Source organism: Colias croceus, chromosome 2 (genome assembly GCF_905220415.1).
Source record: "Colias croceus chromosome 2, ilColCroc2.1".
In the NCBI taxonomy this organism is placed as follows: Eukaryota; Metazoa; Arthropoda; class Insecta; order Lepidoptera; family Pieridae; genus Colias; species Colias croceus.
The window spans coordinates 2,454,836-2,595,713 of NC_059538.1; the positions used below are offsets into that span (position 1 = coordinate 2,454,836).

A 140,878-nucleotide genomic window follows, 5' to 3' on the forward strand; every position below is an offset into this window, starting at 1 on the left:
TTGGTAAGTATGAATCTTGCCAAAAAAATTTCACTTCTAACCTTCTTCTGACACAATAATATGTGTTCGGCACACATACAGAGCATGTAATATAGACATACACTGTTTTTCATTTTTTGGCACATGCTAGAGCCTTGGCTAGAGCTACTCTTTTACCACTCTTTTACTTATCGTATTATTTTTCAAGTCTTGGGTGTCATGTAAAAATAACAAAATAAATAAAAATAAATTTCATAATAAGTGTCGTTATGTACAACTTTTCATCATCGGAATTTTGGGTCGAAAATGACCTTGATCGATAGGTCTCCGTTAGGTCCTTTAAGGTCCCACAATTTTTTCGTTAGGTCCCCTTTAGTTTTTTTTTTAATATTTTTTTTTAATTTTGGGTATTAAAAAAATACACTTTAGCATCCCATCAATGGAATTTTGGGTCGAAAATGACCTTGATCGATAGGTCCTTTAAGGTCCCACAATTTTTTCGTTAGGTCCCCTTTAGTTTTTTTATAAATATTTTTTTTTTAATTTTGGGTTTAAAAAAATTACACTTTACCACCTCATCCATAGCTAAATTGGCGAATTTTATCAAAATCGTATTTTTTATCGTTAGGTCCGTCCGTATAGGTCCATCATTGAAATTGTTAAATTATTTGTTTTATTAAAATTATAAAATAATTAAAACCTGCGATAATCGTCGATGTATCGTTTAGCGATATGATCAATACAATAATAGAGTTATGTTTACTCGATCATTGATGTTGCCTCACGAGACTGGAAAAAAATATACTCAAATTTAATCTTTAAGAACTAAGCGATAAAGTTGAATTTAGAACGCGATATGGAACCGCACTCACCACGAGACTATTTTCGAAAGAAATAAAAATTTAATCTTTATGAACTTAGTGATAGGGTTGAATTTAAAAACTCGTCGCTTAAAAGGTCGTAAATTTTTACGACTTTCTTAGTGACGGACTACTTCTAGCTATAATTTGAAATGAGATGAGAAAAAATCTTTATTATATTAAAATTTTACACAACTGCACAAAAAGGAGTATGTTTATTTTGTAAGTATATATTTATTAAAATTTTCGCTCCGTTACTTTTAACTGGCAGAACATTTTATTGGTACGGAACCCTCCGTGCGTGAGTCCGAATTGCATTTAGCCGTTTTTTTTTTGTAATGTTTATTCTTGTAACATTTCTTTTATGTAATTTGTTTATATGTATGTATTAATATTGCGTATGTTTCAGATTATATATTTATGTCATTTCGTTCAGACTGTCATAAACTTTTAGTACCTACTTACTACTTTTGATAATGTTCTTAGAGACATATTAATTTTATTGAAATGTGCTGTGATGAATGAATACATATTCAAATACATACAAATAAAATGGCTTTTTATTGTTTTTTCATATTATGCATAAAATAATGATAAAAACGTTACAAATGACCTGTGTAGTAGTTTTTATGAATATAATATTAATGTTATTTCTAATTTAACAAAATTATTATTTTTGTAATATCAATATGGTTAAATCCCTTTAGAGCGATTGTGTTATTACGTATATGTACAGAGATTTTTCTGTGTAATCGATGTATGTGTGCAAAAAAATTCTAGTCTGCCAATTTTGTAATAGTTTGAGTTTATAAAGACACAAATTATTTTTGTGTATGTGTGATTGTGTTTCAAAGTGTGAGTTACCCTCCCCGCACCAAAATCGACAGAAATTTTAGTTAGAACATTTGCCAGCGTACTCCATCCATTACTTAATGATCTAAGGTTGAAAAGTAGGTTTTAATAAATAAGCACTCTCAGAACAATTGATTTATTTAATAAATGAAACGATACCAATTTAAATTTCGCGCTGTGTATGATGTGCGCATGCCTTAATGCTCTAAGGTGCATGCGCAAAATAAATAATTTAACAAATTCAATGGTGGACCTAAACGGACCTAACGATAAAAAATACGATTTTGATAAAATTCGCCAATTTAGCTATGGATGAGGTGCTAAAGTGTAATTTTATTAAACCCAAAATTAAAAAAAAAATATTTGTAAAAAAAACTAAAGGGGACCTAACGAAAAAATTGTGGGACCTTAAAGGACCTAACGGAGACCTATCGATCAAGATCATTTTCAACCCAAAATTCCATTGATGGGGTGCTAAAGTGTATTTTTTTAATAGTCAAAATTTAAAAAAATTATTTAAAAAAAACTAAAGGTGACCTAACGAAAAAATTGTGGGACCTTAAAGGACCTAACGGAGACCTATCGATCAAGGTCATTTTCGACCCAAAATTCCAATGATGGGGTGCTAAGTTTGCGTTGGTAACTTTTCGTCTTAATTTTTTCGTCCGCAACGGACGTTATGGATCTTCGTTCCAACAAAAAACTTGACATGATTAATTTTGAGCAATTTTGGTAAGTGTTTAAAATTTCGTTCTAAAAGTTGCAATTTGTTCTAAACTTTCTATTTGCTTTTTATCAATAAAATAATTATCAATGTCAATTTTTGGCTATGGCGGATGGCCATTGGTCACAAATCACAATAACCCAAAGACTATAGAGTAAGTAAAATATTTTGCTACATATTGGCTATTGCTGTGATCGCCTGTGATCGCGATTCGCTGCTTGGAAATGTTTTATTGTTTTGACAGAAAGAATTAGGTTTATTGCAGTGGGCCGACACTTAGAACATCGTTTTGGTTAGCCTTACATTATCAAGCAATTTTAAACTTAATATCATGTATATAGAGTTCATATTATATTGTACTTTTCCAAGAGCTACCCGTGAATATTGTAAGCCACCATTTAGAAAAAATAAAAAAATATTTCTAATGTTGGCCTCTCCGATTTAATAATATATAAATTATAAAATTAATTTAGTTTTAATTATTTATTATTATTTCTGCTTTTTTTTAGCCTTATTTTTGAATATTTTAGTTTTAACTTGATACATAAATAAATTATTTCTTTCTTCCTTCGATTTCTTGTCAATGGTCATAGACAACTTGATGTTGATTTGTTGTATGAAATTTTAAATTCAAAATGGCGTTTATTGTTTGTTTTCGGATAGAGCAAGAGGATAGTTTATAAAATTTGTTCGTCGTTTATCGTAGATTTTGTTATTTACTCGGCTAATAACTGTACATTGAATTATCCCAAATACATTTAACTGAGCCTGCTCTTCCAATTTGTTGTTATTTCTGCCAAAAGTGAAAAAGTGTTATGTGTAAATGATTGTGATTGCGAATCAATATTTGCAATATGTAACCCAATGACTGTTCATATAGGAGGATGTAATATAATAATTACATATCAATTTATGAGAAAATTTCTCTAAACATGTTCTGCCTGAAGAATCAATTGGAGAAGAGATTTTATTATGTGCAAACAGCAAAGAAAACAACGGCTCTTGTATAATTCCAATATGGCGAACCGAACGGCAACCATGCATAATTGCATAATATTATAATATTGGAATCGAAATTTAGAACGAGATTATCCAACAGAAATCCCGCTAAATATTTCAAGGAAAAGAATAAAATGTGAATCTAGCTGTTGTATTCACATAGTTACTATTGAAGCCGTGTATATTTTATAGAATATACGTCATAAGTAGGTACATGCATAATTAAGATATTCAGTAAAATTCAAATGAAATTATTCATTTTTGCTGTTAATAGTGAGTATTATATAAAAATGTTATACATAATAAACTTATTGATCTACATTGTTGATGTTTTATTTTTCCTTCCTATAAATTTGAATAAGAAATTTTAAATAGGGTTAGTAGTGCTGTACCGAGCATCGATAATTTTATCGATATCGATATGAAGTTTATCGATACTTGTACTCTTAAAGGGACATCACTAGCAACGTGAATTTTTTAAATGTTGGTAGCAATGTGGGTCATTTTTGACGTGAACTTCTCTATGTTGGTATATAAGATTCACGGGAAGATAAGGAATGCATATGTGTGCGTGAGCTCGAAATCGAAGTACTGAGTGCCGTCTCTTCCTATATTACTTGCTCTGTGGTTTATTGCTCTGAGGAAAGAATACTCTAAAGAGTATATTAATATAGAGGGGAATACTCAATACGTACCTACCTACTCTGTACCTACTCATTTTATGAATTTCTTGCTAAAACAATTAATCTTAAATACTTACATAGTCTAATTATTGTTTTATAATAATTTTCAACACTAGAAATTGTGAAATAAGAGTGGAGGATGGATAATCGCCGTAAATATTCACGCAATGAAGAACGGAGCGAAGATGTTCCTGTATACTCCAGATTATTTGTTGTTTGTGATCGTAATTTAAAAGAAGAAACATTACGCGATGAATTTTCAAAATTTGGCATCATTGATGATCTGCGAATTCCACTAGATCATAATACTGGCGAGCCCAAAGGAATAGCATTTATAAAATACTCTAAAACTTCAGAAGCTGCAGTTGCTCTTGAAAACATGCATGGAAAAACTTTGAGATCTCGTCAGCTTAAAGTGATGGTAGCTGCAAACCGATCGGATATTCAAACGGATGAACTCGATGATGAAAAATATAGACGTTTATTCTTACATATTGCTAAGGAAATGAATGAAGACCATGTAAAAGAACATTTTCAACAGTATGGGTTTGTTGAAGATGTCTTGGTTCAAAGAGACAGAAATACAGGAGCTCCTAGGGGGTTTGCATATGTAAAATTTCGAAAATTTTCTGAAGCTGCAATTGCATTTGAGCAATGTGATAGACGTTACCGAGCTATCTTTGCAAGTCCTAAAGGACAAAGACGCCCTGAGACGACTTTTGAATCAAATATAAATTCACTAGTGGCTGGTAATTCTATCATGTCTATGATGAATGTGAGACCGAAAGGTTTTACTCGTCTACATTTCATGTGCAGTCCTTATTTGCTGGAAATGCATGTTGCGCGGCTATTTAATATAATACCTGGTATGATAAATTGTAAGCTTATATTTGATATAGTTCGGAATTTCAGTAAAGGTTTTGTTGAATATTCCAATCCAATTTGTGCACAATATGCACTCGAACAACTAAATGAGTTTGAATATCCTCCAGGACAGAGGATATTTGTCAAACCTGCCACCCTGAACTTTGGTCAGCATGAGGAGAATTCATTCAATTTACCTAACACTGTTAACAAGCTGAAGGATGCCATAAATTCCACACAGAATTCCCAAACTCCCGATTTAGCAAAACTTGCCGAAGCAATTGCAGAGGCTTCCAAAATCATAAAAATGGCAACAGCTGGTGTTGCTGATGATAATATTCCAGATGCTGGTGATTTGAATTACTGTAGTGTTGCATTGCCATCACCCCAACCATTGGCAGATATTGATAGCCCTGTAGCCAAGAGGTGCTTTTTGATTTGTAAGCCACAACCTCCTCCATTAACAGTTTTACGTGATATATTTTGTCGTTTCGGTAATCTTATCAATGTATATACTTTACCGAATAAGACAGTAGGTTATGCGCGTTACTCAACTGTTGAGTCGGCAGATATGGCAATCAAAACCTTACATGGGGCAGAAATTTGCGGTGTAAGAATAAAAGTCATAGAGGCGGAGGAAGAGGTGCCCAACAAAAGACCGAGGTTCGACTAAACAGAACAGACAACATGACTCGGACAAGACGCGAAGACATACGCTGGACGTACCGACAATTGGATTTGTTAACATACTTACAGACAAATAAATTATTTAAGAATAACTGACATTTCTTGAGTATTTGCGTACAATATTGTTCCAAAACTTGTGAGTTGGTACTATTATATTTCTACTTCTTACAACATTTTAAAGACTTGATGTGATTCAATAAATTTCTCATAAAGTTTACATTGTATTGTACGCAAACTATACCCCACAACATTCCCATATAAGTTGACTTGGACAAGGAAAATAAAGACAAACTCAAATCGAAATAATTTATTGCACACACAGCCATATCATAAAACTAATTGACATTTGATCTGACATACAAAAAAATGTGTTATTTCGACATTTATAATATCTAAGGCAGACTGTTTAGATCTATTATTGGTCCTTGTAAACTCTTAAAAAAACACTATTGCCATTCTGTTTCTACAGTATAATCTTCACTTATGGAGCCATCTAATTATATAAAAAAACTTGACAATTACTAAATCTTATGGGCCCTCTTCACAATGGGCAGCGTTGGGCGAATATACGCAAACACGATAGTGTAGAGGGCCTAAATATCTATGATCACAGCCGTTATTGTAGTTATTTATTCATAATCACCATAATAGTGGCAATCATTGACAATCATTTGTTAGGCCCACACTGCCCATGGTGAAGAGGTCCATTATACAAATAAATATTTAATTCTAGGATGATTCTATTATAGCTTGATGTAACAAGGGCAATAATTGCTCCTTGTATAGCGGATGCTTTTCTCCGTGAGTGATTTTCAATATTTTTTCAGCACCCTTGAATTGAATCACAGCCTTTGTTAAATCCATTTTGTACAGTAATATCTTTCCATACTTCAGTTGCAATAAGCCAAGCAGTGGGTGTAGGGGACCATAATAATACCTGGAACAAGAAATATGAAATAAGTTAGAAAATATGGACTTAAAAGTAAATGAAACCTATTTTAATTGGCAAAGGTGTAATAGTTTTTTAATAAATTCAAATAGGTTAAAGTTAAATCATTTTAACAAACAAACTTAAACCAAAGCCTTGTGATATTGAAATGTTGGTAAGTACATGTTTTCATTTATCATCAGCTAATACAATTTTGTATATTTAAATTTCCCTTTATACAGTACATAATATAATATATAGATTGGCATGCTCTTTTTAGACTTATAAATTTATCTACATACTGACTGATAAAGTTTACTATTTTTAACTTAATATTTTTGCTAGTAACATAGTATAAAGTAATAAAGAGAAGAAGATAACACAGTTCTGTTTAAACTATGCTAGTAATGTGCCATTAGTAAACTAGAACTTAACAACAATAATGACCCTGGCCTCAATAAATCATACTAGTTCAATTTATTTAGCACAGTATTTTTTACGTTAAAATAGGCCAAATATTTTGGTTATCTATTGTTTACTATTTCTGCTACAAATTGAACTAGTTTTTAGACAAGATAATAGTTTATTTACTGCACAAATTAGTATCTACGCAGTAATAATTTTTTTGAATAGTTAAATATAAAACATACACAACTCTCAATACCATATTAATCTAAAACTTATACACATTAACGCATACATACATGTACATGTTTAACAGAAGAATTTTATATACTATATTATTATTATAAACTAGCTTTCCGCCCTCGGCTTCGCGCGCGTTTTCAAGAAATACCCGCATAGTTCCTGTTCCCGTGGGATTAACGACAGAAAAACCTATCCTATTTCTTAATCCAAGTTACCCTCTATATTTGTGCTAAATTTCATTATAATCGATTTCGTAGTATTTGCGTGAAAGAGTAACAAACATACACACACATCCATCCTCACAAACTTTCGCATTTATAATATTAGTAGGATTAGTAGGATAGTATATTATATAGTATGATCTGTTAGACATAGGTTACACGCTCAGTCTGGCGTCAGTTCAGTCCATCAGTCTGCTCAGAATGACGGGAGAATTATCGTCTAACCGGTTGACTGACGGACTGATGGTTCAGAATACCCGTGTTTTTTATCAATCATTCTGGCATCAGTCTAAGCCGGATCAAACTGATGGACTGAACTGACGCCAGACTGAGCGTGTAACCTATGAATTATACGTACCTAAAGCAAGGCAACAGTTTCTCTGCGTACACACAAGCCTGTTCCCACAGCTGCACTTGGACCAGCGCATCGAACGCCTGGTCCAATGTTTGTGCGTGCATCACGTTCAGTGGGTGCAAGACACCCTCCTGCCGCTCTATGCAGTACTTGCATACGTCGACGTCTGGGTTGGGTTGAGGAAATTATTTTGGAAGTCGGGTAGAAAAAAAATTGAGTAGTTTTTCAATTGGTCAAAAATCTATTTTAAATTGATTAGAAAAATATTAAATACCTAAGCGGTGGTGACCACTTAATATCAGGCGGCCCACCTACCTACCGCATTTGCTGCTCTGACATTAAAACAATAGCAATACTCAAATATGAAATAGCATTTTTTGAACTTCCATCATTACAGATCAGCCCTTTTATTGTATGAAAAGTGAATTATGATTCTCAATTCTAATATCTAAATGCAAATTGATGATGGAAGCAGATATTTTTTTTCGAAAACAAAACTCGATTTGACCGTCGAAATTGGGGTTTGAAAAGCTTTGAAATATTACAGAAAGCAGTAAAAGCTGTGATATATAAAAAAGCTAGATACGTTACCCGCTCTCTATTTTGGCAAGATAAAACTCAGCTAAGTGCCCGAGTTTCACTTAGTCACGCACCATTCAGCGTCGTGGCTGGACGTTCTTTTTATATTTTAATCGGCAGTTGTTATTACGAAGTACATGAGTGAGACATGTATTATGTCTCGTGCCGCACGAGACATAATACATGTCTCACTCATGTACGAGTCGTGCGTGAGAGTGAAAGAGAGAACAACTGTATTGGTGATAATGCGTTAGTAAGTAGGTATGTACTATGTATATATAGTACGCTGTTTTTTAGTGCAATGATGTTGGCGTATGCCGCGTCTACTAGTACAATAGGTCATAGAGTAAAAGCAAATATTTAAAAAGGATACATGCTACAGTAGTTTCTTTCATATTCAACAAATGCAACTCCGAAAACTCCATCGTCTTTTTGAAAACTTCGACATGTTTATCCGTATAATGAGTACCGCATTCAGAACAATATATTCCATCTCTTTCCAACACATGATTTTCCATATCACTCTCTCCATTGGTTTGTATATTGCTATCTTTGTCTACCAAACCGTTGTCTATATGTTCATCTCTTTCTGTTACACCATTTTGTAGATTACTCTCTTCCGTTTCCGTTCCGTTGGTAGTTACGGCGCCATTTTCAATTTTATTTTTCTTAGTTTTCATGACGAGTTGGCAATTTTCTTTCCATTGTATATTTATTGGATTATCACAGTTCGAATTAAGGCATTTCGCTGCATGAAGGTATTTCAATTGGCTGTCATCTAAAATTGATTGTTTTTTTGTAGTTAGTATTTTATACATACTAAAATTAAAATCAATGCTTTTATAGCACGGAAGCAATTAAAAAATTTCGAAACAATATATTATATAGATTCAAGATTGGCTCACAAAGGAACATAATTTGCAAAGAATTTATGGTAAATTCAGTGATGCTATATAAAAATAAATAAATAGATAACTCAGTTATAATAATACCTCATTCTGCTATTAACATTAGTGAAAAAAAAATTATAAAAGTATGACTTAGTTATATGCATCATAAGCCAGTCATGTGTTCATAGATAATTAAAAGATTTAGAATGGGTATATTCTATAGAATGCAATTTATTTAGTTCTACACAAGGATTGGCGGATATAAAAATCAGTGTTTAAGTAAAGGTTGCAATTATTTACTTAGTAATGGTTTTATTATATAGCATTACTGAAGTGTAAGAGAAAAAGCGATAAGATATATAGTGTATGGATATTTAGATAGAGCTGAAAATAAGTGATTTTTCTAATAAATTTATTAATTTGATGTTATTGTTCGACATATCGACTGTGATAATCTGCCAACTGTTATAAAAAAACAACAACTAAGTTTTAACCAATACTACATTATTTATAATTTAATTTATTTGTTTTTTATTTCCCAGGTCAACCCGGTAAAAACAGGGCGAGAGACTGGTCAATAATAACAGTGAGGAAATTTTAAAACTAAATTCCAAATTTTACAAATTATCCAGTAAGGACAACATTAAACTACCACCCAAAATTGAAAATACCCTCAAATTTTCTAAATAATAGACGATTTAAAGCGGGTAGATAAAAAATATCATTTCATAAAAATACCCTCAATTTGTGACACATAATTTTCAAAACTACCCCCATTTTTTTAAACTACCCTCATTTTTTGAAACTACCCTCATTTTTTTATCAAAATATCCACACACATTAGTATGCACATCGAAAGCATTTACCCATGCACCTGTCACACTCGCACGCGAAGTAATAGTTCTCCAACAACTCCGTTTGGCGGTCGAACGGCGTTTTCATTAGATCTATATATGATATACGTATCTGGAATTTGTTAGATCGATAGATATTAACAAGATTGGTAAATAAAGAGTATCAAATAAAAAAGTGTCTTCCTAAGAATAGATAATTAAAATAAGAGAAAAGAATATGCAAATAAGAGAACAGAATAAAGTGTCACATTGAAGATAGAGACAAAAAAATGATTAAAATTTAAGACCTTAGTACTTTTTAATTGTTTTTAGATACAACATAAAATTAAGGATTAGCCTTATTTTCTGTGTTATTAAAACTCGAAATAGTTACACTTTTTAGTTAAAATGTAACTTTTATATATTATACATTATATATAAAACTAGCAGCAGCTAGGCTTGTTTGAAGCCCAGATAAAAATATCATTGTGTATTTTTTATTTTTTCCAAATTTCCTCAAAACTAAACTTGTTATAACGTATAATTTCAATTGCCTCATAAATACCTGTTTCCAATCCAAGCAAGGCATATCCTTTATAGCGGTTATATGAATAGTCTTGCCATCAAATGTGGCTACTGCATTGGGATTACAACTATGGTCTATGATCGACGCAGCTATGTATATACCTGTACCGATTGAGTTCATATCCACATTTAGTATCGTGAAACTGTTGATTACCATCTGAAAATTGTTTGAGAATAAGTTTACAAAATTATATTTTAGGTGAATTTTAATTTGTATTTGCTACTTTTATAGATATTTTCTACTTTTGTACATTCACAGGCCAATACATTTGAATATGGTTTTGTAATTCAGAATAATTTATATCCCGCCCGCCGCAGTCACAGAAAAACCCGCATAGTTCCCGTTCCCGTGGGATTTCCGGGATTGCGTCATTTTCCCGGGATAAAAAGTAGCCTCGGGTTCTCGGGTATCAAACATCTTCATACCAAATTTCATGAAAATTGGTTCAGTAGTTTAGGCGTGATTGAGTAACAGACAGAGAGACAGAGTTACTTTCGCATTTATAATATAAGTAAGTATGGATATAATTTCTCCTCAGTAGGCATTCTTTCGAAAAAGGGAAAATACACATTTTATTGCAGTCATCAATTAACTACAGGAATAATTACAAAATTTATGTTTCACCAGAAAAATATATTTTTCTATGTTGCAATAATTTAGATATCTATTTTTTACGGCGCCTATTGTAAAGAAAAATCTAGGGTGGATTGGGGACGAGAGCTTAGTAAATAATAAATAGTTATATAAAACATACTCGCCCGTACAATCCCATGAGATCTACGGTATTTGGCAATGAAATGTCCTTTAGAAATTCGTAAAGAACTACACATAATGTCGTGAAATGGTCCATCCTCTTCTTATCTTTCTTTAGGTCTGAAAAATCTGAAATAGAAAAACGTAAAATTTAGAAATTGTATTCATTATACTTTTAAGGTAGGTAACAATAATTAGTATTTAACATTTTTCAGAAAAAGCGTTTTATATTTTAGACAGGAAATACTTTCTCATAACTAACTATATGTTGTTAATCCATACATATTTTATATTTTTTTTACATGTGTAGTTGCATTTTTTTCTATAAAATCTTACAGAATACTATTTCAGAATCTACTATATTCAATGGTATAGAGAAAAAACATAAACTCACGCGACATAAGATCTTTCCACATCCTAAATGAGGTAGGTGTGTAAAATGCCTTATAAGAGTTACCGTCGCCTCTCTTCAGTCGATTTATAATCTTTGCCAACATCCTGGCTCCATCTGGTACTATTTTCGGCGCTACTCTCTTGAAATTTGCACACTCCCACTGAAAAATACAAGAATTTACTTTTATTTGTATGAACTATCATTATAGTCTATTTTTTTTAATTTAACCAATATTAACCGTTTTTTTTTATAATATTATTTTTACTGTAACAACTAAGATTTTTTGTGGTATATAAAGACATTAATTTTTATTATCTGAATGTTTATATAGAATCAAACAAATATGAAATAAAAGATTTCTCATTTAATGGCACACAACTTTTTAAATGAAAATGACAATATAGAGAGGCGGAGGCAACTAGGCCTTTTAAGTTTAATTATATAAATCATCATCAATCAGCACATAAACGGTAAATATTTGTAACAAAAATACTGCAAACCATATTTGAATAAAAAAACAACATAAAAATATATTATACATTTATACATTCTTATATAGGTATTTTAGTTTCAAAATTATGCAATGAATGTCCTTGAATTCCATTGGTCTTATCTAAAAAATCTATTTATTCTTCATTATAGAATATACAATATATTTTACTGAAGCCCATTTTGAAATGGCACCATGCCAATATCCATCAAGACACACCTCAGAAATATATCAAAATAAATGTTTGTTACTGTATCCTGAATAATATACCTAGTTATAAAACAAATGAAAGTATTATAGATAACATTATAAAGTATTGTAGGATTATAATTTGTGATTAAAATTGAATAAAGTTACTTCTTGTTAATCTTGTTTTACATATGTGTTTGAATAGACCTTACAAATTATTGTTATTTTTGTAGCCTTAAAAAAAACTCTTAATGTAACAAAGAATATTGGAGAATTGACTACTTACTTAGGTACTTTGAATATAGTATATATATTCACTTACAAAAACTTAGAAATTACAGGTCCCCAATATGTGGGCTTTCTGAGTAGTCCTGATGTTTTTGTCTCATGATTAAATATTATTTTAAGAACTAGGTAGAAATACTCACTTTGTGATCACTCCATGCATCCCTCTGACAACTCTTTCCACAGTAATAAACAAACTGGCATCCAGAACACTTTAGAACTCGACAGCTAAAAATTTTAATATATTTATGTAAGTAAACTTATCACAAATTTTACGAAAATTCTGAATGAAAAAATTTTAATTGACATTAATTAACAGCATGAGTATAGAAAATATTCCAGCTACTTACTTTTGTAGACAATTATCACATCGATTTCCATTTTCTTTTGATGATAAAATATACGCAAAGGGTTCTTCAGATAAAATTAAATCTCCAGCCTTTACCGGAGTATTCGAGTTTCTAAACCTATTCCTCATAGTTAGTTAGGTATTTTTGCGTAATTTGAGGTAGATGTTATTATTAATTATTCGCTATAAAATTCAGCATTTAACTATCCGGAACTTAAGTATAAATAACCAAGATCTGGAATGTTACACTGAAAGATACGGAGTGCGAAATGCTAATGTTAAAAATATTATCTTTTCCACCTGCCGTTCTAATATTAGCTATACACTATCCGTTACATTATTTTTACATAAGACGTGACCGCATCTGTATCAACAAACACAAAAATAAATTAACTCAGTCAGGCAGTAGGTAGGTAATGCACGAAAATATAAATTGAAAATTCAAAAATACTTGCATGCGAAATTAGCTTTGCAATATTTTTAAAAACAAGAGTCCAGAATTTGTATTTTGCAGTAGTAATCGCCTATTGGACATTTTTATTTATCTAAATCTCACCATTGGTCTATTATAAAATACTTTGCAGTCTGATTGGTGTATCGATACAAATACATTGTCAAATGAAATTGAAATGTGTACTTGATGACTTTGACATCATGATAATGTTGCAAGATTAAGTTATTAGTGTTCTAATACTATGTCTAAATATTTTCTTTAATTGACTTTTCAGGTAATTTTGTACTGAATTGTTTGAAATAAATTATAAAAAGGATCGCGTGGGATTTATATTTTAAAAGTAAAATCAATTAAATGGCAGCAGCTAGGTGATCAAAATGTCATGAGCACGTGTAGTCCGGTCCGTGCATCAATGTCAAAAATAAATTAAGTGCGGAAAGACCAAACACTGATAGAATTTAGTAATTTTTTTCTCATAATATATAAAAAAGTACTCTGTGGTAATTTTCTTCGTTTATTGAGAATAATTAGTAATAGTCATGTCGTTAGTTTTAACCCGAGCAGCCCTTGCGTTAAAGAATGCTGAAGCCAACTTTAAAGTCGTGAAATTTGAGGCGCATAAACCTAAGAAAAAGCAGAATTTAGAAAGTGATAATATGGACAATATTATCAATAAACCGACCGGACCATCGAAAGAATTGGACTTGAAGAAAATCCGACATGAGGTAGTTAAATTTGGAATGTCTGGTTTTGACCCTACGAAGAAAGAAGAAGCCAAAATTGCGTTAGCGGTTAGTTTAGGTAAGATCTTATAATTCAGATAAAATTATGTTTTAATTGAAAGAAAGAAAGAAAGAAAGAAACATTTATTTGACTCCACAAATACAACATAAATTAACGATGTAAAAACGAAAACAAGTACTTAAACAAATAAAATCAAAATATGTTACAACCTTATTACTACAGTAAAATAAAAAATAAGTAGTAAAAATTAATAATAGAAACAGTATGTGGAGCCAAACCAGGTAGCCACTCAGTATATGTTGCAACACAGTTACAACACTCAACACTGATTTTCAGTGGCCCCTCTCTGTAGTGATTGGAGCGGCAGTACGTTCGCAAATATATTACAGCTAATTATAATATGTAAAGAAAGACAATAAGTTAAACATACACATAAATAAATTAATTGGTTAATTAATAGTGTAGGATTGCATTTGCAATACTTTAATCACAATTTTAATTAATTGTAGCAATATAAACTACTTAAGAAGTTATATTAATGAAATATTTGATTATAAAATTAAATTGCACCCATGTTCATATTTTAGTTTTAATGTCTATCTCAGTCTCTAAAATATTAACATATAGGTATCTATAATAATATTATAAAACTGAGGAGTTTGTTTGTTTGAATGCACTAAACTCAGGAACTACTGGTCCGATTTGAAAAATTCTTTTGGGTGTTAATTAACCCATTTATTCAGGAAGGCTATATCATTATGCTAAAACCAACAGGAGCGGAGCCACGCGTGTGAAACTGCAAAGCGCAGCTAGTTGTTAAATATAGTTTCATCTAGAAATAACATTATAATGTGAAACTCATCTCATATCTCTTATTCATATTTTCAGGGGCCAAACCTCCAAAAAAAGCATATTTAAATTACAAGGAACTCATGAGTAAGAGGAAACAAGAGAAGCAAAAGGAGAAAGAAGAGAAAGAATTAATGAAATCTAAAAGTGTAATGCAAACAACTGGGCAAAAGAAAAAGAAAGGATCTAAAAATGATGTTGGACATTTCTTGAGTAACTACGGAAAGGTAAGACTTTATCTAATATATAAAATTCTTGTGTCACAACTCACAATGTTAGTTACCATACTCCTCCAAAACGGCTGGACCGATTCTCATGAAATTTTCTGTACATATCGAGTAGGTCTGAGAATCGGACAACATTTTTCATACCCCTATGTGACATGAGTAAGGCAGAACAATGTTTGCCGGGACAGCTAGTATTATATGTATTTATAATGAACTAGAATCCCCATGTTTTCAAAAAAACACCCACATAGTTCCCATTCCTATGGTATTTATATAAATATTATGTAGCCTATGTCTTATTCCGAATCTCTAGCTACACCAACATACCAAATTTAATTGTAATCGGTTCAGTAGTATTTGCGTGAAAGAATAACAAACATCCATCCATCAATGCTATTCACAAACTTTCACATTTAAAATATTATTCTATATGCTTTTAGTCTCTAATGGACACAGTAATTCACTTTTATTGATCTGCTCAGCAAACATACATAATATACTAAATCTGCCAATGTTTATACATTTTGATCAGTTATAAAATTTGTTAGCAATAATTAAAACATCAGATCTATAAATTCTGATTCTTTGCTGCAAAAGAATCGTGGCATTTCTTCACTGCCACAACACAATAGAAGTTATTTTTTCACACAATGTGCGTTTTTGGTCATTGAACTTATCCTACAGATATATGCTAACGTCCATACCATAGTATGTTGAATGCACCAGTTCTCGTCCTATAGACAGATGCATAAATAATGTAATTTTTACTTACAAATAATTTTATTTTTTAAGAAAGTACACCTTGTATATTCTTATTTTTTTAGGTACAAAAGAAGGACTTGAAGAAAGCTGTTAATGACAAGAAATCTAAGAAGAAAAAGAAATGAAATAAATAGTTTAAGTTGTAAATAAAAATATTATATTATGATACCTAGATATTTAATTTTACATTCCTTTTTTTTCATTCTCATAAAACTATTACATTCCTGTATTTTGACATGAAATCCAAATCTGTAATAAAAAAAATGACTATTTTATTATGTAAGCTGCACTCCGCGGTTTTACCCGCGTGGCTCCGCGTCTGTTGGTCTTACCGTGATGATATATTAAAGCCTATATACATATATCTTCCTCGATAAATGGGCTATCTAACACCGAAAGAATTTTTCAAATCGGACCAGTAGTTCTTTAGATTAGCGCGTTCAATATATAGCTCTATATAATACCATCACGCTAAAACTAACAGGAGCGGAGCCACGCGGGTGAAACCGCGGAGCGCAGCTAGTAATAGGTAAATAAATAAATCATTTATTGCATAAAAACATGGTACATATACAAATTCATGTTTTTACTATAACTACATATTTAGTTAGCATACAAAAATTATTATTATATTCTATGTAACTAAGTAAGTAGTATATATAACTTTTTTATTTATAGTGCTACGACAAAAAGTTACAGGAACAAAGTTGTAGAGAATTTAATTTGCAACAAATAATGTAAAGAAATTTTTTTATCAAATAAATAGTTATTAGCAGATAGTTATAATATCGTAAAACCATTTCAACCGCTATTTTCAAGGTGGCGGCCGTGGGACAAAGGTGGCGACCCCACAAACTTGGTTTTAGCTTCACAGTGACCCCCCTACACATCTAAAAAATAGTAAGAGTAAAATTGCGTCCTCTAAAAAACGCAAGGTTAGGCCTAAAAAATGTAACATTTCAATGGACTAAGCAAGAGGACTTGCGTAGTTTAAACTTTAAAAGACACTGAGCTTGAAGGAAGAAAAAAAAACATTTATTTCACTCACATAAAAAAATATTAATAAAATGGTGAACTACTTAATTTAAATGCATTTTTCAGTCTGGGTCTGAAATTACCTATTACAATAAACATTAAAATATAGGTGTAACTACCAGGTACATATAGTAAAAAATAAAAAATAAAACAACAATTTTGTGATACATTTTTTTATTCGTATTTAGATATAGGTTCCTAGTAGGAACCTACATCTAGGTAGGTAATTGTAGGAACTTCCTACAATTACCTATTAATTATGTACTTATGTTTTCACACCTTTTTCCTAATTATCGAATTAATAAATTATATAAACCTTCAAAATGTATACAAATCATTAAATAATTATCATTAATTAATCTCTTATTATGCAAAAAAGGGTTAATTAATCACACATTTTAACCCTTTCAATTAATGACGTGAAATATAATTATGTCTTCATATAAATATACGAAATTTTTCAATTAACTATCATTTCACATTCGAACTTTGATCAAGTAAGAACACAAACAGTAATCAAAAAATGGATCTTCATTTGCATCTAAGTGTAGCTTTCCGCGCTCTTGATTATAAGTGGGGACTTCCAATAGACCTTGATAATCCTACAGAGCCATCTTCATGCATACCGGTGGAAATCGACCTTCCAAAAACGACATTTTCGTCTGAAGAATATTTAAACACCGTGAAGAGGTCCAGGCGTGTAAAAGCTAAAAGGAAGGACTCCTTCAGCGATATTTCAGTGTCGAAAATGGCTTCAACCAGCGATTTGGGATATTCTGAAACAATAAGTATGAATTCTTTTACTATGACTGATTCAATAGTAAAGTTCAACACGTTAGAGCCGTTAGAGGATGTCGTCACAAGGGAAAATGTGAATAAACCATGCAAGCGAAGGTTTAACAGTTTGAAGAAGATTTTAAAGAAGATTAAAATATGAAATATTTATATTTCGTTCGTATTCGTGATAAATTTATATTTGGGCGACATGTACCTACGTGCTATAATTTTACCGACCCTGGCTTGGGAAATCAGGAATAGGGAACCTATACAGCACTATGAAAAACAACAGTGAAATGAAAAAAATGAATAAAGAAAACCTATTTCAATAAAAAATGTTGATTTATTTGATATGAGGAGATCTTGTTAAAAGAGAGATTTTATTACATTGTTGATTATTAATTAAGTACTTAGTTATGTATTTTTTTTCAATAAAATAATATTCATACAAAGCTTTGTTTTCATTTAAAACATACAGTCACCTTTTTACTATTAACTATATTGAGATTTTTTATTTTATTTCCGATAGTGGGTTAATAACCCTTACAAATTAAAAAAATATTGTCGTAACTAAAATTTAAAAGTTACATCGTTAGCAAAGTACTTACTGAAGCATAAGCTCGAGCATTATTATGTTATCGATTGGGGACCTACCAGATCAGATATATAAATCAGAAAATAGAAGTCATGAGAATTATTTACTTACTAGCGGACTGCCCCGGCTTCGCCCGTGGTACGTCTCTACGTTTTCTCTCCATAAGAACCATCCTCGTACTTCAATATTATAAAAAAAGAATTAACGAAATCGGTTCAGCTATTCTTGAGTTATGCCCTTACCAACACATTTTGCGATTCATTTTTATATTATAAGATATGCTAAAAGTTACTTCAAACGTTATGTAGTGGTTAAATTAATGTGAGATTAAAAACAGTTTCCTTCTAAAAACTACGAGCAGAATCGCTCATCTATGTTTTGGATTTTTTGCCAAATAAAAATATGATAATACTTACTCCTAAGATTCACCTCATTGTACGTTTTATACTTACCAGTACCACTTAATTCAATAAAATTTCGATTGTAAACTAGCTTTAACCTGAGATTTATTACGAACGTTTGTATTCGACATTTAATTAAATAATTTTCTTCAATTTTTAATTGTAAATTACCTATTGATGATGTAGGCCGTGGCTTCAGTCACGTAGTACCCGATTGTATAAAGTAGCCTGCGACATGTGTATTGTGTAAATCCAAACTATAATTTTATTCTGTACTAGATTTCCGCCCGCGGCTTCGCCCGCGTTTGCAAAGGAAAACCCGCATAGTTCCCGATCCCGTGGGATTTCAGGGATAAAAACTATCCTATGTGTTAATCCAAGTTACCCTCTATATGTGTGCTAAATTTCATTGTAATCGGTTCAGTAGTTTTTACGTGAAAGAGTAACAAACATCCATACATCCATACAAACTTTCGCATTTATAATATTAGTAGGATCTACCAAATTTCGTGTAGATCGGATTAGTCTTTTGCCTGAATAAGTAATCTTTGTCCATAATATTAGCCATATACTAATATATTACTTGGTATAGGATAGGATTGAAATAAGTCTTATTTGAATCTGAATCGTAAACAATTTAAAACTGAAAAGGATAATAATTATGAAGAAATATAGCTACTTTAATAGTCATTTTTAATATCAATAAGGATCTGTATTTTAGTAGCATCACAGACTAATAATAATATACTACGTATACAAGTAGCATACCTACATAATATATTTTTTGCATCTGTGCTCTGCCGGCTTCTCCAGTCTTCACACCTGTTCTCCTGTTAAATTCCTGGAAGAAATGGTTTTACATAGATAGGTACAGATAGTCGGTTCATGATTGTGCTCATTTATACTACGGTTGAGTTGCAATCATTGTAATTCAGTGGGATAAAGCTTAATTAATAAAAAATGATACTATTCTTCATAGTAATTTCAGAAACCAGTAAAATACGGATATTCATTGGCTCTTTAACATATAGTATGATAATAATATGTAGGTATTTAATGCAAGTTATTAATTAATTTTTTTTTATAAAAGATCTAACTAATAATAATTACAACCATCGAAAGAATTTTAATGAATAAATATTTATATAATCACGTAAGTACGCGTAGGTAAGAATTTAATTTATCAAAATACTGAAAGGTGGCACATTGCATGTGAGGTTCGAGCACTGTGAATTAATTATAGTTACTATAGTCTTCTAAGTAAGTACTGTGTAATTAATTATTAATTAAGTTCATAAAAATGTGTATATTATGATGCATTAATTAGTTGCCTCAATAATGACATACCTACCGGCTACCACATGTGAGTAATGGATAATTAGGAAAATTCAATAGAAAAAGTGGTTAATTAATTAATTAATTCAACCCTTTCGATAATGATTTCGCAAATTAATTAATTTTGTATATAAATGCATAACTTTAATGCTAGGACATTATTCAGCCCTTGCCTTTCGGTGAAACAACTTGTGAAAAAAATGGATTTACATTTACATTTGAGTGCTGCTTTCCGTGCCCTGGACTATAAGTGGGGTACACCAGTTGATTTGGACACTAATACAGACTTAAGAACATGTCTACCAGCGTCAATTGACCTACCTACAACTACGTTCTCCTCTGAAGAGTATTTGAGAAAAATAAGAAGAGCGAAAGAAAATTATAGATCAAAAGATTCCTGTAATGTTATGAAATCAAAACGTTCTGTTCATTGGAATTTGGAAAGCGATAGATATTCTAGGGAATACAATACAGTGAATGTTATGGAAAAAGTTGTGAACGATGTTGATCGTTCGGAAACCCTATGTTTGAATTTGTCAAAAAGTTCGTGGTGCAAACGTCAATGTAGAAAGGTGAAGAAGGTTTTGAAGAAGATAAAGCACAATTATTTGTCCAGGTTTTGAAATTAAAATTGTATATAAGACTGAAATTTATAGATACGGAAGTTTCTAACTAAGTAGTTATAAGTTATTTAGTTGATAAGGCATTGTATAGTATTGACATGTTATTGTAGTTAAGAATAGAAATGTAAGAAAGTATTTTGTTGTTATGTTTTTGAGAATAAATAATTTAAAATTACATATATGTAACGTATTTTATTTGATGATGTGCCATTAGTGACTGCATTTACCCAAGTTCAATCATAGATTATTATACGTACCAAGAAGCATAATACGTACTAAGATACCAAAGACCAGACCAAAGAGACCAAAGAGTTCGATCCCTGGAAATTAACTTGCGATGTAATTTATATTATTACTAGCGGTCCGCTCCGGCTTCGCCCGTGGTACATATTTACGTTTTCTCTACATAAAAACCATCCTCGTACTTCAAGGAATATAATAAAAAAATAATTATCGAAATCGGTTCAGCCGTTCTCGAGTTATGCGCTTACCAACACATTTTGCGATTCATTTTTATTTTTATACTAGCGGTCCGCCCCGGCTTCGCCCGTGGTCATGGGCGTAGCTAGCCATGGGCTCAAGGTAGGGCTCAAGGTGGAAGGCATTTGCGAAGGCATTTGCAAACAAAAATGAAATTGGATAAAATAGTGGGGTAACTAACTGTACTACACTCATTTTTCTTACAGTTTATGTAACATAGAAGCCTCAGCTATTTTCTGTTGTGTGTAATTCGTTATTCGAATTATTCTTATTCAAAACACCTTATTGTTCACCTACCACATCACGAAATAGATCCAAAATGTGTCCCTATCTTCAGCCGTTTGGTCGCTGGGCGTATGACAATTTGTTAATCAGTCATTGTAGAGGTAAATAATAGTAATGTGTTGGTCTCATTTTCTGTGTCGACTGTCGACTTTCGAGAATCGAGTGTGAATTTTCTTACGGATATTAAGCTTAGTAGTTAATACCTGGATAATTCAATTTTTAGATTTGGTTAGGTACCTTCCAGGTCAAAGCCTGGGTGGGGCAAGCGCCCCACCCTGCCCCACCGTGGCTACGCCCATGCCCGTGGTACATATTAACGTTTTCTCTACATAAGAACCATCCTCGTACTTCAAGGAATATAATAAAAAAAGAATTATCGAAATCGGTTCAGCCGTTCTCGAGTTATGGAATTACAACGAAAAGTGGCATTGATTTTTATATATTAGATTATTATTTATTGTGCATGTTTTGAAAATAAGTACTTGTCAATTGTACATAAGTACAACATAAATGATAAAGTAAGTTCTGTTAACTTGTTTCAACATCGATACATCTAGTTTAGCACTAGATGGCTTGTTTTTAATAAGCAACATTTATTTATTCTTCTTCATTCATTACATTATAAATAAAAGACAAGTTCATTAGGTAAGGTATATTTTAATATAACTAATAAATATTTACATCAAAATATAAACATAAATACAGTAATATTATGCAGGCAAGTTCATTTTTACAATAAATAATTATTAACAAATAATATAATTAAACTATAGTTTATAATTTTACACATAGGGTTCAAAATATTTAATAGCAGTCGTCATAGGTTTTTCGTTGATTTTGTTCGTTGCGATGGGATTCCTTACGCGCATTTTTATATCTTTAGGTTTAAGTACACTTTTATGATTAGCGCTCGGTGGCCGCATACCTAAATAGTTCTTACTAGGCGAAAATAAAGACTTAGAACTAAGACCAGATGACTCTAGGAAGAAGTCAAAAGCTCCCTTAGTTTTATTTACAGATTCTGAGCTCATAATCATCCTCGGCTCACACTTGACCGTGTTATACGAGCCACTGTTGCTCCCGGAGGAATTACTCGACTCGATGTCAGAATTCCTTACAGATTCAGTCTCTAAGTTCTCTATATTAGAAAGGAGATCAGGTTTATTAGAAAGCTTAGCATTTTTTGTGAGTCCCTTGTTCACCGCGTTGTCGTGGCATTCGTGAAATACATTTTTTTCATTGTCATTATTCTCAACATTATTATTTAATTGTTTTTCAGGTACAGATATAACATGTTCAGTGACAACGTCGGACACGGAACCATCGCTGCTCCCAGAGCTAATGCGATATTCTTCGGCCACTATTATGTCGAGTTCATCATCAATTTTAAATTCCTCAAAATTTTGGGAAAGATCAAACTTGTCTATGTCTTCGAAGTATTCAGCTTTATGCTGCTCTGCGTTGCTTGTCTGAATTTTTTCCGTGACATGGTTAAATTGATTATCCAAGTCGGTCAGATTTATGCGTTTCCCGCTTGTCTTGACTCCTTTATTTATTTCAGAGAGGATTGAAGACACAGTGTTGCCCATTTGTATCGAACCTCTTGGGTCAATTTTTGGTTGAAGAGAGTGAATAGTGAAATTAGCCAGATAACTGTTTGAAGGTGGAAAAGAGCGGTGATCTTCATTAGCCTTTTCATCCTCATCAGGAATAATTATCTCAGTGACTTGCGGAAGCTTTGGGATGTCCTTGTCACTGATTTTATTCTGTATCCTCGGCAATGATACCACTTTCGCTACACTGTTCCTTTGATTTGTCGAGTGAACTGGGTATTGCTCATTATGAATTTCAACCGTAGGCTGCGTGAGAAGCATTTCTCTTTTACCGTTATTGACTACTGGAACATTTATCTCTGAAATGGAACAGTAGTCTGGTTCAACGATCTTCGATGTCACAACGTTATCCACGTTTCTCTTAACATCTGCAACCCGTTGATTAGCCGCAACGGCTTCAGAGTCTAAAGATTCTGCCAACGTTTTGACAGTTTCAGTTTTCCATTTAGCTGATAAGTTCTTCGGCTTAGGCGGCAGTGCAGGAGGAGTTCGTGGCACTTTTCTCTTGTTAAATATCTTCATAGATCCGTGGCTCTCTAATTTCGGTTCGAAGTTATTATTGTTCAAGTTACGACTTTCAATGTTAGCTGCGATATTTTTAACGATAGACCCTCGTATTTTAGGCACGTTCGATTTATCGCTATGTGGTTCTGTAGGCGGCAACGGCACAGGCTTTTGCTCCGTTGATTTTGTGATTATTGGTTCATATTCATTGCTGTAGATACTCTGTATCTCATATTGGAAGCCTTGTGCCGTGTTGGGCACTTCGTAACTGTGTTCAGATGCTGTCTCTAAACTGAATTTAACTATTTTGTTCGCTCTCTTGTCTGACCTTGGCAAAGTATTGTTACCACCGGTGGGCCTTATTTTATCGTCATATGAAATGCTATTTAATGTTGAAAACTGAACGCGCTTAGTGGCAGCTTTAGGGCTTGGAGTTGTAGCTTCACTTGATTTAGAGTTATCATTACTACTGTCATCTAAAGAGTTTTGTAGCAATATTTGATTGACACACTCAAGAACAGGATTGTTTTTATATATTTCGTGTGGAGGAGTATCATCCGCGTCACTTGTACTAGCGTACCAATTTTCATTGATTTCATTCAAGTTTTCTTGTTTAGTTGATTCAATATTATTATTATTTTTACTGTCGAATCGCGTATCAACCACATCTTTTTTAAGCATATTATTGCACAGTACTTCGTTCTTTGCTGATATTATTTCAGCATTTATTATCCCACTGTTTAGTCCAGCTATTAAAACGTTATCACTATTAGGTTTCGAATCTCTATGATCCATACAGTCCATATCTTGTTCTTGATCACTGACATTACAATACCATGGTTTCTCCTCACCTTCCTCTGTAAGAACTTTATTTAGGAAAAGTTGTCTATTTGCCTTTATCTCATCTGATGCTTGCCTTTTAATACCGTGCAACCTTTCTATTTTAGTTGAAAAAGGTTTCTCAGTACTAACGGCATTTTCTTGTTCCTTCTTCGCAGCTTCTCCGATGAGCTGATCGATCTTAAGAGAAGCTTTTCTTATATCATTCGCTATTTGATTGGCAGTGACATCGTCATCATGATTGACTTGATAACTCATACCAAAACAATCTTCAGCGCTGCTGCTATTGTTTGTCTGATGGTTGTAAGATTTTTGCGTATTGTCCTGATGTTTGCCGTTATTCTTTCTACCTGAATATTTTCTAGATCTCCTAAAGACATCTCGTCTAACGAAAGCTTGTTTATTTTTAATAAACGTCCCTTTACTTCCTACACTAGCTGTATTACCCTCTTCACTCGAACTAGTATTACAGTACACTACATCATTTTTCGGTAATTGAAAACTCTTACTAAGCCTAGTATTCTTTTGAAAAACGGGCGGTGATTTCCTTTCCCGATAACTACTGCTTCTCACGAATGCGTTTGGGAATCTCGAATCTGTGCTCTCGAGACTTTGAAACTCTGGATCAGTTTCTATGTTTGTTTGCTCGCTCGTGAACCCGAGGAGCTGTTGGCAATTACTGCAGTACGACTTGCGTGCTTTCAGTTTGATTATTTCTTCATGCTGTGCCTTTATTATTTTTTCTTTGTGATGCAGTGACACGCGTACTTGTTTCTGCTCTCGGGTGAGACGGGACTCTAATAGCACAAGAGAACGAAGAACTAAAGCGAGTTGGTCTTGTCTGAGCCTTCTCTCTTGGACGGCTTGCTTCTCGTGCGCGGCTAAGGCTTGTCCAGCCTCCACTAACTGGTGGCGTTGCTTCAGGACGGATTCGGACTGCTGTTGCAACGCACTTTTAACAGCGTCCAGCTCCCTTCGCAACTCCATTGCTTCTGAACTGCTATCCATCTGAAAAGAAAAAGAAAAAAACGTTACTCTCAAATTTGTTGCTTATAATTAAATGTCAACCCGATTAAGATCGCAATTTAGCGGTAAAGACATTTCAATAGACGACTTACGAGGTATAATGAAATGTCAAGTACGAGATATACACGTTTTTACCGAAATTAATCATTGAACATGTGTTGCGCGAATAAATTCCTATGTCTGATTGAATTTGTACTTAGAATATGAAAGGTTTAACGATGTTATTGTATACTTGGTCAAAGTCTACGACGATAAGGAGGTCAATCGTAATGCGGGGCATCGTGAAATGTTATCGAAAGCGGAATCGAATGAGAATATCACGACTAATTTTGTCGGATGGCTTTACCCATGAAAGTTGTAAATTTACAGACCCACTCCTACATAAATAAAGCAAAAAATTGATAATGCGATAAAATAATATAAAACAGCAGTAAATTTTGAAAACGGGTTTGTATAAATACAAGCAATTTTTCATTATCTAAAATCATAATAGTAGACTGTAAAACGAGTACTATTAATTACTTTTTCCAACATTAGTATTAAATCATTTAGCGTGATATATCATGCTATGAAAATAAAAGGCATTTTCCGTAAATAGTGTTAAAGTCACGCATAGAAACTAGTAATTTTATATATTGTTTGAGTAACAGCATTCTGCTGACTTCGCATAACATTTGTTTTCATTTTAACTGGACTTTGTATTGTTTACATTCCGCTACCGTGTGTGTTTGTGTGTGTGTGTTATGTAATTTTACAAGTTCAATGTGATATTTGCTATTTGAAATAAACAAGTTTTGTTATAAATTTTGGTACAATAATTAGGTAGACTGTATTACAACAATATTTTGTTACGCGTAGGTATATATAGGTAAGTTTCTTTGGGACATTGTTCAATAGTCAATACACTGGATTTTTATGTTAGAAAAGATATAAAAAATTACGTAGTAGGTAGGTAGTAGGTACCTTTTTGTTAATGATATTGCATTTATTTAAGTATGAACATTTTTTTACAAACTTAGGAATAAGAGTTTCTTGATGACTTCCACGTTTTAATAAAAATGTTAAGTATACTATACATTAAAATATTTCATACGATTCTAAACAAGAACAACGATCCTAATAATTAATATAAAAATAAAATTATAATGACTATAATTATTTACCCGTGATTTAAATATGTATTGAGAGTTGAGACACGCCCACGCAAAATATTAAATAGTAAGAAACTGAGAAACGAAAACGAAAGTTTGCCTTATTAGGCCTCCGTTACACATCACATTCTTATACTTTCTTCGAAGTTATTAAGGTAAATGCAAGCATGAATGTATATTTTGCTCATGCTGTTAATTTGATGACTTAAAAAGCTTTAACTCAAGTAAGATATATGCATAGTAAGGGCTAAAAATTGTTGTAAAATTTAGCAGTTTATGTGCGATGTCCCACTGTGTGTTATGGGTCATATTGCAGTTTTTTAACTGATCAAGTTGGTATAGAAATGTCAAATACTTGATTGGCCTTCTGTGTTCTAACTTCTAGGCACAGCTTCTAGGCAAAGTTTAAACTACTGTATCAACATTTAACATAGTGTTCAAAGGAAGCTAAGACTTATTCTAAAATATAAATGATCATGGAAAAGAATTAATAAATCAGATTTTAAATGCTTTGAATTACCTACTTTATTAATAAACATTTTTTTTTACATTTATAATATTATATACCTACTTACCTACGCAGCAATCCGGAAAAATTGTAACAACCAGTAAGATGATTTTAACTTTTTACATCGCAAATTATAATTTAAACGAAATAAAAACTAGTTCAGTAGGTACCTAATCATTATAAGTTATCGTACATCCATACTAATTATTTCCTTATAGATGTATGATTCTCAATATAATATTTTCTATCAGTGAATAGTTAGGTTCCTCATAAATTTTCTACGAAAATAAAATTGTTATTCTACTACTCTTCTACTATTATAAGCGCCTCAAATCCATCAATCAAATCAAATACGAATATAATATAACTATATTTTAGCACTTGGTTACCATATTATATACTTGTTATAGCTAAACCCTATGTGCAATAATTATGTAAAAATGAAGGTCCGGTCCGCTCGTCGCAGCCTCATTAGCAGAAACTATCCAGTTCTTACACTATCGGATGTCTAGAGATGCATTTCTCAGTAATTCTAGATTTACTAACGGAATTTCGTATTCCAAGTTATCGGTTACTTAATCGTTGAGAAATCTTGGTAATTAACTGATTTCTGTGGTAGGTTAATTATGAGAAAATTGAGAACGCTATTTAACAAAAAATATAAAAAGTAGATACATACTAAGTAAGTATATCTGTTTTGATTGGTTTTTATGAGGTTATCCACGCTAATCTTTATAGAAATGGTATTTATTTATGTATTTATTTCAATCCTCTCTAAATAAAAACAGGTAGACAAAATCACATAATATACACAATACAGATACAAATAAAAAAGTATACATAATATAAGAGTTTATATCGAATATGGCTAGCGTACATGGTGTAGTAGTACAAAAGTTTATAAAAATAAAATGTAAAAAAAAGATGATCCGCCCAACGTGGGGCTCGAACCCACGACCCTGAGATTAAGAGTCTCATGCTCTACCGACTGAGCTAGCCGGGCTTGTCTCTACATCACAAAATAACGTATTACTAGATAATAATATAGCGTACATTTATACTGTTGTGGTACCTTCAAGGTACCCTATAAAAAACTGGGTTAGATAAAATAATATAACGTATTTCGAACCTTACGTGGTGGAAATAGAGTATAATATGTGATTGTTTTTATAACTTCATATTTATAGAATACCTATGTGATAATATTATATTGTATCGCAGTTAATTTTGGTTTGGCTTTATTTGAGGAGAAAATAATTGCAAGTAAAACAGTTTTGTCGGAAAATAAAATTTTATTCTACAAAAAAGATTGTTTTGTTTTGTATTTTCTTCCATCCCAAATCAATATTGGCAGAATACAGCTGCGATTAGATCATATTAAGATATGCCATAATCTATATATTATCGAATATTAAAGTCACAATATGGTTGCAACTCAGCTAACCCGCATATCTCAAAACCAGTCACCGCGAAAGCCATATATTTGTTTTCTTTAGATTCCACTGTTAGGGATGTGAATAGCCTGGGTCAGTTATGTAGGTTAGGTGACCACTGAATACTAGAATTCTAGATGTAAAAGTAAAACTTGTGTAGGAATGTCTAGTACATTTTCTTGGGAAAGTTTGTGTGATTGTAACTCGATCACGCGTAAACTATTAAATCGGTTTAAAGATTTCTCATGTAAATGCAAGTTGTAGCCATAAAAACAAACCTAAGGAAAATTACGGTAAATATGAGTAAAACTTATCAATTTAAGATATATTATACATACCTACATATATTTTTTTTTATTTTCGTTTGAATACCGTGCAGGTCTGCAAACACTAAACTGCATTAAAGTTCTAACGACTAGATAGATCAGATAATAAGGTTATTCCAGATACTCGTAATATTCATGATGACTCTCTCAAGTTTAGGTGCGGTTGCAGTTTTTACAAAAAATATAATAAACGATACCATAAACTCCCGATAGCTTTCAAGTGCATCGAACACCAAAAAACAGACGTCTTATTAAAAACCGCTGCATGTGTGAAGGTTCATCCGGTGGACCTTGACCGCGCGTACCTACGTATGATTCAGCACTGTATGGCACTGTCCCAAAGCAAGGCCGACTGACCGAAAATATAAGGTCACTTCACACTGCAGTCGTTTATGCCGCACGGTTGATGATCGATTGATACGCATACAGTGTTAGACGTTTTTAACGGGAAATAAATAACGGAGTAAATATTTTGTGTAAGATTAAAGAAGTACCTATAAATAATGTTAAATTTGGGAAATAGCAATGTATTAAAAATAAAATTGAATGGTAAATAAGAAATATTAATAATAATATGTATTTTAAAGTACGCTTCGCGAAAAACAAAGTGGGTTAATGAAGACGATTTTTTATGCGAATACAAGCAATATTTGATCCGATATCTTTTATAACTATAGATAATTGAAAACTTAGAGAAATTTTATTTCAGATCCTTGTTGTTATAAGTAGTTTTATGGAATTGATAACATTAGAAAACCAAGTATGAAATGCGACAAGTGACTGAAGCTAGATTTTCTTTCTAGTAACATTAATCAATGTTGTTAAATGAAATTAAACGTAGAAGTAGCAACAGCCGTGTCGTGTCGTGCATAACTCAAATATTTCTAACCGGCATAACTTTCTTTGTACGTGTTTTATTAAATACCTGTTTGTAGTTTAATAAATGTTTGTTATTGTACTTGATTATATTTTAGTTTCATTGTAAACAGACCTTTATTATAAACAAATTCTTCCGACTGCGAAATAGAGCTAAAAAATGAACTTTTTAACTGACTGACGTATTTCTCAAAAAATCTATTTATAAGAATTAATTTTAAATATTTAAAATATCTATTAATATAAGTGTAATTTATTTATGTTTTCGAGAATTTAAAATTTATAATTATTCATACATTTATCGCGTTTATATTCCAGTTAGTTTATAGCGTGTAGTGGTGTGGCGTGACTTTACCGTATTTTACGACGACTCAAAGAAAATTTTCTATTATTATTATTATTCAAACTATTCTCAAGGTTTGCTTAGATCTTTGCGTGTGATAAAAGTATTGTAATTAGAGATTTCTTGTTTGAATATTTAGAACTTATTTATTATATCGATATTACTGATAATGAGTACCTAACTAAGTGAAACACTTTTGAAAGTTTTTTAAAATATTTTCAAGCTGAAGAAAATATAGTAACCGGTTTGACAAAAATAAAAAAAAACAGCAAAAAACATTGGTGAATCATCTAAACTAGACAGAAATAGATGAATGAATAGATAAATACATGAATAATAATTACTGAAAAAATTCAATAATTTATTGTCATTATGTTAATGTTTTAAACTTGGTTACTAAAGACTGATTTTTAATAGCCATAATACTTCCATAATATTATAACAGTTTACTAATTTAATTTTAAATATGGGAAATATTTACCATTGAATTTTTTACATTACCATTGTTAAATTTGACCCTCCGATGAAGATAGGAAATACATATGTACACTATTATAATGTTAATAATGTTTTATATTATGTAATCTGAATATTGTTTTCTGCCGCTCATTTTCATGAATTTACTTGTATTACTATAAACGTATTGTATTTATAAGTCTAAATATTTATTTTAAATCTATAATTAATAACAACATATTAAACAAAATCTTATATTAATCATATATTATTAATGTATTGCAAAATAAAAATGGCTCCATCGTTAATACTTTTCCGGAGCGTCAAGGCGATCCACTTTGCTGCCCAAAAGCCAAAAGGTTAAGTGATTTATTGTATTGAAGAGGAAAAAGTTTCGAGGTTATATCTGTTAGCTTTTATAGTAAATAAGTTTTGTTTATTCAGGTGGACTACATTTTATTTTTATTTATGACGAAAATACAGAGTATGGTGTCATTTACTTTTGGCATGGCGCACGATTGGAATAGGTAATATTATGTAGATTTTTCTTGAAATAATATGAAAATACATAAGGAATAAGGATAATAAATAAAAATTAAATACATAACGACATCCGCAGGGTTGCTGGTTAAAACTGGCGACAATGAGCGAACGACCGGGCTCAGTGGCGTCATGGCGTGCCATGACTGAGGCCTATGTCCAGCAGTGGACGAATGTAGGCTGATAATGATGATGATGATGAAGGATAATGATTGTAAAGGTTAATACTTTGCACAGTCTTTGAATAAAACTGAAACAGTATTTAGTACTATACTAGTTAGCTACTATTGAGATTTAAGACGTATTCTGTGACTATACCAAAAAACCAAAATAGAGCGTTTCCAATCTTTTAGGAAATTTTAACTAATAGAACCCTATTTATATAGGTACCAATTTTCGCAATTCCACTCATAAACTTATAATCTCTATCTTATCCTTTAATGGGGATAAGTAACTAGATTTATACCACCACCCAAATATTGAAATTAGAATTGCCATAGCAAGCTCTTCAATATACATAGAAGCCGTAGACTATTTAAAATATACTTTTTATTATTATGTATTTCAATATAAAGAGAAGCCAACACGGTTCACAAGCCGACCTGTCCATAACCATTGTTGTGAGGGCAAATGTTAGTAGGTCGATGGAAAGTTGGGGCGAACTGAGCGTCAAAGTTTGTGTTTGTATGATATTGTGGGAATGTGTGAGAAAGTTATGGGGTGTTTTATTTGACGTGGGTTAGTGAGACCATTTTAAATTTTTCAAATCTATACTTACTTTTATTATAAAGCTGAAGAGTTTGTTTGCTTGTTTGAACGGGCTAATCTCAGGAACTACTGGTCCGATTTGAAAAATTCTTTCGGAATTAGATAGCCAATTTATCAAGGAAAGTATAATTACGCTAAGATCAATAGGAGCGGAGCCACGCTTATTATAATAATTTTGACTTAATTATTATAATAATTAAGTCAAAATTATCGGTTTACAGATTATTTCTTATCTTCCGATAAATTTTTTTTTTTTTTTTTCTGGTTATTAAATTTATGTAAGCACCTAATTTTATAAACCTAGTAAATCTGTAGATACAAAATTGCATTCAATGCCACACAGTAATTTCTTAGTGGTGAAGACTTTGTTTGGCTTCCTACTCTATGACTTTAATAAAGATCGCCCATATTATATTTCCTTCAATGTCTACCTAGTAACTAATTACGGATATGGAACTATTAATAACAATTTTAATATTAACAAAGTGTACATAACCAGTTTTGATATTAATAAAGTGTAACCTAAGCATATACTTACAACATCTTTGCTCTTGAGTTCCTTGTTAATCTGTCAAGCGGAAGGTCGTACGTTTGATACTAGACCAAAAAAACATTACCGGTCTGAGGCTTTCTATGACAAAACAAATTAATCTCATTCAATAACGATCAATAACACTTTCTCGATAATTCGATGTATCGATGACTCACGAATCTATCTAGTGAGGAAAGTAAACTGACCTTATTGCTTTCAATTAAGAAAGTAAATAATGAATAATTAAATCATTTTATATTTTTGTAGTAGGTAATCACTTATACAATGTGTACGGAGAACTGGATGATTAAATATAGGTACTATACTGAGTATTATACAGTAGTTTTGAATGTGTAATTAATTAAGATAATGCCACTATGTATTCAATTTTGTTTTGTGGTGAATAAATGATTTTGATTATGAGTAGCTTTGATTAATGGAAAACCATTCTTATTTTGTCGTGTTTCTCAATTACCTGCATTTTGTGGTCATTATTTAAAGAAATATTTAATATACACATGTCTCGAATTTGGTTCATTCTTGCTTTTTTATAAAATCTCAAATTAAATGCTAAATCAGACGTTAAATATATCATTATCCCATATCCCAGAACAATACATCATATCATAATTCATAAACCTCTATTCATTAGAATTCTTCTATTTGAAGTAGGTACTTATATCACAAGTACAGCATTAAAATCTAAACGGATTAAAGTTATAAAGTACATAAGCAACACTTACATCACAATACGCAGTATATCATTTCAGAAAGCTGGCATTATAGCAGAAATTGTCGCAGCGGGGCGCCATCTTGGATTTAAGATTGATGTTTTTAGTCTATTGTGGTGATCGCATTTAAGGGTTATGTAAGCGTCATTTGGAATATTTATTTATCTGTTTTACTTTAATATAGATAATTTACATAATAATGTCGAAACGCAAAATTATATATCGAATTGTGTTACTGAAGTCGATTGACCTGGACCAAATTATGATATGTTACTGAAGTCAAATTGCTTTATCTCGACCAAATTATGTTTTGTGTTACATCTTTTTATGGCTGTGTGTAATGCTGGTGACTTCAATTAGGTAAATAAGTGTTGAACGGACGTTAACTTTTAATTCATTAGTGAATCTTTTTGAAGCTATTGACAACTAAGATTTCTGTTATTCTTTATCTATGTGAGAAAGCTAAAAATTATGATGTTATTAGATATTTATATCAAAAGGAGAATGCCCATGAAAGTATGGACCACAGTATAGTGTTGCGTCAATGCCAGAGTGGTTTTGGAGGGTTCTTCGATATTCAAAAGATTTTTACCAATACATTTTTTTGTGATAAAAACAGGGGTTTTCAAGATATTGAGAAAAATGTGAATTAACCTCAAAACTTAAATGAACCCGATTTAGTTAGGTTTATGTGTGATTTAGGTAGTATTTTATCATCTGAAGGCTATTTTTCGTTTAACATAATATTTAATCTATGCGTAGCGCTTATGCTTTCAGGCAAAGTCTATGTGTAGGTAGGCACCAGAAATCTTCCGGGACGGATTTCAAGAAAACCTAAATATATATTTAAAAAATGCCAATAGAGTTTTTATTCAGTTTACATATTGTTGTTGTTGTTTGAATCATTTTTTCACTACATATTCGAAGAAAGAAACAAATAAGAAATAACTGGTTACCTTCCAAGCTATCTTACAAGCTATGTCATAATCATATTTTTTTATATATATTTATATTATTTTACTTCACTATATATGTTAAAACAACCTACAGTGTATAAACAATACCTTACAGAGTGATTTTATGTTAATTGATTTTTTTGTAATTCAATGAAAACAATATTAGCTATTTACCATAGTAAATGTCATAATAGTTACCGCTTGGTTACCGTGGTAACCAGTAATGGATACTAAATCTATGGTAACGGATCTAAACAATTACATGTCTTATTAGATTTTACAAAACATTCCCTGGTCAAAATATATTTTCCGATAGTAAGAAGGCCTCTAAATTGCCGAGATTTTTTTTAATAGTATTTTTATCTTGATGCATGAGAAAAAACCTGTACCAAAAATGTAAACGGTAATGGACACTAAATCTATAATAACGGATCTAAACAATTACATGTCTTATTAGATTTTACAAAACATTCCCTGTTCAAAATATATTTTCCGATGGTAAGAAGGCCTCTAAATTGCCGAGATTTTTTTTAATATATTGTTGTCTTGATGCATGAGAAAAACCAGTACCAAAAATGGGCATTCTCCTTTGTTAAATATTAAATTACCTAATGTTATACTAAGAATGAATCTGTTTATTTCTTATTAAATACAACGAATAATACTAAATCTAGCACAATTAGTGAATATAGTTCAATTAAACCTTGTTTTTTATCATAACGCAAAAACCATACGTTACTTCAAAGTTCGTTTCCCACGTACTTACCTACTTTGAACTTAGGGTTTTTGCGAAAATATTTCTTGATTGAATACAACCGTCACCCATAGATCTAAATGATTATATTTACCACTACCCGTTACGATATAGGCATTTTAATTGAATTCCAACATCGCAAAAACAAAAGGTCAGATGCGCACGCGCATCCATTGAAGCGTGCTACGAAGGGTTGCTTTTTGTGTAGAAAAACCGTTGGCAAAAGAAGTTATTGTTTAGGTGATTTGTAAAGCTTTATTCTAGTTATAATTAAAACGAGTTTAACACTGTGAGTACACACAATTGCTGTAATTAGTGCAGTGTGAAACTGTCATTGCTAATAATTTGTTTGATGCCGAGTCATTTATGTATGTCCTTAATTTATCATATTATATTATACTTGTAGAGTATTTTACTGTTATATGATAGCTAATATGAAAAGAACAATAATATACAAAAATGTTCACTAAATATGATAAATATCTTTACAATCTTATATCTAATCTGCATTAAAGATAAATTTATTTTTAACTGAATATTAACATATTTACACTCACAAACATAAATCGCATTCTGCATCATTTACACATGAACTCCCGAAAGCTATGGATTTCATAAACTACCACAATACATCAGATCTTAAACCTCACACTTGGTAATGTGGAAACATCATCTCACATCCTGTCTGAATACCATACAAAGATTGGCTAAGCCGTGTTCCAGTTAGTAATCTCCATACATCGTGGTACAGCTTAATTAGTGACTTATGACGTCACAATGCAGTAAAGTGTAGTATAGTGCAAACAATGAGTTGAGCAAGTTGTGTGCGATATTGGGAAATGAACATATTACCTACTTTGCATGATATTTCTTTATTTTTACCCTGTTTTTCCTTTGGAATGTTCTCTTTAATATTGAGCATAAGTTGCCTCCTAGATATTATGGTAGAGTGATGAACATTAATTTGAATATAGCGTTATTCGTCATATGAAAAGGGATTTTTCGTTTTCAAAAGTATTCTAGATTCATCAGTTTTGATTGTGCAGACATTATAACCAAGGTTATGTGCTATAGTTTCTTATATTACGTTATATTGAGCGAATATATTATGTTTTGTTAATTAGATCTTAGTTAATAACAAAAAAGCTTCCAGCACAAATCATATAATGGCATTCATTTCAAAACGGATTTATTACATTTCAAAATAAAGCCTCAAATAATTACCGAATCTACTGTTTTGAAAAATAGTATTGACCTCAAAACATTTAGACGGACCAATAAATTACGGTTTAAACAAGATAACTGTTTCATTCATAAAATAATTAGTATTCAAAGTTAATATAACCTGTTAATTTTTATGAAATTGTTACACTTCAGAAGCCGTTTATTATGATTTTTCGCTACTATAGATACCAATTAACTTTTATATAAACATCCCTAAAAACTAAATCTAAATTATTATTATAAAGCTGAAGAGTTTGTATGCTTGAATGCGCTAATGTCAGTAAACACGAGTCCGATTTGAAAAATTATTCAACTTTTAGATACCTAGACCATTTATCGAAAAAGCTATAAGGCTATATATTATTAAGCTAACACCAATAGGAGCGGAGAAATGCGGGTAAAACCGAGGAGTACAGCTAGTATAGCATAGCATCTTTATACATCATATACAATAGCATCTAATCATACATCATAAATCTGTATACTATGATCATACAGTTGGTTGCTGCTTGTCTTAAACAAAGTTTATTTAGGTTCGCCCACACGGTGATTTTGGGATAGTAAAAGTGTGAAAGTAACTACAATGTCAACATCTTATATCAAACATAAGATGATATGATGTATATGGGCAAATGAATATTCACAGGTCACACACACAAACAAACATAATCACAGGCACGTTGCAGAATGTCACAAAATAGAGTTACAGATGTTGTCCTACGACACCTCTAAACGTAATGAGATCATTTCATTTTACACGTATTATATTATGAGCTTGAATTGTAATGGGTTACACGAGAAAAATCTGTGTAAAGTACAAATTAAATGGATCTCAAGTATCAATAGTTAAAATCCGTATTTAAACAATTCATTCCACACATTTTTTAAGGAATATTAACACAGTTAACCTACGTTTTAAATTGGATGGTTTTTAATTACATGCATATATGAACGCGCACATGTAAGGAAAAAAATCAATTTGTTATTTTAGCACCGTCCTTGTTTGACTTTTTGTCTAAGTTCAATGACCAATTATTAGATGTACCTAAATGTAAAGTGTAATATTAACAACCTTGATTATAACTTTTGTTACAATTTCTATAGGACTAAAGTTTAAGGTAATTGTATTATTAAAATTCCTTTGAAGAATATTATTTATAAACATTAAAAATTGTATAGAAATAAAAAACAAATTAAGAAAAATAGCTATAGGATTTTTGTTTGAATGCGCTATTCTCAGGAGCTACTGCAACTGGTCCGATTTGAAAAATTATTTTAGTGTTAGATAGCCCATTTATCGAGGAAGGTTATATGCTATATATCATCACCCTGAGACCAACAGGAGAAGAGCAATGCGGGTGAAACCGCAGGGCACAGCTAGATAGTATTATATAAGTTTTACCGCGGCGCGCCTATAACAAAGTATAATTCTAACATAATTTCATAGTTTTTCATTGCACAATTATTTCCTTAAAACAAAGTAATTTCCCTTTTAATTGTATAAGTGCGTACTTACGAGAGCATCTTTATGCAACTACAGTGAAGCAATTTGCATGCAGCACGCAATATAAACTAAATCATTAGTACCTTTTCCAGTGTTTAGTGGAACAAAAAATAATTACAAAACCGAGAAAGTGCGTAGCGTTTTGGCTGAAGATCGAATAGAAAGAAGTTTTAAAATAACTACACAATTTGGTAGGGTTGCTCTACCTTATCTCAGTAGAGCTACGTTATCTCAGTAGTTTTAGGGCTGATTTTTCAATCCTTGGTTAAAACTTATGATCGTCGAATAATGTATAAAACTACCATTTTAAAAACGTATTCTAATTGCCCGTATTTGACAGATTACGTGACATTTTAATATTATCGCGTAATACTTTATTGGACGGATAAGTTTTATCCAAGCATTGAAAAATCGGCCCTTAGTTAATTTAAAGGACTATACAATTTGGCAGGATAAATTTTGGTTGTCAGCCTACATGTAAATTGGTGTAATTATTAGAAGGGTAACAAGGAGAACATTGAAAATGCTTGAAAGCATTGGTCAAATCTGGTTCTTAAGCTAATAGTGATACAGACACAGATACATTTACATATACCTTATATCGATGACAGTTTCTGAAATGTTAATTGTTATTTATTTAAAAGAGTATTTAGGAAATACTTCTCCGTACTTAGTATCTCACCAGTCGCCATATAGATTACTTAGGCAGTCGAGAGAAAGTACGTACAGTATTTTGTCCTTCATTCACAGGTCTTCTACAACTATTAATAACAAACCTTTTCCAGACGTTTAAGACAAAACCCCTAATTGTGTTGCAGACAGATGAAGTGTCAGTGTCAAAGTAATAAATCTTAAGTTTCTCTACCCCCTTTCTACTACGGAAGACAAAAGCTATTAACCTAAAATGTCTAATCTATACTAATATTATAAAGCTGAAGAGTTTGTGTGTTTGAACGCGCTGATCTCAGGAAATACCGATTTGAGAAATTCTTTCGTTGTTAGATAGCCCATTTATCGAGGAAGGCTATATAGGCTATATAATTATCATCACGCTAAGACCAACAGGAGCGGAGCAATGCGGGTGAAACCGCGCGGCACAGCTAGTTAGTTTATACAAATCAAAATACCTAGGAAATATTAAAAATATTATGTAGAGTAACACATTCTCAGGCTATATGAATACGCGTGTAAAAATATATTGTTCGTGATATTTTAAATATTTAAATTTAACATTCTACGGCTAAAAAAACAAAAGAAAGAATAGGCTTCAGCCTTTAATTGTATCTCTGAACTTTAAATCAAACCAATTGTTTTGTTTTCATACTGTGTACGTCATTAACAAACCAGACAAACATTAAACAATAAAAAAAATAATCTGGTATGGTTAAAGGACAAATTCGTATATAAATAAACATAACTTAACAATTCAACGGAAAAAAGAGCACACGTGTCAGAAGTGAAACTTCTTTAGCAAGATTCAAAGATACCAAAATTGTCTCCTTACTGCATGACGTGATGGTATTGCTATGACGCGATCTTGAAATTTTACTCTTGAGTGAAAATTATTGAATTCTTTAGAAGCGTAGGGTCTGAAAAACTGGCTCCACTACTACCATTTAGCCACAGAATACATAATAGTAGCTAAACGCTACAGAACGGACACTCTCCGCCTCCCGCCAAAATTAAACACTTACCTCACCCCGCACGATCAGACATGTTATGGTAGGTACCCATTTCCCCGCAAGGACGATACCAACGACGTCTTTAGACGAAACGCAACGAAGATTGACAACATTAATCAAATTGACTTAAAGCAATTTTATTGTTTTGGATTTGTGATTATCGTTTTTCGTAGAAAATGGTTAGATATTGTGCTGTTTACGGATGTATTTCATCAGAAAAACGCGAATTTTTTTTTACGCTAGTCACAAATGTGCCAACCATAAAGAGTTTACACACACATTTGCAGTCTCTACAGTGTGACTGTCAAAACTATAATTTTGTATGGAGTGTCCGGGGTGTGATTTAGCTTCAAACTATAAATAAAAACCATTGAACAACTGTCACGTTTTTTGGTAAGTAGGTTTAACTTAATGAATATTCATTTGACATTAGAACAAAAATGCAGCATTGTTCCTTCCATGTATGCATAAAGTACCGCTAAGTTGTGGTTAAGTTGTATGTAGGTTAACGAAATTCGGCTTAACTGACTTTAGCTTAATAACGATAAGTATTGGAAAGTAAAATTAATAGTGTGAAGATTTTTGAAGTTGTTTTTGTTTTTATTTTATTTTTTTGTTGACATTTGCATCGAGGACGAATCTTATTACAATCACTTCATTACAAATTACAATATTTATAATTTTCGATTAAATAAGTTGTTGTGATAAAAAGTAATAAAAATTAATATTAATTTAATATCGTGTTGTTAACTAGCTTTAGGCCGCGACTTCGTTCGAGTGATCGTGTACATACAATAGGTAACCTATGTCATTTTGGCCAGTCGTTTAGTCAGTTTCCCTTTGTATATTTATTTATTATATAGATTTGAACTAATGTACCAATTTCCGATGCTAAATATATTGTTATTTTTATTATTACAAAGAAAAAAGAATCTTACTATCATTTAAAGCAACAACATTAATATATAGATAAACCACACATTAATGAGTTAAACCAAACAAAAAAATAAAAAAATAAAATTATTATTTCAAAATGGAAATAAACGACATCTTGAAAAATAATAACGCATAAATTATATCAACGTTAGTGCATTATTAAAAGAATTAACAGAAATAATGAGAAACATTACTGCAATGTACTAGTTTTTTGCAAAAAGGAATGTATAATTTGAAATCATTTCTAATGCATGCATTATTGGCTCATAGTCATCCATTGAATTATTTAGTAATTTGGATCGATATAACTCTGATTTTTTTCGTAATTTAAAAATATATTATATTTTTCTAGATTATGAAACACCAAAATAAATTAAGCCAGTTTATATTACGTCCATTCTTTTGGTATAATTTATAATAGAAATGTTTAAGAATAAGTAGACCATGAAGAAAATTCTTGGAATAATATCTATGTCGGCACAAAAATATTTTTTTGGAAAGCTATTGTATAGGAACAGTTGTAGTAGCAGATATTTTACGTTAGTTTTTACATACATACAATCATGTAAGTAACAACTAACTTACAATTCATACAACTAATTATTTCGAAGGTATGTAACCATACCATAACACGTGATACGTATCGAACAATAAAAAAAGTAATTAAAATACCTATTAACTTTGCCAATTTAAAACTCCGAAATAACATACTAATATTATAAAGCTGAAGAGTTTGTTTGTTTGAACGCGCTAATCTCAGGACCTACTATCCTATTTGAAAAATTCTTTCGGTGTTAGATAGCCCATTTATCGAGGAAGGCTATAAGGCTATACAATATCATCAGGCTAAGATCAACAGGAGCGAATGCGGGTGAAACCGCGCGGCACAGCTAGTATTATATAATAAGTAATAACTGTATTCGCACAAACGATTACCAACATTGCCAATTTAAAACTCCGAAACAAACATAACTCAAATGATGCTTCGATAATAACTCAATACAATACAATGGTAGCTGGAGCATAAAACACATTCAAATCTTGCAATATGTTTTATTAGGCCACACGCTAAACCGCATATGCAAAGCATGAAATGGTGAAACCAAGTTCACATCTCAGTTCACATTTCCTTGTTACTAAATCAGAAAACAGTCTGACACGGTTGTTTTAGATTGAGTGGCTGATGATCACGCATACCATTTGACGTGGATTAGATTAAGCAGTTTACTTTGGCTTTAAGATATGGAAGAAACGAAAGAAGCATTAGATTAAATATTGATTTCATCAATATTGTTAAAAAGAACGAAATAAAACGCTTGAATGAGATAAATTCATGGAATCACTACATAGTATAAAACAAAGTCGCTTTCTCTGTCCCTATGTTCCTTTGTATGCTTAAACCTTGAAACAACGCAACGGATTTTGATGCGTTTTTTTTAACAGATAGAGTGATTCAAGAGGAAGGTTTTAGTATATAATTTATTAGGTTTTAGACAAAGCGGGCGAAGGCGCGGGCTGTAACCTAGTTATTGTATAATAGTAGATAAGTGTACATTGAAATCTGTCCTTTCAAAGTGCGTCAAAATCGGGTCTAAAGATGTTGGTTACATATACATACAGGTGAGGCTAATAAAAGCATATATTATATATTAAAAGGGACCAAATATTATAGGAAAAACTTTTAATAATTGATGGTAAAGTAGTAATGGTTGTTTAGGAAAGAAGACATGTTAATAGCGAAGTTATTACACAATTTAGCGATACATACCCATGAGTACGTTAATGCCTATGGAGGTTAGAGACCTGTAGAAGTAGGGTATACCTTTAAATACGATACGCACAGTGAACACGGACTACTAAAGAATTTACTAGACTTTGAATTACATTTTTATGTAAATGTTGATACTAGAGTAAATCTTTGTGAAATTCATCGTTCTGCCAAACGAAGAAATGACATGAAAATAATTTATTACATACCTACCTATTATACGATAAAGAGGTTTCACTGTTTGCGATACGGAACACTAAATAGATAAGCTGAACTATCAACAATTTTCTTTGTTAGTTGTTAAGTAAATTATTTAGATGCGGGCAAGTAAATAGAACCATTAACATTATCACTATCAGGCTCACAACTACACGCTCCACGATTCCCCTACTCTAAAAGATATTTCAAAATTCCACATAAAACTTTATATGAATAAACTAGTCCACACTATCTTGTAGCAATACTTGTAACAAAGTCCATTATAAGCTCATGTACACCGGTCCTTACCCCCGCATACTTTATCAAACGCTTTGTAAAGATATATCGGCTTATAATGCTTGGAGGTATTACACGCTAAATCGTCTCATGTCATATTTCCTTTCCATATTGTAATAGGATCGTCTAAGTAGTGCTTCCTTAAGAAACCTTATGCTATGCACACTACCTGAACACGTGCGATACTGTGTTACGTTCAACGTTGGAGTCACGTTAAAAGCACACTTGTTATAAAACAGCTGAGAGATAAAGCGTTAATAATAAAACGTGTAATTTAGAACCACGTGGTATATGTTCACGTGATGTAATTACTTCGTAAGGACGGATAAAAACTGAAACACTATCTCTGTTAACTGATAGATAGTTAAGAATATTTTGCTTGTTACTGAAAATTATTATTCTCTTTCTAAGCATACCGCTTCCAAACAAATCGATCTAATTTCTATTGCTTCATTGAGACCTAAATAAACCGATTAAATATATTAACGATGATGTTAGACAAATACATATAACATTGTTACAAATAGACACAAGTAAAAAACACAGAAGATTCTAAGAAACTCGATTTCATTGGCTCGACGGTGCCCCGAGGGCTTCGGTATGAACTCCAACGCATTGTCCCAATCAAAAGTACAAACAACAGAAACGTGTCTCCACATTTTCCTACCGGATAAGCCCGCATGTAGAACTAATTGCTAAGGGTCTGAACGTTGGAAAGGTGGAAGGGCGAGGACGTGTCTGTTTTGTTGATCAGTTAGCACGCGACAACCTCCAGCCATTATTTATAAATGGCTGATAAAATGAGGGTTATGAGGCTATATGCCCATCGGTGGAGTAATGAACAGCTAAAGGGAAACCCTAATGGACAGTAATAGTATGGTTGGGTCTCTGAATTGTATTACGATTTAGAAGTAAATCAGTGCTGAGATCATAAACAAGAAAATATTTTATAGCTGAGAATATAGCGAGCAACTTGAAAGTACTAGATCGTAGATCGTAGCATAATTTATTCTATAAACAAGCTGCCTTTGTTATAAGAATAACAAAAACAAACAATGCGAAACATGTTTGTGTATCTCGTGAAGAACCACTGCGGAGTAAACAAAAACGATTTAGCTTAAAGGACAATCACGATTCAACGATGAAAGTATAGATAATTCTAACAAGATGTGAGGCGACCGTTTGTGACCTTTCGTATGAAATAAACAAACATGTATACGGTTCAACTTTCATTGTAGTATTTTGATGTTATTGTACTTACTACCGAGAAAAGTGAAGATCCGGAATAGCCGGTCTGGTGCTCTTTGTTTTCACCAAGACCACGAAGATGTTCGTCAATTAAATAGAGAAAGAGGATGTTTAAAAGATATTACCAAACTAGCTATGTTATCCTTAACAAGTATTAGTGTTTTTCCAGGACAATGTAATAATGGAAAATAACGTTTCAGATGTTTTCGCTTGGATTTCCAAGCGACAGACTAGAGCTGATGTAACCGTGGTAAAAGAGTCGTGCATTCGTGCACGTTTAGATCAAGGACGATCACGCGATGGCACAACGTATTATTACGAATTGGAAATCTTATTAAGGTAATGAGATAATGGATCGGGCATTCCTTGCAACCGAGTGGAATGGTGTAAGTGACCTTGGCGAAGACTGTACAATTAACCAGATTGGGGTCATCTTTGTTTGCATTCATTTGGCTTTGTGTTCTTTTAAATGCCATGTTGTTACAGAATATATCTACTTATTTTGGCTGTTGGCATGATCATGGCATGGAAGATGATGAAAATAAAGATAAAAAGACATGTGACGTGAGAATAACTACAAAATTCGTGAACAATCTAGATGTAGCGCATAGTGATGATAAAATTGATAAAACAATTGATAATGACATCGATTTGATAACAGATCCGAACAAAAAAGGCCGAAACCGCAATCACATTGAACATCATTTCATTAAAAAGAGCGTAAATATTCACTCTGATAAGCAAGCAGAACGAAACTGAGGTCATGACGAAAGCAGATTTAATTAGAAAATTAGTTTCTTGTTTATTTTTTATTATAATTGATTTTTGGAATGTCCAAAACCCAATTTATATTGTAAGGAATGGAAAATAGTCGAAATGCTACTCTTAAATCGAATTATAAAGAAGGAAAAGACGTACTGCATGAAAATTTGACTTAAAAGATTCCGATGGTTAGAATCTTGCTAAACTCCAAAAGTAACGTAAAAACGAGTATTAAACTTGATTTCAAAATTAAAATGTTTAAAAATTAAGTTATTCTGGTGCCTTGTAAATAATGGCCATTTGTAGTAGCCGCGTTTAGCATTAATATAGGTAGTCGAAATAGTAACATACATTTTTTTTTTAACGTGAGGAAATTCATCATGAATACCGGCTGCTTCGGGGGCAGCAGCGCGGTTATGTCAGACTTCTACTGACTAAAACCTCACGGTGGCCTACTTACGCGCAAGTAAAGGGGGGATCCCGGGATCTCCGGTGGGAACGCTCACGGTACCCCTCGCGCGCCTGCCATTGGCAATCAACATACATTAATTTAACTCGTATAATTTATAACATTATAAATTATATTTATACAACGAGATTAGATCTCATACACGTGATAAAATCGAAAAACATAAGTACTCTGTACACAAATTCTTATCATCAAGATTTTACAAGGCGTAATCAAATATTATCGTATAAAAAATTATAGTAATCATTATTTATAACCGATAAAAGTTAACAGTCATTAGTAGAACTTTCAACGATTGTTTTTTTTCAAGTTCATTATCCGCAAAGTCTTAGGGTTGGTTGGTGAAATGAGCAGAAGCGATTTTACTTTTTGGTTCCGTAGAAAATAAATAAATTAAAATTTAACTATGAGTACTTTATTTTCTTTGTAATCGTCAAAATAACAATGCTTGAAACTTCTTGAAAGGAAGTGATCTGAGAAATTACGACGTGATACGACAAATATAAATAAAAATAAATTAAATTGAGGATTTACGTTTTGAATGCACCTTGTTTTTTGTTAGCTTAGTTATTACGCATTATTGTAAAACCACATTTATGGTCATTACGTGGTAATTACAACTATGACTAACATACAAATTAGAAAACTAATTATTTATCAATACTTCATTTTAGTGATGAAATAATTTAATGCGGCGTGTTATTTCTTTGAAGCTTAGGTTTGATGTTAAACTTTAAAATGTAGGGCATAGAATTGATGGGATTATTGACCGCTCTCATATGGGCTATAATGACACCCATATAAGACTCGCCTATGCTAAGCGAAAGTTATCTATCATATAACTGTCACGCGACTCAATATCCGATGCTAGCGCGCTTAATAAGTAGGCGTTTAAGATTTATAAAAGAATGCTTATACGGCTTGTAATGATGTCCAACATTTTTCTGTTCATTGTCAAACATACAATAATAAATGGACCATTATACTTGATAAACGTTCAACAGAAATCATTAAAGATAACGTAACTACCCGAAGACAATGTCATTACACGGTTAAGTTTAATAATGAAGATCGTATCAATAAACGAAATGATATACGCTGCGTACATAATGCAAGTGTTGAAGAAATCAATATAATCATATATACGCTCGTGAAAGTGCAAAAACGTTAGCGATCGTCACGTGCGATAGGCAAGACAATGGCGGCCTTGATATACGCAAGAAAAGTCGCGCAATAAACCATCATGTAATTGTATGAAGTACTAACGAGGATTTGTAATTAATTGATGATTTATTTTCCACTGCTGTCATGTTCAATGAAGATTGTAACTGTTGAATTTAAATTTGCAATTGTTATGGTAATACACGTGCAAATGTATTTTATTTTGATCACACGTGTGAATTTCTACGAAATGTTTGTAAATAAATTGTGTTTGGTTTAGAAATTTGTATGTCTGACTATTTGTTTACATGGAGAGCTGTAATAGTGCAAATAAGTTTGCAATACGAGACTAACAAATTTACGATTGCAGTAGTAATGGTGCTAGGATTGCAATTTTGATTCATAAATATTTACCAACTTTATTTGTAAACTTGCATAAAAATAGGTATGAAAAGATTATTATGAACAAACAACTACGTAATAGATACATGTAATAAACAAACGGGTAATTAAGCCAAGCCGCAAAAAAAAACGGCATGCGATTTAAAATAAACTAGAAATAAATGAAAATTGTAAACAATCACGCAATTAAAAAAATATTATGAATTATTGTTGAGTCAATCTCTATGTTATTGTTAGTCGATCTATTTGCTTTTATATGAAGTTAAAATCAACGATTTTCACTTATGGCAATACAATCTAACCCATTCTTCGTCCATTAATAAAGCAGTTCTATCAGTACCTTCCGTCATTTGGAGATTTTAACGAAGGAAAGTTAATGTATTAATAGTTGCGAGCGACGCAACAACCTCGTTAAGAGTATCCAAATGGGGTATTCGATAAGACGAAATAAATGATCTTTTGCAATCCCACTAACAGGGTACAAGAAGATGACATGCCACTTTCTCTTGGATGCAGTTTCGACCCGGACGCTGCATTGTTTTTATTTATTATATTATCATGCGAAATTGAAAGTTAATGCAACCCAGAAATTCGCAAGTATTGTTGTGTGCTTTCTTAACTCTGTAATACTTTTAACATGTTTGCCGTTAGAATTATGTAATGTGAATTGACCTCCTTATTCATGCGACAGGATATCCAGGTGATTAACGGAATTTACGGAAGTTGTTTGTCGGAAGTTAGGTGCTCAATGCGTTCACTTGGGTTTGCTTTTCTGCGAAAATATGTTAAATGTAATTCTATGTTAAAGACGCTCACGTGAGTGATTATAATCACGGATGTTAGACCAATTTGTCATTCAGTTAAGTATACCCAGATCTGGATATCTATTTTAGTAAGCTCTAATATTACACATGATTTAAGACATTTGCTATTTGTTAACGTATCTAACCCGAAGTCTACTACGAGTAGGACCACGGCTTGACCATGCCACTATCTTCAGTTAGTCTAACCTCGCTCAATCTAAAGAAGTTTACATGTATCCAAATTATACACAAATAAATGTGATACATACCCTTTCAACGGGCGGTGGCGCGTCCAACTCCGTATAGATACACAACGTGGACTTCCTCGACAGCGAGTCACTGGCGAGGCTGCTGGAACTCGACCCCGTTGAGAACTTCATCCTGTGCGATCAAGTGACATCCAACTTCAGTATATCGTGGTGTAACCGGCACATCACACAAGTGTCTGCCACTGATCTGGAGCCAATGATGACGGTACGCCTGCGTAAGTGACAGCAGTGCTGGTCTGGTGAATAATCTGAATCTTCAACCCCTCAAGCCTGGAACAATGATGATAGAATATTATGTGTGAAGGATAAATACTCTTATAACAGGAAAAAAGGACTCCGGCTCAGAGATTAACAAGGAATGCGCTGGTTAGGAAACAAAAAAGTAAAAAGGTTCATTCAAAAGATTTCGGATTAGAATATGCACTAAAACAAAGACAAAGAGCGATTGCATTTCATCGGACGAATTTGTAAAGGTGTGAAGTATGTTGAAACACGACAAGGATATATCAATTAAGATAACGCTATCAGCTTTCAGATAGGCGGATCAATTCCATTAAGTTCGGATCGATAGTATCGTTTCGTTTCGTACCATTTATTGCAAGATCTATTCAATTATGCATTGTTTATTTAAAGTAGACTAAGGTCTCCAATCTCCATATTGTCACACCAGGTGTTTTATTTTCAAATTCTCTTTACAATTTTTGCTTATTATCAAGTTGTATAACACGATTTTATCTCGGTATCTATTTATGGCCTATAATCTTTTATACCTCATACAATTCAGGTCGAGAATTTGTCAGATTTTGTAACATAATATGAATAAGTTTATGCCTATAAAAATTGTTACTTGAAACACGCACATACGAAATCATGGTGGTCATATTAAGCAGTACTTTACCGTAAACATCAAGTTTCGTATTACCAACTGGATTTAAGGCATTTTAACCCACGAGTTTGCGGTATGACTCATTCTATATGGAGCGTGTCGTTAATGATCTAACTTGGACCTTAACGTTTACGTAATAAGGAAATGTGATTTGATGTAATTGTGCTCAGGTTTGCAGCGATCCGATAACAACAACAGTTATGCAATTGATATAAAGCTCATTGCAACGAAGCTGGAACGATGACCACTCTGAGTTAACATCGTGTCGAATTTAACAGGAAAATATCGTATTGCTGCAACATTTTTAATGTATTCCTTACTTCCAAAATTTTAGAATTTACGTAGGACGAATATTACAAATATGTATATAATGGAATGTTATCTAAACATGTAAATTGAAACACTTTAAAACTAGAATTGTATTACAAACACGCTATGGTTGTCCTTGTAACCAAACGAAAGATTGTAACAATAAAGTCCATGAGAAAATATTGTTGCGAAAGTAATTAAAATACCGCCAAGCTATAGAAAACGTATGCAATTGTTAAAACAATGTCGATCGGTACGGTACTTACACTTTTGTTTATTCACATCTGCTAGACGGTAAAGTAAATTTAAAGCTACGTTTATTTACGAATATTTTAACTTATTATGATGTTGAAATTAACGCGAATATTTTAGTATTTGAAATCATACCTGCTTCGTTAGTGTATTATCCATTTATCCAATAACACTAATAATGCTGATAAATTGTTTAAAAAAACAAAGCTCACCATTATCGTCACTTAAATAAAACAGTGGTCCCAGAATACCACCCTGTCAAAATCGTACCGTACAACTGACGTTTCCTCATATTCGCTTGCATATATGATACATCCCACTTTTCTTTCAGGAAAAACAGTCAGACACGCAAACGTATTGAATCTATGATTAGTGATTAGCAAAACGGAGACAGAGGAAATGCGCCTTGTGCGTGAAACACATTGACCGACTGTCCGGTATGTTTTTACGATTGCTGTTACGTGAACAGGATATTAATTAACTTTCATAACTTCTCATAATAAAGGAGGTGACAAAAAGCGAGATTGCACTTAAAATATTCGATTACAGGGCTTGGCTTTTATGGCGTCATAAATTGACTTTTTGGAAAAATGCTTGGCATTACACATTCTTCTCGTGTTTAATCATCTTGTGATTCCAGACTTTTCTTAAAATCTTTCATCATTCATCATTCCAGCCTTTCAAGACGTCCACTGCAGGACATAGGCCTCCCCCAAAGATTTCCAAAACGACCGATCACCAGCGGCCTGAATCCAGCGGCTCCCCGCCACTTTGATCAGGTCGTCTGTCCACCTCGTTGAAGGCCGTCCCACACTGCGACGTCCTGTACGTGGTCGCCACTCTAGAACCTTTTTGCCCCAGCGGCCATCGGTTCTGCGGGCTATATGCCCAGCCCAGCGCCACTTCAACTTACTAATACGGTGGGCTATGTCGGTGACTTTAGTTCTTTTGCGGATCTCCTCATTTCTGATTCGATCACGCAAAGAAACCCCGAGCATAGCCCGTTCCATAGCTCGTTGAGCAACGCGAAGCTTGTGCACCATGCCCGCGGTTAGCGACCACGTCTCAGATCCATAAGTCAACACCGGTAACACACACTGCTCGAAGACTTTCGTCTTCAGGCACTGAGGGATTTTGGACGAAAAGATGCTGCGTAGTTTCCCGAACGCTGCCCAGCCGAGTCGGATTCGACGATTGACCTCTTTCCCGAAATTGGACTTACCTAATTGGACGCTTTGTCCCAGGTAAACGTATTCGTCAACAACTTCGAGAATAGAGTTTGACCTTGACAAAATTATTATGTGTATTGTAAATTACCCGTGCATGACAAAATTCCACAGAAATAGGTCACACTTGACTTATGGTCTAGAAAAGGTCATGCACATGTCTGTTACATTGGAGTAGACAAAGCGTGCTATAATCGACTCTATTGTTTATAATTAAATGCCAAAGTTGATGCTGAACCTTGTGCTGAACTAAACACATTATGGTTTTATCAATTTGTATTGGTGTCTGCGTATATCATTACCCTTGTAAGCGTCAGATATGGCATTTCTTGTCAAATTTAAATGTATTGTTTGACCGCCTTGAGATGCTTAATAGCGCAGTCACGAGTCACGACATGACATTAAAAATTCCAAAGTTATTCTGCATTCATTTGTAGATTAGATACGGTTTACTTTTTGCCAATATTTTGTTAAAAATCGACACAAAAAAGTGGATTGATAGGCTTGATCATGACACCTGGAATTCGTGTTCAAAACAATATTTCAAAGCAAAATTTTTTATTTTATATGACCGTAATTTTAAAATTAAATACTCGAATCCGATATTGCAATATTTTTCTTTCGTAGCGTAACTAATCCCCTTCGATTAAAATATAAATAAAATCTTCTCTTTAACATTTGCTTTCCCAATAGCTCAGTATTTTAACATTAAAAAAGATACATGGTAAAGTTGTAAAAAAATATAAAATATACATAAAAGATAGCAGCTTATCTAAGCAACATATACTATACATACCTACTTATTAATTATACTTGCCTATTTACCGTTCTATTCTACAGACTTCTATTTTATAGCCTTGGCCAGAACTAACCTTTACCCCGTATTTGCATATCGATTATGTTTTATCCCAAATTGATCTAGTTTTATTTCTTTATTGGCTTCAGATTACGTTAAGTATTCAGTCCTTGGCCCGCAACGCTAATCCAATTCACTTGAGAAGCACTCTGTATGCCGTAATTGTTATTAACATTTTAAACTTACAATTTCATCTTTATTTTTTAATTATATAATTTATTTCTAAATATTAACTTGTGTAATTTAAATTGCTACATGGATAAAAGTGGCATAACAAATAATTTTAACAACAAGGATTTTTCCCGCGCTTTTTTTTTTAATTTAACGGCAAAGAGAGGCAAATATATCTAATATAAACAGAAGTGACGTTCCTCTTCGAAACAAAAAATCCAAAATCGAACAAATAAAAAAAGAACGAATTCTTTACATTAAAAACATTGAATTAAATCGTGACGCAATATTTAAATATTTAGTTAATTGTTTGGCTTCGTTTTATTTAAATTGTTTGTTAACGATGGCGAATATTTTGATTGCGTTAGTGATAAATGTTTGTCAATCGAACACGCATAATAATTTACTTAGATTATCATATTATCACGATCGTAGAAAGTTTTTGGCGGTGTATTCGTTTAATGTAGAATTAGTATTAGATTGGAGATATTTTTTTATATCAAAAATGTATCAAGTTTGTAATTGTTAAGCCACACTTAGCAGAAAAGTTTTTTAACGATAATGTCTAGATTATTTTTATTACAGGATGTGTTCAATAAAAGGAAATTATACTTATATAATATTATGTAAAGTGATTACAGAAAGTGTCGTGTGAAAAATTAAGAATGCACATTTTATCATGCTTTTTAATGATTTACTCAAGAATAGATGACCTACTCAAATATATAATATTTTTAATTCAGTATACCTATTTTTGGGAGTCAATGCAATCATAAATACATATTAGTTTTAAGTTTGTAAAACATTATACAGAAAAATTAATCATGTTAGAAATTTTATGACCAAATATCTACTCTCTCTATACTCTCTCTCTCTCAACTTCAATAACATTTTTATAGCTTTAAAATAACTAGGGCTACATAAACTATATGGGTCTAGTAAACATACGTGAAGGATTTTAAATCTATACATTGTCCATTATTAGAATTAGCATTGCACGTTGGTGTTGCCATAATCATTGCCCCCTTTCCTTTATGGACATCCGGTTGCCATGTGTGGGGTAATGGTATTATAGTGTTGTATCTGTGGTATTATATTCTATATAATATATTCTGTAATGGTTGCAATCCAATGCTAGAACAATGCGTCGAGATGGCGGGTCTGGCCGTTAGAGGCTTATATGGATATGCCCATTCTGTATAAGTTCTTAGTGTTGGTAGAATTGTAGGATTTAAACTGTTTGAGTTTTAGTGGTTGGTAGTGAAGTTTTAGATGTTTCAGATTTATCGTGGTGTTAGGGAATCTATTGGATATGAAATTAGAGGTTTATGTTTGTTGAAGTTGCATATTTCAAATTGAAATTTATATTTCCCGTCTTAATTTCTTCCTTACTTTCCAACTGTTACATTAATTAATTTATGAAATTTTATTTACGATGCATAAATAAGAAACGTTGCATTTACAATAAATCTAGTCATTTTTATGCCTTACATCAATTCTTACTAATAAATCAACCAATTTATAGAGGAAATTAAACGCCATTCATATCTTAATATCTGTGGCAATGAAATTTATGAATCAAATGTGAAATATTGAGAAATCTTTTCACTGGAACTTTCTCGATAGAATATATAAATTCACCAAACCTGTTTGTATCATAGCGAATAACGGAATATCTTTGGTAAATGTCTTTCATATCTATTTGACGAGTTTTCAATTTAGAATCGAATTATTTATCTGTGAATAAAGGAGATAACGAGATAATATGCTTTGTTTTAGAAAAAACTAGTTCTGAAAAGACAACGCGTTTTGGTGTTTGTTTATGTTATGAAACAAAAATAAACTTCGTTTTCTGCGGAATAGATTTTTAATTTTTATGTATTTTAATTTTTAGATAAATCATCGAAAAGATGTTACACAGGTTAGTGTATCGGATTATCGTTAATCTTGACTTTTGAGTGCAAGCGAGCGAAGTCACGGGTAAAGCATTAGTATAAAATATATAACGGGTAAAGCATTAGTATTGTACTTCTTACTTGTAAGTAAGTAACTTTATGAGAGGATTCCAAACACATGTTCGTTACCTGTCGCATGATATGTTAAGAAAAAAACGAAAAAAGGTTGAAAAACAACAAACAAATTTCTCCATAATTTATTACGTATATTTATTTAAAAATTTGGCATGCTACAACAAAAAAGTATCCCTAAACGCCTATTGAACTAAATATCTAACCGAGGTTGAAAAAGTGCAAGTTAAACCAGTTCGGGTTCGGACCTCTACCTGAGCTGCATGCTTCGCATTTTTGTGTTCGTACATTGAATAATAAATCATTATTAGAACATTTGGGTATGTCACTTGGCAAACTGTAGGATGGGTTATGCATTTTTTTTTTTGAATTTTTCGAATGTATCTCTAGGTAGCGGAATGGCAGTGCTGTAGATGAGAATGTATGTTTTATATGTGTTTTAAAATCTCATAAAAGTGCTATCTACAGGTGGATATGGATTTTTTTATACACGTGGTGATTTCCTACTGTTAAGTGTTATGTCAATATTTTTTAATCATTAAAAATCGTCATTTGTACTTAAAAGACTTTGATCACATATTGTAATTATCTTATCCATCATTTTGTCATAGATATTTATAATAATTATAACATATCTAAGAAAATAGGTATATTTGTATAATTTTTAGTAGATACCAAGCATCACATACAGAAGCTGTATGTGATCCTGCCACAGAACTCAAGTAAACTTGCTATTCACAATACAACCAAACATTCTTCTATATTACGTCACATTTCATTAGATAACTGGTCCAAAATGAACAACTACGCCTACTTAGAGTTTCCTGTTTGATTCCGGACTGAAACAATTTGAAGCTATTTACAAGCAATTGTTCCGTGTTATTTAATATCTATGGTTCGAATTGATATTTCGGAGCAATATTACTTTTCTGTGCCATGCAAATTTCTAATTTTTGTGACCTCTTTCACAGTCAGCTGTGAAGTTGTTAAAATAATGGATTATTTAAACAAAATTGTTTTTATTTTATGTGATAGGTACTTACTTTATGGTTGAGAGACAGATAGACGTCACAACGTCTTGAGAGATAGATAGACAGACAGACGGACAACAAAGTTCCGTTGTTTTGAGGTTCGGAACCTTAAAAACAAGAAATGTGAGAAATTTACTTTTAAATCACAATATATGCAAAACTCCATTTAAAATAAACTAACTGCAAACACAAGTAAATCATTAAATATAGATTACTATCCTTCTACGCTTATCGAGCGATTAGTAACAGTAATTACACCAGCAAACACCACGTGTCCTTCATAGTGCAATATTTAAATCTATTATTTAACACCCATATCAGTTTGCTGACTCAGAAATTCCAAACGAAGACAAGGTTAAGTTATGTATTGGAAATATCGCTCACATGAAATAAAAGGCCTAGTCTTTTTATTAAATAAATAAGTTTTGTTAAGAAAGACTGACTGACTGACTCTTCATTTTTGAGATATTTTTCTGCACGAAAATATAACGGAAAAGTTAGATTTGAGGATCTAACTCCCGTCCGATTAGGGCCCTTCTGGCCTCCTCCACTCAAGCGACAGCTCAAGCCGAGGTTCGTGGTCCCCGTCAAGGGGGGACGCCCTTGTGCATGTCGCTACCAGGGTGAACCTTCAGTTCACCCCCGCGTCCGCGTTAAAATGTAGTAGCCCTTCTGGCTAACATTGAGAAACACCATACAAAAAAAAAAAAAAAAAAAGAGGATCTAACTGTACCGTTAGGAAACATAACAATTTGTAATAGCAAAAGCACGATTTCATTTAAAAAATTTATTTATTTCAAAAACTTAATAAACTTAATAATTATAATTAAAGTTTACATCAAAATAAGGAAATATGTAAAATACTTTGTAAGAAGAAATTATTGGACTTACTTTGAAATATGAATTGATCTTCTCTTTTATCAAGTCGGTTAAAAATCAAAGAATCAGTAACCTTAAACTACTTTTACACTAGCGTAAATATTGCATGTTATCATACCCATATAATCTTTATTCTTTATGTACATTTTAACTTTAGTAACATTGTTATCAACCTGTCACCTTGCTAAATCAAAGCCAACATTATTCTTATCATAATATGAAGGAAGTGCGAAATTGTAAAGTCTGTAGTTACTTATAACCTTTTTAATACATTTATGTGTTGCAAAATGCAGTGTATTTTTCTTGTTACAAATGTCTGTCATTAGCTTAAATGTTACAAAAAATATTACCATCTCTACATCGACATGCTTGTATATAAATATTGCTTAAATAAGACTTAAAAAACCCTCTTTGGCAAGATAAATTCATGAAACTTTAATATCGTCATGGACCCTCGATAAGTGTACAAAGTTTGAATTAAATCTGTTCATTTTAAGTGTAACAAATTCCAAAGGAGTCAATCAAATGCAATTATAGATACAGCTTTTATTTTATCATACAGGAGAAGGTAATAAAATCGTGTTAAAATAACAGAATAGTGTAAACAGAACCTTTATAAGTTTTGCTAAATCTCCACCTATAAGTAGTTGTCTATAAGTAGTAAGTCTATAAGTAGTATATGCAATAATTTATATTACCCTACGCACCAAGCAATGAATCAAAAATTGGGGCACACGACACACTCAGGGCTCAAACGATCACGACGCTTGCACAACATATCGACACTGCCTTTTGGTTAAGGCTATTACGAAGGTTTTATGAATCAAATATGACAGTTAAAATTATGATAACTTGATGGAGTCATCGTGAATGCATATTTGGAAGATAGTATCTCGATTAAGTGCTAACGAAATGCTCATTTTTGGAAACTCTGAAAGTATAACATGAGGAGTATATTTCGCCGCATCTATTGCCTTTCATCTCCTTTTCAAAATATTGACTAAAATCTAAATAACAGAGCTGAAAAATGAAAATTATCTTTTCATGAAAATCCCTTTTACTTTACAGAGACCTGTATACTGAATGTCACATGGATACCTAGGTTCTCCTTAAAATTAGCTTATTTTTCTTTACTGGGGTGTTGGTGTAGATATAAACACGTAATGGTTAAGTAAATGTTAATGTAAATCGACTATAAAACAGTAGCCGAATGCGATAACACATTTCCTGTACCATAGAGCTGATAACAGCATTACGTCAGTCACGAACTTGTAGCTTTGGTATTTAAGTATTTTGTCTAAATGTTTGTCTATATTATGGTAAGAATATCCTTGGTTTATATTCCGTTTACATTCACCATCATGTTAATAAAACGCCGATATTTTTGCAATATTGTATTTCTTTGTTCTGTATGGTTTGGTGTATTATTTTTTTGATACAATGCTAAAGTAATTGTGGTCGGGAGACTACGAAGCCTGGACCCTTAGCCTGGACCTCATGTTTACTACTTTAATGCAGAAATAAGAAAAAGACAACAACTCCGCAGGAAATAACCAACTACCTAGGCACTATAAGATTTTCCTTCTTTATTTATTTTTGTTATAATATTTAAATTGCTCTGTTGTTATTGACAAATTGTATGTCGTACAACGAAACAACATTCATCTATATCTAGGTAAATGACAAAGTTTTACGACATAAATACTTTCAAGTGTTTTAGACAATTTTTACAAAAATGTATGTACAAAAGTAATTTGTATCCTATCCAAGGAAGCTATCAATAATAATATTGCCACAGACATATAATATATTTGGTTTCTGAATATTGCCAACTGAATAAACAACTGAAATGCGTATCTTGGGTTTTACGTATTCTTGAAGTAATATAACTAAAACAATAGAAGATAACAGCTGTATGGAATTAACGACCTTTGTTCAAATGTCTGTTGTTTTATATTCTTTGAAAACAGTGTAAATGTGAAATTGCTATTGCTTTTTATATATATATATATTTTTTTTATTTAAATACCGTGAGTGACTGTCTATTTATTAAATACTAGCTTACCGCCCGCGGCTTCGCCCGCTTTGTCTAAAACCTAATAAATTATATACTAAAACTTACCTCTTGAATCACTCTATCTATTAAAAAAAACTGCATCAAAATCCGTTGCGTAGTTTTAAAGATTTAAGCATACAAAGGAACATAGGGACAGAGAAAGCGACTTTGTTTTATACTATGTAGTGATCATTATTGACGAATACCGAATAGTTAGTTTAAACTGAAACATTAATTCTTTCCTTCAAAATGTTATATGTATAACTACCTATGAAACAAATCTAAAATTAGGTGTTATGAAGCTTATGATTTTTATATCTATCAATTTCAAAGCTCCCGAAATTGTAGAAAAAAATAGAATAAGGTAAATATATAATAGAATAAGTATTATAAACAAGTTAAAAATTGACATGCAACCGGGTAAACCCAGTTTCAACCCTCGCTTCAATGGTGATTCATTTCTTTGTTCATTTCTGCAGCCTTGGTACTTGGACAATGTATTTTTGCAAACACGTTATTACATGAGGAAAGTACGCTATCTTATCTGTAATGCTACCTAAAATAATGTAAACACTAGGTTGGTAGATTGGTGGAAAATGCACCTTATTTATATGGTTTATGGTAGCTTTTTCTATTCGATTTTGGATGGATTTTGGGTAGCTTAATCCTGATTAGTTATGAAAATGTTTATGTAGAGCTGTAGTCGATAATTTTGGACGTTTGTATAAAATATTGTTTCTATTTATGCAGTATCTATTCATGACGATTCATTTTCTTCTACTGTAGGTATTCAATCTTGCTATAATCATAAATAGTTTTCATTAGATAAACCTGGTTAGAATCACACAAACAATTAAGTATTTAAATTCTCAGCCCAGTCCTTTATTTCAAAAATAATAATTAATCATCAGTTCTCACATAACATGTCTAAAGTTTCTGTTCTGAATTGACTAGGCTTTACCTTTAACATGACATAGCACAATTACTTAGTAGGTTATTTCACTGAGAATAACTTTAATACACAATGAATCAGATACCCTTCTATAGTAATGTCCTATGTGACTCAAGTCTTGTTGAAATCTTGTGGTTAGCAAAAGTTCATAGAGATCACACACACTGCAGTTTGTATCTATAAGCTATTACATACATCGATGTTTTATTGTGTAATTGTGTATCAGAGCTTACTACGGACGCAGTAATGTATTTTAAATTACGATTTGTGGACAACAAAATGATAAAAAGTTGCAGTTCTACTTCGTCTTTGTTCTCAATGTCCAAGAATAAATTGTGATGATACATTTTCTAGAAAATAGACGTTTTGTACATAAATGCTTTGTAAAGACAGGAATTAATAAGAGCTTGTAACTTTTTGTAGCTTGAAAATTCAACAAATATTGTCAAGTATTTTAATGAACAGAGTCTTCTGAGTGTGTTACTGTTTTAGGGTACTTATCCGCTAGTACTTTGACGAGACTTTATAATTATTTGAACCAATTTAGTTTTCGTATAATTATCAGAGAAAAATCAAAAATGTACTTTTCAAATTCTTCTCTGAACTGTAAACTTAATTCGCAAAATAACTTTTAGAATTGTAGCTGCAGACTTGCATTTCTATGATAAAAACTAACTAAAAATATTATTACTCGTACTTGAGCTTCCACAATGTACAAAAAGAAACATCTAGTTAGTTACAATTAAATTTAGCACACATATAGATGGTAAAAGATGAAAGTATGCGGATTTTTCTTTGAAAAAGCGGGCGAAGGCGCAGGCGGAAAGCTAGTTTGTTATAGTTTGAACTAAGTAGTTAAAAACATGCCAAATCTTTCGCTTTATCAAGTGACCTGCAAAAGAATGGGTGTGAGAAGCTGTGCCAAAGGTACATTACAAAACATAAAGCGTCGAAATATTCCTTATCAGCTGAGATAAATGGCCGAGAAATAGTTATCACACGTTTTGCAGTTTCCGGAAAGATTTGAGATAAGTCTTTTGTTTATGGTATAGTACATACTATAGTCTATGGTCTACTTCGGTTGAATGGAGGCTTAGTGAATACGGTTTTGACAAAAATTTACATTATTATTATCATTGAGTTAAATGATTATTATCAACAATCTACGTATAATTGAAACAAGTATTCTTTGCTGATATTATAGAGCTGATGAGTTTTTTTGTTTGTTTGAACGCGCTTATATGAGGAACCCGGAATCGGATTTGAAAAATTATTTCACTGTTATATTGTCCATTTATCTAGGAAGGCTATCGGCTATATAATATCATCACGCTAAGATATGTAAACCTGCGAGGCACAGCTAGTTGATAATATTATTGTGGTTTTGACGGTGGTTAAATTTGTAAATCTAATCTTTACCAATACCGTTTAATACATGAATTGGCAGTATCTAAAATTTCGAAGATAATCCATACATAAAGACGATAATAGTTGACGTAATTTATTATTGTTTCGAATTCTTTTCATGTATTTTTTGTTGTATTTACTCTGCGCGGTGATCTCAAAGTTTCGTCACCGCTTAGTCAATATAGAAATATGCTTGAAATATGTATTTATTATTAAAATACTAATATAATAAAGTATTTAAACCGTTGCTTACAAATCTAACGGATAATTTGGGGGTAAAATATAAATTGAGATGGTCAAAATGACGATATGTTAAGTTTCATAAAGTTGTAATATTTTATAACTTTTTAATTTATATTTCTCCGTTATAATATCGAAAACATTAGGAGATGCAAGTTTTCACGTGCTGTTCATAACTATAAAAGTGTAGATAACAAAAATTAATTAAAATATATCGTGTTTAAGTTCTTTTTAATCAATTTTCGTCTAGTAAATGAGCTTTCGGCTATTTTCTACATAATATAAAAATTTAGAACTAAAGTTTTTTTTTTGCCTAGTGTCACATCTTGTTAACTATTTCAAACCTTTTTTTTGCCCCCCATTTCCTATCTCGATAAGCTACTTGAGATGAACATCTGTGTAAAAGTTTAGTGGTTATCAAAAGATCAGTCAAGTATTGGTAAGTTTCACCCGAATAGGTGCATGGTTGAATGCATGTGTGCATATCACATAAGTGTAAGATACACATGTTTCGCTAGTGTGCTCTTGCTCAAAGTTTAATAAAAAGGTTACTGAAATACACTCTCTTCGTCATCTTTTACAAGTGGACACTTGTTAGAACTTATAAGTAAAAAAGTTTGAGTCTGAGATAGGTTCGTCAGTCAGAATACATGTAACTAAAAAAGTTTTGAATGTTTTTGGCATGGCATCCTAAGTGCATATGGTTTTCACGATAATGTAAAACCATACAATTAGATACTACTAGCTGTGCCCCGCGGTTTTACCCGCATTGCTCCTCTCTTGGTCTTAGCGAGATGATATATAGCGCATAGCCTTCCTCGATAAATAGGCTAATTCTAACATCGAAAGAATTTTTCAAAATCGGACCAGTAGTTCCCGAGATTAGCGCGTTCAAATAAACTCTTCAGCTTTATAATATTAAGTACCTATAGATTGAGTACCTATACTGAAATAAATACCTTGTTTCTACAATCCCTAAACAAGTAACATTAAGCTGTCGAATTTTACGTGAAAACGTATAAGTATTCAGTATGTTTAAGAATTTACTATATATTTATTCCAATTTCTAAGAAAGCTGTAGTTGACGAGACATATCAACATTTTAATCCACGATTAACCTAAACTCGATACTTATGACTTCTATTGTTTTGTTACTTGTCTAACTTTCTTTTGATGGAAAGTACGTGACAATAGGTTGATAAGAAGTTATGAAGTTTTAATACCATAAAATATCGTATTATTAATTGATGTTTTTTTCTATTGTTTTGTGAATGGAATGTGCACTTTATGAAAAGGTAAAAGTCATGTATTAAATAGTAACTCCGAAACAGCATGTCCAATAATTCTATGATTTTTTTTGTAAGTAATTCGATACGATAGGTTTGAGAATAGGAGAATATGTTGTAAATATTTCAAGCTAATAAATGATTAGGGTGTTATCTCGTTAAATACAGAAACCAAAGCTGATTATAATTATAAATTAATTAATAGTTTTTTAGAATACAAATTGTTAATCGGGTATTAAATAACTTAAAATTATTAATTGAAAACGAATTATAAACCTATTTAACTCTTCTTGCAGTTTTAAATGCAAATTAAACTGTTAAATTGCTTTATGATTTTATCTCGCTGTGAAAGTTAATTTTATCAGTATCTGTTTATTTTGGCGAAACGTGATAATATAAAGTACACATTTAACAAAAATGGAAAGTCGGTTAATTAAAAGTTTGATAAAAATATCGAATTTTAAAATGTAGGTACGAAACTTTTGTGAACGAATGAACGATTGAATGACAATTTGGTAAGTATTTGTTTTAATTAGATTTAAAAACATTATTAAATTAATAGTGGGTTACTTAATTGGACTGAAAAATTCATTATTTTAAGGTAAGTTTTTGTACATAAGTAGGTACCTATCTACCTAGCTTCAGTCGATAATATATGTATGAATGGGATTGTTAGTTAAGCATAAGCGATTTTAATTTCAGACGCTTAGTAAAAAATACAGCATTAGAACGGTAAAATATTTTGAAGCTTATCCAAACAAAGATACAAATATGTAGAAGGTGCATCTCTGTCATTTTGGAATAATAGGGTACGATTGTAATTGTATGTCATTCATAGTTTCGCAATAGTCGAGGCAGTGGCCTTTTATTTTGTTTCTTTAGAGTATTTTTAGCAAAAGGCAACAATGGTTGTAACTTGCAACAAAATGGTAGGTACCTGTATCGGTTGCTTTTGAATCTGAGAGACCTACGATATGCATTTGAGTAAGATTTCTGAAATGTTAACAGTTATTTCTTGAATGAAGTTGGCTTTTGCTATTGTTATTTTATATCCTGTGTCTGATCATTATGTGATGCCAATTAAAAGTGATACATACACGTCATTTTTTTAGGACACTTTCTATTAAAATCCTAAGACTCTTTACGAACTTTGATTGCCTTCAAAATAAAATGAAAGATTTAAAAAAACGTAACGTGTTGAGTAAGTTTTTGAGAAGTTCGCACGGTGGTTTCACGACCAATTTCTCGTTAAAGATTCATACCACGTCTTACCATAAATTATACGAGATATTTAAGGTGTGAACGAATAGTATGCACGCGAAATCTGCTTCCGACTTGCCTTATCGCACCTGTGTACTGGTGAAATGAAGTCTGGGCGCGTCACGCTCCGGAGAAAGTGTACAAAGAGTGGTCCCCAATTGGGTTACGACCTCGAAATTCAACGGCCACGGGCGTTTTTTCGAATCGCAAACCGACTCTTGCGAACCGGTTAAATCCGACCGATACTGCGCGGTTATGACGTGAGCCGCGCGATTTTGTGCTCTATGGTTGTCATTTGTGAACGAATGGTTTGAGTGTTCGAAATTTCAAATTCGAAAGATTGAAATCGCGTTCGATTAGTTTCGAATGTGGAATAGATGTAGCGGCGTAATAAGATAAAAAGGAAATAACTTTGATTTATTTGATTGATAGGCGTTTCTACACAACCAGTTCTGATTATAAGTTAGGATGATTCCTGATGTGCAGTTCTGATTAAATTATAATTATTCTTTTCAAACTGCTTCCTAATATTCGATCTCGGGAAACGTTGTGTCGATATCTTAGTATTGTATTGCGTCACGAGTCATTATAATTATTATAAATCATACCTACCTACTTTTAATTTACACAAGCCCTTGGCCTATCGGTTTTTAATTGCTCAAAGACAATTAGTGTCAATATTAACTAATTATTCATACCTACTTGTTTCATGTTGATATTTGCATTAAAATTTCCGAAAGTATAATATATTTAAATAGGTAATATCGTAGTATATTATTATTAGTCTGTGGTAATATTGTCGTGATAGAAATTGTTTGTTTTGCCATGCATGTGACAATAGGTACGTGGGTTTTGATATAGCCCTTCAAGTAGATAAACATTATCAAAATACAATCCACTCAAGTTTCACGAGATGTCGCAAATATCACGACTGAAAGTACTTCGATAAATTGGCCCATGTTTTGAAATATCTTCTTGACCATTTAGATAAGTACAATCTTAAATATTATCAAACTGAGACATATCTGAGATAAATTGTTGTGGTCTATTTTATAGGTAACGTGGAATGCTCTAGCTAGGTATGCAGTAATCGAGATTCTCGGTGCATTACGCCAGTTTTTTCGAAATTATTACAGGAAGGGGAAGACCCCTGAGGAATGTAGATAATGATGAAAGCATTTTACTTACCGGTTTTACGATGACCAACGTTTAAATATATTCAGGTATCTTTATTGAGTATCAAACGTAGGTATCTGTTGTATTGAAGCTCCTAATTAAATGGAACTTGCATGATTTGAAAGGTATGTGATTTGATCCATAATTCGATAAAATACGATCACTCTATTCATAGATTTACCTACGGATACCTAGAACATTTTTTTCCATAGGTGCATAAGAAATATAAAGTGTAGACACATGCTTTATTCTCATTACGTAGACGTACGGGTAGGAGTGAATAAATAAATTTGCGTTTTCTTTCCGCAATAAAAAGTTATTATCATAAAACATGACTCTTGTTTGTATAGAGAGTAATTGTGTCGATGTTCTTATCACCTGTTATCAAAAGCTGTTATAATGGAAAACTAACTGACATTTACTTTCTTTGGATAATCACACTTGAGATAAGATTACGAGACAAATTATTAAAATTGTTTTCAGCTGTTAGGTATTATACATATATATTATATTATATTATTTATTACCTTCGTAGGTACCTGCTTTGTTTTTCTCATAGCTATTTGTAATTATCATGACTATTCTGTCCTGTGGAACCCTTAACAAAATACAAACATACCTATTAGGTACCTATATAATTACCTATATATAATACTTATTACCTACTTTGTTTAATTTTATTACAATCATTTCGTAAAATGTCCGCGTTGTGAATATGGACAGCAACAACCTCAAAACTAAATTATGCAATTGCACGCAACGCGATGATTGCAAGTAAAATACAATAATTTATTTTTTTTTGTACATTTCTTCAATTCTCCTTGTAGGTACCTACGTGCTAAATGTAGGAAAAAAAATCTACTTACCTGTGCCTGGAGTAATTTTTCTTATAATTTTTTTTAGAAATTAGTCGTTTTGTCAAGAATTTAATAAACAGTTAATATTAAATCTATTAAGCTTATCAATAGGTAAGTATCCTTATTTTAACCATAAAAAATTTAAAATACTAACCTTGAATGTATCGGCAAATTTCGCCAAAAACACAAACTTTGAAGACACAATTATTATTCGTGTATTAAAAAAATATCACGAATTGGCGACGATCAGTCCACTGTCCACAAAAATAACTCTTTTTCATACTTTAAACAAAAATTCTTGATAAGTATCGAAAACGATCACGGAATAAAAAAAAAACAAAGTTCAACATTCTCCGTGGAATGCTTGCATTTGAAGCCGCCGTAGTCACAGCTAACAGATTTGTAATTTCAAATTTTACTCAAACACTGCACCACAGTTACGGTCGTTTCACGAAATGACTTTATTAGTAAACACAGAATCTAAACAAAGTTTCTGAAAGTTTTGATTTCATCGTTACTAGCTGTCACTTGACGCATGCGCTACCGCAAAATACGCCCGTTCCGTTCGGTGGTTTAAACCAATATGGCGGTTACACTGAACGAAAGATAGGCGATGGTCGACGCCTTGGTCGACGCGATCCGCTAGGGACAGGGAACTGTCACTATAGAAATGAATGAACGAAAATAAATGAATGATTTACAGATTTATTGTAATTTGTTGGTAATTTGTAATAAAGTTTTACCTTTTTCGTTTATTTTTTTTTGTGATGATATTATAATATCAAGTTTTATACTTTCTTTTAAAAAGTACCTACTTTGATACATACGGTATATACGTTGTCTAAAGATTGAATTGTCTTTTTTTAAAGTTATTTAGGTATTTTTAATTAATTAATAATGTAAGTAGATACTTTTATTACCTGGCCTACTAAAAATATTAAATATTACAATAATAATATGAGCGAGCCATGTTACAATACCTATTTCAGTCCGTAAAAAATTGAAATAATGAGAAATGAGAAAGTATTTTTTCAAATACGTTGTTGTTGTTAGGCACAGACTGTTCTGTGTTGTTAGGTATATAGATAATAAATAGACATACACGCAAAAAAGGTTGTATATTTTATTATTATGACACTAAAAAAAATCGAAAATACTGTCACAAACATCAGATACACATTTGAATACAATAGAGGCAGATCAAAATTTAGTTGTGAAATTAAAAATTATGAGTTGATTATTATTTAGTTACGGAACTCATTGAAATCATGGCTTTAGACCTGGTTAGCATCGCGCAGCCACACTACATTCCTGGGTATGTTACTAGTGTCACAGAATAATAACTAGTACCTAGCTAGTGTCCCTTATTCGTAGGGAGTATAATTCTTTACAAACCACATACACATATAGAATTTTATTATAGATAAACACGAAAAGGAATTAAAGTTAAAGGTTTAAATAAATTTTTAGGGATATTTTAAATAAAATAAAATAAACTTTTGCATACCTATCTTTTTGAATATTATTTATTTAAGAGATGTAAAATTTTGCGTATGAGCAGGAGGCACGTACCATTTCGTTTCCTCATATCCCGTAATTAATCCTGACTATCCATTTCTTATTAAAGCTTATTTCAATCAATCCTTCTATACCTTAAGAAACATAAAAAGCAGCCTTGACAATCCTGTTCTTTCCTTCAGCTATACAGGCCACTGTCCAGAATACAAGTACCGTATCGGCGACACATATGGGTCAACCACGCACAAGATTCTCCTGGACCCTAGCGTGAATCATTCGGAGAGGCTAGTGCTCTCTGATCGAACGGCTGATGACTTTCAGGTGCGTTGAGATAGTTTAAAACTTTCTTATTAATAAATGTGATTGATTAAATGAAACAATAAGGAAGAGTGCACGTAGGATTTCCCAATTTACATCGTTTGTAAATTACCCTGTCGACCGTGTGTATTGGGTTTTCTTCAAAATAACAAGGGTAAAATTGGGTTCCCTTCAGGCCTCAGGGTGCTTTACTTAGCGTTCTAATACCTATATTATGTAGATACACAATAGCACCCGCAATTCAAATGTTACTTACGCAAGGTGCGTTTTGTATGTGCGCAAACATGCGTTTATTTACTGTCCGATTTCAGCCTGCAAGAGGACAAACATCATTTCATGCTATAAAAGTATACTGTGGTGTAGGGCTCCGTTACTAACATATTATATGTGTTAATTTATTTGTGAAACACAATGTACTATTCATTCGTTCGTAGTAGATACTTACTGTCATAATCGTATCTACTAATAAACTTTATTTACTTGGGAAATATTATTATTTCATGAGATTTATAGTTTAGTCACAGAAATATGCGTCTATTCGTTCCACCTTTTGGTATGTAGGTGTATTTTTTTATCGTAATCTACCTGGATAAGAAATATGGAAGAAATACGTGTGCTACTACTACTACAAGTACTCATTAAATCTAAAAGTAATATAAAATTAGATTGTAACAAATTCTAAATTCGACCGAAGCAACTGCGACTTCTACATAAAAACGTAACTTCTACGTCCTTGGTAGAAAAAATTCAATAAAACGAACCACATTGCGGTCTGTATATCCTTGTAATGAATATTCATGAAAATGGCACGCTTTCGATACGGATCTGTTGGGCAGCCCTCCACGCCACCTGGTGACTACAGCGTCACGCCAAAACCCCAGGTGGCATATCAGATTACGTCATTAAAACCCTTTTATGGGTATTAAAACAAAGGACATAAAACATGTATAAAAATAAATTACGTGTACCTACCTACGTACCATAACGTTTAGCTCTCGGAGCAACTAACAAAATATTATGAAAAAATAATACTTATTTTTTAATAATTTTAGATTTCGAAAAATAATAATGTAAGTATGTACTGATTTCAGTGTGGTTGACAGTTTATTTTATAAATTTTTTTTTTTTACAGATATTTCGGCCAGCACAAACAGACGTGGATATTGTCAACGCGCGGTTTCGAAATGGCGACCCTGTGTACAAGCATCCCATGATTCCAGGATATGAAGGTATGAACTATTAGTTAAATTTACACTGGCTTCGCTCACATTTACTGTCAGAGCGTCAGAGCTGATATATAAGTACCTATAATATGTGCAAAAGGAAGGGTAGTAAGCAGGAGAGGCCTTGGAGATAGGGTTGCCAGGCCATAAAATGCAAAGGCCGGACTGCGCACTATATAAGGCCGGACATTTTAGCCTAAAAGCCGGACATGTTTTTTTTATTGCCAAACATAATGTTTTTACAGCTGGGCTGTTGAAAAAAGTATTTATACGTGGTGAAAAGTGAGGATATTCGATATTTATTAAAAGATGGACATAATATTTATAATAAAAAAACTCGTTTACGAATTTGAAATGTTTATTAAGTTACACTATTACAGTTTTACTTACAAATGGATCATCAGTCTTTTGTAGATAATTAAATATTATTAAAACTAAAAAACAAATGAATATAGCTCTCTTTTGGCATTCTTAATACTATAAACTAAAAAATATAATAAAACAAATAAAAATAATCATTCTTCTGGAAAGTAACAAAAAGATAATATTAATTTTACGGCTAGGTAAGAATTTACTTTATAGTAGGTATTTATAGAACAATTTAAAATCTTTAAAAAATAACAAAATCTAGTTATATTTGCCGGCCGGAAGATAATTTGCTCTCCGCTCGCCCTTGTCCGTTCGGGTCGGGCGCTCGTCCGCCCATCGTCGTACGAATCGCCACTCTGACAAAAAGCCTGACAAAAGCCGGACAGGCCAAACACGTACATATTTGGCCGGACGCGACTGCAAAAAGCCTAACATGTCCGGCTAAAGCCGGACACCTGGCAAGCCTACTTGGAGAGGCAATTGTTTATAAGTTTTTCATCTCCTAAATACTAAGACATATAAAACCATGTACACAATGAAAACATATCATTCCGTAACTGCGTCCTTCAAAAGTCATGATATAAAGAAGAGCTGACACAAATTTACACTTATATAAGAGTAAATCCGCGCTTAATGTGATCATCATTACTATAAAAGGATTAAAACATATATAAAAGACGGCAAAAGGCATAAGTTACGAAACGTGACATAAACGTATCATGTTTTACACAACGTGTGCCAGAATCGTATCATCAATAAGTATTATCATTAATCTCAAATGTTACAACAGACAACATGATAATATTTTACGTTACCAAAACAACGTAAGATTCTCAATTTGGAGCGTAGGCTTTAGTTTTTTTGAAGTGTAACAATTTCTGTTTGTGACGACTTATGTTAGTCATAAGTTACGATTATTATCTAGCTAAGTACCAATTTTTATTTTAATCTCCTTTTTTTGATAATACCTTTCTACACCTACCTAACTACTTCTTTTGTTTTAACTTTGAAAGTTTGAAAAATAACGAACTTCGAGAGCCTCTCTAGAGCCTATCTTTCTTAATACATGAAATGTGTGCTGCATTTTATGCTATCTTTTGATCTTTGGCTAGTCTATAATGTCTTTGAATTTTTGTTACCTGCTTAACTTCATAGAAAACCCTAAATTACGGTATTATTAACGCAAACAACCTTGGAATAGCCTAAGTAGTTATTTAAGTTCTGGAACTTGTAAGCTATAGTGATTCAATAGACTTCGTTGAGTCACTGGGTCGTCTGAGGAATTTCTAGATTTCCTGACTGTTAGCCTTGTTTGATCATGCAGTCTGTTACATTTGTTCTAAATAAGTTTAAGTACATATTACCATCGCTTATTTCTAAATGCTCGTCAATCAATGAATATGAATAAGTAGGTAACTACTACCTTACAGTTTCTAAAAATGAGTAACTAAAAAAATGTTGATAATTTCTTGGCAATTTATTGATTGACAATTTTCGGGTTTCTTAGGATTGCCTTTAATTTCTAAATTTCTCTCTATATTTGCATATAAATTCTTCACTTATCTTTGCTTTTTACATGAAAGCGAGTGACTTACTAACCATCGTGTACGGTACCCACGAAACGGTAATTAGTAATTACCCAAAAACGAAACATGCAATTATCTATCATTCGCATAAAGTCAAATACACAGATAATAACAGCAGATCTGACAGTCTATAATTATCACAAGAATACGGTATCATACCGTCATCTGCGTCGTGGATATCAGACGGCGTCTCTAACGGGAGTCGCTTCATTAACAATTACCAAAGGAACTGGATTGAAATGGGAGTACATGCTTGAATAATGCCCTTTTAAATGTACGTGCTTTGAGATACAGTTTGACCTGATACGAGATAGGTTTCAAGATTCGTTTTATTCGCTGGGCAATCAGGTATAACGAGATAACGACCCATTTCCCTACGATATATTATATACCTAAATAATATAAAATTGGTAATGTTTACATTTTTTAGTTTTAATGTTGTAAGTATGCAATATTAATCTAGGAAAATCTTGCGGAGATAAAAGCGAAGACATTCGTTTTCTTCTCTGCTTGTGTTTGAAAGATCCTTTTTAATCGGTAGGTTTCCTACCACGTCTGAATGCGCATTTTGGACAAAGATACACCGTGTCAGCGACTGAAGCTTTGTCAGAATTTCAAAAGTCGCAACTGAACCAGAGATCTGCTAGAAATCAGCTAGAGAGGGTCGTAGACTTGCAAGCGGGCAAAGGAAAACCCTGGGATTTGGTTGACAGATTCGTGAGTGAGACCACACCTTAATAAGAACGGAAGAGAAGGATGGAAGATATGAATGTTGAAGAATGTTCGAGATAATTTTTGAATAGCTGCGCGAAAGAATAATGGCTAATAATGAATAGAGAAAAATGTTGCCAAGTTGTTCTTAAAAGTAATTAAAAATTTCTGTTTAGTCCGCAACTGCTGAATTCAAGTTACCCCTAGTGGTGGTAAGACCCGAATGTGCGGGAATACTCAGAGATCTGCCGATGGATGAACCGAAACTGTCGCCAGCTTCTCATTCTATCAGTCCGTACTTCATGGAAAATTCAGATCCACAGAAATATATCAAGAAAGGTGAGAACAAGGAAAGGACGTGCAAACAATAATCTATAGCACGTGACAATAAAAAACTTTGTGTCGTGTTTATAACTATATATGTATTTATATAAAAAATATAAAAACTTTTTGGTGAAGTAGCGATGAAAGGCCGGCTAAAATGTCACTTGTCAGTCAGAAATAAATAGTAACCATGGAAACGTTATGACTTTAGCTTATGACAGTTACTCAAAATTCATAACAAGCAATTTTAATACATTTTTATAAGGCGCTATTTTTTCATTCATGTCGTACGGAAAAATTCATCAGTCTTTTGTCCGAAATCAAATTTGGGGTTATAATCCAGCAGAGTCAATTCGTAAGGAAAAATTAATAAGAACATTAATAATAATTGTACCTAACTACAAATTTTGAATTAAAAGTGACGGTAATGTTGATATTTTTTTAATTAACAGGCTTTGCTGGACATGTGCCATACGGCTTCCAACGATTCGGAGATTCATCCAAGAAATTGACAAATTCTGCTCTATGTGATTTCTCATCGAATTACAGGCGTCGGCAAAGTACAGAATGGGCACCTGTGAATGTAGTCAAGTAAGTGAACAGATGTAGACACAGATCTAGTATCTGTGGATGTAGACAATTATTATAGACAATTATGTAGATATGTAATTATTTTCGAAAGAAAAAAATTTTTGCTGGGAACTAAATAATTTTTATTCGCATAGTTTTGTGATAACATTAGTTCTTTTTATACTTTTTATTGATCTATAAATAAATTAATCATATTCCACAGTTTCGCGATCGGGAGTGTTTTAATTTTATTACGTAGTAACACTAAAATGATTTATTGATCGTGTGGTCGGCAGTCGGCTATCTGTCAGTTGTCAACTGTCATTGTTTTGTTGCGGCTGGTTTTTGTAAAAACACGCGAAATTTGTGCAATAAAATATCAAAATGCCGAAGAAGAAGCCCTTGCCCGACCTCTCGAAAGAGGAGAAAATGGTGATCGTGATATCGGAGATAATACAAGAGCTGCAGGCGGCTCATCGACAGGGGAAAGATGTTAACCTTAACAAAATGAAGACCAGGATCTCGTCGAAGTATGGTCTGGATACGTCGCCAAGATTGGTGGATATCATAGCAGCTGTGCCGTCGGATGCGAAGAGTTACTTGTTGCCTAAGCTGAAAGCGAAGCCAATACGTACGGCATCAGGGATTGCGGTAGTGGCTGTTATGTGTAAGCCGCATCGCTGCCCACACATTAATTTTACGGGCAATATCTGCGTATACTGCCCTGGTGGGCCAGATTCGGATTTCGAATACTCTACGCAGAGTTATACCGGCTATGAGCCGACGTCCATGCGAGCTATAAGGGCTCGTTATAATCCATATCTGCAGACGCGTCACAGGGTGGAACAACTGAAGCAGTTGGGTCACAGTGTTGATAAAGTGGAGTTTATTGTTATGGGTGGCACCTTTATGAGCTTGCCGGAGGACTATAGGGACTATTTTATCAGGTAAGAATATCATAGATAACATACTATGGTTGTTTGTAACTGAAACCTTGCATTTTATAACTGAGTTATGTTTCTAATTTTTATATTTATTTTGCTCATTGCTGGCTACCAAGTCATTAATTTTGTGACTTATTCGCTAACAATAGTAAAATAAAGATTTACTGTTGTTAGCATTGTATATGTAACTAGCTTTCCGCCTGCGGCTTCCCCCGCGTTTTCAAAGAAAAACCCGCATAGTTCCCGTTCCCCTGGGATTTCCGGGATAAAACCTAGCCTATGTTACTCATGGATAATGTAGCTTTCGAACGGTGAAAGAATTTTTAAAATCGGTCCAGTAGTTTATGAGCCTATTCATTACAATCAAACAAACAAAATTTTCCTCTTTATAATATTAGTGTAGATAAAGCAACTATTTTATATTTTGTGTGAGACAACATGAAAATATTAGATAATAAATAATAGATAAGTAATGTTAATTCCTGTTCTTCTTCTGATTAAAATCTTCCAAATAATTGCAGAACTCTATTAAAATTAAATAAAAAATCCTATTCTCTAAATTTGATTTCAACATTAACATTCTAATTGGTCAGTCTAAATGAGGAACAATTGACAAAAAACAAATAAAAGCAATAGAATTTTGTTAAAAAAATGTTGTGCAGTATTTCAGTATTGTTCTGCTGTACTAAGGTAAAAGCATAAATATTTATTTCGCTTTGTAGGAATCTCCATGATGCACTATCTGGCCACACTTCAGGTAGTGTTGCCGAGGCTGTCAAATACTCGGAGAAGGCCAAAACCAAGTGCATTGGTATCACTATTGAGACCAGGCCAGATTACTGTCTGCAACGCCACATGACTGACATGCTTAACTATGGTTGCACTAGGCAAGTATTATTTGATAATAATATTTAGATATTTACAAATAAATTATTTGATTTGATTTGATTTGCAAATAAAGTTGATTTGTTATATCACAAATTCAAATTAACATTTGCTGTAATGTAGTTGTTTGTGGCTATTGCTATTGTCACTCAAATGTTGAAAAAAAAAAAAAATGTACATTAGAAATAACATACGACAAGCTGTATTCAATTCTTATTGTATTGAATGTAAGCTGTTTGCTGTATTCGAAAAAAAAATATGACCTGTATAATAGGTATCTTGCTAAAAGTGTAACTTTCTTCAAGTACAAGAATTTATTTAATCAATTAAGTAGTTTTTGACTTTATGACTTTATACGTGACAAACCAACACAAATCAAAATAATATTCTCTCTAATACTAGTTTACACTATTAAATATATCAAAGACAGTAACTTATTTTATATTATCTGTACTTTTAGATTGGAAATAGGCGTGCAGTCTGTATATGAAGACATTGCCAGGGACACCAACAGGGGTCACACAGTCAAAGCTGTGTGTGAGAACTTCAACTTGGCCAAAGACGCTGGTTTTAAGGTTAGTAAATAAGTATTTACGTTTACTTAAAAGATGCTGGTTTTAAGGTTAGTAAATTAGTAATTTTTACTTTAGTAATTAATAGGATCTGTCTGTAGTTAAAGTTCTTTTTAATTAGAAACTGACTATAAGAGACTGGTGAATTTTGGAAATAGTAGAAATGTAGTTGCGGCATTTTTATTATTATTTGTTACTGGGTAAAAAGCGGAGGATCTATGTAGATACTACCCATGAAAAAAATGATAAAATTTCAGGTTATTTTACTTTATAACATTATTTCAGAATAATTTACCTCAATGGCCAAGCGCTCTTACAAACGGCACGATCTACCTTTGTTCGAAAATAACTTATTTTCTCATACTAACTATGCCTTCAGCATATTATGATGATTTAATCAAATCAAAACCAATTTCAGATCGTCGCACACATGATGCCCGACCTGCCAAACGTCGATCTCGATCGCGACGTGGAACAATTCAAGGAATTTTTCGAGAACCCAGCGTTCAGAGCCGATGGTCTCAAGATATACCCCACTCTAGTGATTAGGGGAACTGGTCTATATGAACTGTGGAAGACGAAGCGCTACAAGAGCTACCCGCCATCCACGTTGGTGGATCTCATTGCTAAAATACTCGCTTTGGTGCCGCCGTGGACTAGGGTTTATAGGTATGTTAATAATAGTAGGCAGAGTTTGTAGTATATTTTAGGCAGAGTTTTAATAATAGAGGGGACAATTGACTTTGAACATTACAGCTATGAAACAAGGTGTTCAATTGGATGAATGTTTTATTCAACAATGCTTGGATATTGTTTTTACCACACTTATTGATGAGTTTATGATTCTAGTAGCTAGATTCTGGTAGGTGGATGGTTGGTTTTATTGTTGAAAGGTAATGATAGTATATTTGCTCATATAATACATGAAAAACAATTATTTTTTGTTTAACGCTAGAATGTGTATTTAATTTATGATCTCATACGATAACATAAATGAAACTGTTATTAATAAAAGCATTGCACAAGTTTGTAGTCTTGAATTATTTATCTCAATTTTATCATAATTTCTAAATATTCATATTTCATTTTATTAACCACAATTATTGTTTTCAGAGTACAACGCGACATTCCGATGCCGCTAGTATCCTCTGGGGTGGAACATGGCAATCTCCGTGAGCTAGCTTTACAGCGCATGGCTGATATGGGCACAGACTGTAGAGACGTTAGGACCAGGGAAGTGGGCATACAGGAGATACACAACAAAGTACGACCGTATGAGGTGGGTCAAGTGTTTGTTTGAATGCGCTAATCTCAGGAACCAGCACCGATTTGAAAAGGATTTCACTGTAAGATAGTCCAATTATCGAGGAACGCTATAGGCTATATAGCATCTCATTAACATTAATAGTAATGGAACAGTGAGGGTAAAACCGTGGGTCGAAGCTAGTAAATAAATAAATAAACTAGGCAATCTCCGGGAGCTAGCATTACAGAGTATGGCCGATATGGGCACAGACTGTAGAGACGTTAGGACCAGGGAGGTGGGCATACAGGAGATACACAACAAAGTGCGACCGTATGAGGTGGGTCAAGTGTTTGTTTGTACTCGCTAATCTCCATGGGTCAGATTTGGAAAGGATTTCATTGCTAGATAGTCCTTTTATCGAGGAACGCTATAGGCTATTTATAGTCACGCTTAAACCAATAGGAATGGAACAATGAGGGTAAAACCGCGGGTCACAGCTAGTAAATAAATAAATAAACTAGGCAATCTCCGGGAGCTAGCGTTACACTGTATGGCAGATCTGGGCACAGATTGTATAGACGTTAGGACTAGGAGGTGGGCATATAGGAGATACACAACAAAGTGCGACCGTATGAGGTGGGTTTAGATTATTTTTTTGCAAATATTTTGAGTTAGCCTATTTCTGAACGATTTTTTTTTGTAAATGTCACAGGGAGGGCGAGCAACTCAAGGTTTCTTTTGGATTTATTTCTATTTATTGTTATTGTTTTAGAGAGTTCGGAAATTATAATATTTTTTTTATAAATGACTAGCGGTCCGCCCCGGCTTCGCCAGTGGTACATATTTCGCAATAAAAAGTAGCCTATGTCCTTTCTCGGGTATCAAAATATCTCCATACCAAATTTCATGCAAATTGGTTCAGTAGATTAGGTGTGATTGAGTAACAGACAGACAGACAGAGTTACTTTCGCATTTATAATATTAGTATGGATTATTTCAGACGTCACAAGTTTGTATAATGAGAAGAGAACATGTATGACACTCGATGTGTTTTTTTCAATATTTTTGTTTTAAAGAATTTAATTTGAGTGTTTTTATAAATGTCACATCTATTTCATACATCCGTTTTATTTGTTTTTACGCTAGTTTGTCTCAAATATCTAGAAAGTCAGATAATTCTACCATGAAGTTGTAAGAATAAAATATTATGTACTTTTAAAAATGTATTGTTTTAATTTTTTATATTTAATTCGCAGGTGGAACTGGTCCGCCGTGACTACGTAGCGAACGGTGGCTGGGAGACGTTCCTCTCTTACGAGGATCCCGATCAGGACATTTTGGTTGGTCTCTTGCGTCTGCGCAAGTGTGCCAAAGACACGTATAGACCTGAACTGAAGCCCGGCAAGGATGCCAACTTCAAGCAGTGTAGTATTGTGCGCGAGCTGCATGTTTACGGGTCTGTTGTGCCGGTAAGTGGGGGGTAAAAGGGGAGGATGGGTAAATAGGGAGGGGGGGGGGGGGAGTTTGCTACAGGCACTTATAGATGGCGGAATTGTGTTGGAGCTGACTGACTATACGGCTCTTATATCTAGAAAAGGGAGGGGAGAGGTGTGTTATAGACACTTGTAAACAGGAAATTTGTAAAAGAGGAAATATGATCTAGGTAATCACGTGAAAGACACATATAGGCCTGAGCTGAAGCCGGGAAATAATGCCGATTTCAAGCAGTGCAGTATTGTTCGGGAGCTTAAAATAAATCTTAATATAGTAAAATAAATCTTAATCTAATATATATAAATCTCGTGTCACAATGTTTGTCCTCAATGGATTCCTAAACCACTTAACCGATTATAATAAAATTCACACACCATGTGCAGTTTGATCCAACTTGAGAGATAGGATAGGTTTTATCCCGGAAATCCCACGGGAAAGGGAACTATGTGGGGTTTTCTATGAAAACGCGGGCGAAGCCGCGGGCGGAAAGCTAGTATAGTTATATAAATCTCGTGTCACAATGCTTGTTCTCAATGGACTCCTAAACCACTTAACCGATTATAATAAAATTCGCACACCATGTGCAGTTCGATCCAACTTGAGAGATAGGATAGGTTTTATCCCGGAAATCACTCGGGAACGGGAACTATGCGGGTTTTTCTTTGGAAACGCGGGCGAAGCCGCGGGCGGAAAGCTAGTATTTATAATAATAAAACACACGTTTCTTGCAGGTGAACGCTCGCGATCCAACTAAGTTCCAGCACCAGGGTTTCGGTATGCTGTTGATGGAGGAAGCTGAACGTATAGCGGTCGAGGAACACGGCTCTGACAAGATGGCTGTCATTTCCGGAGTTGGAACTAGGAATTATTACGCGAAGATTGGATACCACCTCGAAGGACCATATATGGTCAAATCATTGGCCTAAACGTTTTAAAAATAAATGTTGTGAATTTGAACGTCTTATTATTTGGACTAAATGAGCTATTGGTGTTTATTAATGTTCCTTTTTTCTCCAATGTAAGTTATTTTTGCTTAGAATACATTTATGAACTGAGGTAGAAGCGGCATACCTACGTGTAAAAACACGCTTCGTTTGAAGTTAGCTAATTTAGCCGGGTTGCGTATAGTCGGTTAGGTTGCTGACTCTTTTCGGCTAATGGTTTAAATGTATATTCTATCTTTGTCTAACGAGGAACGGCTTTAACAAGTATATTCGCATGTACCGCCTCTACGTCAGTTTATATTTATGTTCTAAGGTTATTTGTAGTTCGCGTAAGCACAAATTTGTTTTTGTCAATGTGTATTGCTCTAATTGTCTATAGACGTGGAAAATGTACTGTTCCAACTAAATAGAATTTATGTAATTAGTTTTCAAATGTTTAAATGGATGAGAATTAGTTATTTTGATCCTTACAATAGTTTTAGATTATACCTACTAGATTTGTTTTTATTTTTTTTTAATATATTGTATATATGTTCAGGTTATTGAATATAAAATATTTGAGTCCCAGTTTCTTCTATATTATTATTTGTATAGGTCTTTGAGACGTCTTTGTTATGTAAATTAATTTTGTTCTTTAGCGAATAAGAAAAAATAATTGTCTATTTTATCGCTAAAAATATAGCGAATGTATGTTCTACTAAGGGCTTGATAGACCTACCATTATAATATGCATATTCGTTGTTAGGTTAATAAGAAAATCGGAATATTTCTATGTATTTTTCCTATTCTCATATCGACCTTCTTACAACTATACATATACCTACCTATTATGTATTTGATATTTTTAAATATACATGAGTAGATAAACATTTCCCTGAATTATCATTATAATATGTACTCGAAACTGTATTGAAATACATACAATATTCCGCAGATGTCGATGGCTCCTCCCTCGGTGTTTCGTTATGCAAGGACGAATGGTGTGAGCGCTGGCATTCGTTTACGCCGCACAACTTCGCCTTACAGAAATTGCGTCTGTGTTTTCTCGTGGCGCATTTAAAACAAATTCCCTTTTGTTTTACTAGCGCCCATCGCTCGTTTACGCTGAGTTTTGTGTATTGCGGGCACGCAGTGAGTTCGTGGTCACGCCCACAACACGGACATGTTTTTTCTTTCTTTTCTTCATTCGTTGATACAATATTGAAGACTGCAGTTTTCCTTCGTGACGCTGGCTTCGATGTTGTTGTCGTAGCGTTGCTCACAGGCGCGTACGTGTATCGCAGCGCCTGATCGGCCTCTCGCATAAGGAAGCGAGATAGCACGACGATTTCCGGGTCTATCGTTCCCACTTGTGTGAGCGCGTAGTCGCACCAACGCGATCGAATGTGTGGACTTAGCTTGTCCAAAACCTCTCTCGCCAGCATCGGATTGAAAAGGTATCCTTTGCGGTCGATCGTTTGTATTGTGCAGACTATATTTTGCAACTTAACGGCGAAGCTATTCAATTCTTTCGCCGATGTCCCCGGCCTCGGCATTTTTTTCAATTCGTCCAATGCTCTATCGACGAGTATTTCCGGTCGTCCGAAGCATTGTTCGAGCGTTCGAATTATCAGCGCAGGCGACGTCGCGGTGTGTAGTAATGCCGCCACGGCGTCTCTTGCTTCGCCTCTCAGACACGAGCGTAAACGTTGAATATTTTCCGCGTCTGAGACGTTATACATTTCTGTCGTGTCTTTAAATGCAGCGTGAAACGGCAGCCACTCTTCAATAGCGCCCGCGTATATTGGGAGCTCTACGTGGCGCAGCCGCGGTTGTGCCATTTTTTCTAATGACGCTGCTAACCGTTCGATGCCCGTTCGGGACTTAGTCGGCGTGGGAGATCGCCCTCGTTGCACGCTGAACCGTAGCTGTCTCTCGTCTTTGTTCGGCTCCCCCCGTGTGTTTATGGGGTTCGCCTGCAGCCAGTCGTCCACCTTCTGATGTTCGTCATGTGCGGTGGTGGTGTCTTCTTGTAGATTTTCTTCTTCTATCGCCGACACCTCGACTTGAAGACGCTTCTTTACGAGCTCTTTTTCAAGCTCGAGTTCCTTGCGGTGAATGGCCGCGAGTTTTTCCGCCGCCTCTAATTCCGCCATTTTAATTCGTGTGGTCGTGCTCCCCGTGGACCGTGCCGATCTGACGGACCTTGTAGGTGATCGCCGCCGTGGTTGCGCTACGTCAGCCGATTCGGTGGCTGTGGTAGTCCTCAACTCCGACGGTGAGGCCGGAGGGTCGAGTATTAAGCGTCGAGCCCTCTCCTGCCGCACTTGCTCCATAGCCCGGTCTTCGATGTCCGCGGCTTCGCCCTGGCTGCGTGTGACGACCATGTTGATATTAACCCGTAGATATCGATGGCTTCTTCTTTCAGCAGGGTTTCCGTGGTTCGAATCTTCAATCCGGCGCTCGATGGACCACTGAATATTCTGGACTGTATGTAGATTGAAAACTCAGTTTCTTCCTCGATAGCTCTTTATTCTCCAAACTTGATCTTAGACTAACTTTACGACGACGAGTGGGTCTTCACACACGCGGCCTCCGTTAGGAGGCTGCGTGGGGAATGCTGATCGGGGCGGGAAGCCCCCTGCAGCAGGTATATAGCGCCGCCCGCTAATACGGGCGGGTTACTGTGGGGGCGAACCGCCCTGTTTAGATATTTGGGGCACAGTATAGGAGACTGTGCCCGACTCGGAAGCTTTAAACCTTTTCGCATTTTGCGAAGACTCGACCGACCTGTGTTTGGTTTTACGAGCCCGGCCAGAACTTTTTAGGCCGGGGACGGACAAGGAACCCGGGAGCGACACAAAACCGATTGGTGAGGTAGGAAGCGCCAATTGCGCGTGGGGATAGGCGTGGGAGTGGCTGGGTACGTTGTGTACCGATTGTGTAGGAGTTATGCAGGGTGAGGCGACAGACGGCGCGGTAGGGTGCGCCGTCGCAGGCGGGGCTTGCGTGGGTGGGGGTATTATAAGGGATTGCGCTATTTGCGCGTGGGAGTGGATTTGGTAGGAGGGAATAGTAAGGGGCGCACAGAGTGCGTGGGCGGCAGGTGGCGCTGGAAGCGCTAGATTGGATACCGACGCTGTTTCCAACGTCGGCTGGTGGGAGGGCGCTGTGGACGCCTTAGGAGAGGGGGGTGGTAGTAGGTCGCGCGGATTTGGACGACGCGACCCGGGAATGGCGCGGTGCGGAGCAATCTCTCGGAGATGGTGATGAGAGGAAGCGTCCGCCCGCGAGAACATATTTTGGGAGAGACGAAGGATAAACTCATCCAGCGTTTCTACACCGAGATCGCTACGTATTAGCTCGTTTCTCACATACCTCGGCGCGCCGGCGATAGCGCGTAATGCGAGTGACTGCCGCGCGCGCATTCTGCGGCGCAGGCTTTCACACACATACACATACCAGGCGGGCGCAGCGTACGTGAGGAGCGGCCGTAGGTAGGTTTTATAAACGCTTACCTTTATACGCAGCGGGAGTTCAGAGTATAACACCGGACGAAGTATGGCGTGGGCGGCTTTGCACTTGTTGATTACCTGCTTCACGTGGCTGTTAAAGCGAAGCCTGCAATCAATAGTTACACCTAGGTAAAGGACGGTATCGGACCATGGGATCTGCTCACCAGCCAAAGTGAGTTGGTGGGAGGGGGTCAAACCACCGAACCGAATCACCTGTGTCTTTCGCGCGTTGACAGATATCCGCCAACGCTCGAAATACGCAGGCAACTCATCGAGCCAGCGTTGCGCCTTAACCATCGCATGCGTTGTATTCAACGATGCGGCGATCAAAGCTACATCGTCGGCATATAGTGCGAGGATTTGATTAGAGTTTAGCGCGGGGGAAGGGAAGTCATCTGTGTAGGCGGAGTAAAGCGCGGGCGATAAACAGCTGCCCTGCGGGACACCCGCCTGCACAGAGTGGTTTCGGGAAATGGCGGGGGACACGGAAACGTGAAAGGAGCGGTCCGTGAGGAAGGAGTGCAATATCCTCACAAGCCGCGCGGGACACTGGGTAGTGGTAAGGATCTTATATATAAGACCCTCGTGCCAGACGCGGTCGAAAGCCTTTTCGATATCTAGAAATATTGCGACCGCTCTCTCATTCCTGTTCAAGGCGGAGCTAACATGGTGCAATACTCTAGATATCTGAAGGGTGGTACTATGTGCCGAGCGAAAGCCGAATTGCTCAGCGCGCGGCGACACGTACGGACGCAGCATAGGCAGCAGTAGTGACTCGAACACCTTGGAGACTGTGCTCAACAAGGTGATGGGTCGATAACTGCCCGCTAAGGAGGCATTCTTGCCGGGTTTCGGGATCATTATTACGCGACCGGTTTTCCACACTGAAGGGAAATGGCCGGTGCGTAATATACCGTTAAACAGCCGCGACAAAGCCGCGACTGTTTTACGGGGGAGGTGGCGGAGGGATTCGTTCGTCACGCCGTCCTCACCGGGCGCTTTGCGCAACTTTGTACGCGAAATCGCACGGCGGACGGCGGACGGGGAGGTGAAGAATACTTCCTCAGCGGGCGGTATCGGTGATGCTAGAAAACCTGACAGGTGTTCGTTCACCACTGCTGCGTGGGCGGCGCTCGACGGCGTCAGGGGGTTCGGCTGAAAAACTTGTGCCAGATGTTCGGCGAACAAGTCAGCGCGACCCTGAGGGGCGTATATATAATTACCCGCGGAATCGGTGAGTGGGCGCGCGGGGGCAGTTGAAGATTTAAGCCTGCGACAGAGGTTGTGGAGCGAGGGCCAGTCCTCGGCGGCCGAGTCGATCGCACGGTGCCAGCCCTCGATCCTGTTCGCCTCAAGCGCATCGCTAACTTGCTCTCGCAAGCGAGCAAGTTGCCGCTTGAGGGTGGGACAGCGCAAATGCTGCCACTGCCGTCGCAGAGCTCGCTTCTTCTGGATGAGGGCTTTGATGTGAGCGGGAATGGGGGGGAGTATGGAAGTGGACGGTTTAAGTGTCGTGGCTTGGGAAAGAGCGGACTTGAGTGCTTCATGCAAGCCATTCGCGAATATCTCCACGTCCTCGGCGCTTGAAACCGCGCGTGAGGGCGTAGAGCGCTCAAGCGTATTCGCAAATAACTCCCAATTAACACAACGGCGGGAGTAGGATGGGGCAAGTGCGGAACTGTTTGCAGTGATCTCGACCAATACCGGCAGGTGGTCTGAGCCGAGATCGTCCACAATAACAGTTTGCGACATCGACTGGCGGATCACATTGTGAATCGTAAAGTCGATGACGTCCGCTTGGTGGGAGTCTGTACGAGGATAGTGAGTGGGTTCGGAAGGGCCCTCTATAACAATGTCGTTATAATCGATAATGTTATAAAGGGCTTTGCCGTTGCAACAATCGAGGCGGGATAACCAGTGCGAATGCTTACTGTTCCAGTCGCCCGCGGCGATCGTCGGCACGCTCGAGGCGAAAAGTCGTTTCACCTCGTTCGTGTCAACTCTCCCCCCGGGCGGCCTGTATACAGCATACATACGCAGCCTGCCCACCGGAAACTCCGCCTCGATGCCGAGCGCGGAAAAGGATTGGGATGTGAAAGCGGGGAGTGGGGTGTGAGGGATGGACTTGCGGATAAGGATCGCAAGTCCGCGGTACTTACGCCCATGCGGGGAGCATTCGTCCTGTCTGTACGAGACGTAGCCAGACGCGCTGAGTTTGTCAGCCGCGCCCAAGTGCGTCTCGTTTAGGAGGACGACGTCTACTCGTTGTTCACGCATGAGGTGGCGCAGTAATGTCGCTCTCTCCTTGCTGAGCCCGCTCGCGTTCCAGTAAATGAAGCGGCTACTCACTGTTGAGCGAGAGTCAGCAGGCCCTGCATGATGATGGGGATCGGGTCGGCGCCTTCCTCCAGCGCGGCCAGCATGCTCTGGAGCACCTGGCACGCCACTCGCATCGCAGTCCGCTTGGCTGGGTCGAGCTGTGCCGATGCTGGGCCGAGCTGTGTCGAGGTTTGTACTCGGGCGGGTTCGGATAAGTTCGGCTGCGATCGTTGCGCCGAAGTTACCCGAGCGGAGGTCGGCGGCTGCGCTCGTGTTCGCTCGGGCTGGCGCTGCTGCGCATGCGCCGGCGCCTGCGGAATGTGCGCGGGCGGGCCGGCAGGGAGCACGGAGGCGGTAGCGGTCCGAGGGGGCTGCGTGCGGGAACGTTTCTTACCGCTGCGCCCCCTTCGGTTTCTTCTTGCGGATGTGGTTGCGGGGGCGTTGTTCGCCGCCGCCATAAGACCGGTGGAGGGGGCCTCTCCACGAGGCACCGGCTCTACGGGCGCGGGTGGCGCCGCCGGCGCGCTAGGCCGCACATTCGGTGCGGCGCGCGGCTGCTGCGGCTGCTGCTGTGTGGTCGTGGTGCGCGCTATCGGGCCCGCCTTTTTATTGCGGGCCTCGCGCCGCAGCACCGGGCAAGAGGAGTGGTTGGCGGGGTGTGGTCCCGCGCAATTTGCGCAGATGGCGGGGGCGTCTCTTGGCCGCGGGCAATCCGCGGTCGCGTGGCTCTCTCCGCAACGCACACAGGCAAGCGGCCTGTGGCAATTGTGCGACGAGTGCCGGAAGCCCTGGCACCTGTGGCATTGCGCGGGGCCCCGCTTGGAGCGCCACGCAATAATAATAAAACACACGTTTCTTGCAGGTGAACGCTCGCGATCCAACTAAGTTCCAGCACCAGGGTTTCGGTATGCTGTTGATGGAGGAAGCTGAACGTATAGCGGTCGAGGAACACGGCTCTGACAAGATGGCTGTCATTTCCGGAGTTGGAACTAGGAATTATTACGCGAAGATTGGATACCACCTCGAAGGACCATATATGGTCAAATCATTGGCCTAAACGTTTTAAAAATAAATGTTGTGAATTTGAACGTCTTATTATTTGGACTAAATGAGCTATTGGTGTTTATTAATGTTCCTTTTTTCTCCAATGTAAGTTATTTTTGCTTAGAATACATTTATGAACTGAGGTAGAAGCGGCATACCTACGTGTAAAAACACGCTTCGTTTGAAGTTAGCTAATTTAGCCGGGTTGCGTATAGTCGGTTAGGTTGCTGACTCTTTTCGGCTAATGGTTTAAATGTATATTCTATCTTTGTCTAACGAGGAACGGCTTTAACAAGTATATTCGCATGTACCGCCTCTACGTCAGTTTATATTTATGTTCTAAGGTTATTTGTAGTTCGCGTAAGCACAAATTTGTTTTTGTCAATGTGTATTGCTCTAATTGTCTATAGACGTGGAAAATGTACTGTTCCAACTAAATAGAATTTATGTAATTAGTTTTCAAATGTTTAAATGGATGAGAATTAGTTATTTTGATCCTTACAATAGTTTTAGATTATACCTACTAGATTTGTTTTTATTTTTTTTTAATATATTGTATATATGTTCAGGTTATTGAATATAAAATATTTGAGTCCCAGTTTCTTCTATATTATTATTTGTATAGGTCTTTGAGACGTCTTTGTTATGTAGGGGAAAGTGGTCACCATTCGTACGCGGGGCACATTCGTACAGTCAGTATAACAGAAATACTAAACGGCGCACAAACACGCCTTTGCCTGTGTGTGTAGACATATCGGTCGCCATGTTGCTAGCGGATTGACGCGCCACTCATACTACGGAGCATGAGCTGATAAGACGTGACGCATTTTCGCGCGCGGTGTGTAAAATTTTTACGTAAACTTCGTTGGAAATTGTAAGTAGAATTGTTATGTTTTTGATAAAATGGTGATGGTTCATTAATGATAACATTGTTTATTTTGAGCTTTAATTGTTATATTTATAAAAACAAATTGGAATTTGTATAAAGCTTTATTTTAATTTTGTGTAAAGGCATGGGGTGCATTCGGACACCCAGACAGGGGGCACATTCGTACGCGTACGAATGCTCCAAAGTTGAAAATAGCGTTGAATAATTGGCGCATGTCGAATCCTGGCAAAACAATCAACATTTATAATATTCCTAAACTGGTAAAACTTGCATATTTTGAATCATTCACCGCAAAAAATATTACAAGTGGATTTGAAAAGCCAGGTATATGGCCGTTCAATGAAATGGCCTTCAGCGATGAAGATTTTGCTCCCATTAATGTAAAGAATTTAAAAGAATAGAACAGGAAAGGAAAGCCAGAGCCAAAGCAGTGAAACGTAGTTTAAAGGAACTTAATTCAGAACAAAAGAAAAAGAAAGCTAAGAAAATAGAAAGCAAAGATGATTCAAGTGAATCTGAAGGATCGCAATTTAGCTTGCGGGAGAGTTCAACATCTCCAGTTGATTTAGAAATGGACGAAGTGACTGATGATCGTAGTATCAATAACTATTTAAATGTGACACCAGAGAAAATCAAAGATAATTGTTATGTTTTGGTAAAATTTGAAAAAAAGACTTCTATTGTCTCTTGTCTCTATTATGTCGGAAAAGTTCTCTGTCATTATTCGGATACAGAGATGATATAAGTTATCTTCGGAAGAAACCGGGATTGTCATGGTCCTTCATTTTCCCTGATATAGAAGACATACATACTGTGTATATCAGCGATGTCGCCATGATTCTCCCTGATCCTTAACCACGAACGGGCTTTACATCCAGAATGGCTAGAATTCTTACTTTTACAGTGAATTTAAATAAATATGTATAATATGCAATAAGTTCCAAAGAACGCATTTTAAGTTTAAATTGTCAAAGACTGTACAACGGTGTTATCCAATGATTGCAAACACCTCATTTTGACTGATTGTAAAGCTTAGAATCGTTATAAGTAAACTAAGGATGAACAATTTTATTTTTTGTTATTTTTCTAAAGAAAGATTTATCGACTATGAGTCAAGTCACAAGTAATAAGTTAGTTCTTTGATAAATTAATATTTTTATAATAAATAATAAAAAAATTCACATCTTTAATTGGCTTTTTAATTTCCTGTATGAATCTACCCCATGCCGTATGAAGGTACCCCACCTACTGTACGAACGTACCCCGTACGTGGGGTACGTTCGTACAAATATCTTATCATTGATAAATGGCTATAACCCTTTAACCTTTTGACATATAAGTTCAGAACTTTTTTATAACAAACTACAATATATTTGGTATACTTAGGTACATTAACTAGATAAATTCGACAATTAATCATAAAGTAAAAAAATAATATCCAAAAACTGTACGAATGGTAACCACTTCCCAATTAATTTTGTTCTTTAGCGAATAAGAAAAAATAATTGTCTATTTTATCGCTAAAAATATAGCGAATGTATGTTCTACTAAGGGCTTGATAGACCTACCATTATAATATGCATATTCGTTGTTAGGTTAATAAGAAAATCGGAATATTTCTATGTATTTTTCCTATTCTCATATCGACCTTCTTACAACTATACATATACCTACCTATTATGTATTTGATATTTTTAAATATACATGAGTAGATAAACATTTCCCTGAATTATCATTATAATATGTACTAGAAACTGTATTGAAAAAGAAATAAATGTTGTCTACCAAAAAGCTTTTTCTTCTACTAATTAATCATCATTGTTCTTTTTCAGTGAAAGGTGGCGAATTTTTTTGTCAATATTTCAATTTTCACATTAAATACTGCCTACCTACCTAATAAAACTAGTTTTAAACTTATAATTAAGGTTCAGGACAAGTTCATTGAACAAAAATGTCAGGCGCATAAAATTTACAACAATGTAAGTAGGTATCACCACGGTATCACAACTCCTGGCTTTCTTTTTATTTGGTACTAGCGGTCCGCCGCGGCTTCGCCCGTGGTACATATTAACGTTTTCTCTCCATAAGAACCATCCTCGTACTTCAAGGAATATAATAAAAAAAAGAATTATCAAAATCGGTCCACCCGTTCACGCGTGACCAAGGACACCGTTATTGACACTGTATAAAAAAATACGTGGAAAAGTGTTAAAAGGGTCCGGCTTCAAGTCCAAGGTCCAAGGGCTTCATTAGTAGTTCTAATGTTTAAGCTGACCTTAAAAATATACTTTTATCTTGAATGTTATAAAAAGTCGTATAATGATCCGTTCCTCGATACATTTTAATCCTCTCCTTTCCCTTCCCAGGCCTGATCCTCCTCTATCCATAAACCCGACGGAGATCTACCACAAGCACGTCGGAATGTTGCCGAATTATGCTGGCCACGTGCCGGGTTGTTTGTTCAGGTGTGTTTTACAATATTTATTGTCTAGGTATTTAAGTGTAGGAATTTTTGTAGGTTTCACTTTAAAGTAAGATAGCTAGAAATCAAAAGCATGTAGGAATTATTGTAGTACAGAAAACATATCTACTGGATTAAATCAAAGCAAATGTGACCGAATTACCTGATGTTGTAACAAACAGCTATAGTTACTCTAGTTACTGCCCATTTATGATAACAGAAGAATGATATTCATGATTTAATCTTATATTCAGTGCAACGTGGTATAGTACTTACAACTTACTACATAAAATTATCATCAGAAAATGATTTGTAATGTAATAGCCTTGTATAATTCTATAAATTTATTGACCAGTGGGTAACGAAGGAAAGAAAAATGTTGAATTTTATTATTATTATGCAGATTTGTTTAATGTTTTATTAAAAAAATTTGAATATTCTATAAATAATAAACTGAATTTATTGTTTTTGTTTAGATTCGGCAAAACCTACGGCAACGATACTCGCGACGCCAAGCGGTGGCTGCGTGGTGACTTCAAACCTTAAAATTTTCAAGCAAGTGAAACTAAATCAAACAAACATTTTAATGAAAATTATTTTATTTCATTTTATACAATATATTATATTATATACATATTTTGAGTATCAAATCTTTAATTTCTTCAAGCCTTTATTTACAATTTTGGGCCTAGTTGAGTACAAACGGTAAAAAGAGTATAAATTCCTTTCTTATTTCTTTCTTAATTATAATTAATTAATATTTCTTCTTCGTTTCTGAGTATTCTATTTCTTCTTGGCGTTCCACTCCTTGAGTAGTTTTTCTGTTAAGGCGAGGTTTTCGTCCTTCTGTAAAAAAAAAAACAAACTTTTAATATTTTTGACAGATGTAGGTATAATATTTGACACAACTTCAACGCCATCTAGCCCGAAATAAGGAAATCAATAGATCTATGCACTACAAATATTCAAATATTAAATACACATATTGTATACATTTTCAACTACAATACTTTTAATTTGAAAAATTTAAATTAAATAGGGACATACAGTACTCCAAAAGTGATAATGCGCATAGAAATCTTCGTCTCAGTTCGGTAACTGTCATATTCTCGGAGCGTCCGAAGACGATATGTATATAGAGTGGTTAAATGCATTTTCTTCATGCATAATTTAGTAAAATTTATTTAGTCAAATGAAATACATTTTGGAAATACGACAATTAGCGAAGATTTGCATGCGCATTATTAATTTTGGAGTACTGTACATTTATAAAATCTAGATTTTTATGAAAATAATTTTAAAATGGGCACCTAAGAGAACTTTTAAGTTTTATATCTACTATACTATGTAGAAACAACGGCTAACTAGAAAATTCTAGAACATCTAAAAATACTGATTACCTTAATAAAGCAGAATCTAACGAAGTCCTCTCCTAAATGCTTGTGTTGTTCTGAATAAAACGCGGAAGGTGGGATAGTTAGCACGCTCGCTTCCTTCGCGAACTTTTTGGTGAACTTGTAGTCTCTGTACTTGTCTGGTTCGGTGGAGAGGTCTATTTTGTTTTCTGGAAATTAATATTATAACATTTATTGTACAAACAACTTTTACTGAGTTTTTACGTAAACATAAATATGAGCGTTCTTCTTATTTCAAAAAACATGGAACCCTGATTGCTGAAAAATGGAGACAAAATTCTATTGGTTGATAGAACATAATATTGCAAAATAGCAATTGTCTCATGAGTATATCAATTTACAGCTTTGCCTTAAATAACCTTAAAAAAATGCGAAAAAGCTACATTTATTTTTCAATGAACGACACATACTACAAACGACAGCTAACTCAGTAAAAAAAAAAACATTTCGTATAAAAAAATAAATTTAAAAAATATATCTTTTAGGTACTACTTATATTCATTAGAAAGAAAAAAACACACTCACTCAAGCCAGTCCAATTGGCTACAATAAAGTACCCTCCCTCCGGTACAGTCGGTTCAAACCCATTCTCCCTCAACACACGCACGAGGTTATCGCGCTTGGCCAACAGATCCCGCGCTAGAGACACGAAGAAACAGTCGGGGCTGTTCACACGGGCCAGTTCGAATTCTAGCGAACGGGCTACTGCTTCCTGGAGGAAGGGATTAGGGATTTATAGGAACTAACTAAGACTGAAAATAAGTCACGTGTCAGAAGTGAAACTTCTTTGGCAAGATTCGAAGTTACAAAAATCGTCGCCTCACTCCATGACGTGACGGTATTTCCATGACGACCTTGAAATTGAACTTTGTGAAAGTTTCACTTCAAAAATGGCTCACAAATTTTGATATAACAGGAAAGCATTGAGCCGATCTGCGACATCGCACGTATACATTATAAATATGTGAGCAATTCTGTGTAAAAAAAATGTGTCCGACAGCGTGTACTAGTGTACACACGTAAGAAGTGAAACTTCTTTATGACCATATTTTTCTAAAAATAATTTACTTTAAAATTATTAATAAATATTTCTTGATTTCAATTTTGATAGGAATACTATTTAACCATAGAAATAATGTATTTTATTTGTATTAGCATAAGAAATACATTAAACCCTAGAAATTTTATATCTTTCCTATGACCAAGTTCCGCTGTAAAAAATATGTTACAAATTGGCTATTAAATCTAGACTACTTAGAAACTGAAAATCTCGTTACAATAATATCTTGATTAAAATACAAATTCAAACATTTACCGACTATTAAAATAATCACTCATACAACATCTACACATACACATACACACACACTCATATACACGCACGCATACACACACGCAAATATGCACACTTAATATTTAAATGGCAATTAAACTTTGAAATATTTTTATGTACCTAATACGGCGAAAGAGATTGAGCCCCACAACACAGGGGATCCTAGTGTGGGGTTCAATGCAGCACATGTAACTATATTATGTAACATTTCTTGTAATTAATAAAGAAATTTTTCATTTTCATTTTTCATTTTCAATTAGAAAAGTTGGGACTAAATCTCACCTGTACAGGAGTACAGCAAGTGTATACACAGTTCTGATGGACCACTTGAAGGTTCTTCATCAAAGCAGCTGGTCCGTACGCCCATCCGATTTTCCATCCGGTCACCGAGAACGTCTTGCCGGCTGAACCGATTGTGATGGTGCGCTCCCACATGCCGGGGAGTGTTCCTGAAAAAAAAATATATATAAGTATAGAAAAATAAAAATTTATAATAAACTAGCTTACCTCCCGCGGCTTCGCCCGCTTTCTCTAAAACGATTTGAGATTTAAACTATCCTATCTCTCAAGTTGGATCGAACTGCACATGGTGTGCGAATTTTATTATAATCGGTTAAGTGGTTTAGGAGTCCATTGAGGACAAACATTGTGACACGAGATTTATATATATTATAAAATTAAATTAAAACATCGAATATGATGTTTGCGGATTTCAGAACCAAGCGCGCAGTGGAATATTAATAAGGTTTTAAAATAATCTTTTATTTATTAATATGACTTTTAAAATGCACTACTAACATTATTAATTTAGAAACACGAAACGAGAGCTGAGCGTAATACCACACAGAAAAAAGTTGCAAAAGTGGAAAAAAAATATCCCTTTGGTAAAAGAATCATCTTATACAAATAAAATATACCTGACGATGATGTTTTGAAACCGGTCGAAGTGTATTGTAATAACAATCTAAATAAAGTGGAATTAGGAAATTGTGCGTTTCTTTACTATCAAATGCAATTTCATGCATAAAATATGTACTAGCTTTCCGCCTGCGGCTTCGCCCGCGTTTTCAAAGAAAAACCCGCATAGTTCCCGTTCCCGTAGGATTTCCGGGATAAAACCTAGCCTATGTTACTCGTGGATAATGTAGCATTCGAATGGTGAAAGAATTTTTAAAATCAGTCCAGTAGTTTATGAGCCTATTCATTACAATCAAACAAACAAACAAAGTTTTCCTCTTTATAATATTAGTGTAGAAAAGACCCTTTAATCTCTCACCTATCCTAATATGTTTCTTGGGCTCATACACCATCCATTCATAGACCTCATCGGCTACACACAACACGTCATGCTTTTTGCACAAGTCTGCTATCATCTCAAGCTCCTGCCTCGTGAACACCTTCCCCAGGGGGTTGTGGGGGGTGTTGAGGAGCAGCATCTTGGTTTTGGGGGTGAAGAGGGAGGCTAGTTCCTTTTCATCTAGCACCCAGTTGGCTGAGGTTTGTTCGCCTTCTGTTGATTTCTGGGGGAAAAATTTAAGGAAACGTTAAAAAAATATATTTGTGTATATTATGCTAAATAGTTTTATATGCTTAAAATTATACAGGATAGTGAATAATTTGAATATCAATAAAATTTTAATAATTATAAAAAAAAAGATAAAAACGTTGTAACCAAAACGAAATAATTGTTTCTTTTCTTTTCTTAAAACTCCATGTCAATATCAATCAATCAGTTAAGGGAAACATTTATTTTTACGTATTTTTTCTATTTGTAGCAAACTAGATATAAAAATATACTAACAGGTTTTAAAGCGATGAATTTCGGCACACCACCAGCCGATTTGATCATGAAGTCGTAACAGTCGAAGAATGGTTCGATCACTATAACTTCGTCACCGGTGTCCACGTGACCTGAAACATAATATAAATGTATAATATTATTACAATAAAATAGATTCATAATCATACTCAAAAGTTGTCCGAAGTAAAACTCTACCTACGCATGTATTAGGCAGAGTTTTCTTATGAGCGATCAATTGACTTTGATCGTTTCTGCATCGGAATAAGGTGTTAATTTCAATGAATATTTTACACAACGCCGATCAGACCGTTTTAAAAGTTTATAAACGCGTTTAAAAAAAGTTTGTACGCGTTTTTGTATTTTGAATCACATGTCATGTCCTAGACCTTGCCTTGACCAGTATGAACCGCTGAATTATATTATCGTGAAAAAGTGGTTTATTCATAAAAGGTAGGCAAGGTTAATAAGGTTTCGAAGAACTTTTATACTTGTAAAATTAACTAATTATTATATGAATTAACATAATATCATACTTTTGAACGTGACAACTCCACAAATCCAATAAGCAAAATATATTCTACAACTATTGGTTATCAAAAAAATTATAAAAGCAATAATTTCATATTCAATTACCTAAAATAGTAGAGAACAATGCTTCATATGCTCCACTTGTTACTAGAATCTCTTTGAATGGATCTAATTGACGATTGATCAGCGGTGAATATACTTTTGCCAAATTTTGTACCAATCTTGGATGTCCCTGAGAAAAATAACATAAAAATAAAATAACTTGAATGCAAACATTTTTTAATAATAGTTGTGTTATAAATAAATAAAATAAATATAGCTAAAACATACTGTAATAAGATTAAATGATTGCACTGTGATCAATTATTGATAAGTGTACAAAGTTTGAATTAAATATGTCAGTTTAAAGTGGGTCAAAATTAAAACTAAAGGCAAAATCATCCCCAGTTGGATATAAGTGTGTCAAAAAAATTATGACAATTTTTTTAAAATATATAGGTGTTTGTGTGTTTTATTTAAATAAATGAATTGGATGTAAATGTTATAAGACCCCCATACTTAAAGAATGTAATGTTTATCTTAAATATGATATGGAAAGGTTAATTTATTTTCAAGATAAAAAAACCCATGGCATTCAACTCAGCAGATAAGGAAGTAAATCTTAATATATATAAATCTCGTGTCACAATGTTTGTCCTCAATGGACTCCTAAACAACTTAACCGATTATAATAAAATTCGCACACCATGTGCAGTTCGATCCAACTTGAGAGATAGGATAGTGTTTTAGAGAAAGCGGGCAAAGCCGCGGGCGGTAAGCTAGTTGTTTCATAAATTTATTTAATCTTATGAAATTTTTATATTCATTTACTTGAGAGTTAATATATTGGTTTATAAGTTTATCAAATACCCATATAAACTTATGTTTATATGGGTATTTATACACATAAATATAACTTTTATAAGTTTAGTTTAGTTTAGTTATATAAATATATAACTTTTATAAGTTTGTGGCAAATGATGTATCTGTTTGTTCCTCTTTCATGTCAAAACCACAGAACAGATTTTGATGATACTTGGCAGTGATGTAGGTTATGTACCAGAATAACACATAAGCTATAGCAATACTCACTTTTGCACACAGTTTTGTCAGCATGTAAAACTGCTTGACACAGCTAGTAATGTAAAATTGTATAATATATTTCGTTGTTGTTTTTGGATTTACTTGTATTACAAGATAGTAGAAGGATTGTTAGCGATAAGATTTCCACCTGAACATACTTTTCTTAGTTTGTCTTCTGTGTATTAATTTTGTGTATGTGCAATAATTAATTATCTATCTATTATCTAGATTCTAGTACATATAAAAGACTCACAAATCCTCTGGTATACTGATTAAGTAGACAATTCTCTCCCGTGGCTATTTCACTGAGGGCTTTAGTCACATGGTTTGGTGGGGGGAAGTCGGGAAAGCCCTGGCCGAGATTAACGGCAGGCTTGTAGTCTGCTGCCAATTGAATATACTCCACCCTACAATTTTACAACCATTTTAACAAGAGAGATGTGAAAAGGTAAATTGTAATAAGTATAATTAGGAAGTAAAATACATTGTAAATTGATGGTAATTACTAATTTAAAATGGCTGAGTAAAAAAATGTTTGGTCCTGGTGGGTTGATTTTTTGCATAGTGCAAATGTTTGGTCTACCATTTTTGGCAAATTATTCCTTTTATGTATTTTATAGATACAAAATATAGATTTTTTTATTTGGTATAATATGGTTCAAATGTTAAATGCTTATCATAAAGGCAGCAATTAAAGTTTGATAAGCAAAATAGAACGAGCTTTATTTATGACTTTCACCAACTTGTCTTTGATAAACAGTCCAATAAATATTTTTTATCAAATAAGTAAAATTATTATTTGGGTTGACAACATAATAACTATAGGTATTATAAGGAACTAAAATTTCTCTCGAGTAATATCTATGAGAGTAGTGATAACAGTTAAAAGATGCAATTGCGTAATCGAGGAACGCATTGATAAAGAGATGAATAAAATAAACTTACCAGACACTTTCTTCGCCGGCTCCATAACGCGACGGTAGTTTAAATTTATTGTTCATTATAGAAACTGTCTTTATTCCTCGACGTATCACTCTTGAATGCTCACAAATCAGTGTGGGACTTCGTGCCACGGCACAAACAACTTTCCTCCACCTAAACATCATAAATACCTATATTAAAGAAATAATTGCTGCTGTCTTATCAGAATATAAACATAACCTTATTTACTGACAAATGATACGTTATTGTTTTTGGTAAGCTCATTCATAATATTGTATATAAATTAGATATGTACATACATAGAGTGTGTATTAGTTGATAACAATGATTAGCTTATTTTTTGTTGTTTTCTTTGCCGGATTTTAATTAACTACTTTGACAATTAAATAGTTGATGTATCTATCAACGTGACATTGACAAGTTTACAACCGACAGTTGACAATATAGGTTGACAATTCATTGTAACGGTGCATTTACACAATGGCGCGAATAGAATCGAGGCGAATAACAAACACGTATATAAACAGAGCACTCACTATTCGCGTTAAGATACGTGTATTCAGAGTGAGTTAAGACCGGTTTCTCGAACTTAAATGATTAAGTAAAATGCATTCGCATTCATTATGAAATGAATGCGAATGTGTGAGCGTGTTGGCGTCGAAACACGAATGTTTCGTCAATCGTCGAATATATCGTGGAATCACGAGGTCGAATATATCGAGAACACACTGCGTCGCAACTATGGATTTTTTTCTACTACTTAATTACTATCCATTTTACTTTCACTATGCATAATATATTTTTATTATTTATCTTTGTCGGTCGGTTCGTCGGTTAATAAATGCAATTTTCACAAGAGATAATAATGCAATAAATACCTACTTACCTTAATTTTTTTTGTAAAAAAAAATACTTGAAGATAATGCCATATACCAATGGAGTCTCTTTTCGATGATAGCGTTACTGTGATAGTTTGATCCCACACTGTAATTATTCCATGGTGGCTTCACCTTTTTATCAGCCACGCCATGGAACGTTATTGCTCTTATCTCGAAAATCCCCCCTGCGTATCTCATGCAGATGATTATAATACATACTTTGTTTTGATTATAAAATAATATTGACGTAAGTAGGGTAATTGCGCCAGTTCGCGTCCACTTAGTGCAGTTGGAAAGTTTGAAGGAGAAAATAAAAATGTTCCAGAACAAATTTCAACGCAAAATTTATGTAACGTGTTCATTACATAGTCTATTTTAAGATTTACTTTCAATTGTCTTGGAAATATCATGTGGTTTTTATTTATCTAGACAAATAGCAGAATTAGGCGTTTTACCCAGTTCGCGTCCGAAAATTCCAGTTTGCGTCCACCTGTGGACCAGTTCGCGTCCACCAGCTTAGAAAAGGAATTAAGAGTGTATTGGGTGATTTTTTATCAGATAAATGCAAATAAAAATTAGATTTTAATAAATTATTTATTTACGAATATAGTTATTTAATAAAAACCGGTCAAATGTGAGTGGGACTCGCACACCGAGGGTTCCGTATTAACCTGTTTTTTTTCATTTGTTTTAACTGCAAATGATTATTTTTTCAATGTTTCCCTTATTTGTGCTATAAGACGTTGCTTCGTACCAAACTTCAAGTGTCTGTGTTCATCTAAAGTACCCTGTAGGTTTTAGATTCCCTTGCGAATGTCGAAATTTGCGAAAATTTGCAGCATAAACGGCTGTATCTTTTGATTACTTTGGCTTATAAGTTTGATTTTTTCACTGCTTCAAGGGACCGTAGACTTGAGTATTCAATATAAATTTCAGCTTTATACCTCCACGCGTTACTGAGAAAAAGGGTCTTGACAGAAAGACAGACCGGCAGACGGACATACAGGATATCAAAGTGATCCTACAAGGATTCCGGTTTTTCCTTTTGAGGTTCGGAACCCTAAAATCAACATTCACTGTAAGGAAACTGGAAAAACTTATTTATATTTATCTTCTCATTATTATTAGAACTAAAAAATTAAAAATTAACAAAAAATAAAGTTACGTTATGTAAATAAATAATAATCAGTTCTGTTAAGATTACCTACCTACCCTATTTTTTAGTTTCTATTAAATTTATTTTTTGTTTATACTATTATTTTCTTAACCACAGACTTATTGACTCTCATTCTCAAAGACACTAGTCTGATTCTTAGAATACTCATTTTAAAATGAAAAAATAGCATAAAAATTATTTTATGTGAAAATTAAATTGTATGAAAATTTAAGTTATCAACTTGAAGTCTTAGTCAAAAATTTACAATCTATTTTAAATACATATTTTAACAAACAATTCATTGCTACGTAATGAAAAACAACGTGGACGCAATATGTTCTATTGTCATGCACTATAGGTATAGTTTGCGCCCACCGTGGACGCAAAATGGAAGTTGTACAAATTCGGTGTAGTAATTCGCGTCCACCTTATTTTAGCTATTAATTGTAAAAGTTATAAGCTGATTTATAATCCATACTATTCCATGTTTTGTTAGCAAAGTAAAGAAACAGTTACATATTCAAAAAATGACATTTAACAATAAGATACTTACCGTCAAACGCGACGCTGCGCACTATTTTTTTCTCAAAATCCCGCGCGTTTTAGCTCTTTCGTTTAATAGCCAAAATTAAATATTTTTTTTAAATAGGATAGGCGGTGCGCAGGCTTTTTTTGAATATGTGTGCATGTCTCTTATATATTGAGGTATTATCGGAAATTTTTCTTAGTACAATTATTTTACTTAAAGTATACTTATTTTCGTGAATTTTCTAAAAGATATCCGCAAAATGGACGCGAATAGGCATGTGGACGCGAACAGGCGCAATGACCCTATGATGTTGATAATTTATGAATTACACAATATTATGTATTGTAAGTCATCTCTATTAGTCCCTTGCTGCACTAAAGCATCAAAAGCCTAAACCGTTTAGTTAGGTATATAGGTACATAATATGTTTATCTACATAATATTTAGTTAGCTCCCAGTGCACACTAATCGTATTAGCACAGATTAGTAAATAGTTAAGTACTACGTTAGTATAATATGTATTTGTTTGAACTTCAAATGAAAATGATTCTGTTGTATAAGTCACGGTAGCTCTTGTATTTAGTTAAACATACGTACACGTACATAATATTTATTGGATATTTTGCATAATGTAGTTAGGATATATTATTAGAATAATAAAAATAAATTTTGTTACTGTTAAAGCTTTTTCATCTATATACAGGGTGTCCCACTATCGGTACTGATCACGTAAAAAATACTTAAACAACAAAATTACGTCAATAATGTTTGAAAAATTTTTCCTTAAAATCCATGTTTTCTTCTCTAGCTTCGCGCAGCCGGCATAATATACCTACCTCTTAGATTATGGATTGGTCTCAACCAATCCTTAATCTAAGACCTACCTCTTCGCTAATGTGAGCATTTAGAAAACATAATCCGACGAAGCTCACGTGCGGGTGGTAAAGTTGGGCGGGTTGCTTGATAGGGGTGTACAGTGTACACAATATAGAGTACTAAGAATTCATCTATGGGACACTCTGTATATTTAAATATTTAGTAACTAGTTGGTCAACTATAATCTTATATTTATTTTAAAATGTAACAATAAACTAGACTAAATCATAGAAATATTAATATAAAACAGTTTTCAGTAAAGTTAAAATACGCGTACAAAATTATCAATAGGGACTTTTCACATTGAAATGCGTACCTGAGTTGGAGCCGCGTCGCAAATAAAGTTAGGAGCGTGAAAACTGTTCAGAATTCAGTTCATTCATCATTCAAAGCCTTGTTTACAAGTTTTAAGGTGGGATTACATACAACAATGAATGCTCGATAAGCTGTAATGTTTGTTGTTAATTTTTATTCTCAAATACGGTCGCTACAAACACTGTTACCATTTTATTTGTATTATCCTCACTCAATATTAAAAATGAGATGAAAAGCAAATGCTCACGTTTGGCCATGTTAATTTCTTTACAAATACTTTATTGAGTGTGTAAGGAATTTTGATATTTTCACTTGCGTCATGTAATCCAAATCTAATTTACCATAAAATATTATTCATGGTGCTGTGTTTATTTCAATTATATGCAATATTAAACATCACGCAAGGCTATAAACTTTTATAAATAATCTTAAAACAATAGTAATAGCCTTCAGAACAGAAACCATTGTTGGAAGAATATTTGAAAATATAAAAGGTAAGTACCTAAGTAATTGTTTTTATAAAATTTTACTGAATTAAATTTAAACCATAAAGACGTGTAAATTATGAAGTCCAGACAACATTTTTCGTCCACAACTTACGTCAAACAATATTAGGCCTTTTATGTGCGTAAAAGAGATAAAACTATAATTATGATAAACCATGGGGAATTGGTTTTACTTTTATATCATGTAAATAACTTAGATGTTCGCCCCGACTTCACCCGGGCGGGCAGGCTGTTTTTATAGTATGTTTATTGTTTAACCAATAAAACAAATAAAATGTAATCTGTGGACAACATGCAATGAAAATGTTACTACTGTAATACTGGCTAGTATTCAATGTGTAATTATTTTCCCGCCAACATGGAGGGTGACCTATTTCCCGCCAAATAATGTTCGACAACGACCATTTAAAAAACAGGTAGGTAAAATAAAACTAAGCAACTAGTAATACCGGGTTAAATGGATTACACCGAAGCTTGCTGTAAATTTAAAATTGAGTTTAAGGCGTTAATAGGGGCTAGCGACCTTGGCGACGATTTACAAGGCGGGATCGGGGGACCGGCGCGAATCAACCGTAGTAAAAGTACGTATAAAAATTATTTAAAAATATATTTGGATATTGAATCAAAATTTAAAACAACCATGCCCTGTGTTTCAATTTCATAAACACACTGTAAAAACACTACAATAATTGACGTTATATTGACTTAGCGTTTTGGTTTAAAGTCCAAAAATCGACCTCAGTTCATGATTTTTTTGCAAAAAAACCTGATTATAAAATAAACAAATTAAAACAACCATGCCCTTTATCATATTCGAAACTTTAAAATACATTTTTTTTAGATATGTACATAAAGAATCTAAGAAGAAAAACGGTTATAACTAGAATTAATTTTCGGTATTAAAAGGGAATTCTACCCGATTCAGGCCTTAAATCCGTAGCAAATCCCCGTCTTCAATTACTAAACGAATCCTCCGGAAAATCAAACACGAGTAAATTTTATTCTATAGAACTTATTCAAAACGAACAATTGTTATTATTTATTTTTTCTTATTAGTGACTAGTGAGCGCATTAATTTTTATAATTTCACTAGTAGCTGTGCCCGCGACTTCGACCGCGTGGCAAATGTGGCTATCTGTCTGTTCCTTCAAAATCTGTACAGCCATTCTACAGATAAGTCGGAGAAAACAGACGGCTAAAAATTGTGAAAATATGTTATTTTGGTACATGTACCGTTAGATCTCCAGAATTAATATGCATTCTTGATGATCATATTAATTCTGGAGATCTAAATATTTTTTCTATTAATACTTTCTACAACCAACTATTTCTAGCTATAACAGAATTAAAAGTATTTGCAGGAAGTCTCACCGAAGTTTGCCGATTGGCTCTCGAGGGCAAAGTTTTTGATAGAATTGCGAAGTTAATAATACTTGTGAGTTCTACGTTCGAAAACTAAGCTATGACGGCTGATAAAAAGGTATTTCGTATAGAATTGGTATTGGAAAGACACAGAACGGTAAAGGAAAGACCATAATTTAGTAGATTTTATCAATTGAGTTATAAATAAAGAATACTAGCGGTCCGCAATATTTCGCAATAAAAGGTAGCCCATGTCCTTTCTCGGGTATCAAAATATCTCCATACTAAATTTCATGCAAATTGGTTGAGTAGTTTAGGCGTGATTGAGTAACAGAGAGACAGACAGATAGTTACTTTCGCATTTATAATATTAAGTATGGATAATGCAGCAAAACTTCAACTGTCTTTATTTTTTTAAAGCAGGCGTTCAATACATATTTATCATATTACCATCAAATACTTAGGTGTTCACTTAGATAACCAACTAACCTGGAAGCATCACATTCAAACTCTGGCATCACGCACTCGCAAACTAATGGTCATATTCAGGAAGCTTCGCGACATCGCTGATATAGATATTTAAAAAAAAGTATATTTTGCCATTGGTCAATCGATTTTAAGTTATTGTATCCAAGTATGGGGCGGAGCGGCAAAAACGCACATGCTCAAGATTGAAAGAGCGCAACGAGCAGTTCTCAAAGTAATGATGGCTAAGCCAATGCTCTACCCTACCTTAACTCTTTACAATGATTGTAACCTCCTCTCTGTCAGGAAACTTTATATATTGGACTGTGTTCTAAGCACTCATAACCTGTCATCTCGAGATACAAATCATACTGGAAAAAGACGTAATGATAGAATCTTTAACTTACCTCTTGTTCATACTCTGTCAGCTAAGCGTTGTCCCGCCTATATGGGTCCTTTGCTCTATAATAAAGTAAATAAAATATTAAATATCCGCAACATGACTTATTTTAACCTAAAAAATAAAACCACAAGCATGTTACTTACCTTATCATACACAGAGACCGAAGAATTGCTAAAATTAACTGATAATGTGTAATGATGTAAATTGTGTAATAATAATATAATGTAATGTATAATAATTTAATGTGTAAAAATGTAATTTATATTAATCTAAATTTATTAAAAAATCAAATGTATTAGGTATGTAAAACTTATCTATTACTATAGGTATTACGCACGCAATCTTGTACACACTCTTACTTACACTCACTCACACACACACACACACACACACACACACACACACACACACACACACACACACACACACACACACACACACACACACACACACACACATAATCGCTTTTACTCACGTTATAATGGCACTGTGTCTCATGGAGTGGAAAGCGTCGATCGCCTATAGCACAGGTCTAGTACCTAGTTTAGGCGATTGTCGTGTCTCATTTATGTAAACTTTTATAATGTGGGTCCTAATAAATATTTTTTCATTTTCATTTTTTTTCATTTTCATTTCAATTTTTACACCGCGCTAGCTATAAGCTATCCCTAAAATTAATAGTTAGGCGCCTTTTAATGTGCTTTTAATAATGAGTTATGAGGATAGGATCTCATTTGTACGGCTGATGATTGTCACCTATAGGTAAGCCTATAGGTTACTTATGATACTTACGTATGAGTATGAATTTGTAATGATTTTAAAATCATTATCAAATCCAATAATAATTATATAATTTTAATTATTTATTGACAAATCCGTTCTAACCGATACTACTACAAAAAAAATCTGGGTAACTAGGTACTAACTAGTAGTAGATAGTAATGTCGCTCTTTCATGTAATAGCGACATTATTACCAATATATTTATTTATCTATCGTATTTCATGACTTAATATAACAAAACGCCGTGGGGAATATTTGCTAAGCGATGTATAACAATGAACATTGAAAATTTCTTAATAAAATATTGAGTCAATATTTTTTAACATTGCCAATTCTAGGCGTAGGTGCTGATCTTTTAACATTTGAAGGAACTTGGGTGGATTTCGTTTTCTTGATTTTTTTGGTATTATATTCGATTTCGAATTTAATCAATATACAGGGTGTCCCACTTTTGCTAAGCTAAGGAGGTTATAGTTTTGCATACGCTGAGTACGTAAAAGATACTTATAAAATTCCAGACGCAGTTTTTTTTCAAATGTTTGAATTCTTAAAACTCTATGTGTACACCCGTCACCCCTAACAAGCAACCCGCCCAGCTGTGCTACCAGCACGCATAGTATTTGTATTCTCTTTTCCAGCACGTGACTTATCGTTTAAGATTATGTTTTCATTAGCGAAGCGGTACCTATATGCCCGCTGAGCGAAGCTAGAGAAGAAAACATGGATTTTTCAGGAAAAATTTTTTAATGTAATTTTATTTTTTACGTGATCAGTGTATGCAAAACTACAAGTTCCTTCGCGCTTAGTATACCAATAGTGGGGTACCCTGTATATGTGTTTGTAAGGAAATATAATTTGCTACGATCTTTCCAAAAGTTGATAAAGTGATAATAAATTGAGAGATGATCATATTACGTACAAGTAAGTAAGTAACTGTTTAGTAATCTGTGATTTTTATTTAGTATTTAGTAATCGTATTCTACCATCAAATCTACAAGTTAGATAACGAAAGGTAAACAATATAACGATTTTTTATTAAAATATATACATTTTATGATGTTACTCAATCGTCAATCCTACTTATTTAAAATGATTAATAGGATGATGAATTCTAAGACACCTTCGATTAATCCATTAACCAAAATACGTTCGGGAATTGCAAAAATAACAAATAACACAATCTCGTAAATAAATTCCCGTAATGTAGAGTACATGGGTTAATTATTTTGGGAGGCTCAGTGTAATGAACACCTACATAATTTGGGACAAGACATCAGCTTTAATTTAACTCGCAAATTGGACTTTCTTTCGTCTAATTAAGGCTACATAATGTGTAATGTAGGCAAGTTTTTGTTAATTAATTTTGGTGTGTTCTTATTATTTTATTTTGCTTTCGTGTTTGAGCAACTTGAAGTAGATAGGTAATATGTAGATGCTTATGACTGGTTGTTAGGTGATATTTTGTAATTTTAATAGACAAGAATAAACCCAAACAAAGTATTATGTTGCTGCATTTTTTAAATATTCTAATAGTTTATTTGTATACCTAACTCTCCCGAGCAAAAAATACTATTCTACTTAATTTTTTTTTTTAATTTTTCTGATAACCTGTCAGAAAAATTCGGCTTGACGTCGACTTCTGGGACACCCTGTATATACAGAATTTTTGTAGGTACTTAAAGTAGCGTTAGCTTCTATTAAGTATACTATATTAATTATTATTGTGTGCTTAAAGCTACATAAAATTAAACATTATTTTTTCTTGTTCTAAAAATAACTAAATAAAGCGCGTCACACACGGTGAAGATACTATAAATATTTAATGTTAAGATTCTCTAATATAAAACGTTATAGTATCTTAAGGTATCCGGTATCAGCGTTACCCCTGTAGAACCGCCGTCCTGTTACAAATGACCCACAAAATTTCGGGTCATTTGTAACAGGATGGCATGAAACCATAACGTTTTATATTAGAGAATCTTAACATAAAATATTATAGAATCTTCACCGTGTGTGACGCGCTTTAGTCCTGAAAAGTAACGAAAGCTGATATGCCTATAAAGAAAATCCATCAATGTTACAACAATGAAAATTCCTATAAGCCACTATTCTATTACCTTTTTGGGATCTTGATGTTTTTAAGGTTAAAACTGATTAAAATATAAGCTATAAGTAAACTGACATATAATATATTAACATTTCTTCTATGAGAACAAACTTTTTACTTCATATAGTTTTTCGTAACTGAGGTAATCAGGATAAAGTTTAATACTTTACTACTTATGTAATAAACAACGTATTTCTAGTTAGTGTGTGTGCAATGAAATACTGAGATTGTGTTACAGAAAGTTCAGTAATAGCTTATTGGAATTAGGTACTTTTCTTTTAATGTTTTCTTCGTCTACGAAAACGCTACGACCCTCACGCCATTTTTCATGCTTTTTTATTTATCTTACTTATGTTATTCTGTTATGTAAAGTTTACTACAAGTATTACTAAAATTCGGTGAGTGGTTTTCCCGTGAACGAGGAACAACCATACAGACATATTATGTAAACGTCTACGTTTATCATATTACTACATCTTAAAATTGTAATTGTGTTTCTACATTTATAAAGGGGTTTCATTTTAAAAATCCGAGTAAAATATCCTTCTTAGAAGCTATGACAGTCGATTTAATTGTGTTATTGATAAAAGGACAATACTTGGAACCATACAAAACAATATTGACCTACGAAAACATAACATCACACCATACCATTTAGTAGATAAAAAAAAATGATTTGAAACTTTGATACGATGATAATATTAAGATAGCTTAACTCCAAGTTCCAACTGATTTCCGTATAACGATAAAATTAAATTCATCCATGGTACCACAGGTTTATCCATACGAAATTCACTATGCAATAAGCATACATTGCTCTTTAGTCATGGAAAATTGGGTGCCAATATCTATTCCGAAGAGCAATGTATTCTGATCAAATAAGTTTAATACATATTAAAGGGTCTCTTGGATAGTTTAGTATTTATTGTTATTGCAGTTACAGTACTAATGGTAATGGCACGTTGAAATAGAATAACGTGTAATTAGGAGAGATAAAAACATCGACCTTTGCAATTTGTTCGGGCGAAAATATCAGGTTTCGTTTTTAGAGATTTAGGTCAAGGGATAATGGATAATTGTATAGTAGTTATGTTTTGGGTTGTTTGCTCTGTGAATAATAATATAAATAATAAATAAATAATAAATATTATAAGACATTATTACACAAATCGACCTAGTCCCACAGTAAGCTCAATTAAGGCTTGTGTTGTGGGTACTAGGCGACGATAAATATAATATTTAATAAATACATAATATATAGATAATAGCACCCAGACCCAAGAACAAATAATTTAGTTCATCACACAAATATTTGCCCTGACCGGGGATCGAACCCGGGACCGTCGGCTCAGTAGGCAGTTACTTAACCACTGCGCCAACCGCGTCGTCAACGTTAGTAAATATAAAGTAAGTAATGATAATATGAAAATAATGTGTGTGAATTGTTATGAAAATTATATAATTATATTTTTGGGACAATCACGGAAGAAATTAAATCAAATTTTAGTATGAATTGAAAATCATAACTATGAACAATAAATAGGTCCTTGATGCACAATAAAATTTTGTTAAGTATTTATATGATTAATTTAATATCATGTTAATTAATAGGTTATACACAGTTTTGTAAGCTGAAAGATAAAAATGTAAATACCTAAGTAGAATATAATAAAGTAGGTATATTCAAACTACACACATATTTGCTTTAATTCCTTTAATTCTATTCAAAATAAAATTCCAAGCTATAATAAAGTTAAATAAATTGAACTTTGCAGGAAGACAATAAACAACACAGAATAACAGAATTTAGTAGATTCTTCTTAACTTGAATAGTTATTCAAGTAATAATAGTAGGTATTCATTTTGAATGTTAATTCAACATGAGTTTTCAACAAAGTAGTTTTTACGTGAAAGAGTAACAAACATCCATACATCCATACATCCATACTTACAAACTTTCGCCTTTATAATATAAATATTAAGATATTAAGATACACATAAATCAAACACATGATATTCTGACCTTTCCCTTTAGTAATAACAGCATACATTTGTTATTAGTGGCTATTCATATCAAAATACGATCCAAACATAGTTTTGTTATTTAGTTAATGCGTTCATGTTATTCATACTAATGTGCAAAAGCAAAAAGTAATTATAACTCTGCAGTTAATGTTACAATTTTCAAACGTTTCAGTTATATGTACATATTAGATTTTAATAAAGGAGAGCTAATTTTTGATGCTAATAAAGAGACAATCTATACATATAATAAAATCGTAGGAAAATCAAAACTGTACATTGAATATTTTTTTAAAATAATACTTGGGGCGTGATCTACACTATATCTACACTATAGATATCGAAGCCAAAAATATAGTTTTTAGAATTTTTGTCTGCTATTGCGCTAATCTCAGGAACCACGGTCTTGTTTTGAAAAATGATTTCACAGTGAGATAGTCCATTTATCGAAGAAGACGGCTGGTTGTAGAGCTTGACCGACCGTCAGTGCGTACCTATGGTGCGTACCGTCGGTCCTGACGATACGCATCAACAATTGTATGACTATGACACTATGCGCATGACAATACGCGTGCGTATGGTCGGTCTAGCTATGAACGGTTTTATGAATTTCCATACATATGACAAGCGCGACTGACGTACGCACTGATGGTCGGTCAAGCTCTGCAACCAGCCTAAGACCAATAGGAACATAGCAATGCGGGAAAAACAGCGGAGCGCAGTTAGTGTTAACATATTTTTCAATGAGAGAGTCCCAGTCTTATTAAAATTAATCCACTAAAAAGTAAAATTCCAATACATTGCAATGAAAATAATTAACATGTAAATTGAAATGATGACGGGAATTGAAATTTGTAGTGACGTCTATCTATAATTATTTTTTTAATTATTTAAAGTTAAGATACGTTTACATTGCATTATGAAATAATCCATACTATAATATTATAAATGCGAAAGTAACTCTGTCTGTCTGTCTGTTACTCAATCACGCCTAAACTACTGAACCAATTTGCATGAAATTTGGTATGGAGATATTTTGATACCCGAGAAAGGACATAGGCTACCTTTCATTGCGAAATATGTACCACGGGCGAAGCCGAGGCGGACCACTAGTAATTAATAAATGATGTTCTTATTGGCGTTATTGTATTTCTTTTAATATATTATATTCCATTACATCGGCTACATAAATATATAGACTCATAATATGTGAACGAATTGTTAGATATTATTTAATGTGTCTATAAGTAAGTAAGTTGTTAATCAATTCAACCATTTCAGAATTGTCATATAATGGTAGCGGTGCATTTATAATCACACGAACATAGAGCTAAAGATATACCTAGCAAGAGCAGTCTTCGTGATCTTTTAGTATAAACGAAAATTATTATTCAGTGTTTTTCTCCTCTAACCTCTGCCTATTGTTAATAAAAAAAAAAAATAATAATTTGACATAGTGGGGTTAGAATGAGCATTCGTTTATTTGATTTAAATGCAGATATAATTGCAAAACAATATTTATCGGATCTGCCAGCATCTTCATAATAAATTGTTTTTAATCACTGTAAAATACCTTTACATTGTCAAGTTCGTTTAAGCATTATTAATTGCTTATGTAGTACCTAAGTATGTTGTAGTTGCTCATAACATACGCTTTTATTTTGTTCCTTTTTAGTATTTTTCTAAATAATTTTTCAAGAGTATAAAAATGTTTAAATTATTATTCCTCTGTTTCTTAATGATATTTGTTCAGGGTAAGTCTGTGTTCATTAGGACCATTAAAGTTATGAAAGTGTGTTTGTGTGTCCATCTATCACGCCACAATACAGCAATAGTTTGAGGTAATATATTAAGAGGTAAGAGATTTATTGGCAAGTGACTTGAATTTCATAGTTCTTCGTTCTTCTGAGACGACAACAAGAGAAGGTTGGCTTTTAAAATTGTATGGATATATTCGATCGATACATCGATGAGCATTGAACATATCTTGGTATATACTGGTAATAAAAGAACTTTGAAACTTTTTGGTGTGTTTTACTTATCTATACAATGATAGAAATCAGGCGAAGTATTATAGAATAACTTTGCTTTTTGCGGTCCATGATTTTGTATAATGTACCTGACAAGCGCAATTTACCTACATTCCTTAAAATATTAAAATTCCATACGAATAGTTTTATAATTACTTATTTTACACAAATACAGCTTCGTATTACCACTACTGTGGTTATATATTACATTATAATATAATATTATAATGATAATTATCTATGGTATGACGTATCTCACAAGGGGGAACGGTTCACCTTATCAAATCATAATTATCATTATCAATTCCGACGGCCCCTTGTGTCATGTTATATCCGTGTTTGTTGGGGGCATATATCACTATAGTCTATTGGGAATTGTATATAAGTAATAGTAAAAGTATAAATTAATATGTTGTAGTACCTATATTAATTAATTTCATGACTTGCTTCTGAAGTAAAGAATTCAGAAAAGATTTGTGTATCAACTGTCCTACATTAATAATCAATGCAAAACATTGGTATCATACGAAAAAAGATTGAGTTTTTACAAAATGAGGCCTCTAAGTGTACGCCGTAAGTGTTTGGATATACTGTTTCTGTACAAACTGATACATGGTCTGGTGGATTGCCCTGAACTCCTTTCGCGCATTAAAATAGAAGTTCCACGTCCTGCTAGCCGTTTGGAAAATAGGAAGTGCTTTAAATTACCCTATTGTCGTACTAACGTAGGTCAAAACTCTCCTATAAACAGGTGCTGTTCGTACTATAATGGTGTTAGGTATAATTTCGATATTTTCTCGAGTTCTCTATCCTCAGCCAGAAGTAACATTTACTCTGCGTTGTGTTGAAAATAATTGTAGAGTTGCTTGAATTACTATAGAAGTTTAGTTAAAGTTTAAAATTTAAAGTGTAGCGTGTACATTGTCAGTGAGTTTATGTAGTTTCACTAAGCACGATGTGCTCACTAGTTTAGGAATTGCACCGCAAATGTTTGTTTTGGTAAATAGTTTTTAAGGCTGTTTAAGTGTCAATTTCAATTTGTGAACCAAAAAAAAAAAAAAAAAAAAAAAAAAAAAAAAAAAAGTAGTGATAGCCAGTTCCGACTTAAATTTTTAAACTTCATTATTTATATTTATTCAATTCTATTACTCTAGCAATTTATAGCCAAATACACAATCTTTCGTTATCTATAACGAAAGATTGTGTATTTGGCACCGTCAAGAGGACTCATAAGATTAACTTTTTGATTGGAAAATTCAGTCAAATCATAATGAATAAATTAGTTTTGTTAAATTAAATAAATTAAATGGTAGTAGTTAAGCTTATCTCTTAGTAGCATGTTTTAATTTTTTCCTACAACTAAGTCTTGTTTATGCAAATTAATAATAAATTGTTTTTTGATTTGCCAACATTGCAGATTGAATAATACCAATAAATATGGAAATGTTATAATAAATATGAAAAAGTTTTTTAAAGTACCTAACGTTAAAAAGCTTTATAAGGTTTAAATAAATCCTATTGTAAGTATAAATGTGAACAATCTAACTTTGGAGAACGATTGCTTATCCATTTTACTATAATAATTATGGAGGAGGATTCTTAATAGACCAATTTTAGCGCGTACTTAGCGCGCAATAAGAAATAGTATTCCACAAAACTTTTCTATCACTTTTCGGCCAAGTCCCTGTCGTACTCGTGACAATAAAGGTTCCGTATAAGCTAAAAAACAGTCAATTTATGACCATGTAAAGCGATGCCTAATCTTAATGTATATTATTCATACACGTCCTATTTACCCTTTGGGTACGGAACCTTATAAATTTCATTTCATCCACTCACTTTGCAACCTTACTTTACAGGGAAGCCCAGATCCTCAATACACCGGACCTTCCCACCGTCCACGAAGATTGTTGGTGGTGATAATGCGCCAGAAAAAGCGATACCATACCAGGCGTCCTTGAGGCAGTTATCCAACGCCCACTTTTGTGGTGGTGCCATATTGAATGAACGATGGATCTTGACAGCTGCACATTGCGCTGTAGAGTAAGGAAGATAATTTTTTGTTAACGATCAGCTAAACTGCCTTTAAATGGTCAGAATTTGAGAAAATTTTGGACCAATGAGAAGCTTTCAAATAAAAAAAGAATGATCAAAATGGTTACACCGAGGCGAAAGTTCTGGAAACACAAAAAATACAGTCGAATATCGAAACTCCTTTTTTGCCGTCGGTTGAATATACAATATATATATATTAATCTGAAAAAAAAAATGTAAACATTAACAATATCTTTATCAAATTATCAATGTCTCGTAACTTCTACTTTTTGAAGTCGGTTAAAATGATTAAAATGTCTTGTATTTAAAAAGAATTGTTAGGAGATATAAAAAAAATAAACGCAAATATCTTTCTTCGCTTATGAAATTAAAATGCAACTGTAATTTCATTGAAACTGAATTTTGAAAATTGAAAAATTCATTGGGTCATGCTTAGCACCACACATTACTGACATACTTTTTATTACAAATTCATCTTTAAGGCCGGCTACTGACCTACCTGCTGCAGGGGCAATATTGCAAACAATCTCGATTGGTCGACGGTCGGAGCAATTTCAGTTGTTCTCTAAATTGCCCCTGCAAGCCTTTACACAATTATGGAGCCAATTAAGGGTCAAAATCCAATATAAAAAAATATTGCCCCTGCGGCAGGTAGGTGAGTAGCCGGTTAGGAATCGTTTTAGTCATATTGTGTCGCCTACTAGTCCACCATTATTTTAACGTATTTCCTAAATATCACATCCATTTCAATACATCACAAAGTTTTATAAAACATTCTATTTTCACGGAACTTTATGCATCTCGACGTGAAACTATCACATACGTGTAGTTTCTAAGAATAAAATGAATATCAATCTTACTTATACGTGTATGTGTTCATTCAGACACATTGTATCGCTTTCTCTTGTAATGGATAAGTGATACGGGGTATGGCATCTCATGTTTCAATCACGGTCGTTATTTAGGTCAGTTCTTTTAGTGTTTTGTGGGAGATTATTATTGTGTTATTATGGGGGGGGGGGGGAGGGTTAATTTCGTAAATATCAGCAAAAGATAATTAAATATAGTTACATTTAAATATTAAACTAGCTTACCGCCCGCGGCTTCGCCCGCTTTGTCTAAAACCTATAAATTTTATACTACAACCTTCCTCTTGAATCACCCTATCTATTAAAAAAACTTACTACTTGCGACTTTGTTTTATACAATGTAGTGATGATAGTGAAAATCTAAAAAAAAAATAAGCAATTTATAAGAAGTTACTAAATTGTCACCCCAATTAGAATTCAACCAAATTTTCCGGTCTATATAATTAAATATAACGGTTTTAAAGTTATAGCTAAGTGCCTCTTATACGAAACTTCTAGTTCTTTTATGAAACATTTAAAGAATTAGTTAATGTTTCAGATTCTCCGCCGAAACCATTAAAGTGGTGGTAGGATCTAACAAAATAGTGGGTGACGGACAAATATACGACGTAGAAGAAGTCATTATCCACGAGGATTACGATGATAAAAAAATTAAAAATGATATAGCTCTTATCAAAGTTTCTACGGATATCGAGTTCAGTGATAAGGTCCAGCCAATTGCTTTACCGACTAAGAATACGAAACCAGGAGCGAATGTTTTGCTATCTGGATGGGGACGTGAAGAGGCAAGTGAAGTTTTTAAGACAGGAAGCAATTTTGTATAACAAATAACTATATTTTGTTGGTGTGTTATTTTCTGTACAAAGGGAATGTAAATGTTTAAAATAAGAACAATCGTTTTATCTATCGTAAGTAAAAAAATGGAAACTGTCGTAACCATTTTAAAATACTTATACTGTACTGAAACGATTTGAGTTTTTATCGACTAATGATAGCGTCCGAGCTATTATTTTTTTTGAAGAAACTTCTTTAGACGCGTTGAGAGTAAAATGTCAAGATATCGGCACGTCATGGAGTAAGGCAACGGTATCTTAGAATCTTGCCAAAGAAGTTTCACTTCTGACACGTATGCTCGGCACACACGGTCTTTTTTTTAATAATATTAGTAGTAGTAATAGTAGTAGTATATTTAATAAATTTGAACTCTTTACGTGTTTTTGTACTGTTTCAGGATGGCGACGTAGGAATTCCTAACGATTTACAAATGATCAACCAAACTGTAATAAGTGTTCTGTCTTGTAAAATAGTTTTCACAAATATAAATCAGATCGTCGATAGTGAGATTTGTACTCTTACCCTAAAAGGAAATGGCTCTTGTCAGGTATAATAATCATTTTGAAACATTTTATGATTTTATAAAAGAACTAGCTGCTCCGCGCGGTTTCACCCCCGTGGCTCCACTCCTGTTGGTCGTAGCGTGATAATATATAGTACATATGTATATACTATATAGCCTTCCTAGATAAATTTTTCAAATTGGACCAGTAACTCCCAAGATTAGCGCGTTCAAACAAACAAACTCTTCAGCTTTATAATATTAGTATTTTGAAACATTTTCTGATTTTATAAAAGAATTGGAATAGTTAATAAGGAAGGTTAGTAATGATATTTTTATAAACATGTACTGGGTTATCCGGAAATAGTTCTCTTAATATGGACATAGTTTAAATTTAACATTCAGGGAAGATGTCCATAATCATCAAAACGATGGTCTTTTTAATTTAAATGATTTACCTGTTGAATATTTACATTTCTAAGTAATATGTGATATTCATAAGTGAAATTATCTTCTTTTGAAGTTAATTAAATATAAATCTAATACAATCTATATTTATTTCTAGGGAGACTCCGGTGGACCTTTAGTAGAAGATAATGCAGTAGTTGGCATAGTTTCGTGGGGATTGAGCTGTGAAGACAAATATCCAGATGTCAACACTAGAGTTTATTCCTACGTCAATTGGATTAAAAAACATATTTCTTAAGATATGAAGTGACCATTTTGATTATGTATTTAGATTGTAGATGTCCTATCGCAAGATCTACATTATTTATTTTGTATAATTATTGAATTTCTTTCAAAGGTCCTATATCTGTAATATCATATTGACTTACGTGCTTAATAATAAACGTGCTAGGATCATTGAGTTAATGTGTAGTACATAATATTAACTCAATGGCTAGGATACTTTTATCCAGTAATTTTCCTTAACATGCCAGATAATTTAATTTTTTCCTTTTATGTAATCTTAAAGTAACTACGCAGTGTTTTTTATATTATGACGACGTCACTGGTATATTGTTATATTGACATTAATTAAATTGGAATTTAATTTAAATGCTGTTTTATTTTACCAGAAATCCAATACTGACAGCTACGGACGCTAAAGGTCAAGTACCCTTTTGTGATTCGGAAAAAGGAACCGAATTTTCCTTTCATTTTAAATGTTAAATGCTTAAGCGCTATACGAGATACTCTTTATTTGAAAATGTTCTCAAAAGAGGAATTAATTCGTCAAATAGGTTCGGTTGCTTCGCTTCGCTTGTTTCGGTTCTAGCAGAGCAATTTTAGGAATGCACGTTGTTGATACTTATATGCGAATTCACACTTTTATTGTATTGTCTTTAGTAGTATTTTGTAAACATAGTAGAATTCTAATTATTTTATCAGAATTCATTAATACTCCGCTGATCAGAAAAGATTTTTATGTAGAATGTATTTTTTAGATTCTATTTTTATAGATTATTAAATATTTATAAAGTGTTAAAATATTCATAATTTCAACATTTGTATTTTTCTATTTAAAAAATGCTGCAACATATTATACTCATAATTCAAAGATTCTAGTGCTAACTAAAAATAAAGCATTGATAAGGATTTAGAAAGGAGCAAAACTTCAACGTATAAAAAGTCTCAATACATTTATTCAAAAACAATAATAATTCATAACATAAATACATTCTTAGTCTTGTTTCGTAGTAGCTTCTTCAGGTTCATCATCAGCTATGTTATCCTGGATCCAGTCAAGGAACGAGTAAACCCTGGTGTACACGTCTGGGTAGCCGCGAGCGCAGGGCATCCCCCAGGATACGATCCCCACCACGCGGCTGTTTTCCACTAAAGGACCACCAGAGTCACCCTGGAAAGTCATAAATTGAGTATTTTACGAAGATTTTGCCAGTTTTAGGGCATTTTTCAGAAGTTCAGGTAATATAAGGTGTGATAAGTTTTAATTGGAGAAAATTATAAATTGGCTATCTGACACTAGTTACGTAGAATCTAGTATAGTAGAAATATGAGAGCGGTTTATTAAGCTATTGCCGTTTTCTGATATCGTTCTACAAAATATTTATGGAAATTATTTTTAAAAACTCCTCGTAAGTTTGTGTCTGCAGTTTGAATAAATATATAATTTATGGTCTTTTTCATCATTTATAAATAACTTACATGGCAGGCTCCTTCTCCAGCCTTTGTTAGGGAGCATATTTGCGTTTCAAAGACAGGGTTTATGTCATCAAATCTGTTCTGGCAGTCATCTACGCTTAGTGACGTCACATTGATCATCTGCAGGTCATTGGGTAAATTGCCTGGGTACTGAAAAACATGAGAAATTACATAATCAATTTAATGTATTTATCTGTAATAGTATAAAATGATATAAGCGCAACGCAAGCAACAATTGAAATTTTTTGACTATTAATATAGTGACGTAACATAATTCATAATCTAGTACCTATGCTAATAATTCAAAATCCTCTAGTTAGAGAAATAAAAATGTAACCAGACCAGATGAAAAGCCCGGAACTATAAAAAAAAAAAAACACAATTATCGGTTCAAAATTTACAATTTTATAATAGATAGGGAGGCGAGGTAGCTAAATGGCGTAATTCAACGGCGTCGTCGAGACTTATCAAAATCGAAAGAGAAAATAATTTCTAAAAGAAAAGCTTCTATGGTAAAAACCATTTTAGCGGTGGGTTTGGCGTGTACGGATTTTCAAAAATGTAAAAAAAAACAGTTACTTGGGCATTCTCGAGCGCGTCAGATATTCATACTACGTATGCCCCAAGTGCCTCTGATAACAACGGTATACTAATCTGCCGGTTTGCGTGGTGGGGCTAGGCATATAAATTCGTCAAAAATGCACAAAAAAAAAATTTACTCGAGCGCGTCAGATTTTCGGAAGGGGTGTTAATTAGGCCCCAAGAAAGCTCCCCTTAAAAAAACTGACGATTACGGCATGACGATAAGTTACGATGAATTTTTGAAAATGCAGAAAAAAAAAGTCCTTTTGAAATACTCGAGCGCGTCAGATTTTCATAGGGGAGGTTTATCTAGGTATCCTGAAAGTTTATTTTCTTAATCTGATAAAAATGTTGGTGGGTTCTCTTAATCTGACCGAAAAAGGTTTGTGGGTTTCTTTTTTTTAATCATCGTTATTTCATATCAATTTTTCTTACCACCCTCAGTTTTCGAGATATACTCAAAAAACCGGGAGTTTGAGTTTTTATGATGCTTCAAGTAAAAAAAAATTAAACTTTGGACAAAAATGAAAAGAGACCTTTTTTTGTAAAATAAAATTACCTTTTTTGTTTATTTAAACTTTTTTTTTTTTAAAAAGTAAAGTTCGCGACTTATATGCTGCAACGCGTTTTTCGGAAGACGAAATGGCTCCTCCAGACTTCCGGTCATGCGGAAACCGGCAGATTTTGTGTTTTTAGTAAGTTTTAGATTATATTCTTCAAAATAAAAATAAAAAAAATGTCGCTCGAGAATGCCGGGTTAACTTTTTTTTTTTACAAGTTCGCGACCCTATAACTCGGCGGCGTCAAGGAATTATGGTCAGATTAATTAAATTTAGTCTTAAAACACTAAAATCAACCCCCAATATCTTAATCTGACGCGCTCGAGTATTTCAGACTATCGATTTTTTTTTACTAATCTGATCGTCTATCCTAGGCGCGCGTCACTACATATAGAGCTAAATAGTGAAAAAGTTTGTTCTATTAGGTCTAAGGTATCTCTCATATCTTAAACTGCCACGCTCGAGTATTGCAGAAAATTCCCCTCTTCGCCTCCCTAGTCCCTATCTATAAGGTATAACAACAAAACTAAACGTTCAATAGAATAGAGAACTGCTTTGAAGTCATTTGACTTTGCCTGTAAAGAAAAACGTTAAATAAAAGAAATTGGCAACTGCACGTAACTCAGAAGCATTCAAAAGCGGGACTAGCTTATATTATCTTACCGACAGTCTTCCCCATCCAGTCAGCAGTAACTCAGCCTGGGCTCCCGTATTGGCTTCAGGCAGTTCTATCGGCTGTACACGGTCACTGAACTCAATGTTTTCGGTGACTTTCACCACACTGATATCATTCTGAATTAGTCCAGCATCATAATCTTTGTGAACGATGATTTTTTCAACTGAATACTTTTGTCCTCCTTTCACGAGGCTGTTTGTGCCGACTATTACTTTCATGGATCTTGGAGTTGAGCTGAAAGAGGACTTGGTATTACGTTTCACACTTAATTATATAGGAATAATTCTCAAGTTGTGAATATGGATGCAAATTACTACATATTATAAATAAAAAGTCTGCCTGACTATTCACTTATAAACTAATTCACTGAAATTCATTATATTTTCATCAATACTGCAATACATAACGTAGTTCTCGAGAATGGTTTCGGTAAATAATTTGTTATAATATAAAGTTTAAGTATTGGAATTTCTTTAACCCTAGATTACTACCCTTCGTCGATTCGACGACGCGTCACCAAAAAAATCGCTATAACTTTTACGCGTGCGACCGTATGGTTTTCTGACTTCAGCTAATCTCAGCCAACCTGTTGCGCTTGCGATGGACGGTAGTGCTTTGTGCGTGGAAGGTCTACACGCGGTGTTCCAGCAACCATGGCTCGTCACATCGACGAAGGTTAGTATTAACGTAACTTTTCGTACTATTTAGGGTAAACGCAGGTATTAACGACCCCTCTAAGGCAATTTCAAAATCAACCATATTTTTTAAGTATACTGGTTCTTCTAAAGATTTATAATTTCATTTTATATGCTAGTGTTATGTATAAAAAATGTATTTATTGAAGCAAATACATTCTAATAAAGGATTATCTTGTAAAAAATAATATACAATGTGACTTAGTCGATTGTTGCTATTACCGACCCATAAAAACGGCTGTGAAGCTATTAACGATTTTTATGCAGCTGTTCCCGATCGTATGTGAGAGGAAGCCTTTTTCCAGCAATGGAATGTATAGAAGCTAGTGATGATGATGATTACCGATCTTAATAAAATGAAATAAAAATGCAAATATATTCGTATTTTTTTATGGTAGTTATTTTTAATAAAACAAATGAGTACTTCTTAGTAATGAACTAAATAATTATAAACTTTTAAATTAATCAACATAATACTATTAATATATTATGTACATATATTAAATTAAGGATTTCAAACTCTAGGATATTTCGTTATGCTATTTGATTGATTGCTTCGGCGAGTTGTGTTTTACTGAATACTTTTCGCCGCTTTCGTGGCTCCATATTTCTGAAAAAAATATACCTAATTATATGTTTTATGTTAATTTAACCAAAAAAAATATAATTTTTAATAGGCACCTATTATGTCATAAAAGTAATAAAAATATATTTGCACGCTCAATTACGAGCAGAATGTTTAAGGATCAATATTATCTGTATATACAAACATCTTTATTCTACATTCTGCAAATAAAGCAATTTGAATTTGAATTTGTAGATGAGAAACTAAACAATCTATATTCGATCGGTAATAGCTTCCTATAGTTGCTATTGCCGACCCACATGGGTCGGTATTAAAGTATGTAAGTATAAACCTAAATTGTATTACCGACCCATAAAAAATGGTTATTTTAATTCATTTGACCATCAGACTATAAAATAGATAATAATTGATTAATGTCATACAAAATATGAACAAATGCATATTGTTTAAACAAAAAAAAACAATGATTTACTACTGTAACTATTCGATAGGGATCCTCGAAAATATCATAACTTTGTATAAATTGACAACGCTAAAAGACACAACACTAGACAAAAAAGTTTAGTCGCTAATAGATTTTTATGAAGACTCATAGCTTAGATTTAAACTGGTCCATAAAACCACTTGTGTTAGTGTGATATAATAACATAAAATAAAATAAAACAAAAAGTTACGTTGATGCCATTGCCGACTTACGGGTCGTTGATACCTGCCACGACTTAAACTGGTGAAGCTAACACCGTCCCATTTTAATTTTAAGTTTTATCGTTTCAAATTACTTTTTATTAATAAAATGTTGTAAGAAATGAAAAGTTGACACTTAAATGCATTGACATTTAGTAATATAAATTAAAGTATAGATGTCATTTGTTTGTAAATGTCTTAAAAAGATACTCACAGTACTTACCCGAAGGAACAACGGAACAGTACGACACGTCCTGCTTCCACGCTACCCCGCAGCAACTTACGCATTTTAACTCTTTTTTGCTCAGTTACTCACTCTAACGTTAAAGTATACGATGCTCAAGTAATACATTCGTGTATAACTTTGCCTACCTATAGCTAGAATAGTTCTGGAAACGTTTAAATTTCGAATTACTTTTATAGGTCGGTAATACCTTCAGATTTTCGATGGGTCGTTGATAGCTGCGTTTACCTTAGTTAAGTTAAAATTACGTTATTTTATGTTTTATAATGGTGCCTATTATTTTATTTTTAGATACGATTCATATGTTAGTTTTAGAAGTTGAAAGCGATGAGGAAAATTCATCTGCGAGAGAGCCTGAAGACCACATTGAGGCTGAAGAGGCATGAAACGGAGGGTGATGATGAAGTTTCTACTGTAAATAAAGAGCAATTTCCAGATCAAGATTATGAGGCAAGTAGTAATACATCTCCCCACGTTCTATTGAAGATGAGATACCTAGCACTTCAGCTGACCCTAGCGATTACAAGACCATCGCATACCATTCTTCTTGGGAAAGACAAACACATATTATGGTCATCACAACAGTCAAGGCCACAAAGCAGAAGACCTTCAAAGAACATAGATACATAGCACGTGGACCTGTGTGTGACGCTTTTTTCGAGATATTTTAGATCCTCTTCAATGTTTTTCAGGTATAATTACTGGTGACATTACTGATACTCTTTGGGACTCAATTACATAAATTTTAAACATGCCAGAAATAAATAATGTGAAAGTTATAAATGAGACTGAGCAAAGTAATGCTGCTAATGTGCCTCCATAGCAAACTAAAATAAACATATATGCTATATTATGTCCCTCCGTAAAGCAAAGGTAGACCTAAAAATAGGTGCACTAGGTGCAAAAATCGTTGTGTGGGGAACACAAACTTGATGTGTGTCACAAATGTTTTAGATCCTAAGCTATTATCAAAATTATATTTTTAATTAATTTTCCAGATATTATTTTTGTAAGTAATACTTTATTTCAAGCAATTTAGAGGTATATATTATTTGTACGGAATTTTTCAAAAAAATTAAGAATGTTCATAAAGCGTGTAAACTGTGATCTCATTTTGATGACTGTTTGAATTAAAACTATGTTAAAATAAATATTTTTATATTTTTATATGTAGATTAATACCTTGTCCTTAAAATAAAGACATAACTACAAATATATTTTTTTAATTAAACCCCTAAATCCCCTCCAATAAACAGCGTAGTCGAAACGACGAAGGTTAGTATTAAACGTTGAAAAATAAGGTTAGTGTTCTAGGGTTAAGCGAAGAGGGAACCAGTACCTACTAGAGAAGATTGTGCCATCTTTGACCACATTTTATCTTTCCATCAGGCTAGATTGTGGTCAAGCGCTTCCCTATCTACAATTAAAAAAAATCTAATCTAATAGAATAAGAACTTACCCTACAGTACAATGAGCAGCTGTCAATATCCATCTCTCGTTCAAAATGGACCCGCCACAGAAGTGAGATCCATAAAAATTACGCAGTGACACCTGGTATGGTATACCCCCATCTGGGGCGTCTTTACCCCCCACTATTCTTGGCACATATCCAGGAATAATACGAAGAATAGCTCCTGTTTATAATTTAAGGGATTAATTGAGAAATGGAGTTGATACAAGAAGATATGCGATACTACATCGATACTGATGTAGATAATTAAATGGAAAATAATGGAGTTGATACAAGTTGATATGTTATACTTAATCGATAAATTTTCTTTGTGATTTGTAGAGTAACTTTGCATTTGAGTTTAATAGCAAAGACCTTATCAAAACTATAGTTGTTCTCAAGTACGGTGTATGCGTAGTATTTAATGGTAATCCAACTAATATTATAAATGCGAAAGTTTGTGTTTCTCTTTCTCGCAAATACAGAACCGATTACAATGAAATTTAGCACACATATAGAGAGTAACTTGGATTAACACATATGATAGGTTTCATCCCGGAAATCTCACGGGAACGGGAACTATGCGGGTTTTTGTTTCAAAACGCGCGCGAAGCCGCGGGTGGAAAGCTAGTCATATATGGATTAAATTCTATAAATAGGCTTTTTGGATAAAGCAAAAATAAAAAACTTACCTTGCACGTAACATATTGTTACAAATAATATGACGTATTTAAACATGTTACAGAAATATGCCTTCTGGATATGACACTACACAATGAATTGAATAAACTGCTTTTATAGTAATTAATATCAGATAATTTGAAGCAGGTCAAAATACTTGAATTTAATCTCAGGAACCAAAACTATCCACTTATGTATTTCGAGAGGATATTTTGTCCTACAACGTATTACGTATTGATTTAAAATATCTCGTAATTGTTTAAATAGGAAATTATTTTCACTATATTTATTTTAAGAATGAAAGTATTGTAATTTACTTTGTTTTTATTCAAAGATAGGCTTTTCTCATTCCAAATACTGTGTTTGTTGATTTCTCAAAACAATAGAATTACATATGCATTTTAATTAAAATTTATATCAATTAAAGCAAAGGAAAGATGAGTTTCTATATTATAATTACATTGTTAACTAACAACTGAAAATCACTCATGTTAGAAAATGGCATACATGTAAGCATTCATAAACTTGTAATAATTAGCGGTGTGTATGATTGTTAACAATGGTGAGCCATCTTGGAAATTTGGGATGGGATGGGAAGGAATACAAAGGGAGATATGTACATTGTGTGAGTCCGATCGATTCTCTCCTCACATTGTAATTTTGTGAGTATCATATTGAACCGATTGGTCTTCAATGCGAGCGACTGCGTTGTATTTATTTCTCTAGTACTGATTTCTAAGGAATTAATATAAAAGTTTTCACTATACATAATTTGAGATAGATCCATTAACAACATTATTACGTATTCTTTGCTGATGTACAAGTCTAGGTACCTATGTTTAAGACTCTTATTAGAGTCTTAATACTATGCAAGTTTCGTTTATTTTTGCAGCTCTTTGCTAATTTCAAGATATTATGTACACTATAATTATGTAAACACGTGTATAAATATATAGATAACAATAAGCTATCTCCAGGATTAATTCTTAAGTAAACGTATGCCCATTTAAGCGTAATACGCATGTAACCTACTCCGTTGAGAGCATACCATCACTTGACTAGGCTACCACTTGAAGCGATGTAACTCTATTATATAATTAGCTCTTGACATTGATAATTGTTATTGTAACTGGCAAGTCACCTTGTGTACGAAGTACATGTTCAAAGACATGGACAGATTTTCCGGAATATGGTCCTCTTTAAATGAGGAATGTTTTGGCTTTTTAGTACAGGGCAGATACATTTTCTCTATCTTTATTTTTGAAGTGAAATTTCTTTAGGCGCGTTGAGAGTAAAATTTCAAGGTCATGATAATACCGTCACGTCATGGAGTAATGCGACGATTTTGGTATCTATGAATATTGCCAAAGAAGTTTCACTTCTGACACGTGTGCTCGGCACACGTGCTCTTTTATATGTTGCCGTGTTTTGAAAGAAGTATCCTGCCTTTTGAACTCTGCCATTCAAGGATACTTTAGTCGTGAAATGAACGCTGAATATCAGGGTTGTACCCAAGGCTAAAGCGCGTCACACACGGTGAATATACTATAATATTTTATGTTAAGATTCTCTAATATAAAACGTTATAGTATCTTAAGGTATCCGGTATCAGCGTTCTGACCATCATTTTTATCCATCCATCCTGTTACAAATGACCCACAAAATTTCGGGTCATTTGTAACAGGATGGCGGTTCTACAATCTACAGGGCCTTAGTACGCAATGACAAAAAGAAAAATGATGGTCAGAACGCTGATACCGGATACCTTAAGATACTATAACGTTTTATATTAGAGTATCTTAACATAAAATATTATAGTATCTTCACCGTGTGTGACGCGCTTTACACTTTACTATTACCATTTTAACAAAAAAGGCAATCGAATGTCTTATTTAAGCAAGTTAAATGCATGAAGATAAACAACACGTTGCATAAATCCATTGCAACAAAAGCTTTTAGACAATCCTTTAATGTTAAAACGTCCAGGATTCTTCGGTTTCACGAAATTCGGGAAACATTTTCATTCCATCAATGTTAGGGCTGTCACACACGAAATGTGAAATGTAAAAGTTTTCACAGCATGACCATTTATCACGGGCTGAAATGGACAGTATGTGTGAATTTGTCACTGTAAGATGGATGTGACCAAATAGTAGGTACTTTACGTTTGGATATTACTTTTAGTTTACTACCATAAATCATTTATTTGTACACAATAATTTACCAAATTTAAAGGCTCTTTCAATCGATACTTATTTTTTTAGAAAGTTTTTAGATGTGTTTTATTATAAGTAGATATTAGTTTTAATTCATAATGTAATTAACAGATCGTATATTGTTCTGGCAAGTTATAAACATAAATGTATACTTATTTTAATTCATCTTTTTAAGTTTAGGGGCTTATTTATCTACTTCAATTAAGTGATTTTATTTAGCATTAGCCGCGCGCAGCGGTTTCACCCGCGTGGCTCCGTTCCTGTTGGTGTTAGCGTGATGATATATATATAGCCTTCCTCGGTAAATGAGCTATCTAAGACCGAAAGAATTTTTCAAATCGGACCAGTAGTTCCCGAGATTAGCGCGTTCAAACAAACAAACTCTTCAGCTTTATAATATTAGTATAGATTTTTAGAACAAACTTCATTCAAATCAATTATCACATATAAAAACAAAAGAAATAAATTAAACCCGTAGAATATTTCAGAAATCTCTTGTGATTTATTTTATTTTTGACAACCACGTAATTACAAATCAGTGGAGCTTAATATTGGACGAAGGAAATAGAACCTTGACCTCACTGTATCGGAATCTGTAGAGGGACACCTAATCATTTTTTTGTTCGAGTATTTGAGGTCAATAGAAAATATCAAAGACATAGAGAAGTAGGTCATAATTTTTCCATAATTATAACGGAGAAAATATCGTACGTATTCAAACTCAAACTCAAACATTTATATATACAATTAGACTTCTTTTAGAAGCATTTTCAAATCGTCATTACGTATTTTTAACATTTACCATCGATTCGGAAAGCAATATCTATGGAGATGAACCGGCAAGAAACTCCATACATGGTTGCTCTTTTAAAATCATGTCAATATTACAATTTAATTTTACATAATATGTAACTTATATAGTAACTTCATAATACATCATAATATGCCACAGAATGTCCTGAGGTTGCGACAACCCTCCATGGATTTTCGATATTGAGACTGTGTTTCAAATGTTATTTTACGTATCTACTCATGGGCGTAGCCACGGTGGGGCAGGGTGGGGCAAGCGCCCCACCCAGGCTTTGACCTGGAAGGTACCTAACCAAATCTAAAAATTGAATTATCCAGGTACTAACTACTAAGCTATAAGCTATAAGCTAAGCTATATCCGTAAGAAAATTCACACTCGATTCTCGAAAGTCGTTCGAATAACGAATTACACACGAAAAAAGAAAATAGCTGAGGCTTCTATGTTACATGAACTGTAAGAAAAATGAGTGTTGTACAGTTAGTTACCCCACTATTTTATCCAATTTCACTTTGTTTTACGTCTCACTTTCTATAGAACGTGTCACGTGACTCGTGAGTTACAACTCAAAAAAATATGGGCCTTAGAAAAAAAAAACTTTCAGAAAATATTACACAGAATAAAGTGAGTGTTATAAAAAAGTTTTCAAGGTAAAGAAGATGCCATCGCAAATGCGTTCGCAAGCGCGTTCGCAAGCGCGTTCGCAAGCGCGTTCGCAGGCGCGTTCGCAGGCGCGTTCGCAGGCGCGTTCGCAGGCGCGATCGCGATCGCAAGCGCGTTCGCAGGTGCGTTCGCAGGCGCGTTCGCAGGCGCGTTCGCAGGCGCGTTCGCAGGCGCGTTCGCAGGCGCGTTCGCAGGCGCGTTCGCAGGCGCGTTCGCAGGCGCGATCGCTAGCGCGTTCGCAAGCGCGATCGCGATCGCAAGCGCGTTCGCAAGCGCGTTCGCAGGCGCGTTCGCAGGCGCGTTCGCAGGCGCGATCGCAAGCGCGTTCGCAAGCGCGTTCGCAAGCGCGTTCGCAGGCGCGTTCGCAGGCGCATTCGCAGGCGCGTTCGCAGGCGCGTTGGCAGGCGCGATCGCAAGCGCGTTCGCAAGCGCGTTCGCAAGCGCGTTCGCAGGCGCGTTCGCAGGCGCGTTCGCAGGCGCGTTCGCAGGCGCGTTAGGCGCGTTCGAGGCGCGTTCTCAGGCGCGTTCGCAGGCGCGTTCGCAGGCGCGTTCGCAGGCGCGATCGCGATCGCAAGCGCGTTCGCAGGCGCGTTCGCAGGCGCGTTCGCAGGCGCGATCGCGATCGCAAGCGCGTTCGCAGGTGCGTTCGCAGGCGCGTTCGCAGGCGCGTTCGCAGGCGCGTTCGCAGGCGCGTTCGCAGGCGCGTTCGCAGGCGCGTTCGCAGGCGCGTTCGCAGGCGCGTTCGCAGGCGCGATCGCTAGCGCGTTCGCAAGCGCGATCGCGATCGCAAGCGCGTTCGCAAGCGCGTTCGCAAGCGCGTTCGCAGGCGCGTTCGCAGGCGCGTTCGCAGGCGCGTTCGCAGGCGCGTTCGCAGGCGCGTGCGCAGGCGCGTTCGCAGGCGCGTGCGCAGGCGCGTTCGCAGGCGCGTTCGCAGGCGCGTTCGCAGGCGCGTTCGCAAGCGCGTTCGCAGGCGCGTTCGCAGGCGCGTTCGCAGGCGCGTTCGCAGGCGCGTGCGCAGGCGCGTTCGCAGGCGCGTGCGCAGGCGCGTTCGCAGGCGCGTTCGCAGGCGCGTGCGCAGGCGCGTTCGCAGGCGCGTTCGCAGGCGCGTTCGCAGGCGCGTGCGCAGGCGCGTTCGCAGGCGCGTTCGCAGGCGCGTTCGCAGGCGCGTGCGCAGGCGCGTGCGCAGGCGCGTTCGCAGGCGCGTTCGCAGGCGCGTTCGCAGGCGCGTTCGCAAGCGCGATCGCAAGCGCGATCGCAAGCGCGTTCGCAAGCGCGATCGCGATCGCAAGCGCGTTCGCAAGCACGTTCGCAAGCGCGATCGCAAGCGCGTTCGCAAGCGCGATCGCGATCGCAAGCGCGTTCGCAAGCGCGTTTGCAAGCGCGTTCGCAAGCGCGTTCGCAAGCGCGTTCGCAAGCACGTTCGCAAGCGCGTTCGCAAGCGCGTTCGCAAATGCCTTCACAAATGCCTTCGCAAATGCCTTCGCAAATGCCCTTCTAAAATACCCTTCAAAATACCCTTCTTCTGCACATCTACAATGTTATATTTATTTATAAATTTAAATTAAAATTTCAAACATTTATCATATAAATTATATTGTATTGATATATTTGTAATTGCAATTACATTTATTAGTCCTTTTCAGCTATGATGATTCCTGTGACACTTCATCGTGTTCCGAATTACGTATTTTATGTTTAAAACGCCAAAATGATTTTAGTGCATAATATTTTTATTTTATGGCGGCATTATTACCAAAAATATAAAAATGAGACATCTTAAGCTTATAAATCAAAAACAGTATTGTTTAGTTTAATATAATGAAAAATAAAATAAAATAACACAAAAATATAATACCTACGCAACTCGTGTACATGAAATGGATCGTTGAAAAATCATAGAGTTGGAAAATCATATAATCGGCGCCCATCTTATGATCGTTTGTCAATCGAGTCATTCGTCTGTAGGAGTGCGTCAGCCTTGTATACAAGTTGCATTTTTATATTGATACTTTCCGTGGTATTCTGCTATTGTTACTAATTGTTATTGTTGACTTTTTGTTGCTGTTGTTTGCTAAGTTTCCTTAGTTAATTGATGGCGAAATGCCGAAAAAACAAATTTTGGTACATTATTCAAATCGATTTCATTTCCATATAAAATATTATCGATTATCGAAAACAATTGATATGATTTCAGTACAGACATCTCTTCACGTGTCAAAAATCGATGTGTCACAGAAATCATCTTAGGTGGAAAGGACTTATACTATCATTATATTGACTTGTCTAATTAATAATTATTTCATTGCTACGTCAAAATTATGTTTATATTTAATGTTTTATAGTTTAATTTTGTTATTTAATTATTATGAGACTTCGACTTTATACTTATTTTTAGGCTGGTTGCAGAGCTTGAGCGACCATCAGTGCGTACGTCAGTCGCGCTTGTCATATGTATGGAAATTCATAAAACCGTTCATAGCTAGACCGACCATACGCACGCGTATTGTCATGCGCATTAGTGTCATAGTCACACAATTGTTGATGCGTATCGTCAGGACCGACGGTACGCACTGACGGTCGGTCAAGCTCTACAACCAGCCAAAGTTTTTTCTTATTTTTTTAATACATCGTGGGTTGAATTTTGTACAGATAAAGTTTATTGACACAACATTCAAAGGAAAAAGGAGAAGCGGGAATGTTTTACCGTTACTCGGTGGCGGTTTCTTCGCCGCTTGGCAGCTCCGATCACTGTCTGGTGAAATCTGTATCTGTCTACTCGCCGCCCGATCCCAGTCCTAGGGGCTCTCGGCGCGTGTGGCGATACAAGTCAGCAGATTGGGATGAGATGCGTTCCTTCTTTGCGTCTTATCCCTGGCGGCCGGTCTGCTTTTCTTCTGATGATCCTTCGACCTGCGCGGATGCTGTGACAGATGTGCTGCGACAGGGAATGGAGTACTTCATCCCATTCTCTGACGTAGCTATGTCCGGCAAAGCTCAGCCCTGGTTCAGAGCCGATTGCAGACGCGCAGAAGCGCTAAAGCATGAAGCATACCTGGCTTGGGTTGATGCTCGACACCGCAAGGCCAAGGACGTGTCAGAAAAGAAGAAAGCCTTCAACCGAGCCGCCAAGTCCTGCAAAAAGGCTCTACGGAAAGCTCGATTTGACCACGTCAGCCGTATAGGGAACAAACTGGCTTCTTACCCCTCTGGTAGCAAAGCGTTTTGGTCCCTGGCTAAGACGGTTGAATCGAACTTCTGCCGCCCCTCACTTCCTCCACTGCTGAAACCGGACGGGTCGCTGGCTCACACCGCCGTAGAGAAAGCGAACCTTTTAGCTTCTCTTTTCGCGGAAAATTCTCGTCTTGATCCTGCAAATGCGAAACCTCCCAGTCTACCTGGATGCGAGGTGATCATGCCCGAAATTCGCATCCGTCAGACTGAGGTTCTTAAAACGCTGCGGAATCTTGACGTGAATAAAGCCAGTGGCCCTGATGGAATTCCAGCCATAGTACTTAAAACCTGTGCGCCTGAACTTGCTCCTGTTCTGACACGCCTCTTTCGCCTCTCAATGACGACTGGAATAGTACCGAAATCGTGGAAGCTTGCCAACGTGCAGCCCGTGCCCAAAAAAGGCAGTCGTGCCGACCCCTCCAACTATAGGCCAATTTCAGTCACGTCCATACTCTGTAAGACTATGGAACGTGTACTGAACAGTAGGCTCCTGGCACACCTAGAAGCGAACGACCTTCTCAGTGACCGACAATACGGGTTCCGCCGAAACCGGTCCACTGGGGATCTTCTAGCGTACGCCACCTACATCTGGAGTGAGGCCATAGAGAATCATGGGGAAGCACTTGCTGTCTCCCTTGATATCTCGAAGGCCTTCGATAGGGTCTGGCATGATAGCCTAATTGGCAAGCTTCCATCCTACCTTCCTTCCATCCTTCCATCCTACCTGCCGGTTTCTGCGCCTGGATCTCAGATTTTCTGAGAGACCGGTCGCTTCGAGTAGTCGTTGATGGCTGCTCGTCCGACCAAAAGGCTATTAATGCCGGGGTCCCTCAGGGATCAGTTCTCTCCGCAACACTCTTTCTGCTACACATCAACGATCTGCTGAAACCCGGTATCTATGGGTACGCAGACGATAGCACTGTTGTGGAGAGATATGTATCCAGCGCACGAACCAGTACGGCACAAATCCAGTCCCTACGAGAGTCGATGGTCGATCGCATGAACTTGTCCTTACAGGCGGTCTCCGATTGGGGCGATGCCAATCTGGTCAAGTTCAACGCGACGAAGACCCAGGCGTGTCTATTCTCCGCTAAACGGAGTCCATTCCACCTGACTCCAACTTTCCAGGGTGTGTCCGTGCCGATAACCAACCACCTCGAGCTTCTTGGCATTACCTTGACGCCTACTCTGAACTTTGGTTCGTATATAGAATCCAAAGCCCAAGTAGCCTCTAAAAAGCTTGGCATTCTGGCGAAGGTGAGACAGTATTTCAGCCCGGGACAGCTGCTCAACCTTTATCAAGCACAAGTCCGATCGTGCATGGAGTACTGCTCTCACCTCTGGGACGGTTCCGCCAAGTACCAGCTGGAGGCGCTTGAGGCGATAGAGAGGCGTGCCAAGAGGCTAATAAACGACGATGAGCTAGTAGGCACAAAACTCCAGAGCCTCGCCCACCGTCGCAGAGTGGCAAGTTTATCGGTTTTTTATCGGATACACTTTGGTGAGTGCGCTGCGGAATTGCACGATTTAATTCCGCCATCCCCGTTTTTCCATCGATCGTCGAGGCGCACAGACTCTAGGCATCGCCATATGGTGGACGTTCCATGTACCCGGACAAAGCGGTTCGGATCGACATTCTTCATCCGAACCGCGAGGGACTGGAACATGCTTCCTGAGTCTGTGTTCCCCGACGAGTACAATATGGGGGTCTTCAAGCGAAGAGTGAACGGGTACCTTCTAGGGAAGCGCGCTCCATCTTAGGCCACATCTCAGCTTACCATCAGGCGAGATCGTGGTCAAGCGCTTCCCTATCGCACAATAAAAAAAAAAAAAAAAAAAGTTTTGTCCATAGTCGAAACAACATATTAATCTGAGCTACATCACGTACGTTTGACAGGTTCACAATACACACTTTATTTATTACTAGTTGTGCCCCGCGGTTTTACCCGCATTACTCCTGTTGGTCTTAATGTGATGACATAATATAGCCTAAAGCCCTCCTCAATAAATGGTCTATCTAACACCGAAATAGTTTTTCAAATCGGACCAGTAGTTTCTGAGATTAGCGAGTTCAAACAAACTCTTCAGCTTTATACCTAGTACTATTATATTATGTAGATTAAAGTCTAACAAATATTTATTTTGGAAACATTGAGACAGCGTAAATATGAATTTTTTCTGTAATAATTCGACGAAACAGTTTATTAGCTTTCCACCGCGTGGTCAAAGGAAATTCCCATCGGAATTTTATGTTTCACCGCAAAAAGTAGAATATATAACTCTCTAGCCTAAATATTTCATTCATAAATTATAAGAAATCTAATATATATGTATATTATAAAGGCGAAAGTTTGTAAGTATGGATGTATGGATGTTTGTTACTCTTTCACGTAAAAACTACTGAACCGATTACAATGAAATTTAGCACACATATAGAGGGTAACTTGGATTAACACATAGGATAGTTTTTATCCCGGAAATCCCACGGGAACGGGAACTATGCGGGTTTTCCTTTGCAAACGCGGGTGAAGCCGCGGGCGGAAATCTAGTTATATTATAATAAAGTCACTTCATTCGACGCGAAAGAAAGACAAACTAAGAAACACATTTATGTATAGGTTATTATAGTTAGATTAAAAAAAATGTATCTGTCGCAGTTGGTTGAATTTGCTATTTGACTGAATGACAACATTTAATTGAATGACTAAAGGACAACTCGTCAAGTTGTTGAATGTAACGTTCAACGTCTTGACAACGTCATTTAGCATAGTCCTAAAACGTATACCATACCAGATTCAAGATTGTCTACATTACGCTTGATAAAACCCCTTGATATTATAATAATAACACGTAAATGGATGGAAATAACAATTGTATTCAACAAGGACACAAAGAAATGTCTGTTAGGCCTGTCAGAGAAGGGGAACGAAATCGATTCATATTTTACAGAAAGGGTAAAAGGAAAATTATTTCGATATTTCAATTTCCTTGTGACTTTGAAGTCGTTTTGAGCGTTACTATAATAATTGATATTATGTTTCTGTTTAGTAGTTGGATTATGGATATAACAGCAATATTTTTTAACAAAAATGTAATTCGCCGTCATATTATATTGTAAGAACTAAAGCAAATTTTAATTGGACCACATAGGACATTTTCAAAGAGGATAACAAAAAACAAAATCAAAATTGACTGATTGACATTTTTTGAAGTCGGTTAAAAATAAAAAGTTCTTCTAAAATCGACATAAGCCCAAATGTTACATTAGCAGAGTAGTTTCCGTAAAAAGAAATAAGAAAATACCAGTACCACTGCAAAACGCAGCAAATTGCAGTCTTTAGTCTTCTTTCTGGTTCAAATTGGCTCATTTTTTTAACGTCTTGTTTCAAGTCTAAATGAACATTGTGGTAAGAATGAATTTGTAGAACTAGTTTATTCATATTATTTTATTACAATGCGCAAATATTTAGCATATTATCACTCATATTTTAATTTATATTTTTATAGCTCTAGCATATATTATGGTGAGTACCGTACATGCTCAGATGTAGATACGTGAAATCGAATATTTGATTTGCCTTATGAAATAAATTGGTAAGAGCGTTTATTTTCTCTTATTAGTTATATAAATATGCTATAATTAATTGTCTCGTAAATTGTATGTATGGTTGGAATAACGTTAGAGGATATCATCTACAACCTCATGAGATGGCGGTCGTTTTGAAGTTTACATATTATATAGCCGTAGCGGTTCGCCTCGGTTTCTTCCGTGGTACATGTTTCGTTTCCCTCCGTAAAAACATCATACTTCAAGGATTATATTATTAAAAAAAGAATTAACGAAATCAGTTCAGCCGTTCTCGAGATTTACGCTTAAGAACACATCGAAAAAGATAGCTATTTAATATTTATAAATAATTGGATTGAAAATTAAAATGAGCAATGAATGAATCATTTATATTATCGTGTAAACTTTACACTTTCTTGGAAGTCATTTGTTATGCTTATAGAAGGAGGAAATAAAAGTTTGCAAATTTAATTTGACTCAGAAGTTATTCTGCTCATTTCCTGTCTACAAACGAGCCTTTACTCGTAATTGCTCTTTCCTATCTTTGTACAAATTTTGCTTTCCAAACTTTTTAAAATATTATTATTCCGTCAAGTAGAAAATTGACTTACTTAATAAAAATTACATAGCATCTTGTCAATAATTTAATAGTACTAACTGAATACCGTAGGTTTCAAGGTTTTTTTTTTATCTTACTTTATTCAAAGGGGTTTTGTCAACAGTGGACAATGTCACCCCCGTAAAAGTAAATAACACGATATTTAAATACATAATATTAATTAACTACTACCACCTAAATATATTTTTATCAGCATCTTTGCCTCTCGAGAAAGAGGAGAAGCCAAGATGCTGTTACACCATCCCAGATTTAAATCACTAAGGTTTCAAGGTTTTATGAATTACCTACTTTTCATAGATAAATTAAAAAAGGCCTTTGTTACTTCTTGTTTACTTCACATCTACGATACGAATAAATAAAAGAAGAGCTTATGATTCAAAACAAGATAATATAGTATTATTCCTACATTAAAGCTTAGCTAAGAGTTGAAGCCTAATAACCAAATAATCCTAAATTACTCCAGATATATCCTTATATTGCTGAAAGAACTTTTCAACTTTCCTAAATCGTTTCAGAATTTATCACTTCCAAACAAATAAACCATCAAATATTTACTATAAGAGTACCATTACTTAAAAGTTAGCTTCCTTATACGAGTAACATAGTAAATTACCATTTTAATTCAAACACGTACGAAACTAAATAGTTTCTCTCGCTTCTCTTGTGTATCGAATGGCACTCAGCGAATCAATAATGTAGCAGACTCAGTTCGGGTGTTTTATTAACGTTATTTGTGGTTTCGCGGAAATTGTATTCGTTCCCTTTATATCTCAAAGCGGCGGATTTTGACAAGATTGTTGTGAAAATTATTTTGATACAGCTATTTCATCTATTTTTCTTATTGTATGATTGGTTTTCTTGTAATTTTTTTAAGCATTTTAAATAATTGTTTGTTATTGTATGCTGAACTACGCTAAGTTTTTTTTTCAAAAGGATTCAACCTTTTCAAAAGGATTTTTTTTCACAATTTTTGTTCTTGGAATTGGTCGTAGAGTTATGTAGGTATACTATATAATTTATACAGCCTTTCTTGATAAATCCATACTAATATTATAAATGCGAAAGTAACTCTGTCTGTCTGTCTGTTACTCAATCACGCCATAACTACTGAACCAATTTGCATGAAATTTGGTATAGAGATATTTTCCGAGAAAAGACATAGGCTACTTTTTACCCCGGGAAATAGGATATATTTTATCCCGGAAATCCCACGGGAACGGGAACTATGCGGGTTTTTCTTTCAATACGCGGGCGAAGCTGCGGGTGAAAAGCTAGTATTAAATATTTTATTCAATACAAATGTAATAAATTCAGCTTTTTAATATTACCTTTAGTAAAAATAACTTTAAGAAATGAACTTCCCATCTCAAGATTTAAGACGGTTATTTCAAGTAAAATATTGATTTTCACATAAATTAGGAAGTCATTAAACACGGGAATGCCTCGTTTGTTAAAAGATTGGAAAAGAGGAACAAAATATTAGATTAATTTGTTTATAGAGCAGTCTATAATTACTTTCAAATTTAACTTTGCTCGATTTATACATTTCCCAAAGGCATTTATCCGAATAAATAGCGTTGAACATACGTCTAGATATTATACTGAACCAAAAAGGGAATGTCTCCTAATTTATGGCATGAATTTACGTTGACATAATCTTAAGGAATCTAAATGTTTTTTTTATTTGAATTATTTGTTTTTTCTTTTGTTCCTTTCATAATTTGCGTTTTAATTTATTCAATTTGCATACATATCTCTAATACAGGATGAGTATGTTATACTTACGTTAGTTATTTTATTGATATAAATTAATAATTATTCTGAATAACAAAATGCTTTAAGATATTCATTATGTGCCTTTTCAATTTTCTTCGCGAAAATTGAGAAAATGGAATGAAAAAAAACATGTTTCGGTCTGGCAGGACACAGAAGGCTGATCACCTACTTGTCCCTAAATAAAATCGATCAGTAAAACAGATACAGAAACAGATGCATAATGCATCTGCCCCTTACCTCACTTGGGGACATGGGACTTCACACTTACTATAATATCTGCCATATTTTTATGTAGTTTATTCAAACAATTAAATGTTTAAATAAGTAGCTTAGTAAAGTTTTAATTTGCAAGAAAGAAACGTACAAATTGTAATTAAAATAAATGTAAAAAAAAATTTGTTAACTATGTCGTTATTAACTTCTTACTTTGTCCATAGTACATTTCTCTGTCTCAACTAAATTAAAACTCAAACTTAAATGCAAATTGAAATACCTACAGTACAACCTCTTTTAAATTAAAACTATGTTTTACAGAAGAATTCTTAAAGACGTAATTAAGAACAAGACTAAGTACTTTTCCATGATAAATGCAACCATTTTAATAAATGTAGATTTTACCTTAAAAGCTTAATATACCTAGATTACCTAGTATATTATAGCATTTATTATGTGAAAATATTGATCGTCAAATGTGCTTTTAACAGCCATAATAATAATGTTCATTACATTTGATTGCTGTTTATACAGTCCACTATTGAAGTAATACGTAAACCGTAAACCAAACCACTAATGATTGATGGTCAAATTTGTTTTCGTTCAATACTTTACTAATAAATACATAGTAGTATTGTAGATCATTTTATAAAATAACTAGCGGTCCGCCCCGGCTTCGCCCGTGGTACATATTAACGTTTTCTCTACATAAGAACCATCCTCGTACTTCAAGGAATATAATAAAAAAAGAATTATCGAAATCGGTTCAGCCGTTCTCGAGTTATGGAATTACAACGAAAAGTGGCATTGATTTTTATATATTAGATACATCAATGATCATTAATTATCACCAATGAGAACTCGTATCAGAAATGAAACTTCTTTGGCAAGGTTCAAAAATATTAAAATCGTCGTGTGACTCCGTGACGTGACGGTATTGCCATGACGCGACATTGATATTTTACTCCCAACGCGCCTAAAGAAGTATCACTTCAAAATAAGTAAGAAGAATGCATTAAAAGCAAAATAATTCATGCAATAAAGGCTAAATTCATGAAAAAATAACACGTAAATGCTAACGAGGCTTCGCTGGTATTTTTAATTTCCTTAACACAAATAGTTTTCAATGTAGACGCTTGAAATGAAGCTTTTATAAAGAAATAGACCGTGCGACTCTGAAGGTATTTTTTAAATGGTCTTGAAGCTATAAAAGCTAAATAATTTGCGGAATAATTGTGACATTAAACATAATAAATATGGGAGTTTCTAGAAAGTTTCGATACGTTTCAATAATAGGTAGTTATTGAAGTGAATCATGTTATGATTTTTCAATTGTTTATAAAACGTTCGCTATAGTACAACGCCACTGAAAAAAGTAATCTTTGTTAAGTGATTTTCAAGAACAAAGATAGTTATTTTTAAGACTCGATTTTGACCCACATTAAATGGGCAGATTTAATTCAAACTTCAACAAGGATCAGTAAGTAACAAAAACAATAATTTCATGAGTTAATATTATTAAAACGTGTTTTTTTGTTGGTCAATACGGATAAACGAGGAAAATCAGGTAGTAATCGAAATTCAGACTGATGGATTGGCAAAAGTTAACGATATCGAAGATTGACATGCTATTAGGCTTTAATTTAAAAAGGTGCATTGATTTCTTTTATATTATTCACCTTAAAACGTATAAATATTAATATTGCATCATTATATTGTATAGATTCAATGATATTATATTTATGTTATACCCTTCGACTTTCCCAGTGTCCGGAAAATGTATTTCTATGGTTGTATTATTATTTTTGACTTAACTTCAAAAACCCAGATATCCCTACTAATATTAATATATATTAATCTGAATAATATTATAAATGCGAAAGTAACTCTGTGTGTCTGTCTGTCTGTCTGTTACGTTTTCCCGCTTAAACCTCTCAGCCGATTTTGATGAAATTTTTCACAGACAATATTTAGACCCTGAGAAAGAACATAGGCTAACTTTTATCAAAAAACCACGCGGGCGAAGCCGCGGGTGGAAGCTAGTAGGTAATAAAGAAGTGCAAAAAATCCTTCTCAGAACACATGAAAATTCATTTATCACTCAAAACATAACGCCCACGTTCGTTATTTAGAAAATTATTCAGAGTAAACCAGAAGTTATGGATTCTGTCATAATTTCGTCCCTTTTAACGAGTTTAAAAACTTTGTTCACTTATCGTGAAGGAAGGAAAGAGCCAACTTTCTTTCACGCCCCTTAGGACCGATTTGAAATAGTCAACTTTTGAAATAAGGTAAATGTATTACTGTGTTAATTTGTCTTTTCGTTGAGTCACAGCTGATCTACTTTTATGATGAGTACTGGAGCATCAGGTAAATTTTTGAATGGACTGGAACATTATTTTGCAGAATTTTTTTAAAATCTTAAATTTATATCTATACTTATATAAAACTGGAGAGTTTGTTTGTTTGAACGCGCTAACCGCTCAGGAATTTCCGATTTGAAAAAATTTTCGATTTTAGATAACCCATTTATCGAGGAAGGCTAACCATAGGCTATAATATATTATCATCACGCTAAGACCCACAGGAGCGGAGCAATGCGGGTGAAACCGCAGAGCACAGCTTGTTATAGATACAGTCGCTCGCCTTGATTCTTCTGAATGGTATAAAAAAACTATAAGTCTATGTCATTTGGAAATAATATACCTAGTATCTTCAGAGCTTATTTGGAACAAAATAATATGCCTAGTATCTTCAGAGCTTATTTGGAACAAATAACTTACTATAATAGTGGTAACTGATATGATAGCTTTTGTAAGGATACATACACCCGCGCGAAATTGGGGCGGGCGGGCTATTGAATCGAATAACAATTCAATTCCTACCAATAGTAGTATTTTAATAGAAATTCTTACAAGTAATCTGAATTTTGTTGTGCGTCATAAATTGATTTCTCTTTATAATAATGTATCTATGCAATGTTCTTTTACCCTTATTGTAAATCTAAAGTCAAACATTTATTTATTCAATTAGACTTCTTGTAGAAGCACTTTTGAATCGTCATAACATTTTTTTACATTTACCACCGATCAAAAAGTAATTCTCTTATAACATTTAATAGTCATACTTATATACAGTCACTAGCTGCGCTCCGCGGTTTCACCCGGGTGGCTCCGCTCCTTGCTGGCCTTAGCATGATGATATTTAGCCTAGAGCCTTCTTCAATAAACCTATCTAAACCGAAATTTTTTTTCAAATCGGACCAGTAGTTCCTGAGATTAGCGCGTTCAAACAAACAAACATACAAACTCTTCAGCTTTATAATGTTAGTACAAATAAGAAGACTCTACAACGGCAATACATCTCCAGTCTATCTTGCATTTCTTGCATTTATTGAACACTTTAATTACGTCAACATATACGATGTATTCAAATAGCCAGTACAACAAGCTCAGTAACAATATGAATTATATAAACCTGCAAACTCGACCACAATCCTGCAGCTTTGAGTCTAATTGTGAAGGGCTATAACAATGGATTGATACAAGATCTCTTCAAACGGAATAGTAGTTGAAGGGTTATTAGAATGCAGGGAATTATTGTCGATACATATAATAATTTAGTTGAAATATTATGTTTGTTTCCTTTAAGAATATAGCAATTTTAATAAATAACAAATAATAATAATAAATATCCAGGACAACATATAACATTCACACACGGTACGATCCTATATTAAGCTTTCGCTTGTGTTATGGAAACAAGATGGCAACATATTTTATAATTACATATATAATTTTAAATCAATTCCTATATATAGATAACTAGGTTTCCGCCCGCGGCTTCACCCGCGCAGTTAAAGAAAAACCCGCATAGTTCCCGTTCCCTTGGGATTTCCGGGATTGCGTCATTTTCCCGGGATAAAAAGTCGCCTATGTCCTTTCTCGGGTATCAAAATATCTCCATACCAAATTTTATAAAAATTGGTTCAGTAGTTTAGGCGTGATTGAGTAACAGACAGACAGACAGACAGAGTTACTTTCGCATTTATAATATTAGTATGGATTAACACCCAAAGACTTTATGTTACAAGTGTTTGTTTGTATCACAGGGAATCGTAACCACAATTTCTTAGTAGTTCGCTTAAAACAAACAAACGAAGTTATCAAAATAATGGCCTGGTCAATTATCTTCAATTCTTCAGAGACTTTATTCAAAATTAAGATAAAATGAGACTTTAAACAAAATGAAAAAGCACGTAACATTAATAAAATAGCATAGACTAAAATACTACAATCCAAGACAATATTTAGCTCTAAGCTCTGATTCTCAGTTAACTCAGTGTCTAGGTACTGGATTAAAACTTAAGCTTTTACTCGTTGCCTTTGCAAAATCAAAGCCATTCAGCTTAGTTAATTAGCTATAGTTTTAAGTACCTACTACAGAAACTTATTCTCTTTCGACTTTATCTTTATTATGTGTTGGATTCGCTGGCAATTCGCCAAGTATTACGAAATCGTTTAGAATGCCCGAACGTTCACTGTCTGAGATGTTTAGTGATTCAATCGCAAAGGATTTTATTCAGTTTTGTACGGGGCATTTACGAGACAATCTTTTTGATTGGCTCATTTATGTATTTGGGTGGAATGAACTGGAATACATTTGTACGCTAGATGTAGCGAAGTGGTGCTTGCGAGAATGTTTTTCTTTTTGCGTCATTACTTTACCCAAACTTTACCGATAGATTGTAAGGAATATTTTGACACTGGTATTTTCTCAAACTTGTCATACATGTTTAGCATAAAAATTAAAATGTGAGCGCTTGTTATAATTATGTTAAAACTTATTACTTCAATAACGGGATACCAAAAATTATTTTTTTCGCTTGATTTGTGTTTAGTAAAATACATATTATGTCATACAAAATGTATGGTTTCATCAAAAAAATATTTTTCATCCCCATATCGTGTTCACCCACCAAATCGTTAAAATGAAAAGTTGTTTTTTTGTGTCGTTTAATATATTATTGTACAATTTACATACATATACATAATATTACATACAACACATACACATCTGTTGAGGTACTACAAATTGTGTTGTAGGTACATTATCACGGTCCTACGTTCAGAAATTGCTAAAATCACAAGTTCAAATACTGTAGAGCAAAAATATTACGTACCTAGTATTTTCTGTCCAAATGAAACAATATTTTATAAGAAGATGTGGAGGTAAGAAAGGTATAATTGTATCATTAGTACGACCAAATAATTCTTTTGCTAACTTAACAATATTAGTAATATGATCAAAGCATCTTTTTCGACATAAATTACTTTATTTTCTGATAAAGTACAAAACTTATGCTTTTTCTTATATATAAGAAATGTAAACGATTCTTTTTAGCTACCTTGTGAAATCAACTATTAATGTAACAATGATATTTAATTACCAGCACTTTGATGTGGCAAAGTAATACAGTTCAATGAACTGTGAAACTTGTCGTATATTATTTTAATCGCTATGAAGGTTTTAATAAATAACTTGCGTAGTGAAAGTTTCAGTTGAGTTGAGTTAGCGTGTCTCAAAGACGACATTTTCAAAGGCTTTCGCGAAGTATATTAATAGCATAAGTTTAGAAATAAAGTTTTATCTCTGTGTGTGTATATAATACAGAGGTTATGTGTTCAATCTCTAGGGACATAAAATTGCTTCTAGTAGAAGAAACAATTTTTAGGGTGTTCATAATCCGTGTGCATAGAAAAGGATTTTTTGTGAAAATTAAGAGAATTTAGAATTAAAGTTTTGAGGCTGAGGATGATGTGAATAACTAAAAAGCACATATGTTTAAAATCGCTCTAAAAATTCCTAATAAAGTTTCTTTGAAGTTTTTCAATTGCTATAAGTCCTAAAAATACTGTGGAGAAACTTGTATACTTATCTAATTTAATTTTTATCAAGAAAATACGTAGATATCGAAAAGAAAAATGGTACAATGAAAAATGATGTTGATAAGAATTATGAATTCAGATTTATAACCACAGTATTACAATTATAACCTTTTGTGTCCGTAAAATTTTGAACTTACGCCAATATTCTAATAAATAATATCTGAAAAATCTTCTTTCTTTATTTCTTACCTAGTTGTGCCCCGCAGTTTTACCCGCAGTGCTCCGCTCCTGTTAGCCTTGTTGTGGTGGTATATTAATATAGCCTTTCTCGATAAATATAAATTATAAAACAAACAATAACATTATTTTATTTTCATGAAAAGGCTTCAAGTTTGAGTCAGAGTTATATAATAAAGGCTAGTCACGTAGCGTGGCCTGTGAAAGTGAAATATTCAATGCACGTTATAGAATAAATAATATTGTCATGTATTTTATGATATACTAGCTGTGCTCCGCGGTTTTACCCGCAGTGCTCTGTTCCTGTTGGTCGCGTGATGATATCCTTCCTCGATAATGGGGCTATCTAACACCGAAATAATTTTTCAAATCGGACCTGTGTAGTTCCTGAGATTAGCGCGTTCAAACAAACAAACAAACTCTTCAGCTTCATAATATTAGTAGAGATAATATGGAATCACAGGAAAATAAAACAAATAGATACATTTCGTACACATTTATTACAATTTCATCTACGTACATAAAATATATCGTCGGTAAAGAAAAAGGAAAATATTTTGTATTAGTTTATGAAAATCGTGTATATTTACAATAAGTGCTGTCTACTTGAAAACAATGGTTTAAACCGCTTAAAAATAGTTAAATTTATACATTGACTACAATTTAGTAAGCGTAGTTTGTAATCAGGCATTACCGGTATTTACCGGTTACGATTTTACGATTATTTTTAGCTAATACATTACTATTTTACACGTGCCAACAAATGCGTAAAAAATATGTTAATATTATATAATAATAATTATGTAACCAGCATTTATACATTTAACTATTATCAAATTGTGGAGTAATTAAAATGTATTGTAAAATTGAATTATAAGCTTAATATGACCCACGGTCAAAACTGTATTTTTCAATATTTTTGCAAG

General features: G+C 34.2%; 9 protein-coding genes and 1 non-coding gene across 15 annotated transcripts; 5 read left to right on the forward strand and 5 right to left on the reverse strand.

Moving 5' to 3' along the window:
- Positions 1-4,037: 4,037 nt before the first annotated feature.
- LOC123705354 (RNA-binding protein 45-like) lies at positions 4,038-5,941 on the forward strand. The gene has a single exon (XM_045654101.1). The coding sequence runs from the start codon at positions 4,237-4,239 to the stop codon at positions 5,632-5,634; it is 1,398 nt and encodes a 465-aa protein (XP_045510057.1). The 5' UTR covers positions 4,038-4,236; the 3' UTR covers positions 5,635-5,941.
- Position 5,942: 1 nt separating this feature from the next.
- LOC123705340 (histone-lysine N-methyltransferase SMYD3) lies at positions 5,943-13,597 on the reverse strand. 2 transcript variants are annotated; one of them, XM_045654084.1, is made up of 9 exons: positions 13,150-13,597; positions 12,943-13,027; positions 11,836-11,995; positions 11,443-11,570; positions 10,668-10,844; positions 10,136-10,235; positions 8,753-9,157; positions 7,804-7,966; positions 5,943-6,585 (listed from the first exon to the last, which is right to left on the reverse strand). In XM_045654084.1, exons 1-9 carry the CDS (start codon positions 13,275-13,277, stop codon positions 6,378-6,380), a joined length of 1,554 nt encoding a protein of 517 aa, XP_045510040.1. In that variant the 5' UTR covers positions 13,278-13,597; the 3' UTR covers positions 5,943-6,377. The 2 variants fall into 2 exon arrangements, with proteins under 2 accessions (XP_045510040.1, XP_045510046.1); XM_045654090.1 differs by lacking the exons at positions 5,943-6,585; positions 7,804-7,966 and adding an exon at positions 8,148-8,361 and having other exon boundaries at positions 8,734-9,157.
- A 398-nt stretch (positions 13,598-13,995) lies between these two features.
- On the forward strand, positions 13,996-16,324 carry LOC123705361 (uncharacterized protein C1orf131). 2 transcript variants are annotated; one of them, XM_045654116.1, is made up of 4 exons: positions 13,998-14,063; positions 14,103-14,403; positions 15,235-15,422; positions 16,247-16,324. In XM_045654116.1, exons 2-4 carry the CDS (start codon positions 14,142-14,144, stop codon positions 16,307-16,309), a joined length of 513 nt encoding a protein of 170 aa, XP_045510072.1. In that variant the 5' UTR covers positions 13,998-14,063; positions 14,103-14,141; the 3' UTR covers positions 16,310-16,324. The 2 variants fall into 2 exon arrangements, with proteins under 2 accessions (XP_045510063.1, XP_045510072.1); XM_045654107.1 differs by having other exon boundaries at positions 13,996-14,403.
- A 6,028-nt stretch (positions 16,325-22,352) lies between these two features.
- On the reverse strand, positions 22,353-65,234 carry LOC123705376. Of its 2 annotated transcripts, XM_045654124.1 has the most exons (3): positions 64,821-65,234; positions 47,796-48,065; positions 22,353-25,680 (listed from the first exon to the last, which is right to left on the reverse strand). In XM_045654124.1, exons 2-3 carry the CDS (start codon positions 47,904-47,906, stop codon positions 22,498-22,500), a joined length of 3,294 nt encoding a protein of 1,097 aa, XP_045510080.1. In that variant the 5' UTR covers positions 47,907-48,065; positions 64,821-65,234; the 3' UTR covers positions 22,353-22,497. The 2 variants fall into 2 exon arrangements, with proteins under 2 accessions (XP_045510080.1, XP_045510084.1); XM_045654128.1 differs by lacking the exons at positions 47,796-48,065; positions 64,821-65,234 and adding an exon at positions 25,791-25,867.
- On the reverse strand, positions 28,288-28,360 carry Trnak-cuu. Its single transcript has one exon. It is a non-coding gene; the product is annotated as a tRNA-Lys (tRNA).
- A 618-nt stretch (positions 65,235-65,852) lies between the features above and the next one.
- LOC123705451 (UPF0605 protein GA14893) lies at positions 65,853-88,185 on the forward strand. Its single transcript, XM_045654229.1, has 8 exons — positions 65,853-65,981; positions 66,367-66,505; positions 67,635-67,731; positions 70,222-70,397; positions 70,568-70,730; positions 71,168-71,306; positions 87,483-87,581; positions 88,054-88,185. Exons 1-8 carry the CDS (start codon positions 65,935-65,937, stop codon positions 88,121-88,123), a joined length of 930 nt encoding a protein of 309 aa, XP_045510185.1. The 5' UTR covers positions 65,853-65,934; the 3' UTR covers positions 88,124-88,185.
- Positions 71,605-77,383, forward strand: LOC123705390 (elongator complex protein 3). Its single transcript, XM_045654139.1, has 7 exons — positions 71,605-72,232; positions 72,952-73,116; positions 73,575-73,689; positions 74,105-74,355; positions 74,800-74,965; positions 76,189-76,401; positions 77,158-77,383. Exons 1-7 carry the CDS (start codon positions 71,670-71,672, stop codon positions 77,350-77,352), a joined length of 1,668 nt encoding a protein of 555 aa, XP_045510095.1. The 5' UTR covers positions 71,605-71,669; the 3' UTR covers positions 77,353-77,383.
- LOC123705412 (kynurenine aminotransferase) lies at positions 88,159-98,489 on the reverse strand. 3 transcript variants are annotated; one of them, XM_045654186.1, is made up of 10 exons: positions 98,474-98,489; positions 94,722-94,871; positions 94,030-94,183; positions 92,760-92,886; positions 92,127-92,236; positions 91,602-91,845; positions 90,608-90,774; positions 89,518-89,704; positions 88,978-89,141; positions 88,159-88,423 (listed from the first exon to the last, which is right to left on the reverse strand). In XM_045654186.1, exons 2-10 carry the CDS (start codon positions 94,775-94,777, stop codon positions 88,361-88,363), a joined length of 1,272 nt encoding a protein of 423 aa, XP_045510142.1. In that variant the 5' UTR covers positions 94,778-94,871; positions 98,474-98,489; the 3' UTR covers positions 88,159-88,360. The 3 variants fall into 3 exon arrangements, with proteins under 3 accessions (XP_045510142.1, XP_045510135.1, XP_045510127.1); XM_045654179.1 differs by lacking the exon at positions 98,474-98,489 and adding an exon at positions 95,018-95,134; XM_045654171.1 differs by lacking the exon at positions 98,474-98,489 and having other exon boundaries at positions 94,722-94,933.
- A 10,211-nt stretch (positions 98,490-108,700) lies between these two features.
- Positions 108,701-113,423, forward strand: LOC123699011 (chymotrypsin-2-like). Its single transcript, XM_045645873.1, has 5 exons — positions 108,701-108,722; positions 110,009-110,192; positions 111,612-111,858; positions 112,305-112,454; positions 112,975-113,423. Exons 1-5 carry the CDS (start codon positions 108,701-108,703, stop codon positions 113,113-113,115), a joined length of 744 nt encoding a protein of 247 aa, XP_045501829.1. The 3' UTR covers positions 113,116-113,423.
- Positions 113,424-114,070: 647 nt separating this feature from the next.
- Positions 114,071-120,819, reverse strand: LOC123705459 (chymotrypsin-2-like). Its single transcript, XM_045654240.1, has 5 exons — positions 120,745-120,819; positions 120,062-120,236; positions 116,381-116,627; positions 114,579-114,725; positions 114,071-114,270 (listed from the first exon to the last, which is right to left on the reverse strand). The coding sequence occupies exons 1-5, from the start codon at positions 120,788-120,790 to the stop codon at positions 114,094-114,096; spliced, it is 792 nt and encodes a 263-aa protein (XP_045510196.1). The 5' UTR covers positions 120,791-120,819; the 3' UTR covers positions 114,071-114,093.
- Between the last annotated feature and the right edge of the window lie 20,059 nt (positions 120,820-140,878).

Coding starts and splice junctions, on each gene's coding strand:
- LOC123705451 (XM_045654229.1), top strand. CDS start 65,935: ATGGCTTTAGACCTGGTTAGCATCGCGCAGCCACACTACATTCCTGG. Junction 66,506..67,634: donor GAACGGCTGATGACTTTCAG/GTGCGTTGAGAT, acceptor TTTTTTTTACAG/ATATTTCGGCCAGCACAAAC. Junction 67,732..70,221: donor CATGATTCCAGGATATGAAG/GTATGAACTATT, acceptor TTTAATCGGTAG/GTTTCCTACCACGTCTGAAT.
- LOC123705354 (XM_045654101.1), top strand. CDS start 4,237: ATGGATAATCGCCGTAAATATTCACGCAATGAAGAACGGAGCGAAGAT.
- LOC123705340 (XM_045654084.1), bottom strand. CDS start 13,277: ATGAGGAATAGGTTTAGAAACTCGAATACTCCGGTAAAGGCTGGAGAT. Junction 13,028..13,149: donor TGTGATAATTGTCTACAAAA/GTAAGTAGCTGG, acceptor TAAAATTTTTAG/CTGTCGAGTTCTAAAGTGTT. Junction 6,586..7,803: donor AAACTGTTGCCTTGCTTTAG/GTACGTATAATT, acceptor TTCTTGTTCCAG/GTATTATTATGGTCCCCTAC.
- LOC123705412 (XM_045654171.1), bottom strand. CDS start 94,882: ATGATGTTTAGGTGGAGGAAAGTTGTTTGTGCCGTGGCACGAAGTCCC. Junction 94,184..94,721: donor GCCGGCGAAGAAAGTGTCTG/GTAAGTTTATTT, acceptor GTAAAATTGTAG/GGTGGAGTATATTCAATTGG. Junction 89,142..89,517: donor AGCCAATTGGACTGGCTTGA/GTGAGTGTGTTT, acceptor ATTAATTTCCAG/AAAACAAAATAGACCTCTCC.
- LOC123705361 (XM_045654107.1), top strand. CDS start 14,142: ATGTCGTTAGTTTTAACCCGAGCAGCCCTTGCGTTAAAGAATGCTGAA. Junction 14,404..15,234: donor TGCGTTAGCGGTTAGTTTAG/GTAAGATCTTAT, acceptor TCATATTTTCAG/GGGCCAAACCTCCAAAAAAA. Junction 15,423..16,246: donor TCTTGAGTAACTACGGAAAG/GTAAGACTTTAT, acceptor TTATTTTTTTAG/GTACAAAAGAAGGACTTGAA.
- LOC123705459 (XM_045654240.1), bottom strand. CDS start 120,790: ATGTTTAAATACGTCATATTATTTGTAACAATATGTTACGTGCAAG. Junction 120,237..120,744: donor AACAATATGTTACGTGCAAG/GTAAGTTTTTTA, acceptor AATTATAAACAG/GAGCTATTCTTCGTATTATT. Junction 116,628..120,061: donor GCTGCTCATTGTACTGTAGG/GTAAGTTCTTAT, acceptor GTCCTCTTTCAG/CTCAACTCCAAGATCCATGA.
- LOC123705390 (XM_045654139.1), top strand. CDS start 71,670: ATGCCGAAGAAGAAGCCCTTGCCCGACCTCTCGAAAGAGGAGAAAATG. Junction 73,690..74,104: donor CCAAAGACGCTGGTTTTAAG/GTTAGTAAATAA, acceptor AACCAATTTCAG/ATCGTCGCACACATGATGCC. Junction 74,356..74,799: donor CCGTGGACTAGGGTTTATAG/GTATGTTAATAA, acceptor TATTGTTTTCAG/AGTACAACGCGACATTCCGA.
- LOC123699011 (XM_045645873.1), top strand. CDS start 108,701: ATGAGGCCTCTAAGTGTACGCC. Junction 108,723..110,008: donor GAGGCCTCTAAGTGTACGCC/GTAAGTGTTTGG, acceptor CTTACTTTACAG/GGAAGCCCAGATCCTCAATA. Junction 112,455..112,974: donor AAGGAAATGGCTCTTGTCAG/GTATAATAATCA, acceptor ATTTATTTCTAG/GGAGACTCCGGTGGACCTTT.
- LOC123705376 (XM_045654124.1), bottom strand. CDS start 47,906: ATGAAGTTCTCAACGGGGTCGAGTTCCAGCAGCCTCGCCAGTGACTCG. Junction 25,681..47,795: donor CGCCACCGCCCGTTGAAAGG/GTATGTATCACA, acceptor TTTTCTTTTCAG/ATGGATAGCAGTTCAGAAGC.